Here is a 144,179-nt window from a genome sequence, read left to right on the forward strand (position 1 = left end):
ATCCATTTCGATGGACTGAGTGGGCAAATGCAATGAAACTTGAAAAAAAGAAAAAATCTATAGACCAATAAGATGACAGACCAGATAACCTCGTACTCCCTCACTAAGAACAGCATCTGCTTCTGACGACGCAGGTCCTCTCTGGAGAATTGCTGCTGTTTTCTAAATTTTTTATCATTGCTGTTATTACTGCACTTTATCTAGATACACACTTATTTTGATTGTTTCAAAAAAAAAAAAACACCCCAAAGCATGTGTGCGAACCTTCCGTGCATCGCGCAGCGCTGCAGAACATCTCTGAAAACCATTAAATCAAATTGCCGCTGTCTTGCTGAATTATCGTCACCCCGCATTAACTGTGTGGAGCTACATATAGTCTGTGTTTTTCTTCCATATTCATTAATATAATAGCCTTGAGAGAAATATTAATGTGAACCAAACATCCAATCATGGTGGCCCAGCTTGCTTATGTTGATAAAAGCCTGTGCCACATTACAGTGTGATGTAAACTCGCTGCAATCAAATTTTGTTTTTCCACCTCAACGCCTTGGGCACTTGGGCCTAAATTTTTGCCAAGGAAACATCACTACAATTCAAAGCCCTGCACTCCTGAGTATAAAGCTGTTTTTCTCTCAGAGTTTTGGTGCTCCCCCTCTAGAGAGGATGTGGATGGTGCCCTCAGCACTCGTCTGTGATGGCGAGAGCTGATGAAGAAGTACAATGCCATGGCCAGCGGTCAGCAGTGTTTATGAGGAGTGTCATCACGGCTGACAGGCTTCCTGCTCCGTGATTTATACACCTCCAATCACAACAGGCACCTGCCGAGAAGTAACAACTGGCCCGCGGAGGAGCGTGGAACCGTTTCAAGTGAGGGGTGATGCAGATGTAATGACACTGTTTGATGTTTAAAATTCAACAGCTGGAATACTTGAGCAAACATTTGCGGCGACATGTTTCAGTCTGTCATCTGACGGAGAACAATCTTTTATTTTACAACTATTCATTCCAGTCACTTTACATCACCGTTACACTGGCGTCACTGTCATAAAAACAAGTCGCTCTGCTCGATAGCGGGCTGGATATTTGCAATAGTTCACCCCATCGACACAATCATGATATAGGATATGTAATCATAATCTGGATTCTTTCTTTTTTTTTTTTTGCTGAGAAAAGAAAATAAGTCAAACTAAGAAGTCATCCGTATGAATCATCCTCTCTGCATTGTTTTTTTCTGCCCATTAGGAGGTTGATTCATCTCACTGTTTCACTCACATGACACTTTCTCCTGCAGTTTGATGCACTATTAAGGATTAAATAACGCACCCGTAGAGCTGCGTCTATAAGACAGACCAGCGTAATTTTTCTTAAAAGCCATCTTTAATTGAAATCTCCGTTTGTCATTTCGCCTACAATCACTTACGGTACCTCATAAAACAGGCGGCGACACAAGTAGAGCTTTGAAATCATTATATAATTAGGCATTAAATAGGTGATATATTCCTGATTCTTCGGACAGTTACAGTCACATATTTTTTTTTATCACATTTTTTCTGTTAAGTGACACGTTTTTGTTCTTGCAAAGCACAGATAAGACTAATTGGACAGTTGAGAGTCTCATGAATTGATGGTATGGCTCGGGTTGCTTTTCATTCAAAACGTGGCATGAATTGATAAAAGGTCGCTCTGCGGCTCCTCCGTTCCCTGTGACCTTCACTAGGCTTTAGAAAGATGTTTTTGTTTTGCTCCTTTTAGTTCTTTTTTTTAATTTGTGCAAACTTTTTTTTTTTTTCCTATTCACTTTACCCACACATGCAAGGGCCACACATTGAGCTCATACTTTGTACATTGTGTGTTCTTTTAAAATATGTCTTTCTTTACTTTCTTTTTAAATTAAAGTAATTTGTGCTCATAACCTCCAGTTATTGCAGATACACGAAAAGCAGCAGCATTGGTAAATAACTGAGAAGCCACACAAAGAACTACATGTGTGTCAGTTGAATAGCTGCAGCTCTTCTGATTGAAAAGAGAAACACGGTGTTACGGAATGAAAAGGAATAATAAAATACATTAGAAAACGTCTGTCTGTGTACTAACCTTGGCATATAGAGTTTAGCCAGTTTCTCCTAAAAATAAATACTGCCATCTGCATCTGCATGGCTAAATGAAACTTGATAACGTGATCTTAACCTCACTTGCTATGTTGCCTCTGCTGCACTTTTTCCAACAACTTTTAGCCTCTGTTTTTCCACCATGTCACACTTTAGTGATAAGGACTCAGTGTATCCTGGAAGAAATGGAAAAACCAAACCAGAATCTTTATCTGTCGACATAGTGGATAAACTTAACCTCTGCCTGGGTGTTATCAAACACCAGCGAGCAGGACCATAATTCTTGTCCATGTGAACATTTACCCTCTGGTCTTCCTCTGAATGGGAAGGTACTGTATATTCTGAAATCCTCCATCTGGACAAATGTTCCCTTTTTGCACCCCACACGTCTTGCCGATGATAAATCCTTTAAATTACACCATGCGTGTTCAAAGGAAGAAACATGACATTATTTCTCCCACTTCTCCCAGCACAGAGCAAAATCATTTATAAGGAACAATTCCAAGTCCAAACACTCATTTAAAAAAAAAAAAGTCTGATTTGAAATGCATGCGCGGAATATTTTAGAGCGCGCTCATCAAAACTGAAAAATTAAGCTGTTCTAATGAGGCATCCGTTTAAAGAAACGTCTCTTTTAACGTGGCTACACCACACAAAAGAAATGACAGAATTTCAAATGTCTACAGCGTAATTAGGACACAAGGGTTAAAACTGGTGTGGTTAAAAGCTTAAGACGGTGCATCAGGGGAAGAAAAAGAACACGCGAGACACAGGGAGAACCTAATGAATCAGAGTAGGGTTTAGTTTAACCGTTGACTGATCTGATACTTTGGGGACAGCTTTTCTATTACACAGTCTCAGGGCTGCTACAGTTAAAGCTTCATCACCCATCAGTCTTAACCAGCTCGCTTGAAAGACAGCAGAGCCCAGCAGTTTGGACTTTCAACCCTAATTAAAATGTAATTTGAAGAGGCTCAGGTGGGAGAGCGGTTGTCCTCTGATCATAAGGTTGGCAGTTTGATTCCCCACCCCTCTACAATCGAAGTGTCCTTGGGCAAGACACTGTCTCAATATGCGTACTTGCATTCTTGTGAAATGTCATCAGTTGGAGACCAAGTACTGTCCCAATTCTAAGCACGCATCTGACCAAGTACGGATGAAATGCCCGGATGTGGTACTTGTGGGTACGGACTTGCGTACTTGAGTATTGAGAAACAGTCACCTTGCATGGCAGCTCTGTCGCCAATGAGTGTGTGAATGGGTGAATGAAAACCATTGTAAAGCGCTTTAAGGTAGAAAAGCGTTATATAAGTGCAGTGCAGTCCAGTACAGATACACAAATGTATATACAACATCTTAGTTTTGTGCATTTCACGGTCATTGTTCCATAGAGGAATGGCTGTGGAGATGGAGGAGGAAGTGTTGGGGAAAACAAGATTCCAGTTTGGAAAGTATCCACCCAAAAAGAAACGTGAATTGGGCAGATTTTCTTTTTCTTTCTTCCTTTTTTTTTTTCTTTTTTCCCTGACGCCTGCCTGCTATAAACACTGACCCTTGTGTTTTTCTGACATCTGATGCAGTGTGTGAAACTAAATCCCAGCCCAGCAGAGCAGAACAATTGTGGAAACCCGCTCTGCATGTCAGTTATTGGTAAATCAGGTGGAGAATCAGAGACAGCTGCCTCCACTATTCTTTCTGTGCATGAAAATGTGCAGCACTCTTCACAGCTGATCTGGGTCTCTGCCTCTGAGAAAACACTGCCATGTCCACATATAAACAGATCACGGGATGTATAATTTCCGTGCCAGTTATGGCCTGATTTTTCTGATATAATACATAAACAGATGTTAATCTCAGTGTTAGGATATTATTATTTATTAAGGCTTTATCCGAGAAGCTAAATGGAGCACCTTTTGTGATAAAAGAGTACCTCTATTTGAGCTTTAGGCACAGTAAGGGAATGCTATCTTGCTCCTACAATGTTTTCCATGTTCATTATCTTAGCTTGGCATGCTAACATTTATCAGTTAGCACTGAAGTATAGCTGAGTCTGATATAATTAGAGTTGCAGATTTTTGCACCAAAAGTGTTATCATACCTAACCTAAATCCATCCATAGTGTTTGAGATATTTCAATCTGATCCAAAATGGTGGCATCAACGTTCCAGTTTCACTGTGTGCAAAATAATCTTTGGGTCCAACGAAGCAACTGAAGCTACTATTTGCAACGTTCTTTTTGACAACTTCTAAAGAAATTACAGTCAACAAACATAGTTCACTGATTCAGGAGAATTAGCTCTTCCTCTACAATCAAAGGTATTTTTTAATAACTGTCTGAAACTGTCCAGACATTGTAAGATAGTGGAGAGGACTTGAAATGCTAAACCAAGCGTAAAGAAGAATGAAAGTATCAGACCAGTTTCATCAAGTTACCTCGACCAGTTTTAAATCAGCTAGAGCAGAAATTAGAGTTTCAATTACACACAATATCAAGTTGATGCAATTACACACATTATTATGTCAGCCCAGCTCTTTAAAAACAGAGGTTGAAAGGTTTATCTGAATCAGTGAATTAGATTTTATATCTTCCAACCATGCATTTAATAAAATGGTGGCAAAAGGTCACTTGAATTAGAGAATAAAACATCTTTAGAAAACATTGCATTTGACTGCACAACATGCATCTAAAACAGCCCCTTATATATAAACATCTATCATCTGCAGTAGGGTTCGAGCTGGTCAAGAGAAGATTCTAGTTTTAGAAAATGAGTTATTATACATGATTATTGAAGCATTTTATTTGAAGCAGCTGATTTGACCAGACGCCCTGCACCTGTTCCCAGCAGTAAGGTTGCTATCATTGCGCTTTACAAGCTGACTGTGTGCTGAATGCTGGCTTTGAAGGCAAATTATATGGAGTGAGCAGAATGCACAGTGTTCATCTATGTTGCCATAAAAACCGAGACGTTAGCCAAAACCGATTGACTAATTGATGTTATTTTCATAGTTATTGAAGACCGATTAAAGTAATCTACATCCAGCTGAATGGATGTCTGCTAAAAAAAATAGAAAGAAAAGGTCAATTATGAGAAAAAGGCTTAAGCCTCTGTGAACTCTATGACTCGCCCTGCTCTGCCTGTGGCTGGCAGCCATCACCACTGAAAACGCATAAACTAATCTCAATGTATGAACGAATTTGACATAACAGCATCTTTCAAAAAAAATCTTATTTGCACATTAATAATTGTAAGGGTTATTGGCCAAGTTGCCTGGCCCTACCTACAAGTCATTACTATGTGCTGGGGGAAAAAAAAAAGTGGATTTACATATGCATGACCAGCAGAATGCAGATGCATTTCTCTGCCAGCGCTATTAGGGGTGTTCTCCATTCACTGCACATGGTTTGTGAACAGTATGGCATTCTAATTTGGTCATTTCAGAGGTATGGAGCGCACTCTATGCAGCTCAGCCCTGGAGTCAGAGTCTACATGTCTCATTTACTGCAGGAGTCGAGGCCATGAGAATAATTTGTTTGTGAAACCCATCATAAAATCAACTGAAAGTAAGATCTCACACTGACTTATGTCTCAGTGGGTCATTCTATCTTTCAGCTCTACGGGATGATAGAAAACACACGGCGGCGTTTCCTATCGCCGGAATGTCTTCTTAAAAACGGGGTCAGTTTTAGTAAGGAATCACGTGCGGTTACCCTGCAGCCTGAATGAGTTTTGTGGTCGCAGCTTACAGATGGTCTGCATTAGCAAACAGTCAGCTAACAGGTGTAGCGGCGGCACAAGCATGCTGCGGTGAGGTGTGAATGGAGAAAAAAAAAAATGGAGGATTTGTCCACCTGTTCCACCAATTTACACAGCTTTTTAATCACTCGTATTAGTTAATGTGACAGAAATATCTGTTGTTTCAAGGAGCAGAATTAATCCTCTTACATTCCCGTGCATTGTTTAATTTCACTCAAAGTGTGAGTCCTGGAATCTTTAAATTTGATATCTACGTACCAAAACAATGTGGACAGATTCCACATGGCGCGCTCCCATGCACCCACACAGGCACGAAAAAATAAAAGGAAACCATATACGAACACAGAACCACACAGAAGCAGACCTTTTCTCACCGCGGCTGCCAACTCTGATTCAATGGCTTTGTATCGTATAGCACACATCCTTGTAATTACATATATTTTAGTCACCAAATATGCAAATGTTTCATATTGGGAGATTTCTTAAAATACTGGAGCAAGACATTTTGACACAAAGCCAATTGCAAAAGTGATCTGTTGTTCCCTTTTTTTTTTATAAAGTCTCCAGTCATTTTTACGGATCATTCAGATATTTTTTTAAGTACAAGCTGCAAAATGCTACGTTTTATAAGTATTCATGCTGTGCCAAGTTTCTGATGTGCTCTGCTGCGTATTTGTTTATATCTTGGAGACAGAATGTGTGATTTATAGTTAGACTGGTGGGGGTGGCAGCAAGGGAAGCTGTTATGTTCTTCCTTTGCTGCTTGTCGTGCGCCGCTGCTGTTCTCTCCAGCTTGCTGTACGTTCACCCCAATATGCACCCTCAGGCAGTATGCCTTTCATTATTTCTTTTGAAACTTTCATCTGAAGTCTCTGAGGGATTAGCCCTCTTGATTCCTGACACAGTCAATGAAAAACAAGCCTCATATACAGAGAGGCTTACAGCCAGAAAAGCCGTGCTCAGCCCTCCCCTCGTCTCTCAATGTGAAACTGTATAATGGTTTGCACAACAAGTGGAGTCTCCTCTCATTTTTGCCCATTTTTGGCACATTCGAAATTTGTCTTCGATTTGCGAGCGTGATGTTGCAGAAAATGGTCATTTCAGATTCCGCGAAATCATTTTATATATATATCTTTTTTTATAGCTGTTTTGTGATAGGAAATTACTGCTTTTCGTACTGAACCAAAACATAAAGAATATTAAACTTTGCAGCACTATGCAAAGTTTAGTTGCTTTTATTTTTTTTTTTGAGTTCACAGTATATGGTTGATTAGCAAGCTCTGACTAATCCTCTCCAGTGAGATGCTCATGTTAATCTGTGTTTACTGAATGTATAAGTGGGCTATATTATTCACCAACATGTTTGCAACATCCACTCGAAACAACAATGGTTTTTCCAGTGTTTGTTCCGTTACATAACATGGAGATAAACTGCACCCTTGATGCAATCACTTGATGCAGATTTAAATATTGTGGAATTAAATAGCTGTCTTATATGCAAATAAAATCTACTGAACACACAGAAGGAGGATTATTTCATTGTTATTTATCTATTTATTTTAAGCGGTTAAGCTGTACATTAAGAGGCTATAATCAATATTTTCGTAATAACAATGTGTTGATGTAAAAGCATGTGGAAGGGGTCATTCGGAGCGACCTGCAGAGAATTATCACCTGCCTTTATGGAGCTTTTGTTTGAGAGGTCCATCTGTGATGTGACGCAGCCGAAACTCCCCCTTTGATCATTCACGCTGGATTTGGACTCCAAACAATAATTACAATTAAATAATGATGGAAAAGGACACACAGAGAAGAATTAAAAATGTGAACTCTGACTTTACTCAGCATCTGTTGTTGCACATTTATCTGCCAGCAGCTCACACTTTCACCACAGCATCCCGTCCTGTCTGTGCAGCACGTCCTGCGTTAAAGAGTTTCACTTTAAAATGTTGTTGCTCTGATGAGTTCATTCTGTGTTAACCGATAAACAGCTGATGATGAAATACGTTGCAAATGATAGTTATGATCTGCTAAAAAAAAACAATCTTGTTGAGCAGTTTGATATGTAGAGTCATGTGTTTTATGTCTGTCACAAAGGACAATAGTCTATATTTAGTGGAAAGCCATGTTTTTTTCTGCGCTTTACATGTATAAAATGGAGACACCGCAGGAAGGAACAAGCTTCTTTTTTGACAGAAGGTTGGTTGTCTTTTTGGTGGAAGCGCTTTTAGATGTTTGCACAGATTTTTTTCCACTGCAAGCCTTAAATCAAACCAGATTCTGTACTCTACAGCTAAACCAGAGCTTGATGTTAACCTCATCTCTGTATATTGTAACAAACAGGTCTGTTGTACCTGTTGGACTCCAGATTCAAAGACTAAACTGACTTTTCTTGAAGTGAAAACACATTTTTGGATAAAGCTGTAATAAAATCGGAAACATTTTGCACTACATTTGAGTTTTTGCAAAACTGATGTAATCTGACTCACCGGATGTAGGATGTGGGAATAAACCTGCCATTGGCTGCTCCTGTCAGCCAGCCAGCTATCCCCTCTCCTTCTTCTATCTGCATGTTAGCAGTTTTGAAACCCACTGTACTACAACAACCTCCGAGCTAGCAGCCTACCACACTGAAAACGTCAAGTTTAGTCGAGAATTTGTTGGCATTGTTTGGTCTGAAATAAGACTTTGAACCAAGCTGCTGATTTAAATTTAATTAACCAGGCATCATAAGCAACTCTGACATATTCTCTTGCTGCATATTTGGAATATTAACGCCAAGTATGACTACCATTTTTTTTAAATAAGTCTATCAGGCAGCTGTCTCCAGGTAATCATATACATTAGTGATAAAAGGAACAATGGCACTTTATAATAAACCTCAGCTCATTCTTTCACTGTCCGTGCATCTTTACTGTTTTGGTTCACTTTCACCCTTCCATAGAGATGGTTTCCACTGAAGCCACAGCGTATTTCAGCAGAAAAGTTGTGAACCCCCATGTAGATTCCATGCTGAGCACCAACCAGGTGAGTGAAAAGACGGTAGCTGATGAACATAGAGTAGCACGGAGCCGCTACAGAGCCTGGTGGCATTTCCCTCAAGAGTACGTGGAGATCATAAACAGAGCTACAAGCGAGAATATTTAAATCCCATTTGCCCAGATACAAAATCTAAATGAATGCAGCTGCTGGATATGTAAATGAGCAGGTTTGCCATGTTAAGTAAAAAGGCGATGATATGTCAGTGTTGTTTTCACAGTTTGCTCCCAAGTGGCCAAAAAACAGTTAAGGTTCAATTAAAATGAGAAGTTCTGAAGTTGTTATTATATATATTATTATTAATTACATATAATATATATATTTTTAAGTTAAATGCTTATACTTGCTGGGAAAAAAAGGCAAGAATACTGTTAACTTCACAAGGTTACGCTAGATTTTTCAGCAGGAGATACATGGAGGGTGATCCTGGACGTGCTTTTTGTCTGTTAAGAATTTAGATGCTGATGCGGTTCAGAGTGTTAATAGTGTCGCTGCTTTTGCGCTCTACATCAGATTGGTAGAATATTAATTCCACTAGGCTGCTACTGTGAGATTGAAGGTAACACTCATTTCAAAACTCTTTTAAGTGGTGAGATATAATTATCAGCAGGATCAATGTTACCCAAACCGTGTTTGAATGGCGAAATGTTGCAATCCCGACTCCTTACGCTGTAAAAACTGTGAGTTATTAAACACAGCCTCCGAGTTCCTTTGGGATTTACATGCTGTGTAATGACGCACTCCCTCCTCGTTCTCTTTTGAGCTTACTTTTGTCAGCAGTTTTATTACTTTGCACTTTGCTACTAAGCAGGTGGAGCTAATCTATCTAGTTTGCCCTTCAGTTATGGTTTACTGTCCGGGGGACTGGACACAAGTGTCTCCAATAATCCCTTAATTAGGCAATGATGGACTATTCATTTAGTATGCAAAGCTGCAAATCTCCCCATCCACTGAGCGGAGCCCTCTGCAGTCATACGGAGGCCAACGCTAATGATCTCAGCAAGTGGCAGCAATCCATTGGAGCGCTGCAGCAAGTGCACATTAATCTTGCGGGTGATCCAGTTGATGAATGACCCCGGCCCAGAAGCCCTGGCAGATCCCACCTTAATTATGCTGAGGGAGCCACACCTGGGAGGCACCGGGGGACGTTGCTAACTCAGGAACTTCGAGTCAGGAGAAGGCCTGTGGTCCACAGGCTGCTCGCTCCATGCAGATCCAGTCCAAAGCATCACAGCATCGCCTTGGGAAAAGAGAGTCTTTCCAGCAACTCCGCGGAGGACATTATAGCCGGGCCTGACTTCCAAAGCACAAATTGTGGAAAGGGCAAATGGATGTCATCAATTCAAAACACTTTCCACTGAAAGATCATTAGAGGGAAGTGATTTTTAGGCCAGACGCGAAAAAGAAACTCATTCGAGATTTTTGCTTTTTCTGTGATAATGCTTCCAACTGAGGGTTTTTCACCACTGCCCTAATTGTGCCCCATTATCTGGCTGTGCTCTGACATGTTTAAAGAATAAAAGCGCAGCGGGCCAAGGATTGCATCAGTCTAACATCAACACCCTAAAGATAGCACAGTGGCACAATGGGAGAGTGAGTAAAAAACAAAAAAAATGCGATCAAAAAGCACAAGTAAACAATACGCGGGAAAAAGAGAACAACACTAAATCCTGTGCAAACTATTTGATCAGACATTACAACGACAGAGACACCATCTTCCAAACTAGTGATTTTCACTTCACAAAATCCCTTATCGTCAGGGTTTACATCTATATATTGAAGAGGGAAAAAAGGCACTGATAGAGCTAATATGCTTGAATTTTTATGATCCGGGATGCTCTGGGTTTACCTTTTCGGCTTGAGAACAGGCTGTTTTAGTCATTGTCGCTGCACGGCTGACAGTGTGAGGGGAGTAGATGAGAGGAGGAGATTGGAGTCCTAAAATGAGTTTTTGATCCAAAACAGAGTATTGGTCATTTTGAGCCAGGGGAGAAAAAGAAATCTCGCTTTTTGTCCCTGAATATGCTTTTCAGAAAATTTAGGCAGCTGACACCTTGGAAATTACCTTGATGGGGAGAAAAGGGCTGAATCAAAACACTCTGCAGTTTAAGGGCTTTCTAGTTGCCTCTCACTGATCCTTTGGGAAAACTCGGCCCACGTGATTTACACCTTCATTTTCCCCTCCAGTAATGGACGACTGGTCTCCGTGTCCTCGTTGGATTCTATTGAGGATATGACCCATTCGCAGAGGTTATTGGATTCTCTGACACAACAAACTCCAGTAGGGTTAATTTGTCCCTTTTCATGCAGCAAAGCTGTTGTGAGTTATCTGGGAGCGAATTTGTGAAATCTTGTTATCTTGTGTTTTAAAATAGGGATCAATAGGGATCTCTTTGCTTTGTTTTATTCATATGCAGTGAGTATAGTATCTATCTATCTATCTATCTATCTATCTATCTATCTATCTATCTATCTATCTATCTATCTATCTATCTATCTATCTATCTATCTATCTATCTAATCAATGCAAACAGACCAATCGCTGCATCACAAACATCCAGCAAATTGATATAATTGCATCCATGTACAATAAAGTTAAGATCCAAAAGGTCAGCTGGAAATGGGACAAAGCCCAGAGGAGTTCTCTTAAGGGCCAGCTGAGTTTAATACACATCCATCACTTTTTATCATCTAATTAGTCCACAGTGTGGCAGCCTGGTCAACACTGGAGAGAGGCAGAATTATTGATCAAGTAAAGGATAGTATCTATCATTTCACCTCAGCATTGACTCTCCGGCCGTTTGGAAACCGGGAAGACAATATCGCTGTAGCAACGTGTGATGAGAATCGTGAATGCCATTCACAACACGGGGCGCGCCGAGGCAATTTGTTTGTTCTCCTCAGTTGGCCCACCGGCTAATAGACTCGTTGCACTGACTCTGCAGTGCAGCCATTATTTGGATAGTAAACCACAACTAAACAGAAAAAAAAATAAAAAAATCATAGTCAGCATTTCGAAACTTTATGTAAAACAGTGTAGTTAATGAGCTTGTAAAACATTTACTGTGCTGTAGGTAACCTCAGATAAATACTGCTGTACCTCGCTTTAATGAATCATACGTACCCACCACAGGCTAGATCATAGTGGAACTGGATTAGAGAGTAGAAAAATAAAATAATTAAAAGTCAGAGTGTATTTATTTAAGCCGTATAGAACTAATAACCGATTCCTTTATTATTGCAATAAATAAAAGTATTAGTCTGCATTAGACAGCCAGACAGTGTTTACTGTAGCAGCACCATGGGACAGAAATTATGAAATCATGTTTGAAGCAATACATTTTGTTGCCGTGTATGAGCAGAGGTATTTTTTTGCAATACGAGGAAAAACACGTGGAGATGATGAGACAATATGTGGATTTTGATGTTCTTTTGCTTCACTTGGTGGTTTAGTTGATGAAAGTAAAAACTAGGCTCATTCTCTGCTCAAATGTGCAGTTTGATGTTTGCTCTGTTCAGCACTGATGGGACGTTCTTAGTAAACTGTATCTATGGAAAGTGATATCCTAAAAAAACAAAAAAGTTTCTAAAGGTAGGGCCATTAATTACCCCCCAAATGGATTAACATCATATTCTGTAAAACTATAGCTGCACTTTATAGAGGAAGCTACCCAATAATCAATACAAGCTGTTTTTCAATGTAGGATATGTTTACACCATGTACACCCAAACCAGGAGTGCATTTTGGTGGAAATCGAAGTATTTTAAATGTACAAGTTTGCAGTGAACATTGTGATGCTTACATCAACGCACGATGGAGACCTGGGTGCAAAATTAAATTATGGAATTATGCCTGACTTCTAAAGAAAAGACCAATCAAAGCCAAATACCAGGTAAAGATCTCGTGGGTGCGTAACATATTCCATCACTACAAGGCATGTTCCAATTCCCCCCTTAAGCAATGAAGTACAGCACCAAGGATCGCTGCATACCGATGGCCATGGATGACGTGTCCTCTAAATTAGTAACGAGGCTACCTGTCCGTGGCCTCACCGTGAGCGGTTTGCTACTGAACTGGGGCACAGCTACAGTCATCTCCACTGAGATCTGTAACGTTAGAACAAACAAATCAATACTGTCAATTAGTCATTGTGACAGTTGACCCCGCTGCGTTGCGCTGGCAAATTCAGCAATTCAAAAACAGCTTTCTAGAAACAACAACGGGCGAAATGTGACGGCTAGCTTATCTGTTTTCAAACAGCCCACTCAGGAATTTGGAGTTTTTGCAGCTGTGCAAGAATTACAACAAGACGACAGTGGACAGTGTGTCCGGTGACAAATGTGCATGTTCTGCAAAAGTGTACTGTAAAAACAGTTTTTAATTTAAAGCAGGATCAGAGGATATAAATGTTTGAATGACCAGCACACATATCGGGGGCAAACACATACAGACACTTTCTCTCTATTTATGGAATGATGTCATCAGTGGAAGTAATAATTTCTATAAATCACAATTGTGGGGACTTGTACATTAAAACGGAATGCTGAATAGTGAAGTAAATCAATATCTCTGTTTGGCCTTCAGTTTCACTTCACGTCATTCCTTTCTGTCAACAAAATGCACACAACTCACAATGCCAACCCCAAACACACAAACAGACTATAAAGCTGATCTTATGTTGATTTGTTTTGAGTCCTTGTAAAAAAAAATAACATAGTGTTATTTATTCATTTGGTTAAATGTGCGACAAGTATTTTTTGTCTGCAGCACTACATTGGCTTGAGAACAAAAAAGAAAGAGACATGGCATCATTTCTGATTGAGAAACTTTTAACTTCATCAATGTGGTGGAGTCGGTTAATTATATATTCTAATGTAATTTTATTTTTATATCTTATGTGTCAAACTTTATGTTTAAAAACCAACTCATGCTGACAACTCATCTCTCTTGACTTTCACCGTTTTGTTAAGTGTCTGCATTAAAAATCAGTCAATAGATTTTTTGTTCTTGACCTTCCGAGTAGAATTAAGGTGCCTACAAATCCCTTCGTGTGCTATGTGACATGCTGGATGGAAGGAAGAAGAAGAAGAAAAAAAAAAATGAAGAGGGCACTTTACAGTGCAGACCTTGAGATCAGGTCGGAGTTTTGTGATGACCTAAGCATACTGCCAAATCCAGGGTTGTAGCTCAGTGTTGTGGGATCAAAGTGCTGAACGCAACTCTCGTCTGCCTCCATTTTCTCCTATTCAGTCACTGCCAGTTCTAATCACTCACTACATTTGTTTACAAATGCATGAATCAACTCTGCACATACTGAATAACCAATGACTGACTCAACGGTCAAACCAAAAATTTGTGAAATATTTTAGGGGAAGCAAAACTCCAAGTCTTGCCCAAAGCACTAAAAACAAACAGCATTTACGACTTGTACACCAAAGCGTATGACCTTTTGCCCCACTGCTGTATGTAGGGATCACATAACACTGTAGGAATTAACACCAAAAGCTCAGCATGAACACGTTAGCGCTCCAACTTTATGCCAGCTGAGCTACAGAGGTCATTGCTTTTACCGGACAAACTCTTCATGTCTCTTCCGTCATTCGACACACCCAAATTCCCATCAAAATGTACAGTACATGCCCATGGTGTGCAGCTGCAGAGTGGGACACATATTTGCAGATTGTGTTTGTGTTTATACATCCCAGATTCTGTTTATATGCAGGGCCCCAGGCCTCAGGTCTCTGGATGCATGGAATTCATGTCTTTGCTTAGCCCATTTTGTTGTTTAGCTTGCCTTCACATACGCATTAACCAGATTTCTGATTATGTTTGGTTTGCTTACGGAAAACCAAACGCTTTCCACAGAGGTTCGAGTGATATTGGTCCAAATGCATTTGCCAGGCCCCCGAAATAAATCACAGGAAGTCTCACGTCTCTGGCAGAATGTAAAGGTGATTTATTTATTTATTTTTGGTAATAAATGTGTAATTCCTGTTTAGTTCCTTATTTTCGCAGCAGTTATTGACATTATGTGCTCCAAAATGTTGTTTTGCTTTCATTTTTTCCGTCAAAAAATCTAACATCTTGCAACAATTCTTCTACCCCAGGCCCAATAATAATAATAAAAAAAAAATCTTTATTTTTCCAATCTTTCTGCAAAGAGATTCTACAAAGAAATTCATGAGAAAAATGCCTTCAAGTATCACTCAAAGGCATTTTTCTCATGAATTTTGTTATCATCATCAAATGCAGAGCGTAGATTCTCCTCAACCTGAACCATTCCTATTCAGTAGTGAACGTCGCCGAGGTTTCTGCATCCAGATTACTTCATCACTTTATATATTTATTCAAGAATGAAACATCAGCGAGGTACTTTATTATAAATTTGTAGTCCATGATTAATTTAGAGGACGCAAGGAAGAGACAAAAATAAATTACAGCAGTATATAAATATTGCATTTGGGGCCAAAGAGAAGGCGACTCTCTTAATGCCATTTTCTGCAGTCGCTGCTATCATTATCTGGGATCCCACAAGAATTGATTTTAACTGATGTCATTCGTATGCATTCTATCGTTTCCTGTCTAGCTGCAGCCTGGTAAAACATGCTTGCAGGCAGCTGCAGCAGAACAGCAGCGTGCGGTTCTGCTGGCCCGGTCACAGCACTCTGACTTAAATTACACTGAGCACTGCAACAGTTTGCACGTCTGTACCTGCCAAAACCTCCCCACAATAGCCGTTCATCTCACCTCCACCAGACAAGCTGAGACGTGGCAGAGTTCAGAATCAGGTCATTTCATACTGGAAGACCCAAATCTCAAAGGTGGTGCAGCGGCTCCTGAGCTGTAACTATATCGAGAAAGCGCCAGAGGCCTGATGTATTTTGCACCGACAGCACAGGAGCTTCATGTGTGTTGTTGTCTTACAAATTTGGACAGAAATTATTTCACAGTCTTTTGGGTTTCAGCTTAAGAAAACCTCTAGACTCCTTTGTGTTGCACCTTCTGATGCTCGCTCAGACACTGAAAGGGCTTTGTTGCCACATTAATTCACTGTAAAAGTGGTGGTAGGTGTTGTGTAAAATGCTATCTGCCTCTTTGCGAACCAATCTGTATCCCCGGCATACCGCCACAAACACAATGCACTGGTCACCAACAAGCTGTGTAGAGCTGATTGGTTTAAGATTTTTTTTCTGTATTGTGCTACAGTAAAGTAGAGTGTGGATAAAGCCTCCTCTAAAGACTCTGACATGATCTTAATAACAAATGAGATGAATAATTTTGCATTAACTGTGAGTGCATATTTTCAGGATGAAAAATCCAAATTGTCAGGGAGGTGCAGACATATGGGATAGCTGAAATCCAGTTTCAATTCCAGGTGAGAAATGTAATATGGACAGTTCATATCGAGATACAATCTAAGGCCCACCCTAATGTGAGCTGCAAAAGAATCTTTATTTCAAGTGGCTTACAGTGTAATCCTGATTACCACTGGATATTTAAGCTGGTACTTTGTGAGAGGAGTTAACCTGTGTCATTGTTATGTGAACAAAAAAAACCCCATGTGGTTACCTTAGAGTTAGTTTTAAGCCCTTTAGCTACACTTACAGTAAACAATATAAAGACCATGTATATCATGCCACTCTGGAGTGTCCATTGATTCCTTTACCTCATAATTTTGGATAATAAAATCAATGAAACATTGATTTTTATCATAAAAAAATCATGCATTTTAGTTCTTTCACAGGTCTTTTGAAAAAAAAAATGTGTGTGATTATAGTTGACTACAGCTGATGACTCCTCTGAGCCAATTTAAGATCCATGTAATACGCTCATCAGACTTAGCTACAGACGCTACACTTGAAAAGTCTAAGCACAGATCTGAAAATGCAAATCATTGACTTGAAGAAGTTAAGACAGTCACTTGGAGCCGTTTCAAACCAGCCACAGATCCCAAAATCAATTGTGCAAACAGTTGTTTTCCAAGTATAAGGTGCATGATACCGTTGTGTCAGTGCCCCCATCAGGAAGAAAAGAAGAGCTATTTTCTGCTGCTTGGAGACAATTGGTCAGGGTGAAAGAAAAAGCCTTCTGGAGAAAAGTTCCATGATCAGATGAAACAAGCAAACAAACAAAAAATGCAATTTGGCTACAGGTGAGGCCTTTAACACCAAGAACACCATACCCACTGCAGAGCATGGAGGTGGCAGCATCATGCTCTGTGGCTGTTTTTGCACATTTTTCAGGAAAAGCTAAAATCACCAGCAACAATGTTATGTGTTCCAACAAGACAATGACCCCAAACACGCATCAAAGGTGGTAAAGAAATGACTAAACCAACACATTTAGGTGAACTGCACCAATTCTGTCAAAAGGAGTGGTCAAAGACACAGCCAGAAGCTTGTGGATGGCTCCCAAAAGAGCCTGGTTGAGGTGAAAATGATGAAGTACATTTAACTAAATATTAGCATTGCTGTATGTACATTTTTGACCCAGCAGATTTGACTATTTCCCTGAAGACCTATAATATATCTATGGAAAAAAGAACAAAACAAAACAAAACAAAAAACTTAATGCACGATTGTTTTTTGTGACAAAGAGGCACTTGCTTCAATTGAAATTAGGAGTTATGGAAGCCATTAGGAACTCAAGACTGCCATGGTATACATGGTCTTTAAATGTGTATGTCAACTGTAGTCGACAACTTTACGTTCTGACCTGTCGCCAAAAGCTAAAGTAGAAATTCTTCAGTTGATATTGTCACTTCAACCCGACCAATAGATTCTCTTTGTAACAAAGCAGCTGTCTGGACTCAAACTAAACTTCAATAAACACCATTTTTCCTGAGTGACTGCTTATTTGTAAATGCAAATAGACACAATCTGAGCACTCAACTTCCACAGGGAAAGTCTGAGCGATTTATGAATGGCTCAGATAACAGACACAACAAAGGGGAAGATAAAATGGCTCAATATATTTTCTCTCGAGCTCAGATAATAATTTATCGTCAGCACTGAGTAGCAGCAGCCGTCCTAATGCCACTTCACTCGTGCTGTTAACACCGAAACATTCTGCCGCAACCGCTCGACGACAGGAGATGTCTGAGCATGCTCAGAAAGTTCTGACGGGGTGACTCTTAGACGGGTAGGTAGTCTGATGACAGTGGAAATTTACAAACGGGGCAGTTCGTGTTAGAGAGCTCTCTGCTTCTCCGAGTGGCAATTTACGAATACAACAATTTCAACAAACCCATTGAGCTCTCCTACGCTCTCTTGACTGCCAAACACCCAGTAACCATTGTGCTCCAAACACTTGTCCGTGCTTCCCTCCCACTCACCCGTTCACCTGTGTTGCTTACATATAGTTTGGATTTGCCAATTACTTGGTATTTCAAACTGACTGAGACATGAATTTGAGTGTGACATGAGAACTGACAAAGTTTTGACTAAATGGTGATTGCAAGAACGGGTATTCTACAGTAATAGTTTATTAGATATTTGCAGCTTATACTTAACTCCCATTCATTTACACATCCAGCACTTAGAGGGCAATGTTATTTTCATATATTTGAAGTTCTCTGATAAATGCTAGTTCAATCATCACTTTCTTTTAGCTCAGGCTTTGGTCTCCACCACCGCCTGAGCCAAATATCTGGGTTTTTAGCTGCTAAATGCTCCACTAATGTTCACCATTTGCTAACTGTACCTGCCTGTCTTTCTGTTTTTGAGAGTTTAGACAACGATAACAGCTTCTTGCTGTGGACAAATTGTTGCCCCAATGAGAGCAGTTAAAAACCTTATTTGGGACTATCATGTTGCCATATATAGAAGATCTTTCAGGATCTATTGGACCCCAACAAAGATTATGTGCAAAATATCTATTGGTATTCATAATAGAGTTTTATACTATGTTAAACACATTTTCGGACAAGTTGATACATATTTTTGGTTCCAAATGCATGACAAATGTCCCTCTTTTTATATTTAAAAACAAAATTGCCAAAAAAACAACAATACCTGTCACCTAAACCAGATGGCCTGATGGGGTCCAAAAAAACCTCAAAATCCTTAATAGAGTTAAACAAAACAGTCGCTAAAACCATAAAACTCATGAAAATCCAGATTCGCTTTATGACTTTGTTTCCCACCTTTTTCCAATAACGTCATTTGAAAAAGTTTAAACTGCACCACACACTGAGTTCAAAAGTCTCTCCTACATGTTGGAGAGGCAGCACTATTGGGCATTTTCCCCCTCTTCTGGTCGCTCCTATGATGAGCTACCAGTGGAAACGCATCGGCTGAATGCTAAAGAGCTACTTTGGTACACCGCTGTCCCTTTACTAACACTTGATAATAAAATGGCTTTGTATCACCCCTGGTTCGCATGCCGAGCCGGCTACAGGCACTTAGGAATGACAAATTTGGTCAAGCGGCATATACATAGAAATATTTTCTTCCATTTCAACACAGAGGACTTTAAATATAGTGACTCGCCAGGCGTTGGAAATTATTTGTGACCCAGCACTTACTGTGACTCTCCTGGTGTGTTGGAGGTGTGTGATGAATGAGATTCACTAATACGGGGAGACATTTCGGTGGCATGCAATTTTAGATCCCCCGTATTGTGCCAACTAAGTGTACAAGTTAAGGTCTACTGAATATTCTCATCAGTAATTATAGTCTGCAACCCATGTATAATAAATTCAGTGTATAATACGCCCAAGCAGCATCCTCTTCTTCAGCAACACAGGATTGTTTTCTGCATGTGCTTTCTTCCATTTAGAGAATATGTAGAGGAGAAGTGACACCTCCCCCCCTCCCAACTCATTATTTTAATTTAAAACACAGTGTCACTCATTATCCACTTTGACTGCATATGAGGATAAACTTTTCCCTTCTTCTGTTTTTTTTTTTTTCTCTCCCTTGCAAATTAAGTAATGCAATACTCCACAAAAAACCAGCAGGGTGCAGACATGAGCTTTCTGTAAAAATAATCTCCATCAAAATAATCTTCCTGAGATTGAGTTTAACAGTGAACTTTATACAGCGCCAAGCAATTGTGATAAGCTCTCACATATTCCAGCAGCGTGGGTCTCCATCCCCCTGCAAAGTGGTCGCAGAAATGACGAGAAGCGCGTTTTTTTTTTTTCCTTTTTTTCCACGCAACTCTCTCAGATTAGGAAATCTGACGTCCGTAGCCCTACTTGTGCACGGACAGAGGAAAAGTGGGTGTACACACTAGTTGTGCTGTGTGTCTCTCCACAGCGCTTCAGCTTCAGATGAGCTCACCCAGCCGATGCGCACATCGTAGGAGCCTACCAACGTGAGAAGGCGCAAGGACAGCGAGCAGCAAGCTCACAGAGAAGAAGTGTGGATGCTTTTTTTTTTTTTTTCTCTTCTCTCCCCCTTCTTCTTTTTTTTTGCGCAAAGGCAGCACAAAGTATTATACAGAGGCGCGTAAAGGATTGCGCGTCCACATTTGGAAAGATTGAGTGGATTTGTAGCTTGTCTTGGATGGCACTCTCCTATTTTGCAGCCGGGACTGGACTTGGGGCTGAGCCGCTGATGAGAAGAAGCCCACTTTAAACACTGTTCATTTTCTTTCTCTCTTTTTTTCTTCTTCTTTAGCCCTCCCTCTCCTCCTCTCTCTCTCTCTCTCTCTCTCTTCATAAAATGCCTGGATTTCGTTCATCATACACTGTCCAGTTCAAGCCAGGCTGCTCATTTGGAAGGACGCCAGACCTCCAGCCTCTCAAATCTGCAAGTTCAGTCCAATAAATTGTGACATTGTCTGTCAAGCCTTGGAATAAGAAATCGATACTACAGAAAGGGGACGCGATATTCTTCCGGAATTTTAACGATCTATCTCCCCCCCCTCCACCCCCCCTTCCCTCCCCACACTCCGATATCATTATAAATATGCGATTTTGGTCGGATTAGGATGGTTTGGTCCAGCTTCACGCTTTTTTAGCTGGAGCAGAGCTGATAGTGACTGATTATTGCTGTTGATTTTTTGTCCATGCAAGACTCGGGGTGGAAACATGTCTGGCCACTTCTTTGAGAGGATCACTGCTATCAGAGATGGCATTCTGGTCCAGCACTTCGGTTTTTACCTCTAAAGTGCCCCGGAAAATCTTATTCATGTTCACCCTCTCCCTCTCTGTCACCTACTTGTTCTATAGCTTGATGAGCTGCTACAACTCGCTGCAGTTCCCTCTGCAAGAGAACTATGTGTATCAGGGGAGGCTGGTGACAGAGGAGACAACTTTTGTGACATTGAGGGAGAAACTTTATTCCGCTTCCCAGGGCTTCACCGAATTCACCGAGGCCGAGAGGACGACCTCGGTTTCCATCCTGCAGGAGCATGCTGAGGCCGAACAAAGGACAGTGGAGTGGATTAGGACTCAAGCGTCTCCGACTAAAACGGCGGCGGCGGCGGCGGCGGCGTATCGCACCACCGCGCTGGAGAGGGAGCACCAGGAATTCAGCACCACGGACAGCGAACTCAGGGTGAACTGCACGTCGGATTACGGGGAGAAGAAACTTCCCCAAGCCATCATCATCGGGGTGAAGAAAGGGGGAACCAGAGCCCTGCTGGAGGCTCTCAGGGTGCACCCTGACGTGAGAGCTGTTGGGAATGAGCCACATTTCTTTGATAGGAACTACGAGAAGGGGCTGGACTGGTACAGGTGAGTTCCCATTCCGTCCTTGTCCAGGTATTGCGCACTAGTGTTGCGCATACTTCACTTGCACTTTATGTTTCTTGATCACCACCCTCCCCCTCAAAAAACATGTTTTCTGGTAGCACTTAATTTCTCTGAGGTTTATAAATCAGACATGCAATCCATCACAGTGAACACCATGTCTACCTTCATGTATTGTTGCATTCAAATACAAACTTTCCAACTTGTCAACCTGCACTCTCATTTGCTGTCATTTCAAAGCAAAAACAGAAAACTATTCCACTGTAATATATTTCTCTAACACCTTAGTTGATTTTGGCACACATAGATGGGGTTCAAAGTCAGCCTGAAGCTGTGAAAAAATACATATACAGTATTATAATGCACACAATGACAATCTAAAGCATGATACAACTCTGCTAGGATCCTTGAAGAGACTTGGAATTAATTGGCTTCTCTTGCACAGCAGCCAAATGTATGAAGTGAGCTGTGCAATTTTATATTTAGTCCTACTACCAAATTCTAAATAGCATGTAGCGGTTGCACTGCATGGTGTGAATAAACATCAAACCCCATCTCAAGTTCCACAGTGGAGTTTTACACCCAAGCGCAGGTCTCGTCTGTCACACGTCAAGTCACGTTCTGTCAAAAAATAAGACCTCTGACAGTTCATAAATTCATATTGTGGCCGCGCAAATTCACACAGAGGAGTGTCACCGTGTAGCTGGAGGGTTTCTAAACCTCTTAAATGTTGTTTATTCACACTCTGTGTCAGAACATTTTAATTTATTAGCAGCATTTTTTTTTTTTTAGAAGTAATATGAAATGCCCCTTAAAGGAATAATCATAGGATAGGTTATATTAAATGATTAAAGCTTTGTCGGTAATTTCTAGATTTTTCATTTCTGACATGGAAAAAAAATGACGGTTCATTATTTCTCAGTTGTAGTGTTCCTTATGATCTCATACACACACACACACACACACACACAAATGCACAGTCATAGTTACGGATTAAGACAAGGCCAATTTTTCTTTGTCTTATATATATATATAATCATGCATCTATATATGAAGCATAACCAATATATTAATACCAAATAGTAATTTAAAATATCATCCAGCATACAGGTTAATACATAAATACATGGATGCTTTACAATCAGGTATTAAAGTGAGACGCAATAGCATCCTTTTCTCTGCTCTGTTTTGCTTCTAGTCGTCATTTTCCCTCCCCCTGTACACATTCAGCCGGTTCACTTAAACAGCAAATAGTCTAAATGTGTAAACAAGTGCTGGCTTTCTTGAAACACCTCCTCCTCCTCCTTGTGCTTTGCAGCTGGCTGTCAAACGTGTGTGCACTGTTTACACCACCTTTTATGTGTGTGATGGTTGACATTCACTTTGACTCCAGCTTTATTAGGCATAGAAGAGCCTGTTTATCACTAATGTGTTTATGGGAGGAAAAATCAATTTGAGGGTTCATTCATGGTCAGCTGGTCATGGCTCAGTTAGGCGTTGTTCTCACATAATAATGTTTGACCAGAGGAATTTTCTAATGGAGTCAATGAGCTGGTGAGAACGACGCTGACTCAAAGTCCCTTCTGTTCCTCTGGAGGACTGAGTCTGTTATGCCGGTGTTTGGGTTGTGGAACATCTGCTTTCATCTTGCCGCGTAGACATGGGAGCTCTCGGCTGTTCATTTAGCCTGTGTTAATGCAAGCTGTTTCATTATGCTTACGGTGAAAGGCTCATTAGACAGGAGGATGACATGCTTACATAAATAATAATAAATGTGCTTGTGTGTTTTAGGGCCCCAGAGCCAAATAATTTCAAAAGGAGCGCTCCTTTTATATCTGGCATTGTCCCGTTTTAAACATGCAACTTTGAATGACACATTTAACGAGGAAATGCACATATACAAGCAGAGGATGCGTTGAGGAAATCTAGATTTTTTTTTTGGTTTCGCTTTGATGGTGAAGGAAAATGGATAAATAGTTCAAAATATTCATGAGTTGAGCCACTATTTCTCACCGATATAAAAATTCATTCAGGCAGTTTGTTTGTTTCTAAACGATGCATTATACTGCGTCTCTCTTCTCTGTCCGTGATGCTCTGGCTAATGTGCACTTAATGGAAGTGAAATTATGATCACTTACAGATGTTTGCAACCGTTTGACATCGGTGTAGTTGAATGAGAGCAGTAATCTCGTAAAATGTGATTCATAAATTTGGGCCTGTCTTCGTAACACCTGCTCCACATTTTGATGGATATGATGGAAGAACTATAGAGAAAACAACCCAAAGACATGTAGGCGAATGACTGTGCAGGCTTTCCTGCCTGTGGGTTTTTGTAGTCAGGGCTGGTATTGACTAAGCACACTTGTCCTTTACAGTTTACTACACACACTACACAGTCCTACACATATTCAGGCTTAGTAATCTTTTAGAATTGTGTGTTTAGTGTGTATGTGCTTTCCTCAGTCAGAACTACAAAGAGCAATTTTGAACTGTAAAAGTTGTATTTGCATTAGCTGCACAAATGTTGTGTTAAGTTTTAAGGTAATTGACAGTTTTGCTGAAAGCAGGGAATTTGAATTTCTGTGTAGCTTTGCTGGAGGATGCACGGCACAGTTTAGACTTGTTGTGAAATGAAAATGACAAAATAAGGGAAAAAAAAAAAGCATAATATGTGGACAACAGATGACAAAACGTTGTTAAAAAAGATCAAGATTTGTATAAGTAGAGCACATGTACTATCTTGAGCTTGATTGTGTGTGCACAGTTCTGTTTCTCTACCTGCTCAGTTTACATTGTTGGATCCTTTTGTAAACATCACATAATGCAACACATAATTATTTTCATCTGCCGATTATTGATTGCGAATAATAGTTTAGCCAATGAAATGTCAACAACAGTAGATTTGAGAGCTTCTTATTTTTTTGTTCTATTTTCCCTTGATAGATGACTAAAACTGTGACTATGTGTCTGTTGAGTAGTCCCACATAGTAAGACTTAGCTTCACAGCATAGTGTCAGTGCTGGAGAATGATCTGACTGCATCCATCAACATTCTGCTATAAGGGGGGGAAATGCTCTGGCTTATTTAAATCAATCACAATCATCATGGATGATGCTAAGCCCAGGATGCAGTGATGGTGCCTCTGCAGCATCGAGTCAAGGGGAATCGTTTTGTAGGAACATTTGCACACAGGAAGGCAACAAAGTCATGAAAAGTACAGTACATTTTGAAAAGAAATATATAACGACTTAAAAGATGTACATATAAGTTCTGCATTGACATGACTTCATTTCTATATAATTATGCTTCAAAATTATGGTTTTATTGCTACTAAATGTTTGTCTCATGATCCATACTGGAAAAAAATAATGAAACTAAGGAAAGTAACTAGCAGCATAGGCTAGGCAGGTAACCTATCACATGTGTCAGACTAAATGTTGAAACGTTCCCCAGTACTACAGAGAACATGGAGGAAAAGTAAGGATTTCAGACCTTTTGTATTTTTCTTGATTTCCTTGTTGGAGTCGTAGCACGAGCGTGAATCCGTTGTGTAAAATATTTCACTTCTGGATGTGACTCGAAGCCTCATGTAAATTGAAGAAGTGCCATGTAGCATGTCTGCAGAAATCCGCCACACATCTTATATTCACATCAGGATTCCAAGTGTAGAGTGGCTCTGGTATGAGCCTCCATAGACGGGCCCAGACTGGTGATTGGTGCTGCGTTCTTTTTTTTTTTTATTATTATTATTTTTTTAACACTCTTGGATAGTTTCTCCAGTGTGTTTTGGGCTTACTTGAACAAGCAATTTGCAATGTAGTGCCATCATTACCGCACACAGAGGACTTTCATCAGCCAATTGGCACTTCTAATGTTGCCGCTATTTCTGAGTAAAAAGGATGAGCCATTACCACGAGGATTTAACTTATCTATTCTCTTGAGCTTGCCTCAACCTGGTGCAAATGCCCATCCTGGAATAGGAATTATTTGATGCATGATGACCAATACAGCAACTGTTCGCTCCAGCTCTGTGCCAGTGTTCATATATACTTTCGTGGGAGGATAATGTGCCTCATAAATTGTGCTAAAGAATGTGATTGATTATCAGTCATACATTAAGATTTGTGCCTGCTGTGAGTCAACATTCTCAGCAGAAATTCTCAGCATTTAGACCGGCCTAATGAGGACCTATTAGTGAGGCTGACTGTTTGGTATTTTCATCATTTTTGCAAAATGTCAAACAATGGTGTTCACATTAATGTTAACTAATAGGGTTCATAAAGAGTGAGTACCATAGCAAGAATCCATAACTTTGCCAAGGTAGAAAATGATCAGTTGCAGTGTTGTGGTTGTTATCCAAAAATGATTTAACTGTTAGATTCCAAAATAGAAAAATGCACTTTTTCAAGCAATTAAATACTTGAAGCATATTTGACACAACTGGAAGATAAACAGTGGCACTTTCAGCCTACCACATTGTTAAAAATAACACCAGCTTGAAGAGTGTCAGATTGTCCATTTTAGATTAATTCCAGTTGAAAGGCATGTGCGGTCAGATCAAATAATACAGCAAGAGGCATGAGGTTTCTCATCTATTGAGGCTCAATGGAATTCTGCTCTGCATTGATGTGTGCACTGGACATTCAGCAAAGTGGGAGCAGTTATATTAGTCCTTTCACAAGGAGTAAGAAAGACTTTCTGCACGCTGAAAGAACATGTGTGGAGCGATTGTGCTCAGAAATATACTGTGTAATAATGGAATTATGCAATAAATATGTAATTATGTGAAGGCGGATGCTGAAACATGAATGTAGTTTTGCGAGCGAATCCGAGATTGAAGGTGAATTTCACACTGTGCGTGTTGATATTCTGACTTCACATTTTGGTACCATTTGTATCTGTTAGGGATTTAAAGTTGAACTGATTCCTATCGACAAATCGATACAGGAGTCAGAGATATAGCTACATCGACACAGAACCACGGATCCAAACCAAATTCCGTGTGAAACTCATCAAAAATCAATACAGCTGTGAAACACCAATGTTGAGTAAATTTCAGGTAACTCCGTCTCTGTGTCCTTGTGCCTCTCGTCCATGTGAGCACGGAGCCGCGCGTTTGCATGCAACCCACGCCTCTCGTGCTTGGAACACAGGTCATGTTCTCACCTGGCATTAACATGCATCTCGGTGTCAAGCGACCACTTGTGATGTGATCTCACTTCTCCAATCTATATGCAAGCACATACATCATTTCTGTTTGCAAAGAGCAAATGCTTTGTTGTTTTTTTAACTGGCAGGAGGCAGCCTCAGTCTGTGCCAGGCAAAACCGAGCCTCCCGAGATGTTTGACGCAATCTGCACTTCCGCTTCCACGGAGATGAGAGTTGAGTGGGCGGTCCTTCGACGTGGCCGCATGTGCGTGCGCACTGCTAAACAATTGTAGCCGTTTGTGGACCAGACCACCTCCAAATGAAGTCTGAGCAACAGGATGTGAATGCGTCCTCAATGAGTCATTCATACCTGTATTTAGAGCTGCCGTCCACTTGAATCACTTATGTTAATGCCATGTGTGAACGAGGCCATACAGTATCACCTTAAACACATTTACGTCCTTCTACATTGAAGAACAAATGACTCCACCGTGCGCAACACCGGATTCTAAACTGTGTTATGCAAACCATCCAGCAAAAAGACCTACTGAAGGCATTGCTTCCACTCATTTAAAGAAGGAGTCGTAACATTACCTGGTCCTGAATTCTCACAGTGAAATTGATTGTATCAGTTCCGTGGACTATACAGCCAAACACATATAGAATCACTGGAGAGGTGCAGACACACACCCCGAAAATTGACTTCACATAAATCCACCTTAAATACAGCAGTGCTTACCTTTTGATATACACTGAAAGAGTTCATGGTTTTACACTTGCACTCGGTCCCACAATAACTGTCCAAAAGCCATAAATTATCCTTCACTCATAAAGTTTCTCGGACTTAACGGGATATCAAATCGATTTATGTAGTGGACTTCATCAAATAACTGGTACTAAGAGTGGCCCAATGCTCAAAGGTAACAGCAGCCGAAAGAAAAAGAAAAAAAAGTCTGACTACAGGTAGCGAACCTGAATAACTGAGCAAAATCACAGCCCCACAGTCGAGGATTATGTTATTTTTAAGTAAAATAAGGCAAAATCTGACCAAATCTATTTTGAAATAGTTGAATGAACCTGATTTACCAACATTAAAGAACCTAAAGAGGTTTGTGAATTGCATTGAAAGCGAATCCAATAAGAATGCGGTCATATAAAGTGTAGATATCTTTGGCGGACATGTGAGCAAATCACCAGTTCAGTAAAGGTCTGCACAGGCGTATCAATTTCCTCCCGTGAAATATATTTAAACACAAGATAAATCAGCTACCTGTGAACCAGAACCAAAGTTTTACTGAGATTTGCAACCTCTAATATCTCTCTGTTATTAAAATGACACTTAAACCCCCTACGCAATAAAAGCTAAGGGGATGTGCCAATAAATCTCTGGAAGAGATGTTCTTACCCTTTCAGGGCTGCATCCCCGTGCTAAGAAACGAGTCGGTGATAGTTCAGCTGCATGACGATTAGTCCCTGCAGACATTTTTTTTTTTCCTTCTGAAACTATTTCGCTTTCGTTGTTGTTGTTGTTGTTTTTTTTTCAATTATCTTACCTTGATGCTGTGTAGGCAAACTTGGCCTTTTTAAAGGATGTCAGAGAATGAGCTTTGCCATTACCAAGGACTTATGGGTTTGTGGGTTGTGATGCGCTCTAATCAATAGAACCTACATGGCTACACATTTTTTTACCTCAACCAAGGTTGCACAATATTGTCTTGGCTCTTCATCTTACTCTATCAAAGAAACTGATTCTTTCTTTGTCCTGTAATGTGAGAAAAAAAAAAAAATCTCTGTCTGACAGCCTGTATCAAGTCTGATTTCACTGCTGTGGGACACTGAAGGCACAGTGTGCGATGCAGCGTGGGCTTTAGTGTACCTGCAACCTTCGGTCATAAGACGGGACTTAGTGGCAGGATGTGTGTAATGGAGACGTGGATCCATGGCCAAGCGCTGCAGCAGAAAGTGTAAATCCACCGTTTATCCCTTGTTTAGCCCTGCTTTCCCTCTCTCAGCTGCTCCATGGGCAGCTTAGCCCCTGACTCTTGCCACCTGATTGGGAGCCCATGACTCCACTCAGTGGGGAGATGGGAAAGAGCAAGGTGGGCCAGATCCCTGAGTAGGCACAATGCCATCCCTTCTAGCTGGGCCTGTGTCCTGCTGCAGTGCCTCCCTGTCCTGCGCCTTCCCAACATGGCAGAATCTGCCTACGCCTGATAAGACAGCGCCAAGACTCACAAGGACGCACCTCTGAGTGCTCTGATGCCAGCGCTGCAGTCGTGGAATTAAACTTTTTAATTAGCAGCATACCCCTGCGCTGTCAAGAGAGTGGACCGCTTCACTCAGGTCTTTCTCATTGCCCACCCTCTTTCCACTTGATTAAACTCCCAAACATCACAGAGCTGTGAGATTCCAGTTACCACAGGGGCAATCATGTTTATTTCTTGTTTGAGAATCTCTTCAGATGCAGCATAGCACAGAAAAAATAAATAAATAAATAGAAACACTCATTACATGTAGTCGAAAGAGCAGCTCCTTTCTCCTGGTCTACCTCATACACAATAACTTATAAATCAATATATCTAGCAGCAGGCCTACTTGAGCATCCTTTCCCGTCCACCTTGTTCAATCAACAATGTGATGAATTTATGTAGTCTATGAGGTCCGAGTGACTCCTTATTGTAAAAGGGCACTCCTTGGTGATTACATGCGCCATTATCACACATGGAGCTGATTGTCAAGTGTAATAGCAGAGAACCACTGAGTGCCTGTGCAATCTAAAACATGTAATATAAAAATAAAATGCACATTCACATGTTTGACACTTGATACAATTCTGATAATGTACATATGGTATCTTGTCTGGAAGAATGTAAACACCGAGGCACACAGATCATTAACTGTTATGTGGTGCATGTTTGGTGAGTATCAACACTATTTATGTGTTTATTTATTCTGGGTTTTTGCAGCATGTTTGGTTTCTGACATTCAGAAGCCAGAGGAGATGGATATTATATTTTAAAGCTAATTTTATAATATATTTACTACATTTTACATTACTTCAGGTATCCAATCTCCACTTGTAGGAAAAACAAATGGCTTGTTTTACAATCTAACCGGTATGTTTTGGCATTCAAAGCAAAGAAAAATTCTAATATAGAGATTTTTTTTTGGTTGTTTAATCTAAGCAAACTTAAATCAAAAGACTTCGACGACAAAGACTGTAATAGTCCATTAGCTGGGGTACCAGACACTACTTTAAAATAGTGGAAAATATTAGTCTCATAAGCATTACAGTAACTTTGCATAATTACAATATAGTTTCTAGCCTTAATTTTACATAATGTGTAATTTTTTGGAGGGAGAAGGATTTTTAAATATCTAAAAATGACTAACTATAGTGGAATACAAACAATCAGGCTTATTAATGCAGACTGCTGCAGTTTTTAGTTGTTTTATCATTTAATTTTGTGCAAAATCTTTCGAAAAATCTTTTCAGTGTTTAGTCAAAACTGTGATCTTACATACAGGATTACATCGAGTCAGTCTTTTTGGAACATTTTCTGTCAGTGTAAACATTTTGCCACTTATTTTCATAGGTTCATTAGAAGCGCACCATCATTGTGCAGCTAAATACATTATTCAGGAGGCAACACGCATGTCTTGCTCAACTTTTTTCTTCCTGCTAATGTGTGATTCAGCATCATCAGGTTGTGAAATTCCTCAACCTCAGGTGATACTTCTTAATTTCAACAAGTACAGCCGCGAAGCTGCAACTGTTTCACTGCTGCTAATTAGCGCAACCATTACGACGCTCCTCTCCCGGTTTCATACTTTCTGCAGCAACGATCCTAATATGGTGGATCAACACGGCGCGGAGCACGGCGCTGAATTACCTTTCAGGAGGTATTTCCTTTCACTGGTGATTTGTTTTGGCTGAATAGAGGCTCCTTTCATTCCAGGATTACAGATAGGTTTGATCTTATTCTAGTGATCTGCATTGTAACACGAGAATTATGGAAGAAGTAATAACGCTCCATCCTTTTTGCATATGGAGGAAAAAAAAAAATCTCTTGAGCAGTTAATGGGTATAGCCAATTTCATTCTGCCTTTGGTCCTGTTCAGAATTCATGCACATTCCTCCTCTCTCGCACACATTCGTCTCTTTCTCTTGCCCCTGCTGTAGCTACACTCCAATGCTTTCAAGTGGAAGTCTATTTTACTTATGGTTAGAATTTAATTCACCATTTTCCCCCCCTCTTTCCATTGCTATGAAGTGGCCGTGGGTTACGGTTCACCATCAAGGCTCATATCCACTTTTTTTCGTGTCCATCAAAAGAGCTATATAAAATTCAGAGCAGCCTTCTCCTCTGTTGTTGCCGGGATCGAAGGAAGGACTTAGGCGTGCGGTTTTGTTCCACAACATGGACAGATTGTCTGAAAATGAAAGACATAGCTTCATCTGTTAAATTATTTATTTTGGACCCAAAATAAAGTATAAGCTGAAGTCATTTTATGCTCAAAGGGATTCATTTCTCCCCAAAGATTATTTGCATGCGACAGAATTGCCGCGATGTGCTTCTAGTCTGGAGGAACAATGACTCTGTTCGGCAGAATACTGGTTTACAGACGTCTTTAAATCTCTGCAAATAAGACTACCTTGGGACAAATACGCATGTCAATCATACTTGTCAGGATTCCAATTTCCCTTCCACATCTCCTGCAGCACTTGCGCTGCTCGTGCTCCTTATTGGCTGCGAGGGATGTGGTCTCATGACACAAGCTGATGCATTTGTTCAGTCAAAGGGAAAACCCTGACAGGAATGGTCATGGAGCCAAGATACAGGGACTGCTGGGAGTATGTTTCAAATGTGTGTCCAGGAGCTGATAGGTGATTCTGTAGTATGTTGTGCTGAAGGATGGGGGAAATGAAAACGTTGGCTTTTCCCTGTTGTATAGGCAGCGTTATCATATGAGCATAACCATTAGGCAGTTGATGTATGCCACAATATGCAGCATATGGCTTTTTTTCTCTCTCTCTCTCTCTCTCTCTATCAAGAAAAGCCTTTTTAGATGTCCTTTCAGTCATTTTTCAGGATTCTCATTTTTCAAGCAATTACCTTAATTTTTTTTTTTTTTTTTTTTAAGGATTTGATGAAAACGAAAAGTCAGGAGCATTTATAGAGGTGGTCTTTGGAGCCAAATTCATCTCATGCTCCTCATCACATACAGTTCAGCAGCAACCTGACAGACTTAATTCAATTATGGCTGTGTGATGTGTTGAGACTCCGGAGGTGTGAGCTAATTCCTCTGTTTACACCCCTGAGTCACTGTCACAAACAAAGACAAACACATTCATTGGCTTCCAGGATCTTGTTTGCTGTGATTGTCCCATCGCCTTTGAAGTTTCTCATCGCTTTATGTTGTTTACTTATTCATGCTCTTTCTTTCCCTCAAATCACCATGGGGTATTCCGTTAGAATAATTTTAGCACAGTGTGAAACAATGTATGAGCCGAGTATTAGATGTGTAAACTGCACTCATTGCACTTACATACAGTAGAGATGCTGATTGACTGTGAAATCTTCTCAGCGCAATCCTGATTTCGCAACTGCGCCACGGAACATATTGCTGACGTCTCAGCCACCAGCACTCTCAGTGTGTTTGGTATGTTGGAAGTCATTAACACAAGCTGTGGCATTTGCCAAACTCCCCTGAGACTTGGATTAAGCCAATGAAATGCAAAAGGACGCTTTTAGGGATTATGCTAATTGCTAATTGCTGTATCAGGAGGTGATTGTTTTTCTTGGGTAATTTGGATTATTGGCATTAAAGATTTAGGTGGGAGTTGACGTGTTCTGCCTTTCTAATAAGTTTGTTACCTGCTCTCATCCATGAAGGCAACTTTTCCCTCGTGGGGCGTTCAATATGTGCGATATGTTGTCCGTATATGCATAATTCACAGCGAAACCACAACAGCATGAGCAAGGATGAAGTTTTCTTCTGAAGGAGAGCAGACGTGGCGACACTTTACTTTGAAATAGTGCTCGTGACACGGGGTTGGTGCAGCCTCGGGGCTAATGGGGGGAAAATCAGTGGGGCCTTCACTGCCTCTTGTCATTCTGCTGTTGTATACTGAACATTCACAAACCATGTTTACTGTGGTGTTTTTTGAAGTGTGAAAGGAATAAATTCACACTGTTAGGATCATATCATAACATTGCATTTAAGGTTATTTTTCATATCACGCTTGCGTGTGTGACCGACGGTTGGCCTTCTTCAGGCTCATCCACCCAGCAAATGCGCTTTGTTTTCAAAAAAATCGAACCCCTTCCTGTCGCGCTTTCAGTATCTGCAAATATGTGAGGGACAGAGTGATGTAAAGGCTCTGTGTGGATATCCATCTGTCCTCCAATCCACGCACACTTTAGAAAATAGTATATTAGGAGTATATTTACAACAACAACAGCATCCGTGGTGTCCGCAGCTGTCCTTGTCCGCATCCCTATGGGAGTATAATCCTGGCTTAAAGCTGCAGTACACGGATATACGGAAGAAAAAAAACAAAACAAAAAAGGCCAGAATTTGAAAATGCAGCTCCTCCCTCTCCAACCAAAGCTCCTCCCACCACACAACCACGGGCGCATGTACCTGCTTTGTATGCGCAAAAACAGTCGAGCCAAAAGTTAACATTCATTTATAGCTTCACACTAGACTCCCCTCCCTCCTGACCCACATCCTCCCGCCGCGTTGCTCTATATACCATCTAACCTGATCTCCCCTGAAAGACCTGTGATCGGCCAAAGTCTCCTGTCACGGGTGAGATTTTCTAAAGCCTGAAAACAGAGCCGAGAGGAGAAGAGGTGAAGAGGTCCAACTTCCTCCCAGGCCAGTTGAATTACAATATGCTGGGGTTATTGTAAGGGTAAGGCGAGGGGTTATTGTGGAATTCTTTTGCCCAATGAAGTGTTATTATGTTGAAGCCTTTTTTTTTTTTTTATCCATGTAAGACACATATTTAAAATCTGCCTAAAAACTGAATAATAATCAAATTCAGACTCGCTTCAGTATCACTCTGTTCATTGCTGCTAAACACTAGGATCTGCTCCTGCAGCATGACTTGGTGCAAATTCAGTAAAACAATTTGAAAGAGTAAAAAAGAAAACTAAAAAAAATCCCCCCCCCCAAAAAAAACAACCAAACAAACAAAAACAGGGCTCAGGAAAAGCCCCACAGATGACTGTGTGACTGTGTGGCATTTGGCACGATGGGATTCTGAGTAGCCGAAGTTATTCTGAAGACAACATTATGTGAAATGACTGGGGAGCACACACACAGCCGCAACGCCATAAGCCTGTGATTAAAGACAAAGTTTTCCTAACTTTAGCAAAAAGTGCCTTTGTTTTCCCAAACCTAACCACAGACAGGAGTCTGGATGTGTACCCTGGGCTCTAGTTTGAGAGTTGTGCATTTAGTGCGCCTGCCATCTACCCTAACCATCTCTTATCGACTCTGACGCCATTCAAAATCAAAAAAAAAAAGAAAAAGAAGCTGCTTCATTCAGTCAAAACAAAACATTGCCTCTGAACACCCTCCAACCACTGATTATGTTGCCACTACAGTGTAATTGGGAATGCAATTTAGTTGTGGGAATGTAATTTCTAGGAGACAGGGTTGCTTTTAACCACGAGGATGATCTTTTTCTAATCTAACTAAGTCATTTCAGTTTTTTAAAAAAAAACATCCCCATACCTCAAGCGATTGCTATGCTAATTTAGCATCGAATTTCCTCAACTTTGTCCGACTTGTGACAGACAGTAGCAAAAAAGATAAATAAATTAAGTATTAAAATGAATGCAACGGAAGCACAGATGTGATTGTTTTTATTCAACACATTCTTCTTTCTTGTCAGCACCCGGAGGCTCATTTATAACTGTTACAAGCTCAGCAAACGGGGGGTTAAAACATGCAACAAAACTAAGGATTTACAGAAACAAACTTGAGGAAGAATATGCACCTTTTTTCAATTTGCTTGTGATCATAATGGGAAATTAGCATTGAGGCCTGCATGTGCACTATTATATAAATGTTATTATTTTTTGGGGGGCCTTGGGCTATTTTTGTCTTCTGTGCACACATAAACTTTTTATACATATCCCACACACAGATTTTTAAATGAGGCCTCTGGAGTCTACATTGGCTGAGGTTTGGCTGTGTTGTGCTAGTCGGTGCTAATGGAGCTTTAAGCAGGCGGCAGCGCTGTAAACAATGTGACATTACGGACATCATCAACATAGCATTGATTGTTTCCTCTGAGCACTTTTATAGTCAGTAAAATAAAATAACCTTCGTTAGCCTTTGATGTTTTGTCCGCAGTAACTAAAGGACGGATGCAAGAAAAAATAAAATGAATCCATAAATGTGTTATTCAAATACGGACACCTGCTAGTCACAGGAATATATTTATCTATTATGATCATACTAACTGAAATTCTAGGTATGAAAACATTGGTCAGAATCCACTTTGTATTTTTCTCCGAGTTGACTGTCAGAATCAAACTGGGAAATAAAACAAAAAGAAAGAGAAAAAGAAAGACGTGTCTGCTCTAAGGCTGCTGAATTAGGATCCTTGACTACTTTCTGGGGCTTTTTTTCATATGGTATGTGAACTGCACTTGCTTATTCATTCCATGCATTTTAAGTATGCCCAGGGTGAATCTCCCAATAGTCGCTTTCTACTCTAATCGACCTCCAGTTTGTTTCATGTCTACAAGACAGGAGGAGGCAGAATCCTAACTATGAATTGATTTTTGAATGAGCATACATTTACTTTTTAACACCTGCAGAACACACTGAGGCTGTGCCGCGCGGCAAACATGCTGTCTTAATTGATTTGAGTAATGAACAAGGACATGCTTTCTGTCTTTTGACTCAAGGTCACTTTGTCATCACAGTCTTAAGCTGTGTCCTCTGGTCTTTATAAAGGACCAACTTACCATGAAAGTGTATCTGGGCCGAGGTGAGAAGGTAGCTGCTGTAACTAATGGGTTTATTTAATTCAATTTATTGCTCCGGCTGCTGCATCATATGAGACATGCTGGTCACTGTAAGATTGAGGTTTCTTCATGAAAGAAAGAGAGATTAACCTCCTTTTCAAAAGGGCAGAATATATTCTCATGTCATGCTGGATTTTCGTGCCTAGATAGCTGGATGTATAAATCTGCAGAACTAAATGAATATAGGTTTGTGGTGAAATGGGGCTCTCAAGCTTATTTTGTACAAGCCTTCTAATCAGCGTCACGCTGGGGCTATGCTCCCTGGGCTGGGAATCTGTAATAAATGAGGGCTTTGTCAACATGTCCACTGTTGGATGCTGGGAAGCAGTGTCTTTTGATTTCGGTGTGTCAGCTGAAAGGCGTTCACAGCATATTTTTCCAAGCAAATGTTTAGCATTCAGTGCTATCTTTTTTTTTTTATCATCTATTATGTATTTCTATGGATTGAGGATGGCATTCTGTTCTTGCCCTCAGCATATTGGAATCGTTAATTTATCCTTAATACTATTATGTTGGCTACATGTCAGACCATATCTGCCTCTTAACACATTGTCTCCAATTAACATTTCCCAAATTTCTGATACGATCTGTAGAATACAAATGAAGCAGGCCCAGCAGCTGCCGGCTCTGTGTTGTCCCAGCTCAAAGCAAATACCTTTCTTTCAAATTTGTTTTATAACACACCTCGTTTTTACAGAAATAAACATGTATGCTCTGCACATTGAGTAAACTCGACAAAGGCCTCGGGGTTTAGAAAATTAATGCGGCATGATAATTAGTTAAGCAATGGAGCAATGCCAGAGGAAGGAATTTCACACCTTGAGTTTAATAATATATATAGTGTAATTTTCCTTGCTTGTAATTTGCATATGTTTCTTCATGTTATTTCATGGTCTCAGTGTTCAGTGAACATCACCTGCTGGTATAATGGCAGCTACTTGTTATAAACATTGTTAATGGGGAGAAGTTTCTGATCTACATACGAGAATGTTCACAGTTTTCCCGTTTAGTGCTCACATGATGATCGGATGTTTCCACTTTTACTTTCATACTCGTTACATTTGGGTCCCTTTGTAGAGAAATGCATTTATCTTCCGTAAGTCTATCCTTTTCTCCTCTTAACAGTTCAGAATATGCATTAAACTTAAGCATTGTAGCAGAAAACACCTTGTAAAATGATGCTCAGTGCAACAATATTTTCATGATAAAACCGCTACTTCTCGGGCAACACTGAATGCAACTCTGAGGACCCGGAGCACTGCTTTCTTCTATCCTGCCAGCCAGTTGATTGCAGGTAATTGCCTTCACCTGGCATCCCAGGTGTAAACCACTTCCTGATTACATTTTCAGAATGAAAACCAGCAGGCCTTTAGGTCCAGAGGGCTTGGAAAGAGAACTACCTGCCTTAAACACACAACTACTTCCAAAACCATCAAGTCTAATTGCACTCCTGCATTTCAGTAAATGTTTTCTTTAAAAAAAAACAAAAAAAACCAAAAAAAAAAACATAATTTGGTCTTAAATCTCTTCATAAATGAGAGCCTGAATATGTCAGGGGGGGGAAAAAAAAGAGGGAACAAATTTTTTTGACGCTTGCCATTCTTTACTTCACAGAGGAATGTCTGCAGAGGTGCGGCAGCAAATTATTCTGATGTATAATGAGACAGTGGGTTGCGCAGACACTTTGACATCAGCAAGGCTGTGCCCCCTGCCCTGTATAAGTGCTAACCCACTTTTAAAAGCTCAAAATCTGAAAAGCACAACAATGTCCGCCGCACGTACTGTCAATTTCTGAATGTTCCCAGAGAAATCGTGCAGTGAAAATTAATGTAATCGTCCTACCTCCTATTGTTTTGACGCAATAACAAAAAAGAAAAGAAAAGAAAAGCCAAAAAAAAAAAGAAAAAGAAAATCAAGTCTTGGAGTTGTGAGCGTGTAAAACTGAAAAATCCCTCATCACCAATTTGTGCATATGGGAGATTAGCTTTGATTTTTATGCTATAAGGAGTTTGAAAGGGTTACAGAGAAAAGAATGTAAAAGAAAACCCAAAGATACTAACATCTGGTGTGTTTGCATTAAAAATATATTCATAACTGTCATGCAGACTTCATATTAACTACCTCTTATTGGACACTACACTATCAGAGAACATACATTTGACTGACACTCACATGTTAAACATAATCCAGTATGACCAACACAATGCAGCATTTCTGTTAAATGTCAATCACATTTAACATGTGTTGGATTAATATGCACAGCTAAAGCTGACAAGATAACAAGATGTATTTTTACAAACCCTATACACTAAAACAACCTCACAATAATGTTCAGAATGTCTAAGTAAGTTATTTTCCATCAGTTTGCACTCAAATGTACTTAAGAAACTGGATTGCATCCTCACTGAAGACATTTGAACTTTCTTACACACTTTGCAAACAGCTTTCTAAAAATCTTGGCAAACATACACACTTTGAGATGCAGACAATACTGACGTAACGTCTGCATTTAAAGTGAATTTTGCAAAGGCGTTTGCAATCATTGTGAGATCCCAGACAGATCAAGTTGATGTGAGTGGGAGACAAAAGGCCGCTTGGCTGCGACGGGTGCTGCGTCCGAGGAGGTGGCGTTTGCGACAGCTCTGGGGACGTACCATCCCCGGAGTGATGCGCGCTTATGACAGCAGAATGTGTGCGTGGAAAAAGTTGTGGAGCAGATGGTTGTTGGTTGCCCCAATTAAACGTATGGTAACTGTACAGTCTTGAAAACTGAAACAAGGATTTGAACGCTACAATCAGCTACAATGACTAATGATGCTCCCATCAGCCTCGGCTCTACGGTGATTGGTGCTAATTAAAAAGGCTACCATAATCATAAACGAGGTAAACATCATACCTACTATGCATTAGCAAGTATTTGAATATATTTGAACTTTCTCTTTTTCTTTACTTGATGCCTTTCCTTCCAGGATTTCAGAATGAACAGACAGCAGCTGCACAGCTATGGCCATGTTGGCTTCTTCTGCATGACATAAGCCTCTGGGTGTGATTTCAGCCTCCTCTAAGCTAGTGTTGTGGTTTGTTTGTTTTAGAGTGGGTTCAGTGCCTTGCCTGGCCTCTTTATTACTGCATTCCCTAATGCCTTGATTTAGTGCACTCTCAGAGGTCAGATATTGTGCTGGCAGCCACAGACCACTTCCTTCAACACTGCCCCATTAATAACAGCGAATAAATCAGGACATGCAGTGAATTTCCTCACTTGCATATTAGACCTATTTGGGAGTGCTATGGGGGCATCTTTATTACACAGGAGGTATAGCGCCAAACATTCATCTGTTTACACTTCAATGCCAAGTCGAAAACGTGTAGTCCCGGTCCAGATTAATTAAAGGTACTATTCCCTGTGTGATACTTACATTTACATTCCATTAGAAACCCTCTGAGAGCCACAAATTGATCCTTGGAAGATGTAATGTTCACTCACTCTGCAAACTCTTTAACAAATGATGCACTCCAAAAAAAAAAAAAGACCTCTGTTTTGTGTAAGAAAACAGAAAAAAGTACAAACCCTATCAAGCATTTGATGTATACTTTGAAATAAACACAAACATCTGACTAGTATTTGCACCTATGCAACGTAGTATGTGTAAACAGGGTTTGTAATTAACCTGTTTGAAATGAAACCAAGGGTAAAATGAGCCATTGTCAGCGAGCGGTGCAGAGCCAGGGCTTTGCTTTTGCAGCAGCCTGCTCTCTGCACATACATATCAGATTTCGTTTATCATCCAATGATACGGATGTGGTCAGACAGAAGAATTATTATTGTTGTCAGCATGTGTTTATCTTGATTTGGCCCTGCATAATCAACTTTACCCAGCGAGCACCTTTCGTTTTACTCCAGCGCAAATGCGCCATCAAAACCTTTGTGTGTCTTGAGATTAAACTTTGAATAATGACAAATGTCCCCTCCTGTTGCCTGTAGAGTCGATTTCTTTGTAGCAGAGGTGCACATTCTGTTTGAATCATCATATAGAAAAGCTGTGTGTCTTACGATGACTGAAAATGAGCCACCGGCATTTAAATGGCTTAATGACTCAAGAATTTTTTAAACTCGCATTTGGCCGACTTAACCAGAGAGTCTATGTTTGGACCAGCTCTAGCAAAGGTCAGAAAACCCGAGGAGGAATCTTTAAGTATAAATTCATAGCAAATCTTGAATCAGTGACGGGGAGGCGTGCATGTGCAAGTGCGAGATAGGTCGCGTATTTCACTTACGGATACATCGGGGACAAAACCTCTTGGGAAGGTTTCTGCCAGGGCCCCGAATTGCTTCATACTGACAAAATAAATAAATAAATGAATGCACAAGGAAAAAAAAAAAACACACATAAACAAACAAAAATAAAAAAAGTAGGGCACCTGTCCGATGCTTCTTACACAGTCAGTTGTTTATGTACCATTAATCTGTCATGTAGCTTACTTTTCACATGTAAGCAGCCACCGTAGTCACACAATACTCCCTGGGAGCAAAAGGAAAGGGAAACATAGGACACCATTGTTCACGGTTGGACAGATTTTATTAAATATAATTATGATGTTGTGTAAATGCATTTTGCCTTGGGTTGAATATTAATTTCAACCTCTTGTGGAAATAAAGCTGAAGTAATCAAAGACTCTGCATTAATTACAAAAATGAACAAAGGAATGGTGTTACTGGTGATAAACACCATCAAAGTTACAGAGAGAACTTAATGCAAATGGGATCGCTGGAGAATAGTATGTGTGTGTGTCTGTGTGTGTCTGTGTGTGTGTGCACATGTATGTTGACAAGAGGACTTCTATATGGCTACTCCATAATTCTTTGATGATCACGCTTTTCTCAAGGAAAACCAAACATGCTCATCTGCCCAAGTGGATAATCAACATCATTAGCCAATCTATTTTTCTCTCCCCTCGCTATTAAAAATGCACAAACCCCTCTATAGCTGCAAAACTTGGCAGCGGGGACTTTGTCTTGATTTGCAAGGCAGCCAATGAAATGGCTTGGAGTGGGCGGGCATTCTCTCAGATGTTAAGATGTATGAATTATGCAGAAAGCAGCTATTCCAATATTTATCACTATATGTGATGATGTATAGGGAGAAGCAGGCGTGACATGTCATATATTTAGATTTCACAGTTCGTAGTAGCTGGTGATGCAAACATTTTAGCGACGACAACAGTGTCCAATTATCTGTTTTTCAGTTGTTCAGTCACAATAATCTCATTACAACTCTGCAGTCAACTTAAGTGGATGCTAAGAATACAACTGGGAGAGTGAGAGTGAATGGATCTCATGTTTTCGCTCCCAAGCTCAACTAAATTATGCACTGGAGCATTGTTTATCCATCAAACTAGGCCCCGTTCCAGCAATCCACTCACAAAGAAAGTCAGAATTAATTGGCAACACCAAAGTAGAGTCACAGCAAACAGACAACTTTCTTCCTCTGTCCATGATGCAAATAATATCCAGCGAGGGGAAGAAGCACTTTTACGTCTCATCTCCTCGGTTCTCGTGTCAAAACACAGTTGCTCCGTGGAGTGTTTAACCTCTCCACTCCACCCCTCCGGTTTCCCCCCCTCCCCAAGGCTCCGGCAAGAATGTCCTCGCTAAAATGAATCGTGAAGAAGGAACTGAGAAGGCAAATGAAGGATTGTGAATGACGGTGTGATAACTGGGGTCTGCTGCTGCTGCTGCTGCTCTCTGATCTGTGGACAGGAAAGGAACGGGAGGAGGGAAGTGACAGGGCTTACTCAGCAGAGGAACCCATCTGAAGCAGGGACACACATCCCCCCACCTCCTCCCCGTCTACTTTCTACTCTTATAATAGCCCTTTAGTACACTCTTAAGTGACTTGCTTAGATATATTGCGTGTGGCTTACCTGTTTTGAAAGTTACTCTTCAGCCGTGCTATCAGGGGCCCTTCGTGGAGAGTGGACCGTTCATGCTTGAGGGGAAGCGGAGGGGGGAAAAAGGCAGCAAAGTGGTGCACCTTTGGCGAGAGCTTGTGTTTACCCATGAGCCACTCAACACGGTGACACATGCTTTCACTTTGACTAATAAATCATTGAAGGTCTGATGTGCGTCGAATGCAGTGTCAGTTTTGATACTTGATTAGCATTTCTGTCACTTCGCCTTACGTTTAACATAACTCCAGCTGTGCAACTCAATTCGCACTGCCCATGGGCATGACAATGATGAGCCATTCCTCAAACTGACAGCCGGTCGTAGCGACATGTCAACAAATGTGTAATTTCACTGAATATTTGAAACAAATAAAAACGTGCTCCAGAGGGGAATTTGCATACTATGACAATTAGAAAGATGGCCTACAATTGCATTCTTTCCTTCCTTCATAGTAACACACAGATATCTTGCATTTCATTCATTCAATAATCAGTATTAGTTATTGTTTGTAAGGGTTTCTTTTGTTATTGTTCAGTTATTATAGCAGGAATGCTCTAGATAGCTCAAATAGCAATTTAGAAAGCACATCTTACACAATAGGAATATTATTATGCTTAACAAAAGCTGTGAAAACACACGACTTTCCCCACTACATGTCTAGTCCTCCACTTCCTCTTGACATTGAGTTTAAAACAAAACACACAACACTGAATAAAATCCATTTCGCCAGCTAGAACAATTGCATTCAAAATACTTTCATTCATTCCTAAAGGGTCAATTTGATGCAGGTGCAAACAAAAGAATATGTAAACAACTTATCTAGACACTAACAAAAATGGTAATGTCAGACGGAGCTGTAATACAGAAGCGGCGGCTACACCGGGCCAGACCGCGGTAAGACCTCATTTAGAGCAGATTGTGTATCCGGCACTGACAAGAACCTGCAGATTTCTGAAGGGATTTAAGAAGGTGTACTGAATATAACACAAGCCACTCAATAGCATCACGCTGGTTCCTGCAGATTTAAGGCGGGCCACGTTAAAAACATGGTCCGCATCATCTCTTAGCTGCTGTGCTGGGTTGATGACAGCTCTGAGTGCACTCAAGGTGAACTAAAGTCACATTTATGTTAGCATTTTAAGACAGCGGCGTGCCATCCCGCCTTAAGTACCCCTCCAAATCGCTTCACTTTTTTTTTTTTTAAAAGAATGCATATTGTCAGCGACAGTGCTTAGGGAAGGGGCCATGTTCATGCTACGGAGCTTGACGTGTGTTTAAAAAAAACATTCCCCGCACCGTTTCATCCATCACGCTGCCTTGGCTGGCTGCGTGTTTATTTTGCCTCATCACGCCATCCTCAGCCAGAAATCTGTGAAGGTCAGCTGTTTGTGAGGTAGCAACGGTCGCGACACGTTAAAAGTTGCAATCACAAGTCCTGCCCGTTCTAGCGTTTCGATGAACAGCGGCTGAACCGTTTAACCCCGCCTGCATGTTTTACACCCATGCCTTATTTATACACCGCATGACTCACTGATTAAAGTGAGCTGTTTGCATAGCCGGTAATGTGGAAATTTTAGAGTGTATATTAAGTAGCACGCAGTGTGTGGCTCGCAACTACCTCTATAATGTTATATAAACAGTGTGGCTCCGTACAGATATGGGATTTAACATCATGCCTTAGCATATGTTAACCTACACTTGGCTCCGTCGTCCCCATCTGTCAAAGCCTGGTGCTCAAAACAGAGAAGGGGACAAATATGTCTGTGTGCAGCAGAAATTACTGCCACATCAACACGTCTTATTTTAGTCGTTCCTAATAGTATGACATCTTCTGTGTTCGCCGACAAAACGTGAATCACGCTGTTCAAACATATCGTTTCATTTCTGTGAATATTCAGTCTAAAGTGATATCCACCATCTGAGTAAAGTGATCCCTGCACTCAGCAGACGCACAAAGCACAAGAAAGTAATTATACAATAGAGCAAACACTCTCACACTGAAACACTCTTTATTTAACTGATAAAATAACACCCTCACATTGTTGACCCCTGTATTTTTTTTGAGTGAATATACTGTATATCACATATTTTGCTTTGAAAAACGGAATTATTTAGACGGTTGGAGGGATCAGAGGTAATGTAGCAGCGACCTTGGAATCCAACTATAATTTAATTGAGGTAAGTGCTTGGGCCACATTTTCATGCACACTGTTAATATGGTAATGAGAGGATATGTTAATATCCACCTTCATTCTTGTCCTCATTCATCCTGGCTGTAGTGATACCTGTCTGAGGTAATGTCCGCTGCATCCCCCCCCCACTGATAGAGGCTGGCCTGCCCGGTCACTGTTAGCAGTAATGCTGTCAGGTCACAGCCACATGCATTTAACTCTTGATGTAACTCGACTAAATATATTAAGTGATATAGCACAAAAATCTGGACTAAATTTTTTTTTAAAGTGCAAACACTTTGTTTTTTTTTCCCACCCTGTAGTGGCTATGACCTGTGCCAGTAATCAAATGTTTTAAAAGTATTTTAAGGAGTCTGCACAATCTCCAGATATTCCAGCTCCCTTCTCTCAGCATGCTGTAATTACTGTGCAAAGCTTCACTGTAAGATTTTACAACAGTGGGTCTGTCACAGTCTTTTCAGGTCATCATTATATCCTGAGCACAAGGCAAGAGTGGGGAAACCATCTTACTCAAGTCCCTACACTGAGAAAAGATTAGTGCACTACTGTATGCTATAATAAAATACGTTCAAATAAGGTGATGGAAGGCATGCAGCTTAATTGACACGGCGCATTTTTTAACACAAAGGAAGTGCTTTATACTGGCAGAGAAAATCGTTACAGAACAAACAAACGGACGAGATAATTCCCCTGAAGGAGATCATTAACATTATTTTCAAACTTCGTCATGGTGAGGTAAGGCTTACATTAACAACCCATGTTAACTACCACCGTGTTTTTCTGTGATCATGATATTTTGCAAGTTGTTATATTATGGCTTTAATATAGTGCTTTAATATGGCTAAAGAAATAGTCAAATGTATCCTAAACTAAAAAAACGACCCCTAAACTATTCAGGATTGAAGTTTATTTATGATCAGTGTCAAATGGCAATGAACAAATGGCTGTATTATAGGCTTTGTTACAGGTTCTGCATCTTTTTTTTCCCCCTGTTAATATTTATTTCTTGTTGTTTACTGTCCTGTGTGCCGTCCTAACCTCCAAAGAGCACACTAACACTGGTAACAAAAGCGAGTGTAACATGTATTATGTTGCTTTTTCAGCACAGGGCATCTGGTCTCTAAATGTTTTGATCATTGTGATTTCTTTGATTCCAAATTGTTAGAACTTCACTGGAGCAAAAAATCCTCTTTTGAAATGTGAGATGATGAATGTGTGAAACACAGTTGTCCATGGCAACAATAAAAACCGACTTTTTCCCTCCGCTAGCCAGCTAATCAAAATCAGCTCTTGACATTGCACGACAGATTAGCAAAAGAACTACTCTTGAATCAAGGGAAGTAATGAGTGGCACTGCTTGCGACATTGTTGGGCTGAAGAATGTCCATGTGATTTACCACTCTGTGATGCTACATGGAGTAAACAGCGCAGAGTGTGAATGCAAAATGTGCTGAAAATCCCTGGACTCTCTTTCTATTGTATTACTAACTGACTACACACTGGCACATATAAATTAGTATTAAAAAAAAAAAAAGTGTAGTTAAGCAAAATTCTCACATAATAGTGTGAAAAATGAGGGACGGCTTAGGAATCAGCATAGATATTGGGTTGTGGATGTACTGCATACTAATGCCTAAACTGATCTAATTGTATTAAGCCCTAAGCATATTAAGTATATCTCATAATAAACTAATGTCATTTCAAAGATTTTGAAGTGCGGGCACGTCTTGAAACCGAGCAACTACAATTGTTTACTAAAAGTTTATTACACTGGAAAGCAGGGTGTTTTTCTTTATTATGGATCGCATATAAAACTTCACAAATTGGTCGTAGCACTGTAACACTAATACAGACTGCGGTAAACAGTCAAATATTCCAACACCAGAACGGCCGCAGTGATGAATGATCGGACTGTTCTGTTTTCTGATGGCAAAGGGAATGAAACTGGATTTTAATCAGCGAGTCACTAGTTTCTTCATCCTGCATGCTGTCTGCACATGTCAGCTGCAGCCATGTCTTTTTCAGATGTCCATTTAATTTAAGTCGAACCGAACAGAGACGCCTCAGTTTCAGTCAATGCGTGTGTTTGTGCCATGGTTTTTAGGCTAGTGTAACTACACTGATTTACTTCTGGGCTGTAAGCCCTGAGTCTGAGCCCACAGCGGCACCATGGCTGAACACTTCCAGTGAAGACAATGACGCAGGACTGAAGCTGCTGCTGACAGGCTGCTTACACTGTGCAGCCAACGTAGACACAGTGATAGTTTATAGATGTGTAGCAGACTTCAGGTCAAGACTTTTCATGCTGGCAACGGAATGATGCTGCAGAATCGGGAAAGATGTGTCATAGCACCATATTTAAATGACCCTTTTAATTCCACAGCCACAAAGCGCTAAATGCTGCTTTATTCTGTCTGTGGTGGTGCTTTATTGATGTGTACATTTATATTTATTGAGACTTTCAAAACAATTAAAACTGTCTTTTTAATGATAAGTGTTACCAACAAATGATAAATCATTCATTAATTACTAATCCTGATCCGATTAACATATTTCATAGACTATAGGATGCATTGATTTGGACAATGCAATAATCTATATTTTTGTAGTTCTGAAGAATCAAGTTACGTCTGACAAAATAAAAACTGAAGCATTTAGTGTTCATCATTTCATAAATCTGCAGTTCATTCCTTTTCAATTTTAAAGCCACATCCAGACATATGGCCTTGTGTTGCTTAATGATTTATTTGTAAATAAAGATTAATATTTGGTGATAGCTGTCTTTGTAAAACGTATTAATTAGGTACAAATGCAGAATCACACCAGAAAGCAAATCTCACCAGCGCCACTATTCGTGTCTTAAAAAGCCTTGAAACCCTGCATAAACCCAGGCTTTCTGTACAACGCTTTGATTAGCATAATTATCTAATAAAAATAGAGGTGCTTTAAATGGTTAATCAGGGTTTCTATGTTGCACACTGCACACGCACTACAATCCAGGGATACATACTGACAAGAAAAGAAAAAAAAATACCACAAAAATAATTACAATATTTAAATTATTTTAGGAAAACAATTAGAAGGACTAACCCCAGATCCTAAAGGAGAGGAGCACCAAAAAGCGGAATCATATCTTACATAACAACATAATACAATTACTTGTGTTCACTCATGGATTTGTTTGCTTTACCACCGCATGTAATAAGAGAGGAGAGCGCAAAAAAAACCCCAGCAGACGAGTCTGAGTTTGGTGGTTTTCTCTGATTCTCTTCCAGAGTTGGTCAGGGAATACTCTCTGGGGCTTGACCCTTGCTTTAAGGCTTATGGCCTACATTGTATTGAACAAAGTAAATCTTCTTTGTCTTCCCCTCTGAGGGTATCTGAATCAGAACATAATGGATACAAAAAGAAATGGTGCTGGAAGAAAAACACGCTCTTGGGTATGTCCTTTTGGTGTAGCGTCTGTCTGCATTATAATTATATCTCAGTGTGTCCTTGTTTTGGACATGGGGATGGAGCTATACAATGAAACACTTAAATTGTGGCTTTATTCACGGAGACCAGCCTGTGAAGTCAGTCAGCCTGAGATGAAAGCGTGACATAGCTTTCAAATCTTCTCATCTTTACAACAAAGACACATCGTATACTGCAACACAGAGGTTTTTGGTCAGTGGTAAATCTGACGGTTTTCATATGTACAGACTGCTAGTTACACAAACGTAAATGAAACTCATCACTTCATATCATTACCCTCAAATGCTAGAAAAATCTAAATAAATGACTGTTAATTGAAACTTGTAAATGCTGACAGAATTTTACATTTCCTGTTACAAAACATAAGATCTTGTTAACGTAAACCTCAGTGAAAAATAGCTCAGTGTTAAGTGGGTACTTTTTAGCCATCGGCTTTATGAATTAGTCTGTATTTTTTTTACGACTGTTGACTGAGGCTCTGGTAATAGCATTTTAGAGCTAGCAGCTGTACATCTGCCTTGCTGTTGCAGGCTGTGACAGGTTCAGTAGCACAACTGCATTAAGCCAATACTGAGGGAAAGAGCTGAGTCTGCCAGTCCCCCAGTCCCATTTTCACAGACTGATCACACAGTGGACAAAGCCTCACACTTTGATCTGTTGAGTGAGTTCTGCCAGAATGTCTTAACTGCCTCTGACTTTCCTCCTCAGTCTGCTCTGCAGCTCAGACGTGTGCTTGTTTTATAAAGAACTAAAGATCTGAAAGGTTTAGGCTGAAACTGTTCCACTGCCACTGTAGGCAAAATTATAATTCTCAGGTAATGTTCATCACTGTAATAACTGATGTAAATTCAATTACTTTATCCCTAGATTACCATCTATTACTGAAGGTATTAAACATGTATTATTAGCTCAGTTGGCTCATGATTTAAGTCGCAGGAAAACCTGCTGATAGAGGAAAGCCTTTGGTGGTACGCGCGCTATCCTGGCTTTGTTGTCACTTTCAAATATAATTAAAATTACATTTTTAACACTTGAACTTCTCGACGCTCTTGTTCAAAACAATTTACCTGTGGTTAGTCATCTCCATTTCAGTGGGACCACCTCCCTCTGTACAACCACTTTACAAACATGAAATATATTTTTTTGCTCTTATTTAATAACGATAAAAAAAAAAGATTCCCACTACATGCCTCATTAGTCAAATTAAACTGCAGGCAGACTTTTAACCTACTGAAGCCAGTGCGACTCTTCCCATTGAACAACTCGTGACGTCACAAAATCTAGGATTCATCATCTTTGAAAAACAATCGAAATCTGCAACTTTTGTCACATAAGGTTGGTGATGTTTGGTGCTCTGTGTTGAATCTTAACACACAATTTGTCAGACCAACTGCTTGTTCTTGTTCTGCATGCAGTCCGTGGCGGTATGCACTTTAAATTGGTCCTCCTGTAAGCATTACCCGACTAGCCTCTTGCCAAACTCTGCGTATTGATTTATTTTTCGCACCACTAAAATGACGTTACCAAAGTGTGTTTCTCGTGACACATTCAGTGTGAACAGTGTCGGAGTGTTAGAAACACAATCAGCCTAAGAATCAGGGTGAGGATCTCGGGCATCTGTTGGGAGTTCTAAGTAGAGATGCTGCTTCTTCACGTCAAAAGGAGCCTGCTATGGTGGTTTCTGATTAGGATGCTACCTCGGCAGCTTCCTTTGCAAGGTTTTTTCGGGCATGTTCAACTGGGAAATGATCTCGGACTAGACTCAGAAGGTGCTCGGGGATAACACATCTCATCTGACCTGGGATCGACGTCTCACATGTGCACTCGTGACAAACCGTAAAAATCTTCTTTTACGCCAAACCAGTGTCGCGAGTGTAGGTTGTCGGTGACCGGCAAATGGATGCAAAGTCAACGAGGTGCGAATTACAAGGAAGCAATACTGCCCTTTAGCCCTCGCCTTCACATTCTGTCCTTTATCATTTTTAATGGAGTATAATTTCATTATTGTATAATTTCTTTCTAAGGACATCATAACTATAGAGTTGCAATGCCAATTTGGTTACTGTTAACAGCAATGAAGGTCATATATTTGGAGCAATTGTTACTCAAAGTCTGTGTAATTATATAGTTGAATAGCCAATTAAAATCCTTGTTAGCGGTTGAGATATTCCTTTATTTACCTTCTCTCTGTGGACTTCCTTGCTCTTGTCAATCCTTACAGCCTTGCATGAGTACACCCCTCTCCACGCATGCACACACACACACACACACACACTCACACTCCCACACCACCACCACCACCGCTGCTCCCACGTCTGCTCTTGTCATGCTGGTTGAATAAGAGATAGCACCGAATTAGAGAAGAGACAATACTGGGTGTTTGCACTCGCCCATACTGGGGTTATGGTCTGGGGAAGCTGATTAAATACCATGGGAGCTTCTGTCCAACCGGCTTAATCGGGCAATACAGTATGTGGGTGAACACTATCCCATAGTGTTCACACCCGCCTATACTGAAGAATAAAATTAGCCACACATCCCACATCCTCCGGTCTTTTCTTTCTCCGCAGTTTCTTTACGTATTTTCTGTCATGCGCCGTAATTATATCAACTGCAGAAAGCTTTATCTATTAGCGTCGTGGTCTTGTGTTAATTAGAGAAGCGCAGCCACCAGACACCTTAAGCTACAAGAAGACTCCTCCGAACGTGTCACTGCCTGCAACCTACAGTAGTATCAGCAGTGGAAATCCAGTCCCCAGGTGGAACTGTGAGGAGGTGGGAGGGCACGTGTGCATCTTAAAATATATCTATTGTTGACTGGGGGAAAAAAAAAATAAGAAAAAAAAACAGACTGAACAAATGTGAATGGATCCTTAACATATGTGTGAGTGTAAAAAATGTTTTCAGTTTAGCACAGTTAGAAATCAGTGATATTGTTTGTTGACTGTGTTTACGTGCTGTTTCACATTCGTTGCAATACAATGCAAAAGTCCTGGAGGAATTTTCTTAAATACATTTTTTTTAACTTGTACTTTTAACTTTCACTATTAACTCTCCTATTACCTTTAAATTTACTGACATCTTTTATCCTTGGGTTCAATTTGACTGCACCAATTTAAACTTCCAGAAAATATCATAATTAAAATTGTTACCCAATTTAAGTGTCATCCATCCATCCATCCATTGTCTATACACCGCATAATCCTCACTAGGGTCATGGGAGGCTGGAGTCTATCCCAGCTGACTTAGGGTGAAGGCAGGGGACACCCTGGACAGGTCACCAGTCTATCACAGAGCTACACTTAGAGACAGACAACCAAGCACACTCACATTCACACCTACGGACAATTTAGAATCACCAATTAACCTCAACATGTTTTTGGACGGTGTGGGAGGAAGCCGGAGAACCCGGGGAGAACCCACACTGTGAGGGCAGAACATGCAAACTCCACACAGAAAGATTCTGGTGCCCCCACCGGGAATTTAAGTGTCAATAACCTTTTAAATAAAACTGTAAATATTCAGTCAATCACTTATTTAGAGATGTCAAACATTCAATGTGGTCAAATTGACCCCAAAGATATTAGGAGGGTTAAGTAAAATATATTGTATATGATTAGTGCAAAATAAGACAACATTATGTAGCTTTATAAACAATAAATTGCTTTTTTTTTCTTTAAATTTTACTCATTCAAATTGAGTTTGACACCAAAGTGTAAGAGTGTCGGTTTCCGCCGTGTTGGACGTCTTGTGTCTTGCTGTATACTGTTGTATTTGCGTGGCCTTGGCCAATAACAGCCACACCACATACGTGCTGCTGCAGTAGCCCTAAGGGTTCTCCAAAGATGCCACACTGTGCACGACCCATGACGCTATAGAAAGAGCTAGAAAGCCACTGCTGATCCTCTCTCATTTCAGTGCACTCAGCACGTTGGGCCCATAATGCCTTGAGTGCTTGCCTGAGCTACATGACATCACTCAGAGCAGCCACTCTCCAATTCTTAGTTTCTCCTCCGTTATCCAGGGTAACAAGAATAGAATAACTGGAAGAGAGAGGGGGGGGAAGAAAAAAAAAAAAAGGTGGAATAGAGGTTTTGGCAGGGGAGGGGAGGCAAAAGCAAGAAAAAAGCCCGCCCGGGGCAGAGCACGCCAGAGAGCTCTCGCTGGTACGCACTAATCTGGCCACCCACTAGTTGTGACCCATGTATTCCCAGTGTGAGCAGCGTACTCCAGAACGAACCCACCCTTCCATCACTGTCACATGCTGCACTAATGAGTGCCAGAGGGCATGAGGTCAATGACTAAGCTGATTTGCCTGCTGATAAGTGATCGCTAGGAGGTTCTGCAGTGAAGAAACTGAAAAGAAGTCCAGCTTGCATCTGCCAGGACAGTTTTCTGGTTCCTTTCCTATTGAAAAAACAAAAAAAAAGCAAAAATGATCTCTTCCTCGTTCCATATTCTAAACACTAAGACGTTTAGGGAGCCGAACTAAGCAAATAGCTAAATCACCGCTAATATTACATTTTCATTTAGAGAACAGGGTGTTACCGTCGGTGTAATCACACCCCAGACATTTTTTAACCTTAAGAAGTGTTTGGTGCATTAAGGATCCGACTCTTTATTATTCTCCGTACATGAGTCTTTGTTATTCCTAATGGCAGAATAAGTGATTTGTGAGTTAAATTGCCCCTCAGTGATTTCAGCATGCCATTCACATAGGTAAGTGATAACAGCTCCCAAAACTCATTTACATGTGATTATGCAGCTGTTACTGTAGAAAAAAAGAGAGTATATAGCTGTAATTGTCTAACTTTTTGCATGAAATTACACAGCAATTTGCTTTCTGTAATCTGAGACGCTATAGTGAGAGCTGTGTGGCAGAATTAATTGAAGAACGAGGTGCGTTGTCTTGATGCACGCTCCCGATCTCTGTTCACATCTCGCCACTGCTCACATTTGTCTTCTTAATGAAGTGTGTTTTTCACCTTAATACAACAGGCAGAAAGTTCTGAAGGGACAAAGGTACAACTTCTAGCTTTCCTTTTGTGGTGTATTGGATTCCATATTCTGTCTGAGGCAGCATCTAACACTGCAGTGGATGAAAGGAAGGAGGGAGAAAAAAACTGTGGAGTAATTATCTTATACCTGCTAGAACAGTAAAGACTTTATTCTTGTTGCGTTCTATGGATAGCTCCCTATCATTATGTTTCCAGCTTATCTCGCTCTCTTTTAACTCCAGCAAAAGCAGCATCAAGCTGTCGATGACTTTAATCTTCCCTAAAACGAAGCCCAAAATTCGAGAGAACGACGGAGCCCGGAGCATTTGAAAATTTCCAGCATCAGGTAGGGTTGACTCTGCAGTCCACTTGGAGAGGATCTTTGCTTTGTAATTGTGGAGAAACACTTGATGCCTTTATTTTGGCAGGACATGGGATATTGGCAGTTCTCAGAGAGACTGGCAGTAGCTGTAATCAATCAGGTCATCTGGTGTCAGGGGGAGACAGCGAGACCAGAGGCAGGCTGTCCATCAGGGAGCATGGCAGCCATCCCGGGCCACAGGACTAACAGTGCACATGTGCATAAATGAAAAGGTTGTTTAAATTAGTTGGTGCCTCCTTGATGTTTATTCAATTTCCCAACGCTTAGTGTCATTAGAAGGTGGTTAAATAATGCATCAGGTACACAGAAAAGAGCAGGTTTTTTTGTTTTTTTTTTCAGCTCCAGCTCACAGGTTTGCAAATATGTCTGAAAGATTTAACAGTTCAGTGCTGTGAAGCTTTTACATCACAGAAAACCCGTGCAGGCGTTAGTTGTATTAGTTAACAGAGTTCAAAGGTTTCTGATTGGCGGATTGTTGCTGGAAGAGCTTTAATTTGACAAGACAGTGCCACACTTCAATGGAAAAACAAAATAAAATAAAAAAAATCCAGTGGCTAAGTCATGTGATGGTGAAATCCCATAAAGCTTCTGCTTCTTACTTTTGTTATGAACACTGCGGTGAAAGTTGCATACTCATTTTGGATCTATTTCGAGGTCATTGCACTTGATTTATTCTCGCAGGTGGCTGGAGAAAACATATGCCATTGCAGGTGGCGTTTGTTATGAACCCATCCAGCAGCAAGTCTATAAAACTAAATCCATCAAAATTCACTTGGATTTTGTTGATATTGAACAAATACACATCCAAACATCTTGTAGCTGTGGCTGTGAAAGTAACCACTGACAATAAAAGAAAGAAACATGCTTCTTTATATTTTATATCTCTGGAATATGTTTAAAATCCAGTATTAACAAAGTTAAAATTTGAGGTTGCAAAGTTGTTCTCTTAAATAATTTTAATGAATTTAGTCGATTCCTGACAGCCTCAAACTGTTCCAAGTACAAAAGTTACTAAATAATAGACTAACAATTACCTACTGTTGCTCATTGTGTGATAGGAGATAAGGCGTTTAATGCAGAGAGTCAGACATTTCTTTAAAATGTCTGCATTTCTACCACCTGTGTAGACCAAAAGAGGTTTGATTTGTGTGGGCGTCGTGTGGGTGTTGTGCATATTTCTTCTGAAATCTGGCACTCCATTCCCAAAACTTTAGACAGCTGAAGTTTTTATGGATCTAAGAGCTGTGCCAACATTGGAGGTCTAGGACAGACTGCAGCAAGTTTTAGGATCAAAAAGAAAAAAAGAAAAAAAACATATCTATTTATCTAATTTCATACATATGTCACAAGCTGTTATAATATTTAGAGGAATCGTTTTAGTTTGTATGTGCACGCTGCATCAATCTCTGGAGCTGCAGAGGCTTTCTAATAGTGACCCGGTGTTGCCTCGCTCCCAGGACTGCAAGGGAGGAAAAAAAAAAAAAAACAAGTGGCCGCCTGGAAGCGTGTTGACATTTTGGAGTGAGTGATCCACAACAAATGTCCATTAATGGTGTGTTGCTTTTCATGGAAGTCTGTTGTGTTTCTCCAGCCCGGCGCAGGTCATCCGCATCACGCCGGCAGAGGTGATGCTTCACCAACCTGCACAAAGCAGTTTTCCTTTTCACTCTGCATGACAGATGTTGTTTAAAAATGGATTTCAGTTTATAAGTGGCTGCTTCCCACGACGGGGGGAAATGCTAGTAATACTTCCACCAGCGTTAAACAACAAACTCCCAGTCGTAGGCTCACACCGCGGCGTGTCTACTCTGCACTGTGTTTGGTAATCAGTAGAAATGGAAGAATGTGAGTCATTAAAGTTTAATAGATATGAAACAAGATATTATTGTTGTCCTTCTGGCCCACAAGAAAAGAGCAGTTAATGGGCATGCAGTGTGACCTCCAGAAGTGTGTTTTTAGCAATGTCTGTCCCTGTACTTGCAGAACGTGCTTCTTGAGAGTAACAAAAACTCCGACAACGACAACACACCCGCCCAGCTTATTCAGAACCAAACAACACATGAATCTACAATTAAACCGGCATTCATCACACACTTCAGAATTAAACAAATCCAACCACAAATTTATGAAGCCTGTCTCGTGTAATGCCATGAACCTATTGCACCATTTTCTAGATTGCACCTAATTTGCACCATGTATCGAGCTTTAAGATGCCTTCGCAACATCGTCGTGGGGATTTTGAGCCCTATAGGCAAACTGTCACTGAATCCCATTTGTAGCATACATTACTCAGGATTTTTGTGAATTTGCATCACAGAAGGTCACGCTGTTTGATCATGCATAATGTACAGACAACTAGAGCTGCAACTTTGAGTTGGTTAATCAATTAGTCATTCAACAGAAAATTAATTAGTAGCCATTCTGATAATAGATTATTTGGTTTCGTTATTTTTTTTCTCTGTGTTTATTTGTTACATATAAACTGATTATCTTTGGTTTGTGGACCAGACATTTGTCACATTGGGGTCTGGGAAATTATAATGACAATTTGTCAGACATCTAATAAACAAAATTATTAATCAGTTAATTAAGAATCTATTAGATTAATACTGACTTATCAGTAATGAAAGCAATGACTAATTGCTGCCCGACAAACGGCTGTAAGTGGATTACTTTTGATATTGAAGAAAATGTCTAAATGTAATTAGTACAATATGGAGCAAACTCATATGAACCATTTTTCTTCTGTGGTTTCAAAGAATTAGTAAACATTTATCATCATTTATGCACCGATAAATCAGTCACATCCATACTCATTCCAGGACTATTTGTAACATGTCAGCGTGTTCTGATTTGATCCTTAAAGAGATGTGAAAGAGGGATGAGTGAATTTTTTTCCCCCCAACCTTCTTCACGTCCACCTTAAACCGCCTGCATCACTTACAACCTCCGCTAGTTCCTCAAGCTGGGACACCGCTTGAATATGAACGCCTGCCTTCTAGATTACACTTAATTTGTACCATATATCCTCTGGGAAAGAGGGATCCACACATTGTATTTCTTGAAAGGCTTTGGATAAATCATGATAATGAGAACAATGTCAGCGTTTCGGAATAAGATGAAATACTTGTTGCAGTCAGGCACAATGAGGAAGACTTCCATCGAGCACCACACCCATTCTCACGGAAAACTCTTAATCTTGGCGGTTTTAATTGAAAACATCAGTAATGTCCGTGTGTAAATTCTAATTGTTAACACGTTTAGGAGAGAAGATAAAACGGAGCTTCAGGTAGCAGCTTGCGGGGCTACTCCCAGTTATCTTGGCGTGTGGAAAGAATTCTTACATTCTCTGCCTTCATGCATACAAATAGCAGCAACACAGGACATTATCCTGCCAAAGGTCCAGAAATACTAATTACCTGCTGTTTACTGGGCTTTATACACCCCACCTTTCTTGGGGAAATCAATAATTACACACAAAGGCTGAGGGAATGAATTCACCCTGATAACCATTAGCATGAAACTGGATGAAGTTCATTAGCGATTCCGCGGACATGCCGCGTAATATCCAATATCGGAGAGACAACTAGCTCTGTTATGCCTTTGTCTTTTGTTCTTATCCTGTGAAGAAGGTACACAAGTTGGTGTTCTGTGACAATTCATTAGAGCCTTACACAACACGTAATCTAATATATTGTCTCGTAACGGCAAGATGAGCTATTTCTGACACGTCTTTATGTTGCTTTCGCCCGCTCTGTCTCGCGCGTCTAGAATCGTCAAAATGACTGACGACACGTGTTACTTAAAATGGCATCGCTTCTTGAGGTTTCACCTTTTTAACGACTTGGATAAAAATGCAAATGCAGAGGTGATTAATGAAAGAAAGAAAAAAGATAATCATGAAATTGTGATCATGCTGTAAGGTGAAACTAGGTATTTGTGTACCTTATAATTATCCTGGTAGCTTGCATGTGTTTGCATTATCTTTCCATAATTATGTGACAAGTGCCAAGATCATAATTATCACCCTTTTTTTTTTTTTTTTTTAACTTGCCTTCAGATGCATTTGCAGCCATTTGCAAAGATTTCACATTTATGGAAGGAAAAGGGCCAAACAGAGGCTTTTAACCTAATTTAGCTAATAGTTTATTAATTGTGACATATTAATTTAATAGTTAGGGCATCTGGTATGATATTATTTACCAGGAATCATTTGTTACCGCTCGTGGACTTTATGTATGAGCGTCTTCTTGTGTGTCACTACTCCTATCTGCTGCATACTCTGACATTACACTGCATGACTGCTTCCCTATAGCAGTGCACGAGGCAGCTCCTTTCAAACTCGGATGGACCTCACAAAGAGCCCGAGCATGCAGAAAATAAATAAGTGAAGAGATATGTTAAAAATTAACCTCTCCTCTACCCTCAGCTGACCAGATGCCTACGACTGCCGCTGAAGCTTTCGATAGGCAAAGCAGACCTGCCTTTATCATTCACTCAGGCCTAGAGGTCTACAATGACACAAACAGAGGTGAACAATCTGCATCAGATGCAGGAAGCTTCCTTGCTTTCGTTCTTTTCTGGTCAAAAGTAAACTACTTCTCTTCTCTCCAGCTCATTTTCCATTCAGCGCCCTTGTTCATCATCTGTATGTGCTGCATTTTCTTGCAGTCTGGGCAGTGAACCCCAATTTGTGCCCCGTATAACCCACTGCAGTCTTTTAATTAGTTTGTGGAGGCGCATTTACATTTACTGAATATTTATATTGAATTGCATCCTATTAAATCTTGTCAAAATATCTTATCAATTAGAATAATTATATGCACACGGTGCTCATTAAATCAAGTAAACTGTAACTGAAACAGTGCGAATGCATTTCAAAACGCTAGAAAAATAATTATAAATTATCTTTTTAGCCATGTCAGCAGTATGGCTCAATGAATCGTACGTCTGCGGATCGGTTCGTCCGGCACCGGCCACGACTGGATGGAGCGGTACTGTATCAACATTCAGAGAGTGAATCATCCCAACATCTATCGCATGGATTGCTGTAAACGCTCTGTGAAGTCCCGCGAAACAGTAATACTCCAGATAATTCATTTACATCCCTCCAAACTTGCCGTCTAAGCGGCAAAATGTTCTGACAGCTCTGATGGAGCACGCCACTCCACTTGAGGATGGCTGCTATTTAACAAATGATACGATGGCTAATCTGTGTCGCAGCTCACCTGTCTGAAGTTTAAAAAACCGTACACAAAGTCATCTGCCATTAGATCCTGAACAACCCTGAGATAATTAACAGCTCTTAATGATTAAGTAAGTCACAGCTGCAGCACTTACACAAATGCACAGTTTACTACTATCTCTAAGGTATACTCTTAGTTTGGAGATGCAAATATGGATCTCGCTGCTATATGATGTCATCGGTATTCAATAAACCCAGAGGAACGACTCCTGCAAACAGCTTTAAGCAACAACCAGAACTGTGTTTCTGCAGAGCCTATTTTATATTTACTGGCACAAGTTGATATTATTGGTGATCATTAATATAACCTGTTATAGATTATGCCTAATTCAAGTACATTATTTTATGCACATTTGTACAATATGTGAAACTATAAAGCCTGCGGGGTAATAAAGGCAAAATCTAACATACATGACAGGAGTCTTAAGCCAATATCTGCTCTTGTCTTTCAAATGAAGCCACTCTGTGATGTTTATGAATCATTGCTGGGAGTGAAATGCAGAAAAATCCTGATGTTCCAACGTTGCCCTGCGTGTAGAGAAAGGCCGTTTTACCTGCATAATGATATTTTTCCTAAAAAAAAGGAGCTCTGAGGCCTCCTCTAATTTGGCACGACATTTGTTTAGGCAGCGTGAGAGTGTAAGACGGAGCCTGAAAGCGAGCGCCTCGTGTCAGAACCGTGAGAGTTGGCAACCCTGGCTTCACATCAGCACTTTAACGTCGTCCTTGCGAGCCCGTTAGCACGCCCACATTAGCATTTAGCTTAAAGTGTTCGCCGGCGCGCTCCGCCAGACGTGCTCATTTGATGGTCGGATGCCTTCGCAAACCGATTCCTCCACACCTTTCCAAAATCACATTAGGTGGAGCTGTGACAATGACAATTCCCCAGATTTACATAATGGTGTTGCGACCAACTGTAAACACTTGTGATTTCTGACAAGGTCAGACAGCATGTCTTACAAACTAGTCCTGATTGAGGATCACCTGGCCCTCGGTCTTGTTTGGTCTTCACTGACGGGAGACAAGTTGAAGGATTATTGATTGAGCCTGTTGATGTATTGCTGTCTTCGTATCATTTTCCTCCTGTTTTGTCATTTCATAGACATGGAGTGCCAGATTATGTAGGTGACTACATTCATTCTGTAGAATCAAACTGTGCTGATTTAAAATGGGATAGTAGAGGCATATTCACATACTCATCCTGTGAACATATTAGTTTTACAATAAAGATTTTAAAACTGTCAAACGCCTATCATTTTATGGTCTTTTCCTTTGGCATCCATGCCAACTATTCTTTTGGCTTTGAATAAAAGAAGAGTACAAAAAAAACCAAGGACGGTGGTTTGATTACATTCTACATATTATATTACAAATTACATTCCTAAGCAACTAAATTGCATTCTCAATTACGTTCTGGGGGACACGCATTTTCTGCCGGATTACACGTGTATCACAAATGCGTTTCTAATCAACGTGTCTTTGCCGTTTATTTTACCACTTCAGTGTCGCTCCGTTTCAGCCAATTTAGATAGAGCGGGACTTGTAGCCGTGGTAACCAAGAAAATGGAGGAGATGCTTCAATCATATAAAGTTAACCCACACTATGAGATTTACCTTAATGTAACCCCGATGTTTGAGGGCCTAAACTTAACCAACAAGCAAGTAAAAATCATACTAAGGCTAATGGTCTCTCATCCATCGCAACCCTGGTCTTCTGGATAAAAGGCTGGTCGATGGTTTATGATTCCATCCGTCCCTCATATCTGCTAATCCTGATTATTTTTATTTTAAAATATAATGACGTTTCCCTTAAAACTGAAAATACATTTCAGTTGTAGGAACATGATTTTGTGGAGACAGTAGCTTAGTTAGCTTAGCTGCCTTTTTTGCAATTTTTTTTTTTTTTATTATTTTGCTGTCGACCAACATAGTTAGTTGATGTGAGACAAGGCTGCATAGAGATACACTTACTTTTTGTCAGGAAGGATAAAGACATTTGCTCTACCCGGTAAATGCCCGACTGGGTTTTCCTTTCCCCTTGTTTAACTGCCTCTAACTCCTGGTGAACCTATAGGAAACCACAATCCGTGTAAAATGTTAAATGTAGAGAACGTTTTCCACACCACCACATGTCAGGGGAAGTGAGAGGAATCTTAATTTATCAGAGAGAAGGCCTCTCACCTCTTTATCAGCCCCTGAAGAGATATTAAAGAACTGCTACTTTATAGCAGGAAATTTCAGGAGAATATAAATCTTTTCATGGCAAATCGTAACTTTTATGTTAAAATATTTCTCCTACAAGATAAAGTCTCCTGCGCTTGTACTGCACAGCTCTAATTAGTAGCCACAGTTTAAATATTTTTGAAGAAAATTCTAAGTCTCACTCTTGCGCCCAAATGGCACAATTCAGTCGCAACAATACAAGTAGTGCTCATGAAATGTCACAAAAAAAAACAGCAGCAGTCCTTTTAAAATGCAGTTTAAAACACTGAAAAGACATTTAAGGTGCAGCTTAAGTCACAGTTTATTGAAAAATAAGCTCTAAATCAACTAAGGACACATGGATGGAAAATGGCTGCCAATTAAAACTAGATTTTAATTAATTTGGGTTTAAATAATTAGCAAGGTACAAAAGAAAAATACAGCTGATAACATTTAAGATGTCAACATATACTGTATTTTTCTGCCGTAAATTATTATTATATCACTTTAAAAGATGTCCATCTTTTCCCCCCCAAAGGCTGTTTTCCTAGTTCTAGTTCTGCTTCCAAATTTCAAAGTGAAAAAGATAATTTACTGTGTGCCAGGGGAAGCCTTGCTTCACTCTAGTAAACCTGTGTCTTTCAAGTTTTCTTCTTTGCAGTCTCTGCAGTAAATCAAATGAGCGCACCTCTTTCCCTTCTCTCCTGAGACATATTTTGTTTCAGTTTTCTGAAAATCACACAGTTTAGTCAGGGTTTGAGGGTGTTGTTTACCGCAGTAGAAACACTGCTCAGGAGGAAGTCTGTCATGAAACAAATATACACTTTTTAAACAGAATATTCAAACTAAAGGCTTCTTTTTTTGTTGAATATTTTGCTCAGTATTTTTGTTTTAAACGCCATCACATCGCCCAGCTGCCTGGGCTTGAATTGTGCTCAGTGTGTTATCTTTTAATGGCTGTATGTGATGACCACAGATAACCTTTGAGCATGCTTGACATGTCTGGTTGGATACTTGATGAGAAAGAAAGAGTGTCTCAAGAACAGAGGGGTGTTAAAGTGCTCAGCATACCCTTCCACTGACACTATCTTAAGTGAGACTTACGGCAAGTGGACAAGAACAGAGCACGGGAAAAAAAAAAAAAAGTCACAGAAAGAAGAAAAGATTACATTGATCAAGAAGAAAAATAGGATCCTCCTTCAGGGTCGTTCATCATCGCCTTACTGTGCTACTTAGACTGAAGACGGCTCGAAAGGATGTGTAACACTCGTTACTGTTTCGAATAACAACGCTTGAAACCTGCTTTCCCTGAGAAACCACCAGAATTAAATCATTGTTTAGGATTTTTTTTTAAACTTCTAAATTAGTGCAGAACTGCTAAAGAAACTACAATAATGGTAACACAAATGTTCAGCCACATCGTAGGTCATCCCAGCAGCAGAAGCATTCTATACAACCTCAATGTGCCTGACGTGAGCAGTGCTATTGTCACATGTGATTTTTTGAGGGCAATATTCCAGCAACAGTTCCAAAATAATAGAACATCTACCTAGCTGCTCTTCTAGGACGTTCTAGAAAAGGGAAGCAATAAAACAAAAACTGGTCCAAGCAGGAAGCATATCTGTCACCCTAACATTAGTAACACTGGGATCTAAACAACCAATAACACAAAAGAGCCACACCGCAATCGTTGTGTGGCCGTGAGCAATCCATAGGCTCGTACAAATAAGCCCGCCATGCAACACACGATCAGACAGGAATATAATGTTTGGTCTTCAACAGAAAAAACAACACTGGCTTCATCATCCCATCGGCCGTCTGCTCCTGGGTTTCAAAATAAACCAACGTGGTGGGGAAACATCACAAAAACAGTTCACTAAAATGAGTTCCTGAAAACATCAGAGGCAAGAAATAAGCCGTTGCAGGTGCTGGATCTGTTTTCGATTTAGTCGGTTGAAATGCTTTTTTAGAATTTCTAGAGGTGTCGAGGCGGTTGGAGGTTTCTCATTTGCATAAAGTAGCCTACTGCTCAACTTAAGAGGAACGGGCAACTCCATCTGTCAAAATGCATCGGAACGCTACCAGGATGCATTGCAAGGCTCCGTACATAGACAATAAATGGGAAGCGGTGCAGTGATGGACACTGTATGGCATTATGCTTTCACCATCCATAGATAGGTAAAGGTCTGCGAGACATGACATTTTGTCATGTGCCCAACTCTGCAAGAGTGTATTCCAAAGTTGCAAAACAACCAGACATGTGTAGAACGCATCCTCTGAGCAGACTAGAATGTAATATAATTAAAACTATTACGTGTTTGTAGCTGTTGTTGTTAGTCTGCAAAAACCACAATGTTGGCTTTGGTGTTGTTGAGATGTGACCTAGAAATCACTGTGGACTGAGTTTAACCATAAAGTTGTTGTATAGATAAAGAGGAGGGGAGAAGAAAATCACCAACGAATAAATCAAATCTTCCTCTGAAGTGTTTAGTGTCTATTAGTGTGTATTGCTAGACGGTGGTGTGGGGTTGGTGTTTGCAAAGTTTTCATCTTGGAAGGAATTTTATACCACAAATGTTGATGCAGGACATGAATTATTTTGCACTTATAGCTCGATTTATCCTTAAAATCCTGCAATGAAGCTTTTTATATAGACAATTATATCAGTAGTTTTAATTTATTGATAAAATCAGAGACAAAACTGTCATAGTGTGTTTGATGAATATTTTTTTTTGTCACATTATGTAGTGCACATGTGAAAAATCAGACCCCTGAATATGAAATCTATAAAAAAAGACTTTAAATCACTGAAGGCATTTTCTTGAGACCTCAAACACTGCAACACATCAGACCAGCAAAAAAAAAAATAGAAACAAGCACTTTGATCCTTTGACCTCATTAATTACTCGAGCACGTATCAGACGGGATGCTCTACCATTACACACACAAACATATGACCTTAAGTGTTTCCATGCCATTAAGCATACCGAGGATCAGACAAGGGGCTCAGAACAGACCTTAGCTTTTAGCGCCTTTTCACCCCGGGCGGATTGCTTACAATAACAGACCAGGGCATTGCTATTAAAGAAGAAGAAAAAAAAAATGGCCCTGTCTTATTCAAGGGATATTTTCAGCCATTCTGAATCTGTAAGAAAAAAAATAAAAATGTTCCCTGTCAAATAACAACTAAAACAGTACAATAAATAAATAAAACCACATCCTGGTTCCAGTCTGAAGCCACTGTAGTACTTTGGCTGTTACGAGGTATGACAATTTAGGAACAGCTCTCATGCTTTGACGGGGCTGTTTACTTTAAGACATGATTTGAGCAGCAGCTAAAATTGTTTGCTTGCTCAGTTCTATTCACTGTTTATCCATTCAGTCTCCCCATCCCACCCGGATTAGCTGTAAATCTATGTTCCAGTTTAGAGAGGGGTTAGCTCTACTTGACAGTTTTTTTTCCTCCACCCCCCCCTCCTCTATCTCTCTAAAATGACAAATGCCATCAAAGAATCTTGGAGGCTATAGTAATAGTGTTTGGCTTGCAGTTTTCCAGGTAATTAAAATGGGAGGGCGGCTACCTCCCTAATGTCAGAGGGATTTCGTTATCAGTTTCGCAAGGTGCTATGAAATGAGTCTCCGCGAGCCCACAGTCTTAACCGCTCATATCTCCGTCCTCGCTCCGGCTTGAGTTGCAGTTTTAGACAAGGTTGCCATACCGGGGCCCGTGACTCGATCATTAGAAGGTCAGAGGCACACAAAAAAGAGACAGATTGTGCAGCCACCTCTCAACAGGACTCATCTCATCTCGTTTACAGCACAGTGGGTCGCTTTCACAGTGCTACGCTCAGGAATGTGATACGGCTAACACTGACAACTTGAAATGTACATAAAACGCAGCGAGAGTCCGCGTTTCCATCCTGCCCCGCTTAAAAAAAAAAAAAAAGATTTGTTTTGAGATGCAAATTTTTCATTAAGCGCAGTCCCACCTCGCATTTCTGACAGCGTTGTCACATGGCTGAGTACTGCTCCCGGAGCCTTCTGCCTAATGATGCCGCCGTTAATGAGGCAGTGTTTGATGACACGCGATTTGACGTCCGCTGAATGTGAGCGCGCCGCTCTCAAATCATGCAACTCGTACGAATACGCGCCGAGCCGGTATGGAAATGGGGGCTAAAAGTGTGCATTCATAAATACTTTTAAAAACATGTGTTTTTATAGCTAAAGCATAGGTTTCAGTTAGAGGTGTCACTTAAATTATGTTGAGGATTTTCTTGGTAAGGATGAAGGAAGAATTAATGAAAGTGCCGTGTGCTTTTATGTCAGGCTAAGGCAAGCTCGCCCAAATTTGAAATGAATAACAAACATACTTTCTTGTTTACATCTTGTGATATTGAGTCACAGGAATAGTTGTAGAAAGCCAGTTTAATACAGTAGAATTGAAATATATTTTTTCAAGTTGAGAGCCCATCCATCCATCCATCCATCATCTATACACCGCTTAATCCTCATTAGGGTCGCGGGGGTGCTGGAGTCTATCCCAGCCGACTTAGGGCGAAGGCAGGGGACACCCTGGACAGGTCACCAGTCTATCACAGGGCTACACTTAGAGACAGACAACCAAGCACACTCACATTCACACCTACGGACAATTTAGAATCACCAATTAACCTCAACATGTTTTTGGACGGTGTGGGAGGAAGCCGGAGAACCCGGAGAGAACCCACGCTGCACGGGGAGAACATGCAAACTCCACGCAGAAAGATTCCGGTGCCCCCACCGGGACGCGAACCGGCAAAAGTTGAGAGCCTTATACATTAAAAGTCCAGTCTTTCTACAGAAACCAAACTGCCTGCATGACTATTTACTATGATAAATGAATGGGAAAACAGGGAATCATCAAACTTTAAGGAGATCACAACCTCATCTGACCTTCTGTTCATTATTCTGTATGCTGGGTCGAGGCTGTCCTGTAATGTCACCGGTGCTGCTGCTGGACAAAAAAGGTTCATCAACTCCACGCCGAAATCGAAATACTGTCAAGTGCACCTCGGACAGGTTCATCTGAAGGATGCGCACCAGAAGCGTAACAGGTCTTCCGCGAGCGCATCCACCTCTTGTTTGTTGAGGCAAAGCTGTGACTCCGACTCTGCCAAAGAAAACATACAGCAAGCCTCTAAAAACCCTCTCGTCGCGTGCGTCCATATTGCCTTCCCAAATTAGAAGCACTTATTCACACGCATGCTGCTCGCTACCAAGAATACTCTCGCACTTAGTAATGACTTGTAACATCTCAAATAATGGCTTTCCCCGCCGAGCCAACTTCTATCTGACGGCTGTGGTTGTTGCAATTTACACTGCGGGTTTCTGGGATCTCTGCTATGCTAAAAGCGACTCCCTGGAAGAGGCACACACAGAATACCGCGCCGTGCTACACGGCGACTGGACCACCTGCCTCAGCTGAGCGTCATCCCAAAAAAAAAAAAAAAAGTGCTACATCACCAAATAAAAAGCAGCTCCTTTTTTATGTACAGCTTTGGGGAGTAATTAAACCTGCTGCATATGTTGCGACTGAGTATTTAATTATATCAGTTGTACACAACGAGGTGCTGCTCCTTCAGGCTAAATTGATGTTTAAATAAAATTAGCCCTTATTGTCCAGTGTTTAGCAGGCACTTTGTGTTATTTGTGTGTGTGTGTGTGTGTGTGTGTGTGTATCCTGGGTACAAGAACCCAGAGATTTAATTGGCATTCAGGAAGTGCTGTCTTTTGTTTCCCATCAATTTTTCATACTTGTGCCCCAGTCTGCTTTCAGCAAGGGAGGAGAATTAGCTGATTTGTGAGACACAAACTGTCCAAAATGAATGACCCACTTTGGGTTGTAGAAATAAGAGCTTTCAGAGATAGGTGGGAAAGTGAACAAAAATGACCACCTCTTCTCTATCTAGTTTCTACTCCCTAAACCCAGCTTTTTTCTTCCCTGGATCCGCTCTCTAATAGTGTTTTTCTCTTGCTTTTAGTTTTTATGACAAACCCCCCCCTCCTCCTCTCTGCCTCTCAGTCTCTCCACGTTTATAAAGCTTTTAAACATTGATAGCGCCTGCAGAGGGCATGGATGCCCACGTAGGAGGACAGTTGGTGACCTCAGGTGATTTCGAGCACCTGGCTCTCAGAGGAGACATGCATGGAGCGGCTTCGGCGGTTTCTACTTTGCTTTTAGACAGACGTGTGCCGCAGACCCACTTTCTCCGACTGCTGATGAATTCTTTTTCTTCTCACCAGTCCCAGATGTGCCTTTGATCACTGTGTCTATTTTTACAGTCTTTCATTGTCACCAAGAAGTAAAACTAATAGAACACATAAAGACAGACACTATTTTGCAGTATGGAAATCTGCGGGAAAAAGAGTTCCTCATTCGCTGGATCTCAGGCTCATCTCAGATGTTTGACATCAGCCTTGTAAGTTAGCGATAGTATTTTCATGTCTGTTTCCTGCGTCTGACTGCCTTCACTGCTTGTTTGAAACATAACAGGCAGCGCGGCGTAATGAAAAGGCGACGCACACACACGCGGCTTATTTAGGATTTCCAGCACATTTAGAAATCGTGAGGTTCTTCTTTGGCACTCTGTATTCCGCTGATTGCTGTTTTCATGTATCTGGCATGAAACCATATGCCTCTGTATTCCGCAGTGTTTGGTGAAGAATGCGGCGACTGTTTGTTTTCCAAAGCCTAATGCAGCTTCATATTTCCAAGGATGCATTTAGTCATACCTCATTTGGTTTGAGGACACTTAACGCCCTCAATTAGTTTGTCTTTTCCATCATTCATTTTGATAATGATTATTGTCTGCTTCGTTCTCAAATAAAATAATTACGGTTTACACAGCACGCGCCGACCGATGATCGCGTGTGATCTTTTCCGCGCAATATTTTTCCCCGTAGCTTGCACATTACAGCCGACTGTTTACCCCACGCATGTGCTGACAAATTGTTGATTTAGATGTCAAAACAGCCCTCTGCTCGCCGCACAGTTACGGTAAAGTGACATAGGCTTATTGGAGCGGTCAAGCGTGGCATTAGTTTTCCAAATTCCCTGAATTTGTTGGGTTTTAAAGGATTACCGGGGAGTACACAGCTCAGTGCTGCTTTAAAATTTCTCGATTTTGCATTTTGTAATGATTGATATATTCAGCCCAAATATAAATCTGTAGCTGCTTTTAAATGTCTCCTAATCTACAGGTTATGTTTTATAGCCCCATTCCCTATGAATGATTTGCAATGCCCTGAAAATAAAACATTGTCAAACAAATATTGTCTGCACACAAAAAAAACTATCTAAGATGAATGCAAGACCGAGAGAAACCAGAGGTGATTTTGGCTGAAAACGTTAAGCCATCGTTCCATGAGGCACTCAATCGTTTCATAAACAGAGAAAAGTCATTTCCATAACAATTCAACTTTTGAAGAAATTAGAGTCTTTTCTCTCTTTGGCCATCAGAATAAGAAATCCTTCCCTGAGAAAATGTAAATACATTTTATACGCTACATAATACATGACCCTATCCTTCACGGCCACTCGCGAAGGTTTATAATTCAACAACAATCCATTATGCCTTCTCTAAGCTCTTGCTCATTAATAGTTGCTGAAAAATTCATGGTGTTAGCAGTTAAGCATCAGTTAGCAATTAAGGGCAATGTAGGGACAGGCAGCACAGATTTGCCCTGGGCTGTGAATGCTACGGGGCTTCAGTCAAGTCGATGGATATTCAATGTTTATGTCTACGTGCAGCTTCACATATTGATCAGATCAGGGCTTCTCATGAACATAATTAACCAGGTATTATACAGTATTTTTTTAAAAGTGTAATGCAGTCGTTCAAAAAGTCTGTTGAGTATCAAGAAAAACTCTTAAAGGATTTCCTAGAAAGAGGACTTATTGTTTGAGTTTTTAAGAGCTGTTATTTTCTATTGTTACTCAGGTCCAGTGGGCCATTAGTGGCGTCTTTATTACCATAATTAAAGAACTTCTTTTCCCAAATCTTGTATTCTTTCATTTCACTGACTTAATTTATTGTCTTTTTGTTTATGCAATTCAATCACAATCTCTTCTTTTTTTAAAAGCTTATTTGCATGAGTTTTGTTTTCTGTAATGACAGCAGGCAATAAATCAAAAGTCAAGAGAAAATCACAACTTAGCTTTAGCTTTAAAAAAAAAAAAAGTAATTTCCTGAGAAAAAGTTTCTCGTTCACTTTGTGCAAATGTGTGTGTAATACGTGTGTGTCAGTGTTTACAATACAATGCAAGGTAACTCTACATTGATGATCAGGATGGCACTCCTACTGAAGGATTCATCCCTGAGCGTTCTGAATGCACATTTTTACGAATGATTCACGCTTTTTATTCGTCTGTGCATCATGTTGTCAAGACATACTTTAGAGGCTTTGACCCGGCTTTGAACCCTCCATCAGTTGATTGTTGCATTCCCATAAAAATGAATATATATTTGCATCTGTTTACTTTCTTTCTCTTTATGTATTTATTTTCTGCGATAAACAGATGGCCTTAGTTTGATCCTGTCTTATTGTTACCATGGTAACCACACAGTACAGGGGCAAACACTATCCCGCATCCAGGTCTTGGCGGATATGAGCCTTAAACAGGTTATATGCATATATTGTTTGCTTTTTTAAAGACATTAGTCATGCTTTCCTTTAAAAAAACGCGTCCACTCGTGTGAGTCGACGTGACAATGGTGTGTATTCACTTTTATCGTGACTGTCGTCTGGCACATTTTTTCCTTGCATTTGTCTCCGGATGAAGCGGTTAGAGTTTGTAAGTGTTTTTGACACGTGGATGATGGACGAGAGAAATATTAAATAAAAGCCCTTCAGACTTAACACACTTTAGACTGGGTCTCAAAGTGAAATTACACAGAGGTTGTGGCTGTGCGCTCACTGCCGATCGGGAAGTTAAGAAATGCAAAAAAAATAAATAAATAATGAATACCATTGTTTTCCACCTTGATCTGAAAAGATGAAGTAAAAGGAAGAATATTTATAGATAATCTTGATGGCTGAGCTGTTGTTGTATATTAAATTGCTGCTTGGGAGACAAATCGTCACACTTTATAAACAAGAAGGATGGCGGCAGTGACTGATGGCAGATAAATCCATATTGATGTCACTGATCTCTGACCCCAGTCATCTAAAGCTCAGTCTGTGCTTCACCTTAAGCGAACTGCAGAAAAGCTGCACTGTGACACTGATGCACAAAATCACCTATTAGCTTCTGGAGGCACACATTCAGTATAGTTTACCATCTGAATCTGTCATCACAGTAACCAGAAACTCCACATCTGTTGGTGTCATCAGTTCAGTGGATTGTTCACTGATTCCAATACACAGGTTGTAATTAAGGATACACACTCAGAAGAAGAGTAGAAAACGGTGCTATGGTACTTTATAGCCCAAATATTGTCAGTATTTAGAAACAAAGTGCTACATTTAGGCATCTGTCAGCTCTGGGTAGCTAAAATGACAGACACTGAAGTGAGAAAGGATAATTAGTTAATGCAAACACAAATGTGGGCTACATGTAGTACAATTTGTAAAGTACAAGCCCTAAAACATCCACTGGCAGCACTTCAATCATGTCTCCACGAATGTATGCTTCTATATACATTTTTAAAGAAGAAAAAAAAAATCAGAATTTCTTCAAAAACAAAAAAACAAAAACATATTTTAATACATGTGACACAGTAGAAAAGGCCTCCATGTTCGAAGAGCCACAAAGTGAAAGGACATACATTTGCCACTGGAGCCTCATCCAGCAATCAGGGCTTGTGTCCAGTAGATAAGTTTCTTCATTTTCACTCATTCTCTGTGAGTTTTCACTTGTTGTTTGGTTCGGTTTGGACAACAGGGCACGGTTGGTTGGACTTTTAGAACAATGACTACTTGTTTGAAGCTAATCTGCATAGTTAGGTTTAAGAAAACATCATAGTTTGTGCTCAAATACAACCCTTTGACACTATTTTCGAAGCTTCTCCTCAATTTCTGTGTTGTCAATGTGCCACCTCATCTATGGTTGGAAAGCACAACAGTAAAATAACTAACAAAGATACGTTAATTTAAAACCTAACGAGATCAAACACATGTAGTCGGTCTCTGAATTGAATTGGCTTCTAACCTTAGTTTTAACTATGTAAATGAAGTCATACATGAAATTCCTGCTCTGTGACCGTTTGAAAGAGAAGCGCAAACACTTACTCATGAGTATGAATAAAAATCCACACAATATATACACCACACACTCCATTTATGGCCAATTTACTAGTGGAAAAAAATAATCTATGTTACTTGGCAGTGCTGTTAGAGGCAAACCTCCACCTATTAATATCAGAGTATTTATCACAGCAGCGGACACAGTTTGCTCTCTTCATTAACCAGCCTTAACCCACTGAATCTGGGCATTTTATTTTGCTTCTGTCACATTTTTCCCCCACTGTGGGCTCATTTTTTTTAATTGCAATATATATTTCTGCACCTCTATGGAAACAGAACAACCATGGCTAGGAGTCTGAAGACATGTTAGACATGACAAAGTTAGAAGGCTATGAATCATTTAAAAAAAAGAAAAAAAAACAACTGGAATCAAAATGTACAATGTTTTCCAAGTGCCCACAGATATTACTTGTTTAAAAAAAAAAAAAAAAGGTAACCTAACATAGTTCAGGTATTTTACTGTCTCAGCACCGCCTGCAGTTCATCCCACCTAAGCTGAAAATTCACAAATTTAGAATTGTCATTTGTTTTTATTGGTTTTTTTGTGTGTGTGTGGGTTTTTTTAAAGAGTCTGACCGGAGCCAATAATTTATTTTCTCACAAATTTTTAACCTAGACATGGAGAATACGGTAATTTTCAAGAAATATCACTATTTCCAGCTTAACTTTTGGGTTCGCTTCCTTCCTGCAGTTTGAGTGCAAACCATCCACAGTCATCATAAAATCCATGTATGATTGCTGGAGCTAATTGTTTACTCTGAGCTAATTGGGACGGTTTTCCTTCTGAGAATAAACATTTTCACCCGATGTGATTTCTGCAGTTTAAGACATGAAAAGTACAAGTGTGCATGTTGTGACCTCCTCATAAGCTCTCAGCCACTCCCTTCCGTTTTGCATCTCGCTGATGGAGTCGGTGGAGAGGAAATCATAAGAGGCCCTTTAGACAAACGCCCACATCTGTAAAAGATGGTTTCAAGCAGAGGACTTGATGAACACTGGACATCAGAATCAAACATCAAAGAAGGCACGGTGAAAATGTAACTAGACGAGCCCCGTCAGACCATCAAAACCTCCCCTATCTTTTACTATCTTACCACCGCTGTAGCAACAGGAACGTGTAATATACGCTATTTTTTACTGCGATCATATACTCTCAAAGGGCTGCATTGTCTTGCTTGAATAGCCTTCGTCTTTGTCTCTCAATTGCTATGTGAACAATCCATTACTTGGTCAAATGCGCTGTTTTAGAAGAGAAGACAAACATTCATATTTAATGATATTGTTTGTTTCTGAATCTGTTGTTGACTCTCTTGAGTGCCATCCTGGCTTGCGTGCTGCATGTATAGCATCAGCCAAATTCAAGTGTGTGTGTTTTATTTATTTTTATTTTATTTTTTTTATGTACCAACCTGTGAAAATCTGTGCTTTAATGTGGCGGGGTGATTAACCTGTTAAACTCCAGGCAGAGCGGGATGACTGCCTCACAAAGCTGACAGAAGGCATCAATAATTCAGTGTATGGTGTGCTGAATGCTACAGGCTGAGGAGTAATGTTGCATTCTTTGTTTAGTTGTAGCTACTACACTACATAAACTCTGATATTTCACAGGGAACATCAGGTTTTATAACAAAAGCAGCCTCTGGAGCCTCAGGGTGCCCAAACGTGTAATTTTTTTTTTTTGCACGAGCCAATGAAAAGATGAGTAAAATACCAACACAGTCGTGTATTTAAAAAAAAATAAACACCCATTTTTACATCATGCATGTAATTTTACATCAGCAACAATGACTTGATGTTACTCATAAACACAAGTAAATAAGAAAATAAAGCAAGCATGTATAGCAACAGTGAGAAATAGAAAAAGAGACGAAAATACCCGTCACGTAACAAATAATCAGCCAGCCGTTTGTTCTCATTCTTTTTAGCTACTTAATTTCCAGTCAGATAAAATCTCAAAACGGCAGCATCTCCTCGGTTTCAACCATCCAGTCACATTTTCATTTCCATCGGCTGATTGTCATCGTCACTCCAGTTTGTTGCCTTTATGTCCTTTCCTCAAAAGCAATCCCTTCAAGTGCGGTTTCTGTCAAAGTTTAAAAATTGTTTGATCAAACGAAGCTTTTAAAAAATTTGTCCCTCCTGATTAAATTACCACAGACTCGCTGCTGTTACTGTAATAATGTCACACGAGTGTAAATGTGTGATCGCGTCGGTGACATTCATCATCCCAGATCTTTGCAGAGCAGGGACACGGGCTACATATTACATTTTTTCTCTGACTCCTCTGTACAAATTGTACAAATTTCATTCACTGTTGCTGTTTCTGTATTAGCAATGTTAGCATTACATTTTAAACCTGAGCAAAGGTTAATCGAGTGCAGGCGATGGAACAACGTGAAACTGGAGGCGCTGCCTGGCTCGCATTTTGATCTCTCATAACAAAGTTGAAAACATATTTCTGCTAAAGCCAGTGAAATAATAGGTGAGGCCCATTTTTATAAATGTATCAACAAATGATTTAGCTCATGGTACTGTGCATTAATTGATATTATCGCCACTCACCCTGATTTTTTTGTTAGTTTTTCTGCAGCTGTTTGTGCTGGAAGACGGGGAAGGTAGATAATTGGAACCACAGGTCAGTTTTAATGGTGCAGGTAGAATATTCAAAAGGTTGCGTGAGGTATTTCTTGTTTTTTTTGGTCTATAAAGGTCAAGTGTTGTACAGCATGAAGGGCATCAACAAACGAGGGGTGAGACGTAGCCTGTTCATCAGCCTGGGGGGGTCACGAGGTCAGCCCTCTCTGTGATATGTACAATTCACCATCACAGACAACATGTGCAGAAAATTTGACACCGTTTTTTTGGCAAGAAAGGTCAGAGACTTTGATTCGAACTAAGTGATGTCATGTGGCAGGTCTGCAGAGCTCCTCACTTCACGAGAACTTTGACTCCTCGGCAGGCTAATTGCTGTGAAATGGAAGTGACCTGATAACCCAACGTCTCTCATATCACTCTGTGGCATATTTATCTTTAATTGGCCGCAATGAAGTTTTGGGCGCTGATCCATGCTGTGTGCTAGATGACATTTAACAGCTTTGACTGATAGTTTTCTGCACATTTTTCTTCACAAGATTCCACAAGGCCACCCTATCAAGACAGCTATCAAAACACTTCTGCCAATGCGGGTAATAGCCTCACCATCTCCTTTGTGCAACGTTTGAAATGCCTCCACCGCGGAAGAATGACAGCCGTTTAGACAAGATTTATTCTAATGTGAAAGTACAACAAGTCGTTCATGTAAGTGCAGGCGAGAAACGGAAGGTGGGATCACCTGACAGTCAAACTTATTTCCTCTGTGGCCCTCTTGTACACAAGAGAAGCCGAGTGACAGTATTCTAAAGGCATGGTTATAAGACAAAAGCATAAGCATTTGCAGCTTTCGCTCTGTACCATCTCTTGGCAGATTTAGAATACTTTGATTTTGTATTTGTCATGCAGAACACCAGGGGCATTTCAGACAAATCTGAGTGCTATTCCCAGTAGAAATCCTGAGTTTGTTGATCAGTCTCAGCTGGCTCTAATGGCTGTGCCACTCGGTAAGCAGTCAATCTGCTGAAATAAGTAGGTACAGGAACAAAAGTAATGTGCAAAAACTGGCTTTGGAACAGCAGGACTCTCTTATAGTATGCTGTTAACAAGAAAGAATACAATTCTTAGACTCGGATGACATGGGATGAAGGCCAGCAGCCAGCAGCTCTGACACTAAAGTATGTGTCACCGGCAGAGTGATTCTAGTCACAGACATGGGAGTCGGTTCAGGACAATCACTTTGTATCTATGCATTGAAATGTGTCAAAACCTGGAATGAAAAGGCAAACACTGGGTCTGAAGCACTTGAAAAAAATAGTATTAAATAGTAGCTATATATATATAAAAAAAAAAAAAAAGCACTGAAGAAGAAAACAGTTGAATTTTTAAAAAAGTCTTTTCCAGTTTCTGACTAGCACTCATCCCTTTGTCGTATTTAATATTCTGGTAAATAAAGCTTGTGTGTGTGTTTTTTTGTGCTGATTAAACAATAAAGATATAATGTTTCATCAGTAAATTCCTAATGTGCTGTTTGCTACCTGTGGACTAAGCCATCTATGAAGTCAAGTTAAGTCCCAACAAATAAGAAAATTGTGAATTTCCTGGCTGTTCTTGGTAGAGATGAGAGGACTACGTTGACAGTGGTGGCTGTGGCTTAGTTGGTAGACGGAGCAGCTTGTATTGTAATCATAAGATTGCAGATTCCTCCTGCACATGTGATGAATTGTACAAGCTTTAGCAAGTGCAAGTAAGCAGCTTTCAGCAATCGCACTTGCAATTGAACCAGGAATTGCCAGTTCAAGTTATGAATTTCCTTCGGGATAATAGCGTTCTGTCTTGTCTTAAACCATTCCAGCACGAATCCTGAAAACACAGTGCATTTGAGGATTCTTTTTCTTCTGCCATTAAAGAAGAAAGGTGCTCAGAATTAGCACAGCATATGTTGAACTGAAACTAAACAGTGAGTGCTAACCTCGTGCTACGTGCTCGCCAACAGCTGTGAATGTCTCGGCAAAATGAGGCATTGAATTTAAATAAAATTTAGAGGTTAATTAATGCTAACATACGCTTGGCAAACTTTGATTTGATTACACTAAAGCCAAATGTTAATTGAAACTGCAAAACTGTTCATAAGATACTATTTAATTGGGAGAAATATACATATATGTATCCAGACTACTATATTTTAAATCAGCCGGGGTTGCTAAAGTGGTATCAGAGAGGTGAGAGTGTTGGTATGAGGAGGTGTGCTGCTTCTTTATAAATATTTACTCCAAAATATCAGCTGATGAGCCTGTCAGCCGCGGGGCAGGAGGTTCGGTCGGGCTATATGAGCTTCTATTGTGTGTGTTTTGTGCTGTTGCTTTAGTTAAAATGGGCAAAAAGAAACAACAATGATGCGTCCTGACAGGTATTCAGAGCCACTTCAAAACTACTTCTATTACAGACAGTATTGGCTCTCAGGGTCTGAACGCGGCTCATTCCGGCTGAGATAGAGTGTCAGCGTTGTAAGCAGATTCGGTGCAGAGGGATGCGTATGCAGCTCACAGCCGTGCGCTTCTCTGTCATGGTCAAGGCAAATGACAGCCAGACGGGATTCTCTGTCACATCAGCTCGCGGCAGAGGTGGAAGATTGTCTGGGGCCAAGGAACACGGCGTCGAAAACACGGCAAGAGGGTGTCATATCATCGAAACATCACAAAACGCTCGGCCCAGCGAGTGAAAGTGATGCTTTTGAAGCACAAAGGGAGAAATTTAGGCAAAAAATTTTATTAGAAAGCATGTAATCCAGTTGGCCGTTTATCAAACCCCACCCCGAACCATCCAAAGGTTAAACACCTCCAGTCTAGGAGAATACAAAACAGCACTAAATGGATTCAACATTCTGTTGGTCTGTTTAACACAAGCAGCAAACGCCTGCTTTACTAAAGAGCTGGCTACATAAAAGAAAATAGATGTCACACTTTAAAGGAACAGTGGTTCTTTTCTGCTTTTTTGGTTTTAAGAAAGTTTGCACCTCCGCAATCCGGGCTTGCATTAGAAAGCATTTCCTTTGTCACTATGTAGTTATTTTTCAGCATCATATTTCAAGTGTGCTGCAAGGTGGCGCAGTTGGTTAGCACTGTTGCCTCGCAGCAAGAAGGTCGCCGGAATCTTTCTGCGTGGAGTTTGCATGTTCTCCCCGTGCAGCGTGGGTTCTCTCCAGGTTCACCAGCTTCCTCCCACAAGGTCCAAAAACATGTTGAGGTTAACTGGTGATTCTAAATTGTCCATATTTGTGACTCTGACTGTGGCCCTGCGATGGACTGGTGACCTGTCCAGGGTGTCCCTTGCCTGAGCTCTAAGTCGGCTGGGATAGACTCCAGCCCCCCCGTGACCCTAGTGAGGACTAAGCGGTGTATAGATAATGGATGGATGGATATTTCAAGTGTGCTGCAGGGTGGCGCAGTTGGTAGCACTGTTGCCTCGCAGAAAGAAGGTTGCCAGTTTGTGTCCCGGTGGGGGCAACGGAATCTTTCTGCGTGGAGTTTGCATGTTCTCCCCGTGCAGCGTGGGTTCTCTCCAGGTTCTCTGGGTTCCTCCCACACAGTCCAAAAACATGTTGAGGTTAATTAGTGATTCTAAATTGTCCGTAGGTGTGAATGTGAGTGTGCTTGGTTGTCTGTCTCTAAGTGTAGCCCTGTGATGGACTGGTGACCTGTCCAGGGTGTCCCCTGCCTTCACCCTAAGTCAGCTGGGATAGACTCGAGCTCCCCCGCGACCCTAGTGAAGATTAAGTGGTGTATAGATAATGGATCAGTGGTTCTTTTCTGCTTTTTTGGTTTTAAGAAAGTTTGCACCTCCACAACCCGAGCTTGCATTAGAAAGCATTTCCTTTGTCACTATGTAGTTATTTTTCAGCATCATATTTGAAGTGTGCTGCAAGGTGGCGCAGTTGGTAGCACTGTTGTCTCGCAGTAAGAAGGTTGCCGGAATCTTTCTGTGTGGAGTTTGCATGTTCTCCCCGTGCAGTGTGGGTTCTCTCTGGGTTCTCCGGCTTCCTCCCACAAGGTCCAAAAACATGTTGAGGTTAATTGGTGATTCTAAATTGTCCGTAGGTGTGAATGTGAGTGTGCTTGGTTGTCTGTCTCTAAGTGTAGCCCTGCGATGGACTGGTGACCTGTCATGGGTGTCCCCTGCCTTCACCTAGTTGGGATAGACTCCAGCCCTCCTGCGACCCTAGTGAGGACTAAGTGGTGTATAGATAATGGATGGATGGATATTTCAAGTGTGACCAACATTAAATCATACATCCAGCATGTTGCTTGGTCAAATATATTCTATAGCCTAATTGGCATCCAAAACTTTACTGAAACAAAGAGTATGGTCCATTGCTTTTAAAGGATTCTCATAATAAAGATGACGATGCTGTTTTTTCAGTCAGAACAATGCTGCTTCTTCTATACAACAGCTGGTGAAAATACTGTCTTCTTCTCTTCAGCAGGTAGTTTAATCCGTTGTCTTTCTGCCATTAGATGCATACTAAAATCCCCTTTCTCTGTAATTGTTTTAAAATTAATATCTTTTTCTTTTTTTTGAAAGCTCACAGAGTTGAAGCATTACCTCATATTAGCCAGTTTTAAGTGATAACTGATCTTCTGGTGACTCATCACTTCAGACGACTAAAGCCACACTTGTCAGAGAGCCTTCGGTGTAAAATGAAGGACCCATTGTTGCAAAAAATTACTGCAATTTTCAACTGAATCGGCCGCTGTTATCATTATTAACCGTGTAAAGCGTAAAACTTGACATGCTGGCGGTCGCTAGCTTAGCAGTCATTTGTGTTTGGACCAGACGTCAGAGAAAGGGAAGCTTTCATTTTTTGGGGCCTTTATAACGTTTTAGATTGCCTAGAAAGATACTGACTGCATGCAGAAGAACACAATTATGACAATTACCTCTCTGTTCTTTTTTATTATTGCAATTTTACTCAGTATGTCTGAATATGACAACTGTAAATGTGCAGCGTATATGCTCCTTAGCTCGACGTGGTTCCTCGGTATTTGTTTTAACAGCTTCTTTTACATTCCTGTGGTGCTCCATGAGAGTGCACTGAACATCTGTTCTGAGAATAACGGGGAAATATCATGGGTACACTATGTTGCTAAATAGTAATCAAATCAACATAATAAGTGTCTGATTTGATTACTAGCATGTCAGGGACATTAAAAAAAAAAAACACACAGTCTAGGATAACAAAATTAACCTTTAAGGTATACAAACACACAAGTTAGACATTTTAATTACCTGGGAGCAATTAGTGAGGCTCGTAAACCAAGACGTCTTTGCCCCGTGCGTGTCAACACCTCATCACTTGGGTTTGCCGGCGCTTTGGGTTTTGTCTAAAGAAGCAGTTTTGAAATTTCCAACTGTTTCGAGAAAAGAAAACAACCCAAATTTCCTTCCAGCAAGCCTTGGTAAAGTGCATCAAACCGAACACTTTTCTCCTTTGAAGCACTTAAGCAACATGAATAATTACAAGCTTTATTGGGAATGTCTGACAATGTGGTCATGAGATTGGTTGTGCTTGTCAGAAGCCACATATTAAGTCATCACCAGCACAAAGCGTTCCAAATGGGACTTCTACCATATCTTTATCAATAATATAAGTCTGCCTCTCAGACGTCATCATCCTGTCCCAGAAATGTCTGAAGCAGATGTAAAGAGACCTTTGTTTCCTCTTCTTCAGGTTAGACAAAGATCAAATTGAGCAATGCAGTGTTTGAAAGAAGTATGCATGTTTGCATAAATTACATTATCATGATGGTACCTCATCCTTTTTGGGTGGAGGATAAAAAAACAAAAAAAACAAGCATATGAAGCTTATCTGAATTCCCTCTGACAGGCCTGAGGCTGGTCACTTCAGGGTTTTTGTTTGAGATGTCAACATCCTTAGCTGTGAGAAATAATGAACATCCAGAAGGAGAATAAAGCATCTTTTAATAGCCCTCTGTCTTGCTGAGGTAAAAGTCAATGTGGAGACCATTTATAATGAGGCAATCATCAGGTGGAGCTTGCGATAATATTGTTTCTCATAATATGCCCTGAAATTCTCCTGGCTCACAGACCTTTCCCAAGACAAGCGGCAGAACTCTCCCTGAGCTTGTTACAACCGGGGAAACCAACAACACATTGCATGCCTCTACAGTGTGCGAGTGTTAACATGAATCATGCAAATTGCCAAGGTTTTGCACACAACATTCAGCTGGGCTTGTAAAGATTAGTGGTGCCTGTTGACTTGAAAATGCACATTTGAAATGTGACCATGTGAACAACCAAGCGGAGGATTAATTGAGGGGAAAATTCTTCCTGACAGGCTTTTAACTGCTATGCTCAGATATATAAACTGTCCATTAAAAACATTAATAACTCTGTACACATTTCGGTTCAGCTGAGATTATCCTTGTTGAAACCGCTCTTAGTTTCATAATTTCTTCAAGGTCCGAGCTGTGGGAGAGGTCAACAGCTGATATTTCCAGCTGAAACCAGGAAGCATAAATCCTTGTGTGAAAGATGACTGTGGTGTGTAATATTAATTACACCAGCATCTGCTCCAAGAAGCTGACAAAAACATGAATGCAATCCAACAAAAGAAGGAGCAAAAACAACCATATTCTGTTCTGTGAAGAGTATAGTGCAAGTGTGGCTGGGTTGTATGATGTTAAATATTCTTTGTTGCTCTTGCCTGCGTGCGATTGTTAAACATATCCAACCAGCATCACAGGGATTAAAACGCAGCTCGTCTTTAAGGGGCTTGGACAGTGGCTGCAGGGATCTTTTCTTGTATTCATCCACGGGAGCATTACAGATGTTGGACAACAAGGCTCAGCTTACTGTCACTATTCCAGTACAACACAAAGGTGTTGGATTGGGTGTGTGTCGGTGTGTCCAATTCCTCCACAACAATCAATGTCTCCATGCATGTTTTTTGCAATCTGGTCTCAAAGAAATTATTTTCATTAAGCACTAATTTGTTCTAAGAAACAACAGCAGCCAGGGACACAGTACTGCACAATGAGAGACAAAAATGGTGGTCCATCTTGACTTGTTTTGTGCATGTGCCAGCACTGCCTCATCCCCTTTACCCAAATCGTTGCCTCAAAGCTGGGAGCACATATGTTGTGGTAATTTACAAGCTACGATAAGAAAAAAAAGAAGAATCAACCCGCCTATACAGAAGGCACTGTAGACGAATGGTGTGAATAGAACTCGCTGGTGGCATTGTGCTTGTTCTCAGCTTTATGTGCACAAATCAAACAAATAATCTACTTGAAGGCATCATTGTTGCATCCGTTCGGTCCAGGAAATAAATTCATACAATGTGATTTAGGTACCGGTATTCTGGAAATTATGCCAATAAAACAAACAGCTGCCTTCTTGGCAACGGCTTCCTCGGAAAAAAAAGAAATAATTAAATAAAATAAATGCAACACTTAATTACCGCTAAATGAAATATCAGCTGGATTTTCCTGCCCTCCCTTTTTTCATACTTCACACTGGAGCCTCATTTACACTAAATTTCTGACTTGTGGATAATCATACCTCACTTCACTATGTTTTTCCTTTAACACATCTTTGGCATTTGAATGAGCTGATAAAGTCACCGGAGAGGGCCTTCGGCGGAGTTGTTTTGAGATTTCCTCGCACATTTATTGCCTAAACAAATTCTTATTGAAGAAAATACGAAGTCACGTTGCGCCGCGAATGATATCTGAGCTGCCATTACGAGATTACAAGACACTTCTGCTAACAGCGAGCTACAAAGGGGCTCGTGTTCGCTGCTTTTGTGAGCCTTCCAATAAAGTGTAAGCCTTTCAGAAGCCCTCTGTTCTAACGCTGCTATCATGAGAATATATTGCTTGTATGTGCAAGAGTCATTAGGCAATTAATTTATTGTATAACTTTACACACCCTGGTGTCCAATTCGATTTATGGGTGTGGATTGATAGTGAAATTAGATTCTTCAAATGAGCTGAGTGTTTCTTTCATATAAGGGGAGGGTCTCTACTCACTGCAGCGTAACATGGAGAGTTCAAGGATTGGTCAGCTTGGTGTACACACCAAAGACTGTTTTTCACGGATGATAAATCAGTTAAGAGGTTTTGTGTGGTTATGATGATGTATGGTAACACACAACTGGCTGCGCTGTGAGGAACCTGACTACTGGCAGAGATAAGACGACATCTTCATCCTTTTTTTTTTTTTCTGTTCCAAAGATAGACAGAAGATTAAAGTGATCACAACATTCAGTGTGCCATGTGTTACAGAAAACATATCTGAAAGACTTTTTTTTTTTTTTTTAAACATCTTCACTATATACATCCATATGTGCCCACATTCATTAGAAAAAAAATATCGCTTCTTTGTAATATACCTTCAGTGTAAGTGTTCTCACATTACAAAACGGGAGAAGCACCAAAAAGCCGCAATGCAGTTTGCTCTGCCAAATCATCTGATCACAGTGCTTAATTGAATACTGATGTGAAATGCAGAGTGTTAGAGATAGCAGAGCAGGTTTCACAAGTAATTAAAACATGCTACTCAGCCCATATGGATAATTTGCTTTAACTCATTTATCCTCTGTCTTGGAAGTGTACCTGCTTTAAGAGTTAGTTATTGATAAGAGATTTTCCTGTCAGCAGCACGCTTCTGAGAAAATTAATATGCATGTAACATATAGAACAATGCAGTAAGGGAGGAATCGCTCTGCTTTAAAATTGACTAGGTCGATTTTTTTTCTTTAAATGCTGTCCATCAGAACCTCCGTCGGTATGAAATATTCAATTATAATCAGTGTATAGGAATTTGGTTGTTACCACAAGCTCAGAGATGTGGTACTAATTTACATTTTAACACAGTAGATACCGGCAGACATGCTACAGTGACAAAACTGACTTCGGCTCAACACATCATAGAGTGTACACATGCAAAAATGCATTTATCAGATGATACGTATGTGCATAGGGGCAGCGTTGTGCACAGTGTGCTTCTCAGTGCATTATCCAGTCAGCAACATTTTATTGGCAGAGATGTGGTCCAAATAAACAGCCAAGCTGTGCCACAGATTTGGCAACGAATGACCGGCCAAATGCGGTTCATATCTGTTCAGCCAAATTTGGACCCTCACACTGTCGTGCCATGACCAAAAGTGTTGGGAGCAACTGATGTGGCCTGCACCAGGGCATTAAGCTCAATTCAATTTCATCCTTCCACCCGGTGGAAACTGGTTGAGGATGCAGTTTGTGCAAAGATGCAACCAAAGGCGGTGTTGAGGTGCCGTATGGATCATCACATTGCTGCCAGCCTCAGGTGCAGCTACAGCAAGCAGCATGGCTTCCTCAGCATCAAGCACGTTATCTGGAAGCAACTGGTTTCCATGGTGCTGTAGTCACACTACTATATACCATATGACCCACAGCAGTTTGGTCATACATGGGCTGTTTACTTTAATGCATCCAACGCCTTTGACTACAAAAGACATCTGTAAGCATGCACGGCGTTCGCCTGAACGTATGTATTTCTCACCCACTGTTACTGTGCCAGTAAACGGTGTCATATGGCCCAAACATACCATAATTTCAGACCAGATGTGTGTCTTTTCTTGTGCAGAAGATTCAGTGGTTGTTTCAGCTTTATTTCTCTGACTGGCTGTGAGAGAAAATGTGACCTCATGATGCTCAAAGCAGTTTGCGGGAGCGATAAAGTGTGACCGCTTGGCCTAAGGAGTTAATCACTGGCTATATTTTGAAATTCATTGCCCCCCCTCCGCCACGCTGCAGCCTCCACCCTCCATGCCCTCCACTAAACGGCCTATGCGGAATACTAAAACATGTGCTTTCATATTCACAAAACCTTGTTAATATGTATGGTAAATCCTTGTAACAAATATTAAACAATAGGCACTGTTTTCCATTTAAAAGGGGGGGACAGAATGATGGATGCTTATAATGGCGAAATTCATAACAACAAAAGATATTCTGTGTTTTGGCTCGATCTGCATGAGGTTTAAAACCGATGAGCGGTATTTTTTATTTATTTATTTTTTATTATTATTTCGCTCTTGTCCAGTTGACACAGCAGTGAAGTGGCTGCAAATCTCCCAAAAGAATAACTTGTGTTGATATGTTCAATACAGCAGATGTGTGGGTTTTTTGTTTTTTTTATGTTTAACACCCTTGTCTTCTAAATTAATTGCAAATTGCTACGTGTTGACTGAAGCACTCAGTCATGCCACAGAATTACTTGGTGAAGATGACATGACTTTATTCATTGAATTTTCTTGTCGTAACTTGATTTTCTTTTATCAATGGCATTTATTCAAATTTTAATTTAAACTGAAATGAGTTTGATGTGACTGTGCAAGTGACTAAGACACATTATGTCGATCGGCGTTTTTAAGACAAATGAAAAGTAGAGTTCGACATTTAAAAAAAAAAGAACTCTTTTCTCCCATAATCTTCTGAAGCATGTTTTATGCATTATTGCTATTTAAATGAATGGCTGATCTTCTCCATACTCCAAGAATAGAACACAACATGCGAGGACAACAATAGAAAAAAAAGAGAAAAAAAAAAGCCTCTGGAGATTAAGGTTTAATATTTGGTTTTATTCTATCTATAAACATTTGACACATTTCTCTTTAAGCTCTCCCTTTGGCAGCCTGGATTACATGAGCTAATCTGTATATCTCTAAAACATTATCCTGCATTTGTGATGTGTGTTTATGGCAGATTCACTTGCTGTGTCAAACTACCTCTGCTGGGGAGATTAAGGGTGTGTACAGGGGTTTACTGGAAGTGCTCAAACAAGCTGCTCAAAGTGCTGAGGGCTATACCGGGATCCATTCAAGGATTACATCCTCATATCTCCTCCCATCTTGAGTATTGAAAACCAGCGAGATGTTCAATGACTTGCAACAACCATTTCACAGCTGAGGTGTTGTCTGTCCATTTCCCCTACGATAAAGAGTATCTTTCTGTTGGTTTGGGGGCTGTAACCAGCAGAAATAATGCGGAACCGCCATAATAAACAGGTTAGAGGTCTTGCGGAGGGTTTCTCTGCAGTGAGATCTTTGGAGGTTTTTTTGGCGTTCAACTAATATTATGGTTGCAAGTCTTTGAGTCCATGAGAGCGGAGGGGAAAAAGTTGCTCGCTTTGATCTTGGAAATTATTAAATATACATGACAGAAACCAGAAAGCTCAGATGCCATGATAGGAAGCCATTCCTCTAAAAAGAGAGACATTTAGTGGAGTGGTTGTTTAGTAGCTATTTTCATGCTTTCTTTCTGACAGCACAGTGAACCCACTCACACTGCAGAGTCAGGTCCTGCTCATAGTGGACTCTCTCTAATCCTGCCTTTAATCCCTTCCGTCTTTGCAGGTATGAAACACTGCGAGGAGAAGTGCAACCCACCGAGATTAAGGTGTTAGATTAAATCTAACAGTAATTAAATAACCAACCATTATATGGCTGTAGCAAATTAATTTCCCCTGTGTCATGTCAACTTGGGTAACACAGCCTATCTATGGAGCCAACCGCCGATATTAGACGCAGTCAGACCTCGCAGACTTGGAATAAAACAGCTAACCTCGTGGCTGGCCTCTGTGCAAAAGTCAGAGCAAAAACAAAAACACCCCAAAGACAAACACAAATTCAAGGCTGCCAAATTTGCATCCTCCTAAAATTACAGAAGCACCATTAAAAAGAAAAAAGAAACGCTTTTTTGCCAGACATAAGAAAAAGCGTTTAAGGGCCTCAACAAGTCAACACAGTAATTCTTACATTAAACAACCTTTTTTTCTGTGCTTGCCCCTGTCTGCAGCTGTAAATATAACTGTCACTCAGCTGATTTGGGTGTGATGTAAGTATGGCAGCTGGGGCTATTAAGCTTGTGTCAAATAAAGCACGCTTACGGCACTTTGAACTGGTCATAGCTGGTATTTAAATGGTAAGCAAGTGAATTATCCGTCACGAAAATGAGCTTTTTTTTTAAGGAGGGGGAAAAAAAAGGAACATATCTTGCTCTTGTGCATATATGATAGCGGGAGATACATATCTTATAAGTGATAGCAGCTCACATGGCGTGGTGAACTATTTCAGCTTTTCACCCCTCCCAACTGACTGGCTGAATTGAGCAATCTCTGCCAGCTAAAGCACAATTTGGATTAGCAAAAGCCCCACTGATAGGTCAGCTTAGCCCATAATGGAACAGCTTAGGCCTTGTCTGCATGATTATAACATTCTTAGCAGCCTATTTCCTTGCATCCAGATGTTGCAGCACAAACATCTCTGCCTCCCTTTAAGTCCGACACAAATTTAAATCACGGGGGGGCATAAAATAACATGCTGTTTTTAAAATGTACGCACTTTGACAAGAACGCTAATTTTAACTCATCTTTTTTAGCAGTAAAACTTTTCTCTCTTTTTTTTTTTGCCACAATGAATTTATTGTAAATTATTATCTTTGACACAGTTTTTGTTGTTTCATCTGTTTGCAGAATCAAAGCATTACAACGTCAACTTTAACTGCATTTTAACTGCTTCACATACAGCCGACATTTCAGCCGTGACACTTCATTTAGAAACGCTGGCATGTGAAGAATGCTTTATAGTTAATTGATATTCAGCAGCGCAGTTATTTTGCGGCCCCTTTGCATTTAAACAGCCATAAATTCTTCTTCAAAAACTATATTTCTCGGACCTCTCAGCAGTAATTTATTTTCAACTGTTGAGCCTGTGACTGCTCTTTAAATTAGAGCTCCCTCCGGACCGTCCCAGCTGTTGGCGCGTAACACACAGATGACAAAGTGAGTTTCCACATGTGCCGGGGCAATGCCCCAGCGTGCGCGCCTCAGATGCGTTAATGCACTCAGCTGCACCTAATATTCAAGGGGGCATTGTTAATAATAGTGATTCTCATCTCAGCACAATGTGTGCACTCTCAGCACAATCAATAAAGCGGTACAGCAGGGCCAAGACGAGGTTAGAGGTTTTAAAGGTTCATAAACGGTATTGTCAATGATGGAAATTAGTTGAAAAGGAGCTTACTTGGAAAATCAATAGTTTATTCTTGCAAATGACAATCTGAATGTTTATGCAAACTGCCGTGTGGTTTCAGAGCGCTCTCTTGTTTAAAAAGGCTCCGTGTCACTCTCATAGTTCACCTACTTTACCCAACCATGCTTCTGCTGCGCTAGTATTTTTTTTTTTTCTCTCTCATGCAACCAACTTTTTGTTTACAGGATTAGTAAAAAAGTACTTCTTTTTTTTTTGGTGAGTTTATTTCACACAAGCCTCCAACATTAAAGTGAGCAGCACATGCAGGCAGCAACACCTTTCCACCAGACTGCTTCAGGGCAGCCCACAGCCTCATGAATGCAGAATATCTAGGAGGCAGACAAAAAAAAAAAAAACAGATAAATATTGTGCTTTTTGAATGCACTGTGCGGAAAACTCGGATTATCCTGCACATTTTTTGAAATCCAGGTAATCTGTGACTTCTTCTTTTTCTGTTGTGAAGAGTGTGCTCTTCTGTTAACTGGCTGTCATCTGGATTCACGGCTTATTATTCACAGTTTGGCAAGGGTCAGCCGCTACTTTTATTTCCTACTTTTTAATTAATTTGGAATCACATGCAATAATGATCTATAGAAGGAGGAGGACGGAAATGTCACTGTGATATTTTCATAGTGTTGGGTGATTTATTTTTTTACACTTTCTTGGGTGCCACAGTCCTTATCTAATCAGTGTTGTTGTTCTTGTTCATGCGTTCTCTTGCGGGGATCTTAAATGCTTGAAAGATTACTAACGGGTTGACAAAACAAGACTAACCTGAACTGAAGAAGCTCCTAGAATTCTACATTTAGCATTGATAACCGGTTTCCTCGCAACGACGGGTTCACCACATTTCACCGAGGAGCCATTTCCATCCCTTTTCTACTTTCTGTCACCACAGCCAACATTAATATTTTACAGCCAGTAGTAAGATGGGCCCAGATGACCCTGCACAGCAGCTGAAAAGAATTTAACTTGTGCTACTGTGTTTGACTGGTATTAAAGTTGCCTTTGCAGCCCACTACACCTGCACTGTGTATAAACAGCTAGCTGGTAAATCTCTTGCACAAAGGTAACACATGCAGTTTATTTCATTCCTCAGTCTTTTCTCTCTTTTGTCTGTTGGGAGTAAAAAAAAAAATCTTTGAGGCTTTCCAAAGACAAAGTATAATGTATTCTCAAGCCAAACGACACACACATATTCCTCGATATGAAATTACAGAAGCCTAAATCACATTAAAAAAGGATTAACACACCTGCAGCGCAAAGTGGAATTGGAACAGTTTACAGATTGTAATGGCCGTGTCAATACGCGCTACTATAACATATCATACATGAGTCACACCATATTTTAAATGAAATACAGTGTTTACAAAGGGCCATCAGCACAGTATCATGGTGGTGCATCGCCTGAAGGCATCTAAAATCACACACCAGCGGGCTGACACACTCACCAGACAGAACAGACTCACACTTCTCCTCAAGAGACAAGATCACTTCAGCTCGTCACATTTACTTTGCTGGCCACTCGCAGTTATAAATTACACACAAAAAACATTTCCATACGTTCTTTTTTTTTTTTTTCAATGTATAGCTTCTCAAGCGGCTCTACAGCTTCAACGGCAGGATCAATACGCATTCCAGTGCTCTTCAATGTCAGGGTGCTGCTGCTCATATGGCCATTATAACAAGAGGTCAAACAAGAGTCAAAAGGCATTGCAAAGCACTTCCAGTGATGGAGACGCCACTGCAGTGGAAATGCAGAAGAATTACGATTCAATGACGTTTTTATTCAGTTATTAGTCCACTGCTGTTCTTCATTAAATCACGTAAATGATTCAATTTAGAATGAAAGAAATTAAATAGAAAAGACCAAGACGGGACGGTGTAGATAAAAGCCCATAGTGTTAATGATCGTAGTGGATGCATAACAAAGAGGAAACACACATCATTTGCTAAATCTTTCTTTCTGTTTTTGTTCTTCTTTTTTTAGTCAGACCAAGGTGATGCATGTAATCAAAACCTGACCTCTTCTTCGCTGGCTCAGGAGTTGCATGCTAGAAACAGTTATCATCATTGCTGAAGTTGGACATTTAAGGGTTTAGAGCAGATTTTTTTGGAGTGGGGTTGTGCTTATCCATTATCAGCACAATAGCTGGCGGTTGGCATGTCACCAGTTTGGGAGAAGCTAAAAATATCAATATCACTTCAGGTGTACAATATATTTATTTCATGGCTTGACCTTGCCATCAGACAGCTTTTTCAGACAAGGAACTGAAGTCATTATATCCATCTATGCTCTCTTCAAAGCCACCAGACTCCTTTGACAAAAGCAGTAACTTTACCTCACAGAATGTTCGCGTCGATGCTCTTTTTATGTTTTTCAGCGGTAGTTAGCAAAGCACTATTAATAGGTTTAGGTGTGTTGAGCCTCAAGCCTCTTTCTTAACCTGCTAGATCGCCATGGTAACTCATGCTGCACAGCTAACCTGCTCTGGAGGAGGTTATGTTTGGGAGTTAAATCAATGGTGAAAAAGCATCGCCCTTTCACTGACGGTTCTCTAAAAGCGATACCGATTCTCAGCTGAGGTGAGAAGGTTTGCTAAACTGTGTGTTAGCAATGCCTTTAAAGAAAGCCAGGCAGTTTAAGTACTGCACAGTGGATGCATTGAGTGGCTACTGGAACTTACATGTATACAGTTAGTGATGCAGAAAACGCTGAACGTATAGTTAACTTGTGTTTTCATCCTTTGGTCCTGATTTGCTCTCTCGTCTTTACTCTGCTGGTATCGGAGCTGGTAGAACACTGGTTAGAAAATTGAGTAGTCTATTGGTATTTATCACAGAGAGTATTTAATCATTAACATTATTGTTGCTTTGATTTGACTGAAGTCAGTTAAGAAAAGTCACATTATGCACGAAATCCCCCCTTTTATGCGAGTCTGGTAAAGAAATCCTGGATTAACAAAGAGTGTAGGTTTTGTCAAGCCAGCTAACAAAAACAAATCCTGACTTTGTCAAACTTGCTTGGTCGTGTGGTATCTGCTGTTCTAATTCATGTGCCTATGAATCCAATGTTCTTTCTTAGCTTTACGTGAAACACCCCAATAAAAGTCAGGAGTTTATTCTGGAGGGTGATTCTTTTTGGCTTTGAATCCTCTCACCGGCGTCTGAGACAGTATACTTGTTTAAATAAACTTTTTCATATATCAACAAGACGGTAGCAGCGGAGAATTTCTTCATCATCTTCACATCATCACTACTCAATAAACAACAGTAGTGCGCCTCTCTCATTAAACTAATGTGTTAAAACACCTTAGTCATACAATAAAACAAACAAACTAAGCAGTGGTAGATCATTAAGTCCCACGTTTTGAACAGTTACTATAGAACTGCTGTTTCTGTCAAAGGAGTCTGGTGGCTTTGAATGGAGAGGTGTAACAGTTTCAGTTCCCTGTCAGAGAGGGGGCTGTCTGACAGCACGGCAAAGTGGTGAAAATATTCAAAATATAGCATACACTTGAATTGATTTTTGTAGGTGGCTAAAATACGTTTAACTGCTGACCCTGTCCACGGCAGCTCTCCGCTTAGCTTCTGTGCCGCTCTCATGTTTGCCTCTCTAAACTGGGGGCATGAGGACTGCTATTTGCTGTAGGTAATATAGCATGGAAAATGGAAAAAAGTACTTCATACAACCCCACTTCAAAAAAAAAAAATCTGACCTAACCCTTTGATGCCAGAGTCCAATGAGGAATTAAATGAAAGACTCATGGCATTGGACTATGTAGACAGAGACTCTTGAATCATAATGTATTCCATATTAGTTGAAATTCAAAAATGGCATGCCATTTAAAATCATGGCAGTTAATCAAGCGGCATTTTATGTCTTTCTGTTCATTATGTGGGGCTTTTTTTTTTACATTTCTGTTGCAGCTGTTGCAGCAATTAATAATATTTAAAGGCATTTTTTTCACAGAATAATATAAAGAAGGCACATGGTTATTTATGTTTTTGTTTCTCATATCGATAGTGATGAAGACATGGATGCTAATGTACACCAAACAGTATCATTTAGCATTTGGAGGCATTAAGAAGTAAGGGCTTGTGTTTGAGCCCACATGTATTTGAATCATAACTGTGTGTTGTGTTCATTGAATACTTTAAATAAATGTCTTACTCTAGGTTTAAAAAAATGCATTTAAGGGAGAAAAAAAAAAGCCAGTAAGCATTAAGTAGTCAAACACCTAAAGGTTGATAAAATATACAGAATCAGCAGAGACCAGCACTGACATTTCCCAAAAGTTTTATGGCAAACATTACCAATTTCTGTAATATGAGAAATGGCAAAAGTAACAAGTTGGCCTGCTGTAATTTTTCCTTGATATTCCTCTTGACATTTTGTGAGTTACCTTGGGCTTCTCTAAAAGGAGAAAGCTGCCAAAGTTCTGTCTGTATTACTGGATATATGCACCAATGTCTTGCACAAAATAGAAAGAGTTTGTGCAGCCTTCTCCTTTGTGGTGTCACACTGACCTACAGCTTCATAATGAATTGAAAAAGAAGGGGGGAAAAAATGGAGGAAACATAGTGACTGTAATATGTAATTTCCTGGAAATGTTCAGGTGTTTAACTGATAATACTGTCAAAGAAAAACCTTTTAGATATAAAATCAGTCTGTTGAACTTTCACAGAACACACTTGTGGGGAAAAGAGAGCGCTGGCGACATTAGAGGACATTATATATTAGCAACAAACCTTCATATCATACTCAAAATTAAACAAAAATCATTTTTGCTCTCCTGTTACAGAAAATGAAATCAGACACAGATGCGGCTTAATCTGGTGACTTTAATGATCCATTTTATTCCATTTGTTTCTGTTAATGGCTTGAGCCATATGGCATGGCTCTGATGAAAAGCAGCAGTTTATATCTTCTGCACCCACTTGTTTATCCACACAATTACTGATGCCCTTCAGTCTTGTCATCTTGTCAGATGCTGTATCCCTGCAGGCTTCGTCTGCAGCATAGCTGGGCCTTAAATGTATACCAAGCGCCTTGAATTCCTCTTATTTTTGCAAATTACATCTGGAACAGCACACACATATCTACATTTTGGACCTCAAGAACCCACTTAATACATTTTCATGACTATGCCATGTAACAGCTATGATTAGGAGAGCTGATGTAAACGTTGCCTCATATGCTGCAGCCAAACAGGTGCAGAGTTTTGTCTTCGGTCAACTTAAAATGATTGGATCCTGAAGTGTCTGCCATTTTTCTCAGGCAAGGAGATCTATCATGTTCAAACTGTCATATTAATTGGTTCTGCTTAACTGAGCCGAATCTGCAACATTTCCAGGATGTAAATTTTAGCCTTTGACTCTGACGTATTCAGGTGTGACTTTCAATTAGAGCTGGCCGTTTTGTGCTTCTCTTTGAGCTAATACGCATTTTGATAAGGTTTTTAGCGCTTTGTGTGAATAATGTCAGAAGATGCAGAGATGAATGAAAAGCCCCTTTGTTGTTTCATACAAAAAGAAGGTGCTTTATTCTATTTTATTTTTTTTTCAAACTAAAACACAGAGGACAAAATGTTCACAGCAACTGTATTTAAAACTTGAAATAAAGAACGCCGGAGGTCGTTTTCTATTATACGACCTGTTAACATTAATATTCTACGCAGGAACGCGTGGTATTAAACAGCAGCTCGTTGTTCTGTTGTGTTTCAGGTGCTAGTTGTCTGCCTGCGTTCCAACTTTATAAATAAATGACAGTGACGGTGAAGCGCACCCATTTTTTATGGGTGTGTTTTCGCTGCCGCCTCAGCGCTGGGACCAGCACATCACGACAGCTTGTTTTTTTGTACTGGCAACATCAATAACAGAATATTGAGGGCAATTGTGATCAAATTGAATGAGTGTAGCCTGAAGTGCTCTCATCAGCTCATCCAAAGGCAAATAAACAAACAAGTAAAGAACAATAAAAGAAGACAATCATCTTTCAGAGGAGTGGCAAACTGCTGTTGTTTTATTAGAGCACGGATGAGCCCTTATGTAAGGATCTTATTTTAGGTTTGGATTTATGAAGAGAAATCAGTGTCTTTTTTTTTTTTTTTTATAGCCAGTAACATTAAGACTAGACAGTTGGAAAAAAAGCAATATCCTTGGAGTCTTTGATTTAAGATAAGATTGCCTCCACTCTCTCTGTGGACTTTAATACGTTTAAAAATAGACTAATTTTCTCGCTCATATACGCTGTTGTGGACTAATGATGCAGGGTGGTGCAGCATTCCAAACATCCTGATAGCATCCCTCATTGCCATGCTTTATTTCGTGATGTTTTATGTCCAAAGGGCATCTGAACACAGCTTCAGATCTCAGCACTGCAGTCTGGTGATGTGGGGGAGAGAAGTACCTGGCTTGCCCACTGTTGGAAGTGGGATGGTCTTTAGGGGATCTCAGGAAGAGAGTGGGGAATGAGGTTTTGATCAGGACCAGCTGTCACTTCTGTCCTCAACTATTCTGCCGAAGCCCACAGTCCCGCAGAAGTACAAGTATAATGGGCTTATTTAGACTGGGGAGGCTGTGTTGTGTTTTAATTAGTCTCACGGTTTTGTTCTTCTTGCCATTTAACAGACATGGTTTGCTTGTCACTGAAAACTTACTTTACTCAGGAGAGATTAACAATAATAACAGAGAAGTTTATGACAGGATAATTTAGCATAAATTCCTCCACCAGCCTCAAAATGTTACGTTTAATTAATGGGGAATGTAAAGGCGGAGGTGATAAAAGCGCTGCACTGACTGACGCCATGATAAGCACACAATTAGGATAGTCTGGTTAAACAATTTGGAGACACTGTCTTGACAAAAAAAACATTGTTAAGCCTCAAATGCATTAAAACCAAAAAAAAAAACTTGATTTTAAACTACTTTTAAAAGACCTCCTCAGGTGAAAATCTAATATTTTTTATATAAACATGTATTTATGGTATTTATTTAACTTCTAGAGGACACATCATGAGCAAATTTTACAATCAAAAGCTTTATGTGTCATTATTCTTCTTCAGATTCTGGATCAAACATGTGTAACTGCCAACATTACAATTTGCCACCATGCAGGATTGAATTGAATCACAGGTGAGCTGGTGTGCTCGAGTGGCTGTGAGTCGAGCAAGAGGCAGGGACTTTAGAGGAAGCAATGTAGTTACATTTAAAGTAATTTAAGGGAGGAAAGGATGATTTTAATGGGAAAAGTATTCTGAATATGTAACTTTGACACACAATAAGGAGTTTTAGGGGTTAAATCAATGATCGGAGACTTACTGTAAGCATCTGAAACGAATCAAAATAATGTCTCATCACAGCTGTGTGGGTGTGGTTTCATCTGATTTGATTAACAGCAACCAAGCAGCCCACTAACTGCTGTCCCTCGGATTTCTGATTCATACACTCCTAAATAGTGCACACGAATACGTGACATCACCTTTGTCCAGCTGAGCTCCACCCACTTCAAACCGGTGAGAAAAAAATGAAAATCTCATCCATGACTCAACAAAAAGCAGGAAAAACAAAAAGCCCATCACTAATAATAAGACGATGATTGAGAGGATAAGTTTGGCGTAAACACTGGGTTGTTGTTTTTTAGTTGGATAATACAGAAAATGTTAGAAATACAAACAAAACACAATGTTAAAGCTGAATCAGAACATCTATGAACGAGTTTCAACAGAGGAACATCCTGTGACTGTATTTTGTCGTCCTTTTTTATCCTGATAAGACGACACCCGCACAACACGCTTGTCCAAATATTTTAAAAAATGAGAGAAGGAAAATAGGATTGAACGCACAAAGAGTAAGTACTTTAAAGATAGGGCACACTGACAGCAAATAAAGTGCATAAAACTGAAGCATACCATAAGATAAAAACACTAAAAGTTGAAATAACTTACATCTATAGTGGCCCTGGCAAATGTGCTCCGTCTCTCTGGTCAAAAGTTGTAACATGCAGATAAAATATTAAACGCATTCAAACATATCACCTCTTTTCATGGCTTGAAATACAAAAAAAAAGAGATTTTTACACCTGTTTTTACAACTATTTAGCCTAAAAGATTTGGATTCAACCAAGGAAAGAGATAAAAGATTGAAGATGAGCCATGAAAAGCACAAAAATATATCAACTGTGTGAAGAATGTATTAAAGGATATGAACGGGGTGCTGGTAAGACGGCCTTTGTAGCTGAGCCTTATTAAACATCTACAATTCAAATTAAAGAATGTAAAGGAGGACGTAGCAGAACATTTCGCTGCTCTGTGGCGCTCAAGTCTTATAGTCAGAATGACACTTTTTGATTTTTTTTTTTCATTTCCCACAATTGCTTTGACCTAAAGCAGGTCTATATGTTACATAACTAAATCCAGATAGCTCAAAGGCAAGCCCACCAAAGGGACACTTCAGCTCCGCTCGGGTGCTAAGAGGTCAGATTCAGGTGGAGGAAAACAAAAAAAACAAAACCAAATTCTCCGCCATTTTACTTGTGCCCGACGCGATCGCTCAGACTGGCAGCGTACTCGGCGTTTGTTTTCCTCCTGAAAAGTTGCACCTTCACCGTGACAAAACAATGCCTCCCACTCCACAACAGACCCACCAGGACCCTTTGCTCTGGCCTGTGGGCTTGTTTTTTTTTTTTTTTATCTGTGCCAAACATGTACGCATCCACTTGTTGAGCGCCGAGCAGAATGACTCATTTGACCAACCTTTGTGGTTTTTTTTTTTTGCTTTGTTTTGTTTTTTTTTTTTCCTCCGCTTTGCAGTAAAACCAATGTCTTTGTTCTCCGCGCTGCTGTAATCACAAACATGTCACTCAGGGTGAAATAATTGGATTATTCATTGCAAACTGACCACAGTATCTCTCACTTCAAATGTCCTGACTGACTGTTGTTGATGAATAGGCGCTTACACCCTCGACTGATATTTGCAGCCGCGCTCGGTGTATAATACATTTGGCATTCGTTTTTTCTTTTGATTGTGCGTCTGCACTCAAAGTTAGGGGCTAGTTTGCTTGAAATAATGCTTTTTTTCATCTCTTTTATCTCTTAAATAAGGCTAAAATGTGTTTCTTCTGCAAATAGCAAAATGGTAAGAGTCAGACAGACACTTCATGTCTGAAAAATGATTCTTTTTTACTGAGTCAACACTGGCTAACAACAACAACAAAAACAGACATGTGTAATATTCACACCTCAATATCATTATAGTATTGTTTAGGAATAATTTAAAGGGTCTGCACACATCATTGGAACCATCTCCAAGAGACTATAAGAGGAGTCCTTTTGAGTAAAAAAAATTGATTGTATTTGACATGACGTGGAGGAAGCTCAACGAATTGATACAGCAGCTTAGATGTGATCAATCCAAATGAGAGACTGGAAGGAGGGAGGGAGGGTGTCTTTTATTCCGCTGCCAGAGTTTATTAGAAACAACTACGCTTCTCTGGAGAAACTCTATTCCTCCAGAAACAGCTTGGACCTATTAGTATCTGGGAATGTAAATTAGCATGATCCCTCACCTCATCATGCCTCAAAATATTCCCCCGTGCACCGGTTTGAAAGAACATAATGAAACATTGAGTTAAACGCTTGGGCATGTTCCACGGCACTTTTTTCTTTGCGGTGGGCGTTAAGGCATGAAGAGTTGTGATTATCTGTGAAGATTAGTTTCTGCCTTAACAAACACACAAGAAAAAAAAAATTAAAATAAAATAAAAATCTGATGTGATTTGGTATACGCCGCGTTCTGAATGATGAATCAACCTTCAGAGACGACTGGGCATCCTCCAGATCTAAATTTCATGTGGAGTGGGTGTGAAATGGATTTCCTTCCTAAGTTAGAGTACACAACCTCAGTACTAGTGGAAAAAAAAAAGTGGATTTAAAGGTTGATTTTCTCTGTATTTATTTATTTGACTGGCTCGGATAGTTTTTTTTTTTTTGTAGCCGTGTTTAATGAATCTTGTTACAACAGCGTTTCCTGATGAGACTCCATATGCTATTTCCTGTGCAGCGAACTATAAGAAACATTTTGCATGTGCTGTCATTTTGCTTTTTTTTTTTTTTTTTACTTGCACATTTGTACGCGCCATGCAGCAGTTAATTACTATGCTCGAATACTATCTTAAGGTAGAGATCATTAAAAAGTTACACCGAGTCTGAAGGCCCCCTTTGCTGCGTATTCACACTCCTCTTTGCTATGTAAATAAAGCTTTGGACATGTGTTGAAATGCAAGAAAATAAATGCTATGTGCTATGTTCTCGGTCTGAGGCGGTAAACAGCAGATGGTAAGCAGGGCCTCTTTAGCGCTATGGATTTTATTTAGCTACCCACCTGAATGACCTGTGTTGAGCTGAGCAGCTGATGTGGAGAAAAAAAAAAAAAAAACAGAAGCGAGCGTTAACTGTTTGCTCTTGTTTACTTCAGTTCCACTAGACTGCAAGGCCAGAGGAGTCATTTGCCATGCACAAAGAAATTAGCTTGTTTATCAGCATTTTGATTTCCGTCCCGCCTCGCTGTCCCACGCTGACATTTTGGATGTACATGATCCATGACTGATTCCCAATCAAAAGCACAATAACAAAGCGCTTGGCTCGCGTCGTTTCCATTGTTTTATAATTGAATGTACGCCGATTAGCGTTGAGGCCCGATTAGGACAATAGCTTGTTGTGCGCATCCCTTCAAAAAAAAAAAAAAAAAAGTAACCTTGAACGCTATACATCTGTCCTGTCAATTGGATATGCTCCAAAGATTGCCAGTGAGACGCTGCAGCTAATGTCCATACAGTGGGATACGGGTTGTTTCAAGGTGATTCGCGGTTGTATAGTTGAGCTTTTTTTTTTTTTGTCTTTACTGCATGGTGATGTTACCTCCTCAGACCACCTACTGTACTTTGGAGTTAAATAGCAGACAGAGCTGAAGTCCTTGAAAGGTTAGAAAAATCTTTAGCCATTCATTACTGTAAAAAGGGGAAGTGTGGAAAGTGATGGAATATAATGAAAACTAATACTCTTTCTAGTCACCATGCTATCTGTAGATATGTTTAATATCCCATTACAGGCCCAGAAGTAACCACAGTTCTATACTGTCAAGAGACAAACATAATCCGGAGGGAAATTACCCATCAGGAAGGCAATACTGTTACTGAGATGCAATTACCAGGCCACTTGTGAGACTTTCAGCCCAGTATCCATGGGTGCATGTGTGTGTGTGAGGGTGGTCGATATGTGCATAACAGCTCTTATGTTTAGCAGAGTAAATTGGATTCTTTGCTGGAGAACAGTTAATTTAGAATATGTCCAAGATGCAAATGATTGATGTGACTATATCGTTACAACTGTAGGTTTGTGGTACAGGGCAGCCTAATGGAAAAAAATATCGCAGGGAGAAGGAAATAGCTTTTATCCTGGAATCGTGGAGGAATTTCCTCCACCAACTCTGGGAGTCTCCGGATAGAATCGTTTGGATTTTGGTTGACTGCTTATACATTAATTTCCAAGGAAACATTTCTTAATTTGGTAGAGGGGGGTGGGTAGAGGGGAAACAGCCTATGTGTGCATGGATCCTGCTTCTTTTTAGCTCCTGAGCTCGTATTTGTTAGTAGTTAAATAATCTGCATGTCTCACAGAGGATTTAATGTACCAATTTAGCACTGAATCACATAGCCTACAAACAAAGAAAACAGTACGGATTGGAATGAAAATCAGTGTAAACATTTGATAAGGATTTGCTTGAGGCGATTGCTATGCTTTATTATTGATACAAAAATATAAACTGCAGAAACAAGGCTTTGCCTCTGTGCGTGTGATACACTTGCCTCTGCACTGTCCTCTCCCTACAACTTGTTCTCACAGACCTGAGCTGAACATAATATTTTTGTCACTAGTAAATGGCCTCCTGTTACCCCCCAAGATAAATTTCTCAAGTTGGGGACATTTCAACTGTACTACAAATTATCACCTTGAATCTGATAATTAATCATTGCTGCCTTCAATGAACAGCCCCTAACCTTAAATGTGGTACAAAGAGGAAAAGAAAAGAGCTGCCTGCACCCATTACCGAGGAAGTGCATGTGCATAAGAAATAAAACTGCCTGCACAGAGTGTGAGCCTAGCATGCATAATAAATGTATGACAAAACAATACCCCAGGCACCCCAGTATTAATGATATGCAGTGAACTCATTATTAAAGTTCCAAAACAGCTCCTGGAGTAACACAGATGGAGTCAATTAAGCAATGAGCATACTTGCTTGCCTGCCGTTTCATCTTCCTTCTTTTATCTCTCGCATATTACTCCATGGATGTAATTAGCTGTATGTTTCTCCTCACAACATAATGTCCAGTGATAATAACAGTTATTTTCACTTGTAATTTCAAATAATGTACTGCTTAATAAATGTACCAAATTTGCTTGCACCGTGTCCTTGGGTATTTCATTTGCACTGTACCATGCTCCCGTGCTAAGCTGCCTTTTTTTTTTTCTTCTCCCCCCCTTTCTTTCTCTCTTTCTTTGCTGTTTCTGTTCCCAGAGACCTGATGCCTTCAACGCTGGAGGGGCAGATCACCATGGAGAAGACACCCAGCTACTTTGTGACTAACCATGCCCCGAAGCGCATCCACTCCATGGCTAGGGACATCAAGCTTATTATTGTGGTGCGTAATCCTGTCACTAGAGCCATTTCGGACTATACGCAGACTTTGTCCAAGAAACCCGAGATCCCCACCTTCGAGGTTCTGGCTTTTAAGAACCGGACGCTGGGTCTTATAGATGCCTCGTGGAGTGCTTTGCGTATAGGAATATATGCGCTTCACCTGGAGAGCTGGATGCAGTATTTCCCCCTCTCTCAAATGCACTTTGTCAGCGGGGAGAGGCTCATCGTGGACCCGGCGGGCGAGATGGCCAAAGTGCAGGACTTCTTGGGACTGAAGCGGATTGTCACAGACAAACACTTTTACTTTAATAAAACTAAAGGATTCCCGTGTCTGAAGAAGCCGGAGGACAGCAGCACTCCCAGATGCCTCGGCAAGTCTAAAGGGAGAACTCACCCTAAAATTGACCCGGACGTGATACGGCGGCTGCACAAGTTCTACAAACCCTTTAACATGATGTTCTACCAAATGACTGGCCAGAACTTTGAATGGGAGCTGGAGGAGGACAGCGAAACTCGTAGCTCTCAGGACTAGCATGGCACGGCTCAAGCCACACCACCAGCCTTCTCACTAAAACTACTACTGTCTCGCTTCATCTTCTTCAGAGAGAGTGCTTGAGCACGCCAATCAATCATGGCTGTCTTTGCTGTGTCTGTACCCATTAGCAAGAGTTTACTGACATGCTTTTTTCTTGATGATGGCAAATCATTATTGTATATACTAAACATAAAATATATTTATATTTGTGTAAAGGAGATGATTTATTCCTTTTGTTTTTAAAGCATAGAACTGATATAAAAAATCATGTTGACTATGGCAATGCATGCGATGAGTTAAGTGTCCTTACCTCATGAGCCCTAAGGGTAAACTCTGCCTGTTTCTTCTCCCTTTACTTTCCTGCAGTTTGTTGCCCTCACACCCACTCACCAGCATTCAGTACAAAAGATATTCTATTTCAATGGCTAAGGCCATGAAGTGCTCTGCATTATTTCTTTTTAACTCAGTTCTGCTGCTTAAGAAGAGAGAGAAAAGAGACGGTGATAGACATATAGTACTATAATCCTTTGACATGTGCTCATCTTTTCAGTTGTCCATATTCTGAGTGGAGACAATCCTTTTAAGTTTACCAAAGTGTTAATTTACTCTGTCACTGTTCTGGTTGCTCTGCACTCATTAACTGCACACATATTCAATAAGAGAGCTGATGTACAGTGGCCATCACTCAATAATTGGATTGTTTCACTGCACAGTTGAACATTAGCATACTGATGACAATGCAGTCCGATGTGGTGCAGTATCAGTGGTTTTGGTATCATTTTACGAATCCAATCCATCTACGCCCTGTGCATAAAAACAATTCTGCATTTTGAACAGCTACAAAAAAAAAAAAAAAAGAAAAATAGAATTTCCCGCTGCCAAAAACACACCCAAAATATCAAGCGAACTCTTGCGGTCCTGTTTGCCTTGTGACCCCTCCTCTTGTCACAGTAATACATGTCAATGAGGGTGAAGAAAATCACCGGAGGACCGAGCAGAAGTTTGTTAACAAACATCTGCTGCGGCCCGGTCTTCTGTCGTTAGAGATTAATGGCGTGTTAAATAAACTGCTGCCGCTGGAACAATGTCAATGTCAGAGAGAATTTGCTGTCAAGGAAAAAGCTACATACGTGCCCAGGTGAATAACCAAGCCATTACTGTATGTGCTTAACTTGAATGAGATGATGTCTGCCAGGGAAATTTGCTGTAACCAGAGGTTTACTAGCAAACACAGATCAGCAGTGCTAACTGGCCGGATGCTTGTATCAAATATTACAGGGTTTTTTTGTTTTGTTTTTTTTGCTGTGAAATGCTCATTTATTCATGCAATGAAATAACAACATGATCCATCATCTTTTCTTTATTTTGATTTTTTTTCTCTTTTTTTTCTCTTTTGCATAACTCGCTGTGCGTCTGTCTGTTGTCTCTGGACTTTTCATCAATTGAGACAATCAATACAGTCAATGAGTCAATAAATACAGTCTGCTACACATCACTGGTTGCTACAGCTATGATGCATTGCTGTGTTAATCCTCCCTGTTCTCTTGCCATGGATGGCTGGATTGGTTCACTCTCTGCAGACCTCTCTGTCACCCTGGGGAGGCCGGCACCAGCAGCTACTTTCACAGAGCAATTGATTCAATCAAAGTAAGCACTACACTGCCCTTTGTAGCACCGAGCCCGAACACTTACCTCTGAGTCTCACTGTCCCAGAGTCACAACTTCCACTTTGAGGCGTTTCTGTGCAGCCATCCCTTGGTGTTTTCTCAGCAATCTCTGTGCACTTCTACCTCCCTCCTCCTCCCCCCTTCCGCTCTGTTTCCACTCTCTCCCCACACATGTCATCCGCCGAGCCGGGAAAAGCTGTTTCACAAAAGGTGTGCCGCTCCGAATAAAGATAACTGAACTGCAAGCAAGACATTCTAATCATACACATTTAAGGGAAGCCTTTATCATTATTTATTTATTCACTTTTTCTTTTTTTTTCCTTTCCCCGAGCTTTCGAGCGTGTATAACCCACCTTCCGAACCAGACAGTCCCTCCTACTCAGTGTAGAGACGCTCAAAGAAATCCACAGAAGGCACCCTACAGTGTTATTAGGACAGATGAGGACTCCATTCTCCGTCTATGAATATGCACTTGTGCTGTCATTTGCATTTCCAGGATCACACGCTTGAGGGAATTCCTCTCCAAAGTAAAAACTTGGATCCAACCTCTCATTAACAGAAACACGCGCACACCTTTTTTCTTTTGTACCTCTTCGCTTGTTTTAGGTACAGGCGGAGCGCTGTGATACATCCTGCGAGAGTTACGATGCATAAAAGACATGCTAAGCTGTCCTTCATGTGTTCCTCCCGGTGGGGGTCACGCTGTGTTATGTGGTTCAGCGGGTGTTTGCGGCATCAAGTAAGGAAGAGTGTGATGATAAATTAGCATCACCTGCTCATCAAACTGTCGCTGCTTTAGTGCCGCCGCTTCAGAAATGAAGTACAAATTCATATTTGTCAGTCATTACTGACAATTTGCAAAGAGAGCTGAAACGATAATTTACGGTGTACCTGGATCTACCTAGAAATGATTTGCAGCAGCGGTTTGTGTGTTTATTTTCAGTTGAAGGGCTATAATCTATGCACGCCAAAGTGTTGTATTCACTTTTCTGTTATATGAGCTACAATTATATACCACGTAATGAAAGGGTGCAGCAAAAATGAGCTCACTTTGAATCTGAAAAAAAAAAAACAAAAGTGGAAGTGGTTTAAAAACACGAATGTTTGCAAAGATGTAGTCAAGTCTCCATTACAACCAGCTAATTGGTTTTTCACTTCATTTGAGTGAATGATTACCCGCTGTGGAAAGAAGCACAATGGTGTCAACTTTTACAACTTTGCACCACTCCACTCTGAATGACTTTCTAATGTAGCCTTTTAAATTGCTCCGTCTAATGCCGACTGACATTACTGCAAAAAAACAACAACAACATATTGATATGTGGTTGCAAACATGTTTTAAATGATGCGTTTGCTCCTCGCTAACATATAGTAAAGGCTCCTCCACAGCTGTGAATCATTGCAAAACAAATAGCCACGAAATGAAATGAGCTGAAAATGAGATGCAACTGTACACTCTTCCTTCATGCTCATCTTTTTCATCTGTAATGAAATCATTTATCCATACTGCAATTGTATCTGCATGGAAATGTTCCCAAGGTAGCTTACGCACTCATTGAATTTAGCTACTATCCACGCGCCAGAATCTTATTGATTATCAAATTAAGGATTAAGCGCAACCCTCCCTCGCTCTCTAAAGTCATCTCTTTCATATTTTCTATCTTCAGGTGTGTGGATGGGTCAGAAAAAAAAGAGGAAAATGCATCCTCTAGTTGCCATGGACAACCTGTGCGGTAGTAACTGAGCATACTAAGAGTCAAAACATAAACATTCATCCGTCTGTTTCTTCAGCAGAAAAAAATTTCCATCCCAAATTTATTCAAGTGTTGCCCTGTTTTGTGGAGTAGAAATAATTCCAACCCATTTCGGAGTTGAAACTAGGACTGAAGTAGTAATCATCACAAAGTTCATAACAACACGGCTAAAATAGTTCTTCAATCACACACAGTTCCCTTACTCTCAGAGCAACAGTTTCTGCCTCTTCCAGGGGCCCGAGTCAGTACCAGAGGTAATCACTTCATCTAATGCTGCTTCCTGAATCAGGAAGTTCCTCTTCAACCATCTCAGGAGGGGAAAAGCATCCTCTCATAAATCTTGACTCAAAACCCATTCTCTCCTCTGCTCGGTGATGGGTGATTTTCCATCCCTGCTGCCCCACTACATTCTGCCTCCTCTTGCACACCATCCTGTGTGACTTCTTTTTTTTTTTTTTTTTTACGGTGACTAAGATTTGAGTCATCTTGTGTTCTTGCAAATGCCTAGCTGTGGCTTTCAAGGCTCTGAAATACCTTTTGAAACTTTTTTCCTTTCAGTGTTATTTACAAATCGTGATGTTAATCATGAAGAGAAAGTGACATAAAAAAAAAAAACTACATTTTTGATTCTTGGCAACTGTGCAAAAATACAGATTCCTTCTAACTGACTCTGGACTCTTGACACAAAGTGTGTTCTACTATTTCTACCCGCACTGTGTTGTTTATTATTAATTCAGTTTTCTTCCAACAGTCTTTTGTTAATTAATGAGCTACCGTGTGTTCAGTGCAGGTATTGTGGGATGTGTAAAGGTCCACTTCAGCAAAGACAACTTCAAAGGCAAAAGGAAAATGACACTCAGCATCAGTGCTCACAGTTATCATCTAATCACCAATTAAACAGCAATCACTGAAAGATAAACATGTTGATAATGTAGACCAATAAATTAGGCATACATAATTAATGTATGTTTAATGAAATTGGCAGAAAATCGCATTGGCTCCCCAAACTGTGCTATGATAATGTGCAGTAATCCAGTTGCAACTGAATAATATTAACCCAGTAGTTTCCCCCCCTCCCCTCCCGTCTTCCCCTCCTTTCATATTAACGCTCACAATAACAACAACAACAACAACAACTCCCTCACTCCCTCGCTCTCTCGCTTGCACAGGAGCTGATTCTGCTGTTTACTTGTTTTGGTTGTGTGGTAGATGTGAATCAATGACCAATGCAGTACTGTGAAAAGTTGACATGACCCAGAGCAACAGCTTCCATTCTAATCAGAGAGTAATCAAACAGAACCAGGAGCCTGCACGATGAAGAAAGTTCAACACATCCAGGATATCTTTGTCGTTATCTGGATTCAGCGGCTGCACTAAACAGCAGCTGGTTATCGGCTATGTCAACGTGGTGTCTCTCAACTTAGCAACGAGCACCAGAAGAACAAATCACAAACACGGCCGAGCCTACGACCGCATATTCCTCAAGAAAACTATAATCCTCAAGAAATGAGAATTCAAAACTATAATACAGCCTATAAGCAACACAGCTGTCCGTTGTACCGCCGCAGCCAAAGCAGGAAGAAAAGCTGGCAAAAAAAATAATAATATCTACAGGCTGTGTGAATAACAAGCTATCAATATTTCAGACATGATGCGACAAGAATTTCAATTGTATATGAGTTGCTTAGATGTAGGAGGGTTTTTTTTTTAAATTGAAGATTCAGTTTAATTATCATTATGCAACACAAGACAGTATAATGAAATTACAGATGCAGTCTCTTTATGCTACTCAACAACAACAACAACAAAAAGACTAATTATTTAAAGAATAACAAAAAATTAAGGAGCCCAGTAAAAGTGAAACTATTTCCATGGTGATGTGGAGTATTACCTGTGTAGTCTGACATTAACCTTCATTTATTTGATGTGAAATTTTAGCTTCATTCTTTTAACTGCAACCCTGATGTTGTAAAATGGACTTGGAAAAGAACAAACACAAAATCAGGCACTGCAAGTCTTATAAAGTCAGCAAGTACGAGGCTTTAGTGCTTTACTCTGTGGCAGTCTTCAGTTTTAGGATTGTGTTGCTGTACAAACAGAACAATTAAATGGCTTTGAAATTAGTAAGAGCAGGTTAAGTGTTCAAAATATCCAAGTTACTACGACGATGCGCCCTGGTAAGAAGCTAACTGCCGTCATAGTCATAAAAAACCCAGAGTTAACCCTTGCTAACAAAGAAATGATTCATATGAGTTGTTTCTCCTCATAAAATAATAAATTAGATAATAAGTAAGGTGGCTCCATGATCAGCTTAAACACACCTCGTCTTTTCTTCAAATCACTGAAACTCTCCTGGAGGCATAAAACACCATTTTTCTAAAAGATAGTCCCACATTTGGTGTTTTTGATGATGACAGTGGAGGGTACTGTCTCACACAAAATCACTCATGAGTGTTAAGTTTGTTGGAGATCTGATGACCGTTAAGGTCATAAGATGTGAGTCATCATTTTCATACTCATCAGAGCATTCGGTGTCCCCTCATGCCCTGTGGATGGGGACACTGTCCCCCTGGAGGACCGGGATCAAAATGCTTCATCTTAGGATAAAGGTGATCACTCAGAACAACTTTGTATTGATTTGAAGTGAGCTCGCCCTCTAAGGGGACAGGAGGACCCGAGCTATGCCAACAAAATGTCACAGCGTCACAGATCCCCTGAATGTTAGGGTCAAGGGTTCAGGTATTTCCTTTGACTTTATTTTCAACATAATAACTTAGCAGAAACATGGGGATGTTTCAGTGTACCTCCTAGAAATCATAGAAACCCTACATTCTAGCAGGTTTTTGACAATATTACATATCAATCTGCTGTGAAGGAGCATCCAGGTCATAGTATTTTTTTTTATCGACATGCAAACAGTGTGCCAAGTATGCTGACATTGAAAAAAGGCATTAAAAAAAAAGAAAAACCAAAAAGAAAAATCTACCATTACATATTATTTCCCACAGAAAACTGAATACACATTTCCTCCTCTCTAAGCCCCAAGGTGCTCAACTGTGGTCCTTCAGGGCCGGTGAGCTTCACACGTTTGATCCTCCCGAGCAGTTAACAAGCCACACCTGGTCTGCATCTACTTGGCACCAAGTGTGGCACCTTAACTATCAAGGAGGATCAGAAGGAGGATCAAAAGCCTGAAGGACACTGGCGCCCCAGGAGCAGGACTGAGTGTCTAGGCTCCAGGCCAAAACAAGGGATCGTCTTGAAGCCCGGCACTCCACTGGCACTAAAGCTCCTCCTAGGTGGTCCTCTGTCACCTGGTGTGGAAGGTGTTTATTCAGAAACACAAACGGTGGTGTCTGGTTTCTCAAAGTTTTGAGGAAAATACGATGCGTGTTGTTTATGTTGTTTTCAATCACATATTACATCATATATGTATTGATTTTCATTCGGATCATGATGAGTCCTTAGCAGGCAGTAGGCCTGAGGCAACCGCGTCATACTTGGATTCGGTCGGATTCTTATGCAGAAGCCAAGACTTGGTGCTAATGAATATAGAGAGTGTAGTGTTGGCCAGAAGACAGTGATGTATTTATGGAAAATCCAAGCTGGAGGACAGACAAGCACATATCAGTGTCATAAAATAGTATTTTTATTTTTATTTTTTTTGCCATTTGTTTTTATTAATGGCTCAAAAGCGACATTAACACTGTGATCCATGTGTTCATAAGCAATGACGGAGATCTGCGATCAGTGGCATGAATGCTGGTTCCCTCATAAGTTACTAGAAATCATTGATGGTAAAAAACAAACAAACAAAAAACTGTTGCACTCTGTCATGAAAAAATGAGAACATTCCCTTTAAGAAATTAAGATCTCTGCAGACTGTTGCTGACTCCTGAGAAAAAAAAAAAGCGAGAGATTTGCCTAACTGGAGTAATTTAGATATGTAAAAGGAAACAAAACAAAACCTCAATCAACCAAACGTTATATTAGTGCAGGGTTTTAGGAGTAACAGTTTGCCAGTTTATGGATATTTAAGCATAATTATGTTTGTGTCACTGAAAAAAAAATCTAAATGCTTAAGTATGAAAGGTTTAGAATGGCTAATGAAGCTAAGCTAGCTGTTAAATTTAATACAAGGGGCTGGGTGAAGGGTTGTTTCTGTTTTGTTTTTGTTTTTTTCTTTTAATTGTAGGTGTTTATTGCACATTCATCAAGAGGAGAAATAATATTGTTGGAAATATTGGCTAAAAATGAAGCAAAACAAGTGTAAATTTGCGCCTCCTAAAAAGGATAACAGGTTGTCTCATTACACTAATGCATTTGTTCAGCATTAGCATAAGTACATTGAATATTTCCTGAAAACGACATGCTTGTTTGGAAAAAAAAAACACGGATCAGTTTAAGCAAATGAAAAGAAAACTGAGATAGAAATAGTTTCATAAATGCACTTTTGAAAACGCCTTGTTGAGAGCCTTGTCACCTTTTGACACATGAGCTTATCTTATTTTATTTTTTTTCCCCCCCTTCAAAAGGTGTTTATTATAGCATGAGACTCACTTTTTCCTCCTCTCTGTTTGCTCCCCATCTCGCAGCATCGCCACAGCTCAGCTGCTGCTCAGTGCCTGAACTGTGTTACATCATTTACATAAATACACACAACACAAAGAGATGCTGTAAAGGCCGGAGGAACCAGCGGCTTTCGACTACACTGTTGATCTCTCCCTTCATACATCAAACCGCTCCACAACTACATGATGACTTACAGTAATGATGTTTTAATAATGGTAAAATTCCATTACAAGGCTTAATTTGTTTAATTGTCTGGTTGTAAAAAGAGGAAGGTAATCAGCTGTCCCTTTTGCAAGTATTAAGTTTAGATTTATAATCTTGTGAAAACTCCACCTACTGGCTGCTGCTAATGTGAAATTTCAGATTCAATTTGACTGCTTAACTTTGAAGTGCTGTTCAAATGAAGAACTGATACATGAATCAACCCATCTCTAGAGTCTACTCCAAGTACTGTCTGACTCCCTGCCAATTAATAACCCGGTACAATTTTCTGCAGAGACATTATTTCACGCATATGAATCACTACTGATGACGGTGAGGCCTGCTGATAGTAAGACTGCACAAAACAGGCTGGCGCAGGAAAAACCTTGACTCTCCTCAGCAATGTTACAACGTCGACATTGTTGGAAGGAAATAGCAACGTCTCTCAGCTTTGTGACATTTAAAGCCAAACAACACGCTATTTTTTATTGACGTCAGTTAAATATCTTTTATGTGGAAAACGCTATTCTGTGAAGGACGTTTCATTCTAGTCTTTTCTTCGGGCTTCGACCTCCAACATTAAGGATCGCTCAGCGCGGGCCATCTGGTCAAGGGCTTCACCAGCAGACGCATTATTTTTCAAATCAATACCTCTGCATCCCAGAAAGTAGTGCTTTGAAAGAAAGACTAATTTCGTTATCAATCCATGCAGGTAATGATCTCATTAATTCACTGTTGATTCATTTTCAGCTGAGTGGATATTAACCTTTTGCCAGTAATCATTAATTTTCTGTGGGAGAGGTGTGGTATGTTGTGATTGGAGCTACATAAACAAAACAATTAATAGGCTCCCCGACATTAGAGGTCCTTCATGATGTCCAGCTGACTTCTTACACTCAAATGATCGATTTATTGATCCCAACACGCCTCATCCACCAGAACTGCTAATCTCTCACCTCACACGAGGTAAGTTTTGCCCCAGAAGTGACAGGGGGGATTATTTGTGCTGTTTTGTCCAGCCATGCGTGCATTTTGAGGACAATTATCATGCTCTGAATACCCAAAACTTTGTATTTAGGGATTACTGTGTAGCACCTGGTCACCGAATCCCTCTTTGCCTCAGAGTAAAATGCACTGAGGCCATTAATTTTAACCATTTAAAAGTTTAAAACATCTTCTGTGTAAACATCCTTCATGCATCAGAGGAAATTTTCTATATGAGGACTTTAGTGGACTAAGCTATCTACCGTTTGGGATATTTATTTTTCACATCACAGGATGGTGTTCTTCTCAGAAGCTGCCACTGGAGCTTTTCTCAGTATTTTATGTTGCGCTGTTGCAACTTAATCATTTAATAAAGATTCATTAGTCTCAAAATTGCATCCAGGTTCTTTCAAACTGGGCCATTATTGATGCTCACAGTCATTACAGCTGTGCACCCACTACCTTGAAAGTGACAAATGAAGTGCAAGTGCTAGTGACTGCAGTTTCCACTAAAGCAGCTTGGCTAAATGTCTCCAAAGAACTCCCCACAAAAAAAAACAAAAAACTTTAAAAATGTTGATGAATCAAGTGAATTTGAGCTTATACTGTTCAACAAGCGTCAGAATTACATCAAGAACACATTTATTCAGGTTTGTCTGAGTTACCACCCACATCATCCGATGATCTAATCCACACAGCCCGCGCAGTTTGAAACCTACCTCATGAAAAACTCACGTGTCTCAGAGAAGCAGCTGTGTTGGTCAGTAGAGCAGAAGAACGCCAGCTTTACCTCAGCCTCCAATCGTGTGGAAAGTCTGGTTTTGTAGCAGCATGGGATCAAGAAAGAGATTCTCCTATTAGTATCTGGAGCAGAACTTGGTGGTAGATTGAATATTTCCTTGTTGGAGTTCACCAGGAGTTGGCAGCCTACCCTGTGCGTCCAACTTTTGACTGACTGAACCACGACACTGTGAGTAGCCGGTGTGAACACTGTCCATATTGTCACTGTTGGCTTTGTTGCACTGCACTGAGAGCACCTGTTTGAGTTTGTTCAATTTCTGATTTCCTGGTTGTGGCTTTCTGAAAGAGCCACGGTAAAAGCTGCAGCAGACTTTTTGAGTCAGTATTTGAGTTGCGGTTGGAACCGGATTGAACTGAACTTTGTGGGAAACCAGGACGGAGTTTCACCTGACTGGATCGAACTTGGAACTGCAACTGTGGGACCAACACTCACTGATTCACACTGGTTTATTTGATTTTCTAAATGCTGAATTAAGTTGTCTGTTCTGCTTGTGCATTGCTTTTTGTGTTTCTTTGGGCTGGTATTATTACTGGCTGGTTGCTCAGTTATTGTTATGTATGAAGACAATTTTGTTCTATTTTTTTTTTCATTATTTGTCCGACTTGACTCTGACTGGCACCCCGCAGTATTAATGTTTGTCCAAACCCGATACAAATCGTGGCATGCCAGATTTTTAGATCCACTAAACCCTGGATTTATTCAGCTTTGCCAACAAGTAAAAATAGAAATATATATACTTGCCACCCTCTTCAGCTTTATACTGTGGAAATGGCTTCAGCTGAGGATGGGACTGTGGGACATCAGTTGGAGGATTTAGATGATATCCCTGAACTCAATGTCCCTTCTCTAGACCCAAACACTGGAAGTGGAGTGCAACAAATCCACCAAACTCAGCTGGCTGCTGTAAAACCTACCACCTACTCTTTATTGGACATTGACTTGTGTGTGCAATCTGGTCCATCTCAACCACTCATCCCACTGGATATTGCATCTCTAGATGGAGCAGCTGATCAGTCTGGCTGAGATAAATGAGGAAGCGACTGACACTGACCATACACCTAAAACAGCTTTGGAGGAGACATTTCACATCCTCATGGAGACACAAAAGCAACACAAACACCAAAACACTATAACAACTTATATAAAGAACAATAAATAACATTTGTATAAAACCTTGGACAAAACAATCTGCATTTCTGAGGAATCAATTTGGCGATTGATACATCATCACACATAAATATTAAAGGATATCAAAGAGTGCATGACTCAAGTTGTGCAGTCAATTGAACACCTGCATACTGACATATAGAAACCATCTCAGACTATGAATTCAATGTCCCAGGAAGCGGTAACAATGAAACAAACACTTAACATTTCTACACTTACAACTGTACCTTCCCAGCTGCCCCCAAGAACGATCAGTTCCAGGAGGCTCAGAGGTACTGTCTTCAATCTACTGTAGTGGCAGATAACGTAATTATCTTACAGTCACCTCGGGATTCTCCCGTTCTACCTGAAGGCAGGGGACAGTTAGTGGGAAAATGCCCCGTCAAGTTGCAGTTTCCATCATTTAGGAAGCTAGAAGATGAGCCAGATTCCTTGAAACATTTGTGGAAATGTAATGATATTTCAGGTTTAAATCCACTTACTTAAGAGGAGTTGATGGCAACCTTGAGGAACGTCCTTCATGGAACAGGAAGAGACCGGAGGAATGTGATTCATTTTAACATGAATACCTGGTCAGATGTCCAAAAAAAGTTCTTTGCTGCCTTTTTGTCCGAGAATCATGTGGATGAACTGGCAGAAAAAGTGAGGACAAGGGTTCAAGGAGATGGTGAAAGCACCCACCAATTTGCCTTCATGTACCGCTTTTTGTGTCAGAGGTAGAAGCCTGACATTCACAAGGCTGCAATACTACAGCTGATTTTCAAGAATATTAATTCATGTAAGGCAAGCCAGCTCCATGGCAGAGTCTCTACAAATGAACTGGTGAAACTGGGAAAACAGAGCAAGTTAGTCTCAATATAATCAATGAAAGAAAAAGGAAAAAATCTTCTATCAATCAGTGTATAAAGGTCCAGGCTCTTTTGTCACTCCCATCACCAGCAACTCCACCCACAATCCTCCCAATCTAGTGATGAACAGAGCTGCTCTGCAGTAAATATGGTGACCCATACAGCAAAGTCACCTGACATTACATTATGGAAGGTTTATATTGCTCTGACGTCCCTGGAGGGAGTGGTGAAACCTCCCTGCCAGGACAGTTGCCATTAGTAGTGAGAAGCTGGAGTGACAACCCTGAACAGTGTCAAAACAACAAAGAATACACTTACCACATGGACTTGAGACCTTCTCTATCTAGCAGATGGGGAACCAGTTGGTTGGAAGGGGCTGGAATTGAGCTTACAGTGTAGCTGGTCGCTCTGGCAGTACTTGACTCCAAAACCCTGGCGTTCCTTGTGCTGATGGGTTTTGACTTCATGTTCTTAACAGGTTGATGTTAAAGGCAGAGCATACTGTTTCTGAGGAAATATTTTCTTTCTATGCAGAGTCCCCTCTGCTGAGGGATCAGAAGACTAGCGACTATGTTGCTTTCATTGAACACTGAATTTTTGCCTATTCAGACCACCTTGGAAGACTTGGACTTGGTCCAGGAGTCTTACCTGCAGGAAAACCTGAACCCTCAGTTAATGTCACTGCTATGCAACAATGCTGATGTGTACACAACTAAAGTATGAGGCACTGACTTATTGAAGTCCTGTAGTCTTAATTCCCCAGAAGGTCAGCAAACCAAGGTGCAACGAAAGCAAATGAGCCACAGATGTCTACCCAATTCCACAAACTAGGAGATACTGAATAGTCTTGTAGGTTCTGCCGTCTTCACTGGACTGTAATAGTGGGTATTGACGGGTGGAAATGGATTGAGAGGTGCAAGCTAAACAGCCTTCATTTGCCCTCTGGGTCTGTTCCAAGTCATGCCATTTGGACTGCTACAATCCAGAGGCTCATAGGGAGGGCACTGGGAGAACTGAAAGATCTTATCTGTGTCATGTATGTAGACAAGGCTGTCATTTGGAGAGCAGGATGGGGAGCCTGGGAGCAACACTTCCGTGATTTCTAAGCTGTCCTTGACAAACTTCATCATGCTTGCATGTCTGTCAACATGAAGAAAAGCAAGTTGTTCAGGACTTCTCTGAAATGTCCTGGACATCTGGTGTCTGCCACTAGAGTTCATGTTGATCCAGACAGGACTGAGGCTGTGTGCAACCTTGTTACAGATGTTCCTGGGCATGGCCGGGTTGTACCATCGATTTGTCGACAACTTCTAACAGTTTGCTGAGCTCCTCAATGTCTTGAAAAAAAAGAAAAGAAAAAAGAAGCAAGGTTTCTCTGGTCACTGGCATGCCAAATTGCATTCCATACATTTAAACAGCATCTCAGCATGTAGAGAAATGGTCGTATATTAAACCATTGTTAACTTCCTAGAACTAACCACATAGTTTTGGTGTCAAAACTCAGTCAAATGAATAATGGTTCCCTTCGAGATGCAACCTCTGGTCTCCTCAGAGAAAATCCAGTTGCTGAACTAATGCCTTCTATTCTGCTTTCATAGATTTTGTTGTTATTTCAAACTGGGAGCCTTTCCTACTATGCACAGGTGAGAAAATATGCCTCTTGCAAAATGTTATTGCGAATATTGTTCAGTTATTATATAGGGTAGGTGCTTGTGACCCAAACTGCGTTTGAATTTCACATATTACACTGCACTACTTGATGCTGTCAATTGCATTTCTTTTTTTTTTTTTTTCTCCTCACATGTCCCACACTTCAGCTTATGGGCTTCCACATTAGAATATCTGTCGCATTTATTTTTACTGACTCCTGTGACAGGCAGCTACAACAGCAGTCCACTAAATCCGGCACCAAACAGGGAGATTTACAGAAACAAGACAACCGCAAGAAGAAGCGCATAAACTGAATGTGCTCGGAATGCTAAGGCCTGATGTCTTGCTGTAAATTTTAGGAGTATTGGCAAAATGCAACGTAGTGTTTTTATGTGTAGGAGAGAAGTTTTCCATTAAATAATTTTATTGAACATATTCATGTCTCTTTGTGGCATAAATTGTTCAAAACTGTGCAAAGTTTGGAGACAACGAAAAACACTCTCTGCTTTATTCCCTGACTTTAAATCAAAATAGTTTATAGCTCAAAGAAACCCGATCACAGTGTTTGGGTGGAAGAAGAATACACTGCGTAGGTAGAAGAAAGGAGCAAGTGTGCTGCTTTACAGCAAGAATTAAGAGAGGCAGAAACTTTCACACTTCAGGGAATCAACACCCAGTGGCCCATTGTCTGGCACTAATGAGGGTATTTTGTGTGGGACAAAGTGTAAAAAGTGTGTGCATTCATCTTCCAAATAGATTCTTTTTGTGACAAAAAGAAAAGAAAAATAATGATATTATAGAAATATAGAGCAAATTAATGCACACTGTGTCAAACATATCTTAAAATTCAAACAAGACTATGTATGAATTTTTATATGGTCATTTCAGTGCAAGATATTGTACCCCGCAGTTATTTGAAAAGCTAATATACTGCAATAATAACATGACAGATGGGCAGCAGACAAGGAGAGCTGCGCTGTAGGGGGTAAAATACTGAGGAAGAAAAAAAAAAACCGAGACAGTCATAGCAGGATTGGCAGTTAAGAAATACAAATGACAAATAAATACGTGTCAATATTGTTTCCCTGGTATTAAATCTAACCCCAGTCAAAGCTGGACAGGTTAGATGACAGCTGCATTTTTTTCATCATGTTTGATTGCTCGCTCTTCCATCTGGTTTTGACAACAGTTTACTTTTTCTATCAACATAAATTTACCCCCTAATTGTTACTAAATGATGAACTGTCCACTTCTGCACCAGCAACTACCTCTGTCAGCCTGGAGATAAAGTTTGAAGGAGTACGCTTGACCCCACAAGTGACGGGTATAAATCTCGGGTTGTGGAATAGCATCGCAGCTCTGAATGCAAATAAGAATCTGAATCATAACTTGAGGGCCTGAGAGGTGCAAAGAAAACTCCCCATACAGTGTGACGTGCAGTATTTCTCACACCAGATTGTTGCAGTTAAGACTCTTTCACCTTAAACAAAGATTTAGTTTGTCTTCTATAATTTAAAGTGTTAGCGGATTGTTTAAATCTATACTTTTCATCCCACTCTGGACTAAAAAAATTAAGTTTGTCAGAGGACTTAATGAATATCCCAACCATATTTTTTCTGCCTTTGCACATACTTCCTCTAACCTCATACCTATTGTTTTAAGTGGCACATTACAAAGCCTTCTCATATTCAACAGTTATACAGCCCATTGGTCTAATGTTTAGATGTCTTATTGAGAACCTAGACTTAGAGATCTTATCTGCTTTTTCAGTGTATCTTGAAGAGTTTTATAGTTCCACATGTGATTTACCATTTGTTTTAGACAATTTATAAATGAAGAAGCACTCTATTTACACCCAGTCACACAGATAGATCTATTCTTTTGTTTCCATTGCCTCAATGACACCGCTGACTAATTCATCCTCGTTTTTTCAACGCCACCGACCCTTTGTTTCCCTTAAATACACCTTAAGGACACCTTGATAACAGTATTAATATTCCACACATAATGCATCATTAACTATGCCTACTTTGAACATGCCAATTCATGGTGCCATTGAGCTGCATAGCAGTATAGCAACAGGTGTTTCTATTATTTTGTCCACGCCATTTAGCTCAGTGAGGATGCTTTAAATACTAGAAATGCCTTTTTTCTAGCTTGGTATGTCGGTCTCAACCCTTAACCAACAAGAAAAGGTAGAAAAGTAGTAAAAATAGTCCTTAAGTACAACATAGAAACCAAAATGACCTCATTGAACAAGAAGTGTCTGCACCGTATGTAAGGTTTCTAAACATTCCATTATCTTTATTTTTTTTCTTTCTTTCTTTTTTGGCATTTACCTTACCTTCTTGTTTTCCATTCTCCTCCTGTCAGCTCTCTTAATAACATCATCAGACCCCATTTTCTTAAGTTCTTGGTTGATGTCAGATTTCAGTGTGTAATGCACTTTAAGTAAAAAAAAAAAAAAAGCGTGATTGTTTTCATTGGACCAATGTGGGGCAAATGACGGCTCTGATTTAATCTTTTAGTGGGTGGCAACATGTCAATATGTTTGTTCGCTGGACTGAGTCTGTTGCAACCACTGCATGCCGATGCTGACGCTGCATAAATGATGCAGGACTCAAAGTCTTGTCAGGTTTTTGCCTCGAGCAAGCCAGCGCCTAAGCAAAACACTGTAGTCCAATGCTAAAGCGAAGAAGATGGCAAGTCCATGAAAATATCATTAGTCTCTGAGAGATAAGCATTCTCAGCTTTGTGGAAAAAACATACTTGTTTATATTAAAGGCTTTATTAAGAGTGCAGTTTTATAAAGACGACATTGTAGTACAGAGCGATATATTGACTGATTGGCTGCAGGGGGGAAATACTCCAGCCCGTAAACACAGGACCTGTATGTAGACAATACAATATGAAATATCAAGCAGTTCGGTGTGTGAGCGTGTGTGTGTGTGTTTCTTAGATGCCTCCATTTGGGAATAGGCTTTGAGCAGGTTTAGTGTAATGAACCTTCTTGGGATTACACAGCAGCAAGCAGGTATTCCTGGTCTGCTATCTTTCCTGCCAAACAACAAGCAATATGTTGATGTTTTCAACAAATAAGAACATCTCCTGTTTGCTGGAAACGCCAATTTGTGTATTTTACAGCAGAGAGCGGCTCTCAAAGACTGTGTTTATAATCACAGAAAGAAAAAAAAAAGAAGCGGATTCCCAGAGATGCACACAGACTGTGCAGACGTATTGATTAGACTTCTTGAGAAAAGCCTTGCACAGGTAAAAGCAACTAAGAAAGTTTGGAGGTTTAAAGTTAAATCTTTTTTTTTTTTTTTTTTTTTTGAACAAAAGCCCTTAAATTGAAACAGAATCACCTCTGTTCCTGAAAACTGTTTGGACACTACCTTCATTTGAATAGTGGGAAAAAAAGAGAGAGAGAGGCTTATCATTTAATTGAATAGGAAATTGACAGCAGCAGAAATCACAGCAGATAGTGAGATGTTGAACACCGACACAAAATAACTGCATCCCGTATGCGTCGAATGGAAAGACAGTGCAGGTGGGGGGATGTAGTGTGGAGGAATGAAATGGAAGTTGTGGTGATCCATAGCTGCTTGGAAACTCCACAAAAGCAGATTTTTTTGCAATGTATGGATGAGCAGTCAGAATCTGGAGTAGTACAGCATGTGCAATTCCCAATTATACCTGAGATGCATAGCTTTCAATGTCGGTATCATTGATCTGTTTCAAGAGGAGGAAATTTGCTATGCATAGGCTACCGGGCCAAAAAAAAAAAAAACCCTCATCCTGAGCATAAACACTCTTTGTTGTTTCCGTGATATGCAAACGGGATATACAGCAACATCAAATCTGCCTGTAAAAAAAAATGAGACGAAATTCATTTAGACAAAGCCAGTCTGCAGTGAACTGAATATAGCTCGCCGCAATGAGCGAACGTCCAAAGGCATTTACAGTGTTGTGACTTGACTCAAATGGAAGCCTGAGGCCAATGCGCAGACAAACTAAAACATTTTGAAAAGCATTTCGTCTCCTAAAAAAATAAAGAACTTTCAACATCACACCTTCAGACGTGTTTTATGTTCTGACCTATTTTTTTTTTTTTGGAAAGCAGCAAGAACAGAGTGATTTGATGGCCGCTGCTGCCTGGGAACAAGGACAAGGGCGATGTTGTGAGTAAGCACTGAAAAAAAATGTTTTCATCTTATGGGAAATGGTTGACAATTAAACTGCAATAATAGCTTCCCGTGTCATGATACCGGGAATTAATAATTAGCAACTATGTGGCACCACGGGATAAACAAACACACCTCCCCGAAACACAACACGCAGCCTTTCACCTTTCTATTTTAACCCTGACTCACAGGAAGGAGCTTCTAATTTTAAAAGTGTTTGATTTGGCTCGGGATCAAACCCCATGAATCCTCCTTCTTCGGCGCGCACATCCACATGGCGCAGTATGGTCCTGCATGTTTTTGTCATCATAGTTAATATTTAGTGTCAGCAATTGCTCATGCGGAAATTATCTCATGTTAACTTCTGAGCACGCTGGAAAAAAAATAATGCTCCTACTGTGTTAACCTCCAGATATGAAAGGCGAGGAGTGAATAAGAGGAGACGTTTTCATTTTCTATCTAATAATCAGAGGTTTTCGGGGGTTAACACATGTGTTCCCTCATTACGTCAGGAAAAACTTTGCTTCTTGTCGTGGCTAATCAGAGAGAATCACTAGGATTTAAAAAATAAAAAATACAAATACAAAGAAATGCCCTTAGCATGAACGAGGTCAAAAAATCAAGAGAAGAAACAAGACTATCACCGTGGACAAGAGAAAGTGTGAACAATTATGAACTTGAACGTAATAAAAAATGTCTGATCCTGCTTCATAAAGATGATCTAAACTGCAAAATCATACGTCAGCTACTTCAATTCTCAGCGGATCCCGACTGTAATGATGTTCAGCTTCACGAAAATCAGCAAAAGAAGTCAGAAATGAGTACATTCTAGAACAACAGAGGAGACGATTACATATTGTTCCCTAATTAAACTCCTCAGATGCATTTTCCGAATGCATTAGCATAACATTTTTTCGCGTTCCTGATAAACACCGATGTTCGCTGTGGAAGTGTGAATCAGCGTACATGGATGTTTAAATGTTTAATTTTGTCCGGGAGCCTAAATCAAACAGTCCCTCTGTTGTTTATGAGGCTTAGAGAGACAAGTACAGAGCTTTTTCAAGACTCAGACAATAAACCATCCTGTGCATACAAGAATATGTTTATACTGTTGCTGCTACAAAATAAAATCTTATCTCAAGGCAGAGGTCTAATCTGCAACAAATCAAGGTTATGCCGAGTGACAGAGGATAACTCATCGTCTAATTTCTGTGGAAGAAGTGTTCGCTCTTTCAATGACAAAACATCAACTCGGCCCGGCTGCGGTGTGCTATAGATGACGAGGTCAAAAGGAGATGGCAGAGGAGTCTTAATTAAAAGTCACTGGCGATACGACCCAAATTCAGCCTGTCCAGTCATTTCTTTACTGACAAAGAATCATTACATTAGATGTCAGAGCGGATCAATATTCTGACAGGGTGAGGTACCCTCATTCCCATCTCGCTCGGCAAACCTGTGCATTGACTGCAAACCTTAAGCAACAAGAAGGATGAGGTCAAAGATTTGTTCAAATCAGCACCTCCATCCCCGCAGCTAAGACAGGGGGAATCACTCTTCGTTTGTTGAGGCAGACTGTACCAGCGAGGCATCATTAAATTCCTTCTCACTGCTTATTGTGCATAATTCATATTCAGACGTTGAAATATAAATGTTGCTGTGTTGCAGAAACTCTGCTAGACCGAGACACAAGATGAGGGCCAGAATCAAACCCCAAGTGGGAATTCAGGTTCAAGGAAAAGCGTACGGTGAGGACTCCTTTGGACAGTTCTGGATTGCCTGCAGCAAAATCAATTTTGAATGTTATGCTGAGACACATGGGGAACGGGCAAACAAAGATGGCCATTTAATTGACCATTATGTGAAATACGGTCTTTGCAAAATATCTCATGTAGGTGATAACGCCATGCAGAACTAAGGCATTTCTTGGTAAAAATGCAATGTGTTGTCATCATTTTCTCATTGATTGTATTAGCTGTTGAGCAATCTGAACGCGTTGTCTGGACAAACAGGCCTCGGGTCTGCTTTCTATTATAACTTACACCAAATCCTTGATTTCTTTCATAATACAATTCTATACTAAGAAAATGAAATAACATCAATACAATATTAATCTAATATTGGGAGGACTATAAGTTTGGAAAGTCGTGTGAAGCTGAAAAATGAGTTCTCAAAGATGGAATGGAAAAAAGCTGCACCATAATATTAATATAAATTTTTGTCAAAAGTCTTGAAAATACAAAACTCCAAAACAAAATGTGCATTGATCCAAGTTCTGATGTGTTTTCTCTGATGGAGTGCAGCTGAAGGACAAATGTTGAAGCAAGTAACACTAAACACTGATGCTCAGCAGTTCTGTTAAACTGTGAATTACACTTAACATCAAAATGCAATATTTATTTATTTATCTATTGCGCTTAAAGTTTTTCTTTTTTGCTATCTCCATATAATGTGATTATATTTAATGGGGGGAAGAAAAAACTGTGATCATACTGAATAGAATGTGCTTAAAGATGCTCTAATCAATATTTTTTGACAGTTTTGTCACGTGAAAGGCGTCACGAACAGCGATAAATCGACGATCACATGTCAATTCAAACTAGTAAAAAACAAAACTACTAGTCCTACTACTACCAGCCAGACACAGCAGCAGACAGACGGATTTAGTAATCAGCTGGTAAACATAGCAGACTACTTAGCAGCTAAAAGGCCAGATTATTTTTTTTTTCTTCTTTTTTTCTTTCTTGAAGCTGCAAGTAAAAGGAGAGTAAATATTGGACATCTGGTGGGCAGAGACATGACTCAAAATCAATGCTTTTGTTTTCCTGTCTCAACTGGATGTGTAAATTGTGAAATGTTTGTTAATGTTTCAACATAGGTTTTGGCAGCACTGTCTGCCACATGTTTTTATACAGTTATGCACCCTCAGTAATGTTTTGAGTAAAAAAAATATTTTCTGTTTGATAAGTTTTTGTTTTTTTTAAGACCTTAAATCAACATATCTTTATCTTGTTACTTTACTGTCACTGCTTTTCAGTCAACCAATTATATATTAGATGGGATGTGGGACTCAGGGGCTGCAGGGTGGCGCAGTTGGTAGCACCGTTGCCTCGCAGCAAGAAGGTTGCCGATTCGCATCCCGGTGGGGACACCGGAATCTTTCTGCGTGGAGTTTGCATGTTCTCCCCGTACAGCGTGGATTCTCTCCGGGTTCTCCAGCTTCCTCCCACACAGTCCAAAAACATGTTGAGATTAATTAGTGATTCTAAATTGTCCGTAGGTGTGAATGTGAGTGTGCTTGGTTGTCTGTCTCTAAGTGTAGCCCTGTGATAGACTGGTGACCTGTCCAGGGTGTCCCCTGCCTTCACCCTGACTCAGCTGGGAAAGGCTCCAGCCCCCCTGCGACCCTAGTGAGGATTAAGCGGTGTATAGATAATGGATGGATGGATGGATGTGGGACTCATTACCCTGGTCCTCCTAGAAAATGGTGGAAAAACATGCTGTAAAATGGATTTAACCCTGATTTTAACCCACACTGTGCCATTTTCCAAAACGAAACTGAGCAGCTAACCTCTAACATGCAGGTATTGTTGTGAAAGTGTGATACTTTCCTAAACCTAGCCACATTGGTGCCAATACTGAACCAAACAGCCAGTGAAACCAACGAAAACAGGAAAGAACATGCTTCTGCCTGAAAGGTAATTTATGTAAGAATGAATATATTTGTATAGAAAGGGTTTTTTTGGGGTTGATTTTAGAAGGGATGTTAGCTTCGTGTTACAACTTGGTGCACTGTCCCCAACAGGGCCAAGAACCTGTTAGTGCAGTTGAAAGGTTATTGTAAAACACTTGGTTCAGGTTGCCTGGGTAAGATCTGAGCACAAATGATGTATGGGCCAACAATTAACGTCAACAATTTCTTGTGATTCTATACTTCAGTATACTAGAGAACATGTGACATAGCATTAGTCCATCTTGCATGCAGTACACCACATGTCACATTATGTCTATATTCTTTCATGTCCCAGTCGAGCCCTTGATCTCACGTTCTTTACCTCATATATCTACCTCTTTGTAATGTGTCACTTTTTCTCCAAGCTTGTCTGGGTGCTGTGTACTTTGTTCACTGCAGGAATCACCAGTAGATCAACACAATGTGGATGTATTCTTGTATTATTCACAAGAATCAGGCTCCCGCAGCTTTGCTCGCATTTAGGTGAGCCGCTCCTCTTGGGCGCTGATCCCTACAGAGTGATTCACGGTCCCGTCGCTCTCCGACATCCCACCAAATCCTTCCGAGTTGGCCTGCTTTCAACCCCCGGAGACATTATCAGTCAACGAGCGTCGCGTTCACCATCAAGCGCGGAGCATCATTTACGGAAACATTACATTTTCCAGCTGTTGCTGCTCTCTTGTACCGAAATGAAAAAAACTTCCAAGAATGAAGTGCCACCTGTACCCACAATAATGGACTGGAATTTTATCTGCTCTGTGTATTGTGAACAAAAGATTTCAGAGATTTGTTTTTATCACGGAGCAATATTGGACAAGCCTTCATGCGCGTTCGGTATTAGATTGCAGAGATTCAGTGTGTGTCGGAAAAAAGAGAGAGCGGTCACTTAACAGTGACCTTGAGAGCAGGTTACTTTCTGGCTGTAGCGCAGTATTAATGATGGGACTGCAGGTTGGTGTAGTTGATCCTATCTATGGTGCTCATTCATTTTACCTTTCCTGTCACAACAGTGTGTGGAGAATGCATGTAATGAATAATATACCAGAACACTAACAGCAGGGTAATTACAGGATAATGAATGCACCTGCATTTTGCCTACAATGTCAGGAAAAAAAGAAAAAAGAAAAAAAAAACGACTTGCAATATGCTGGAAATCACCGCTGCTCATCCCAGGAGTGCACTCACTCACGCTGTGGGAAACAGATAGAGGGAGGCCGGCGTTTCATAGAGCACCGACCAGTTTGTGTTTTAATAGATTCATCTGGGCAGTTGTCTGTCAAAACGTCATTTTTCATTGTGCCGCCACACCGCTGTTATTTGTTGTGATGCGCTGGTCTAGCGAACATTTTGCAGCTTAAAGAAATCCATTTGTGTATTGCAGCATTTAGGTATTGATGAATAGATTGACTGAGGGTGAGCAGAACTCATACAGCGGGGACCCACAGCAATATACGCGAGAACAGTACAGTAAAACTATATCGACAAAGATATTTAATTTTATTTAAGTGCTGTGTCCTTTGGATTTCCAGGTCACTGACTTAATAGACGTCTTAAATCCATACATCACCGCTCTTATGTGTAGCATAAAAACACTGCTAGGTTTCACTAATTAAACATACAATAAACCCACCTCTTTAAAACATGGTGGGTCTTTTGTTAAAACCAGACGTAAATACATTTGCCAAAACTGACATGAGGATGATGTGAAATGAGTTTTCCACACATCTTTAGAGGTATTACATGCTTTCCTTACCAATGATTACAACAAAAAAGGAGAGACAACATCTTAAACTCTTTCAAAAAACCTGTCCCTTTATAGTGTGGTCAGACACGTTTTGAAGTATTCTCAGACACTATATTAAACAACTGTGTCTAATATCACAGGCCTGCCATCCCTTATCACAAAACTGACGCTCAGTGTCAGTTTACAGACAAGGATATAAGGAACGTGTGTGTGTGTGTGTGTGTGTGTGTGTGTGTGTGTGTGTGTTTTGCTACAACACAAATTCCAAACTCTTAAAATTATCATCTCCTGTCTGTTACCCGTATTGCGCGTCTCAGTATGAAGCTGTTCATATTACAACCGCCAGCATATAAGCTGAAGAACGAACTAAATCACTGTGGCTTTTTAAATCAATGCATATTTCATTTTGTGCAGCCACAGTGGCCATCGTTATGGGAGATATGGACTTCATGTGGCCAACCGTGCAGATTTTGTCGTATAATTTGCGGCAAACTTATAGATCATGTGGACAAAAATCCCTGCATGCGACCGATGTTCCTATGGATTCGTCTAATAGAGTGAAAGGCACCATCATTACCCCTCAGCACAGTCACCGCTACATACTGGCCACATCTAACCACTGCTGAGAAATTGAGTGGTTTTGCTTTGAACTGGAGGCATAGTGTGCTATTCATGTTTAAAGTCCCATTGATTTAATTCCTGTCAATGAAAAGTGTTCTTTTCAATCTAAGCAGCTCCTGCTTCGCTCTCCCTTATTTCCCAATATACTGTAACAAATCCATGTTTGTTAAAATCAGAATGGACTGACAGGCCTGTTTTGTGTTTCACTGTAGGACAAAAAAATATATAAAAAAATCTCCCAATAATGGATTCATAATTGCTCATATTCTTGCCATTCTTTCATGCTGTGCCCTGATATTTCTGTTCTACCATGTCACAATGGTCTTTTTTAAAATGTAAATTATTTGAATTAAATCAGTCTTCAATAGAAAAAAACAAGGGGAAAAAACTGTCATATTATTCTTGTGTTGTCAAGGTTACACACGTGAGATGTTTTTATTGTCATGAGGTTTAAAAAGAGAACCTACATCATTATGATTACAGTGAGAAACATGCAGGAAAGACTATAGGATGTCATGGTTGAAAGAAATCCTGACTTCCAGTTTGAAAATGAACATCATTTTAAAGTTTATTGTGTTGTGTTGTTGTTCCACCCATCCACCCCAACCTCCTCCCCAAGAAGATGCTGTTGCTCTGCACTACATCACCTCATTCTCCTTTGCTCCCATAATAGTTAGTATGGCCACTTAATTACTGGAGGACACTGTCACAATCAGATGTAACTATGGACTGCTGTAACCTTCTTGCCCAAGCGAGCCACATGGAGTCGTGACACCTTTCAACGTCAAAGGACGTTTCATGTTTTTGATTCAACGCATGCCAAAATCAAAAACACATCAGTGGATCTTTTAGAACATGTTTTCTGAATATATAAAGAAAAAAAATGATGCCAGTCTTAATGTCACATACACTATACTGCCAAAAGTACTCACTCACTCATCCAAATAATTGAAACCATGTGTTCCAATCACTTGCATGGCCACAGGTGTATAAAATCAAGCACCAAGGGATGCAGGCTGTTTCTACAAACATCTGTGAAAGAATGGGTCGCTCTCAGGAGCTCAGTGAATTCCAGCGTGGTACTGTGATGGGATGCCACCTGTGCAACAAGTCCAGTCGTGAAATTTCCTTGATCCTAAATATTGCACAGTCAATTGTCAGGGGTATTATAACAAAGTGGAAGCAATTGGGAATGACAGCAACTCAGCCACGAAGTGGTAGGCCACGTACACTAACAGAGCAGGGTCAGCGGATGCTGAGGCACATAGGGCGCAGAGGTCGTCAACTTTCTGCAGAGTCAATCACTAGAGACCTCCAAACTTCATGTGGCCTTCAGATTAGCTGAAGAACAGTGCGTAGAGAGCTTCATGTAATGGGTTTCCATGGTAGAGCAGCTGCATCCAAGCCATACATCACCAAGTGCAATGCAAAGCATCGGATGCAGTGGTGTAAAGTACGCCGCCACCGGACTCTGGAGCAGTGGAGACACGTTCTCTGGAGTGACAAATCATGCTTCTCCATCTGGAAATCTGATGGATGAGTCTGGGTTTGGCGGTTGCCAGGACAACGGTACTTGTCTGACTGCATTGTGCCAAGTGTAAAGTTTGGTGGAGGAGGGATTATGGTGTGGGGTTGTTGTTCAGGAGCTGGGCTTGGCCCCTTAGTTCCAGTGAAAGGAACTCTGAATGCTTCAGCATGCCAAGAGATTTTGGACAATTCCATGCTCCCAACTTTGTGGCAACAGTTTGGAGATGGCCCCTTCCTCTTCCAGCATGACAGTGTACCAGTGCACAAAGAAAGGTCCATAAAGACATGGATGAGAGTTTGGTGTGGAAGAACTTGACTGGCCTGCACAGAGTCCTGACCTCAACCTGATAGAACATGTTTGGGATGAATTAGAGTGGAGACTGAGAGCCAGGCCTTCTCGTCTAACATCAGTGTGTCCTCACAAATGCACAAACACAGTCCTAAACTTTGTGGACAGTCTTCCCAGAAGAGTTGAAGCTGTTGTAGCTGCAAAGGGTGGACCAACGTCACATTAAACCCTATGGATTAAGAATGGGAGGTCACTTAAGCTCATATGTGAGTCAAGGCAGGTGAGCGAATACTTTTGGCAATATAGTGTAAATCCAGATTAACATGTCACAAACACTACTGCCTGAATTTTCATGGAATTTTGTACAGATGGTCCCCAGATATAGCTTCGTCCCTTATGCTCCCATACAACTAAACTGTGTTCTCAATTACATTTTGAGGGAAACATATTTTATTTGTGAGGTACCCCGAATACATTTCTAATCAACGTATGTTTGCCATCTATTTCATTGCTTAACCATTTTTGCTCCTTTTTAGGTAATCGACTACGTATGACGCGTCACTCTGGAAACCTGAAAAATAAGGAGAAGCTCAAATGTTTGTGTGCCTTAACTGAACCAAACAGTGAAATGTAAGAATAACCCTTAGCTACAGGCCTAACATGAATTTACCGTCCACCCTCCCAAAGACTTTTCTTACTTTCAAACTGGAAGCTGCTTTCTACTTTGTCATTTTCTTACTTTTAAAGGAAAAAAAAACCAACACGTTTCTTTAGGAAGGGAAATGCAGTTTAGTTTTAAAGGAGCATAATTCTTGTGAGACTTTGTTATTGATAATTCCTGAAGTTTTCCTCCAGCACCATGATTAAAGAAGCGATTGGCTTCTGTAAACCTGCTGCTGATGGATGAGTGGATCGTCACAATTCATTCCATTCCTGTTTTGTAGAAGCGGTTGCGCATGTTCCGTGTAATAGAAGCAGTAAGTATTAATCACTTTGCTAGTTAGTAATCCTGTTTGCATTGCTAATTAATGCTAATTTATTACCACTTGACTTGCGAGAACTGACTTTTACTCCGGCACCAACACGTCGGTAAGTCAAAACGAGCGACGCTTCAGCTGAACTGCAGCTAAACTGTTATTGTCAGTGTTATTGCATTGTTAGCGCTTGTTATTGTGATCTGTGTCGTGTTGTGCAGCGTTTCCACTCGCAGTTCCTTATTGTTATACGATTAATCAATATGAGCGAATGATGTGAGTGATTGTTGTGTGCTAAATAATTGAGATCGTCATCCTTGATATCAAAATGATGACTCAATGCAACACTGATAATGAATTTAGTTCCACCAATGAATCACATTAAGTGAGAAACCATCTCTCTGCTAAGTTTTTTTTTTCTGTCTGAAAACATTGACAGAACATGCACATTCACTCTTATGCTACACACAGCAGCCAAGGTTGAGGTTTTCAAGGTTTCCAGTAATTACTCTTGACTCGTGTTGTACTCCGCTGTGTGCCGCGCCGTAACACTTCCCTGAAACCAGCAGCGGTTTTCAGCAGATGACAGCACTGAAGTTAGCTAATGTTTGCTATAGTCACTTACATTTCCCCTCGTATTTTTGCAACACCTGACAATTGACAGCACCTTCCTTTTTCAGTCCCTGCAAAAGGAGACAGAACTGCATGTTTATGAAAACCGACTGCAGCAACAGCATCAAATAAATGACATAGCCTTCTGTAACTCTGAGCGGAAATTCTCCGCCTTTTCCTGCATGTAACCCAGCATGAATCTTTCTTTTCAGGTGGAATTTATCAGGACATTTATTCAAGGCCACATCCCATTTTAGGAGCTTTGCTGACAGTTTCCTGTCAGGTCATACAAACAGAACTTTCAAAAGATAATGTATTTTTAGGGAGATGGGAAGAAAAATGAACCTGAACATCATTTGTATCCACCACTTCCTACAAATATTATCTATGTACATTATGAATGTAACATTAAATGTGAATAAAGGCTAGAGTTGCAGACTCATGTGCACAGTTCGCCACTATTTCAGCCATGTTCATGCCACGGTCTTGTCTTTATGACAATACATGCTGCACAGAACCGCTCTATTTGTCCAAATCAAGCCCCCTCCTTTAACACGCCAAGCATTTCTTAGATCATTTTAGCTTCCTTAGTTTCCAGCTCCCTGTGACTTCAGTAAAATCATCTGGAAACGACTGGGATACGGTGACTGAGGACTGACCTTGTCCAGGACAATCTTTCAAAGTTATTGAGCCGGGATGGCGGTGACAGTTGAGAAATGCTGGGTTACACCAGTGAGAATACATCATTGGCTAAAATTGTCTTCATATTGACCTCCTTGAAAAGAATGAACTCATTTTCACAGTGGCCAGAGCAGAGATTCTTGGAGCTGGGGAGGGATAAAGGGTGCACCCAGAAACAGCTGGTGTGTGTGTAGGTTATGTAACTGCCATGTAACACTTGGATTTTCTTGCTCTATTAATAATAAAACACAGGAACACTTTAATACTTTACAAATGAACTCCAGTGTTTGATTAAGCCTTCTTTTCACACACCAGAATAAAGTCTTGCATTAAAGCCATAAAACAATCTGACCATGCACAGTTTAAATAATTATTCCATCGTGATCTTAGAAGCTTTGAAGGCATCATGAACTTTAAAAAAAATGATTGTAGTTTGCTTACGCTGTCAAAATGAGTTTCGAGTGAAGGCCAAAAATGTTCCCCTGTCCTTTCCAGTGAGTGCTGACTTTTCTCCAGAATGTATGTCTTGTCATTAGCTGGCAGTTTTTTGGCCCGTGAAGCTCATTGTTTTTAGCGTGGAAATGACTTCACTTTTTGAACCCTGCAGTGTCAACAGCGTGGCATTTGCAAGTGGGTGAAGGCAGGAGTGAGGCTGCTGCGGTTTTTCAAGGTTGCAGTGCATCATAAGCCTTCACCTGCAAAGCAAAAATAACCGAAGCTCCGTGCAACATCCTTACAGCTCGCCATACCCCCCTCCTGCTTCTGCTTTGCCAAGAAGCTGTGAGAGGATCTATAAGGCTGAGTGCAGCCTAAACACATAAAAGCTTCTCAATATTTGTACTCATGTTTTGTTTACAGAAATGAGCTGTCTTGGATTTTTGAATTATAAAATCAATCGCATTTGTGCGGGTACAGCAAGCACGGCCATTTTCACACCCTTTCCCCCCCTTTATCCTTTTACAGTTAAAAGTTACCATTGAGTCAATAAAAAGCAATCAAAAGTAAAATGAAGTGAGGCCACTTGGACTTCTGGACACCTGTTTGTTGTGACTCAGTTTGAAAAATCATTATGATCCTGTATGATGCCAGCCAGTAAAGAGGAGAGATGTCTTTATGTAAACAAATAAACAGGAAGTAATCTCTGTTGTCAGCACAGAAAGTAGCATATGACAAGACCAACAAAAAAGCGAACCCAAATGCACGACTCTAAAAAGTTCTCAAACTGATTTATTTACAAAAGCATCAACAGAAATATCATTCAACAATAAAAAAACCAAAACGTCACTCTAACAAGGAGAATAAAGACCAAAAAATCACTCGATGAGGAAATACAAACTAAAAATCACTCAATGAGGAAAAACTTAATCTTTCTAAACAAAGTAACAACTCAAACACTTGACTAGGAAAAAGGCTGAATACAAAGTAGCAAACCAAAACACAAAACCTGAAGGTAGTTTCCACAAGAGACATGAACGGGGAAATCCTGGACATGAAGAGGGCTAGAACGTGAAGCTTGACTCAATGACAAGACGAACTGGCACAGGACAAAGGGAGACGCAGACTATATATACACACACAAGGTAATGAGGGACAGGTGGAGACAATCAGGGCTGGGTAGACAATCAGACACAGGAAACACCGGGGAGAGGGCAAGCGTCCTGAAACACGAGGGCAAAGAGGTTTCAAAATAAAAGCCACGAGACAACACAAATACAAGACAAAAAATGAAATAAAACCTAACACCTGGTACGAGACATGACAGCACAGACTTTACATTTTTCAATTTATTATATTCTATGTGTGTTTTTAAGGTTGAATTGCTGAATGTCACCTTTTGTTGTGGGGTAGGAAGTAAATGGTGAATTGACCTGAGCCTCATGAGTTCATACAACCTCTTCTCATTCTCAGGAGGTCAAATCCTGCCGTTTTGTTCACGCTGCCTGTAGCTGAAAAATGAAGCGTCCTTTGGCATCGGTGCCACCCATGTCCCATCAACGTAGGAGCTTTTCAGGTTTCAAAGAGTCTTATGAGTAGACTGAAGGGGTGTAAGCAAACCAGGAAACAAAGACTCGTGTCCTGTCGGATGGGACGCCGAATGTAAAAATTCAGTCACACTTTTCAAGCTGATATATTTCGGATATTTATCTCACTTTTCTCACATTTAGCTCATTTTCTTCACATTTGAGGTGGAAATTAAATGGTGAATCTAAATGCTAAATCTAAACCTTAAATCTAAATTTTAAATCTAAATGTTAAATCCACTAAATCTACAAACTGTTAGATTTTTTTTTTGCATATTTTGTGCATCAGGTCTCCTTTAGCTGCATGTTTAAGGTTAGGCACCAAAAACTACTAAAGCACACATGTTCACAGCAATACCCACACGTTACTTCTTGTTAACTAAAAATGAGCAACACAGGCCTGCCAGGCTACCCCTGCATGTTAAAAAAAATTGATGGTAATGTGTTGCCAAGTGACAAAGCAGGTGTAAGTTGGGAGTGTTACCCGGTTCGCTCATCACAATACCGGATGGATTCCAGCGCTATATGTACATCAGCAGACACTTTTGTTCCCAGAATGCTCTCCTGGAATAATAGGCGATATCACTTCTCGCTGTCTTTGCTCCTCGGATCAGGGTTGCTTGCATTTGCATTTACATGTATTTGTGATGTTACCTCACTTGGCAGCAACACGCTGTTTAGTACTTTTAAAAATGCTGCCGGAGATGTCTTTTAACAGTGGGCGCAAAAATCAAAAATAAATAAATAAACAAAACACAGTCCGGCTTGTAAGCGACAGAAGTCAGTGAAAGAAAGAAGCACTACTGCTGTAAATACAGAATTCTGTTGACATGTCATGTTTTCTTAGATTTGGGTGCTTTCAGACATTGACAGTGACTCTCTACTCCATCTAAAATAGCTTCTCTTCCAGCTATTAAAAAAACAAAAAACAAAAAACTGAACCGTACTAAATGAGTTTTATTAACTTCTCGTACATTTTTATCAATTAACGTTCAACCATAAAGTGAAGCAAGTGACAAACACTAAATGATGCAGCAGATGATACGGACATAAAACTTGCATTAAATCTTTGATATTCTGTAACAAAATTAAGAAATTGTAAAACATATTCAAAGAAAAAAATACCATGTTGACGCAGCGTTAGTATTTCCCATTCATTTTTATATATTATTTGGAGGTTTAATTGCATCTGTAACTGCTGTTCTGCTATTTTGATCACTAATTTAGTATCACAGCGACCAGTTTCTTAATGTTCTCGAGCCCGGTGGGCCTGCTCCACCGCCCCACTGATGGGGCCTGGGTGAAGACTTTCCGTCCTGACTCTCTACAGCACAGCTGGGATGTTGTTTATCCACGCTGCTCTGCACTGCTGATCTTTATTAAATACAATTTATTTTCATAGTTGCCAGAGATAAAAAGCTATTCCTTCCAGGGAGGACAGGGTAAGATTTTGATTTTTACTTATTTAAACTGTAATATGCAATTAAACAAAAACAAGTTAAAGGAGATTGTACAAAATCCCCCCCAAAATGGGCACCTTTTATCTCCAGGATTATTGTCTCCCTGTAGTAGTTCAGGTTCATAGCTTCAAGTAATTCATAATACGATTAGTGGTTCAGCGCAGGAATCGCACACAAGCAACACAGAAGCACGTACGTCTTCCCTTACCTTGTAATTAAGAGAAATTATTCACAGAAGGTTCTCATTTTTTCAACAAATACTATCAGATGTTAAACTGTGTTCACCATCACTGTTGAAAGTCACTGTAAGGTTTTCTAATGCTGATGTTTTCATGAGGATGTGCAAACTAAACTAGTTCTAGTAATCACATTACTTTCCTTGACAAGGGGGAACAAAACAACAAAGTGATTCATCTGTATGATTTAAAAAAAAAAAAAAAATCCCTGACACAGAATGACACTGAGAGAACATTAATTAAATTTGATTTGATATTTGTCCATAAATAGGTTGCATGTACGTCTAAAACACAACCTGCTCTGCAACAATGTAAGTAAACAAAGTACTTCTGAAGGAATTTCCAGTTAAAAAGTGTGTAACAGATGAAAGCAAATGCATTTAAAGGTTAAAAACTGACATCGCAAGGAAGATGAAAAGCTGTTCCTATCATCCTAAATGTTCGCTCAGGCAAATATAGGTTGCAGGAGATTTATTCATTGTATCCAGCGCGGGGTTATTTTTATGAACTATGTCAGGCATGTTCACAGCCGAAGCCAATAAAACATCATGCGCACTGTAGATCCAGACGGGAGCCTGCTGCAGGTGCTGACCTCGTCTTTTCCTGTTTACACTGTAATGATTTCTGCTTTAAATTCACGACTTAGAATACGGCTGCTTGTGTTTGCGCTGAGCCTAAAGTCTGGCTCTGCGGAGGCCACACTGCCAAATCCACTGCAAATCCACGAGTCCAATTAAGATGCACCAAAGGGACCGCTTGTCAGGATTTGTTTGTGATAAGTCAAAATTTGAAAAGAAAATACAGGACAAACTGCAGCGAATCCCAATCTAAAGATAAAGCCTAAGTTGTGATTGTTGAACATGTTTTTTGTGACATTTATCAAAATTACATAGTAAACTCATTTTGCTTACTTGAAAAAAAAACATGTGAGCAAAGTTTTTCTGCAAAAGTAAAGTTACAGTAGGGTCCAATCCCAGGTCTGTGTGTGTATTGAGAGAGGGAAAAATAAACAAATAAGTAAATGAACTCATTAGGAAAACAGAAACCTCACAAGCAGTTATTGAAAGGGTCGAGGGCAGTACAGCAGTGGCCTGACTCAAAGTCCTGCCAGTGTGATATGATGGTAAGAGTGCAAGAAATAAAATAAAGGTTATGTGTTAGAGGATTGTCGCCCTGCTGCACACTGAGTCACTGTCTTAGTTACAAAGGTCATAACTGCAAATAGCCAATAGCAAAAATAGGCCTGCTGTGCTAATGAAATCCAACAGAAACTATTAGAGTCTTACATCTGCTGTTGTAAAATTAGGCTTAAATAAGAACCAACCTACTGTGAAACTTAGAACATTTAGTATTTTTTTTATTGTTATTATACATACAGCTTGTTAGAACAGATGAATATGCATGCCATAGATTATTTCATTACTGAAAAATAAGACGAAAGGTCCATTCTTTAAAAAAAACATATATTTGGAGAGAAAGTTTTTTTTCTTATTATTTTTACCATTTGTCTTTACAGGAGCTGTCAACTGACTTCTCATAGGCAGAACATTTATAGCAGTAAAATAGCGAATATATACTTTCAAATAACCATATAATTACCAATTAAATGTATGCTTTATAAATATAAACAGCTACATACTCGATAATATTCCCTCAGATGTGTTCTTTATACGTCATTCTGACACCTTTGTTGCATGTGGCTGTCTATCAGTCAACGCCAAAGAAGCTGGCCTTGGTTCCTAATTGCAAAAGAGTCTTTTGCAATCAGTCGCTTTGCCTGACGTGACAAGCAGTATTTCATATTAGTGTATGGAGTGGCAAATTAGTACTAGCCACCAGGCAAATCAAATGCTGCTGAATCTTTGGCGGTGACAGGAAAGCCTGTCAACTCTGCCAGACACACTGGCAGAAGGCCAGAAACCATTTCCACACTATTTTCACCTTTTGAAGTAAATTTGGAAGGTGGAATATTTTCTTCTCTGCCAAAGACAGTATACAGTATACTCAACGAATAGTACCACATTCGTCAGGGTCAAGGCGAGTTAGCTAACAAGAGGAGGGCCTCTGGTCATGACCTTGAAAATAAGACGGTGATGGACAAAAGTCTTTCAGTATTCTGCACACATAAGTGAAACGCTCGCCGGGAGCCTGAACTATGAGTCTTTCACTTTCGTACTATATTCACTGGTTGGGTGTTGTGTACCTTAAAAGATCTTGAAAACATCGTTCAAGCATTTGCTTTCTCATTCAGTCATTGGTTGCGGCGATGTTTTTTTTATCTGATTTCCAGCTGAGCCAGTTTCTGATTACTGACACTGACCTGCGTGACCCTGACATTATCCATATAGGTGTCCATTCACACATCTGATTCTCAATCTGAACTATCAACAAAGGACCTGCAAAGGCTATGAAGACCTTTGAAACATAACTAAGATGTGAGTCAACTGATTGAACTCAAGTTCAAACTGAAAAAAGAAGCACAGCAAATCTATATAGTCCATACAAAAAAAAAAAAAAAAAAAAGGATTTGCCTTAACCCTGTGAACCCCTTTGACAGACATATCTCGTCTGTGGAGATCGTCGGTCATCCAGGTCCTGGTAAGAACGTCACAAGAAGGCAATTGGTTCCTTTGTTTCCTGAAGATGTTTCACCTCTGATCCAGCTTAGAACCAAAAAACCCTCCAGTTGTCTTCTGCTGAGGCTTTAAGTAAGGGCACGGCACCTTTACAAAATTCTCAATATGACGCCATTTACCCCCGAAAGAAACTGTCAGTGCTCCGTATGCTCCCTACCTGTGACGTAATGTTGTATTGGCAACATTTCTCAAATCAAACCTTAAAACTGTGTTATTTCATTCAAATTCCTTTGAAAACATGGTGTTTGCAATGAACAGATTCCATAAAAACAGAATATTCTGTCAACGGGACACAACATTAAGGTCAAAAATTCAGGAATTCGTCTGCTGAACTGCAGGCTGTGTTTAAACACAGCAGATAGGAGACAAGTATTGAAACATAGGTAGTAAAATATCTGTAGAGTCAACATTGTTTTCCAGAACTGGTAAAGCCTGTGGGCACTAAGAAAAAAAAATCTAGGTCTCCTTCTTTTTTTTTGTGCTTTCTGACAGTAGAACTTTGTTATACTGTATCAAAGGCATTTTTGAGTTCCCTTTTCTTCTAGCCACGGTTGTGCTGTTTCCATAGAGGTGCCGGACATACTGTAGTTACAAATGAGGCCACAGTGAGGAAAAACATGACAGGAGCAAAACACGCCCAGAAACTCACTGGATTACACTCCATGACAATTAAACTCATCACTGCCGCAAAATCAGGTATGGTCGCATAGACAAGAGGGAGGTTAGATAACTTGCAGCAACATATAATGAAAGTATGTAAGACTGTGTTTGAGTATAGAAGAGACTTTTATTTTCATCCTTTACCCACATGCACAGTGCAATCATATCATTTCTTGATAGGTGCTACTCAAGTTCTGGATTCATGGTTCAAGTTGAAGCTGAAAGACTTGACTGTAGTCATGCAACTGCCCCTTTTACATTTAGCTTTCTTTGGATCAGGCTAGAGAAAGCTCCTGTTGTTGTTGTCTGCATACACTTCCATTCCCATGAAGACGACACACAAACTAAGACTGCAAAGTGCTTCACCTGTGAATAGTAAGCAAGTAAGGAAAAACTAACATAAAAAACAGAATTTGATAAAAAAAAAAAAAAATCAGGGATCAAGAGTTCAATAAATATATTTACAAGCTAGTTAGAGAAATGACATAAAATGGGAGTGCTTGTTTAATCAGTCCGGTATCAAGGGAGAGGCTGTTGCTAAGGTTTAGAGCACAGATGGCAAATGCGCAGTCCCCTTTGAATTATAACCTCGTCCTCGGGACAAACAGACCCTGGTGAGAAGACCTAAGAGGTTTAACAATGTTACAGAAGGACAGATATTCAGAAATGCATTCAGAGGCTTCACCCTGTAGATCCCTCAATTTAAATGCATCCCTTCATGTTTTTTTCAAAAAGCATAAGCTATGTCTGGCATGACGCCTTTTATTGATCAATGTTTCGTAAGGCAAAAATGCAGGAATGCTATTATATATATACATGGAAAATCCTGACAAGACTAAGTCAGCAATTATAACTTTTTTTAAAATTATAATAAATGGATTTGTAGAAAAGTTTGTACAAACTCAAGTACAGGACATACTCCAACAGTGTTGATTCAATGCCAGCCACTGTGCTTTGCCTCTGTCAGGTAGCCAAATGTTTAGCAAATAATTAAGGCATTATTGCCAGTAAACAATAAATTAAATCAATATGCAAGATGGCATGTTGGGGAGGTTCAGTACACTTGTCTGTTGCAATTCTTTTCCTCCCTCTTTAGCTCTCTCCAAATAAATGGTATAAGCCATCCAGTTTGTTGCATTGACAGCTAATTGCCTAAAGGCAGCAGATTCACTGGTGCTGGGATGGAGAAATCTGAAGATGTAGTGTGTGAAAGTGCTTTTTTTTTTTTTTTCTTCCTTGGCTTATTCATAGAATTTGTGGGAACTTAATCCCAAGATGTGGTTTCACACAATTCAAGGGTTTGAAAACTGTTTTACTATCACATTGTTATGTAGCTCACACTGTCCCCATCCACTGATAAAAGCTCAGATGAGGGGAAATATCTTCTACAGTAAGTGTGACATGACTTCAATGATGGCTTAATGCAACTGTAGCTGTTTTAGCATAATTTCATGGATTCATTTCACGTTTAAAACATTATTTGCATCATATTTCCCCTGTTTTTTTCTTGCAAAGATTTAGCTGATGTTCTCCAACAAGCAAGCCAAATAGAGCTGCTGTATAAAGTCACCAGCAGCAGTATGCGGTGATTTCTTACACTGAATTTCCACGGCTATTTAAAACAATTAGTTGGGACGACTGGTTGATTATTATGCTCAGTCAGTCAGTGACAGGCAATCAGGTTATTTAATAAGTTCCTTTAAATTTTAAAGACCACCTTTCATGGAAAAAATCAAAATGTGACATTCTTTTGACTCCCTTGAATGTTGCATTTACCTCCACTTTAACAGTGAAAATTCTTTCCTTCTTTTGCACCTTAAAAATACAACATGCACGGCTTTTCTTCTTTTTTTACATGCTATAATAGCATATTTAGTTTTAGATTCATAGGACCAATAATACGGCATTATATGACCTTAGTGGTTATATTTAACTGTCACAAATGGAACAAAGTTCACAGTAAATTGCAAAAAAAAGATCTTCTCCAATAGGTGTTTTATGAACTCTCATAGGAGGTTTTAAATGTTGTATGTGGCTTAACTTAATGCAAATTCAAATCCAAAACTCTGATACACAGAATAACATACTGTCGCCATGTGAAGTAGGCAGGAGCTGTAGTGTTGTGCTTATGATGGTTTATATTCCCAACTGTCCAGAGACAACTTTTTTTTATTTTATCGCACACACAAGTCTGAATGGGCATAAAAGAGGCAGCTTTTGAATCCCAGGTCTCACGGGGTGTCAGATTGTTCAGTGTGGCAAGAGAAGCATGCTCAAGACAAGATAAATTTGATTTGTTGCTTTGATCAGTGAAGCAGGCGGGTGTGTTCAATTAAATATTTTACTTTGACACGTATCAACGGAATGTAGTCCCGGGACTGTGGGCCGTCATCCAATAGATTCCTCTGCAACAGAAGATCTTATAATGAGCAGAAAGAAGTAATGGTTTCCTTATTGTCATTACGCTTCATATGCCAGCTGAATGTGCTGTCTTACTTCTTGTTTTATCACAGAGATGAGTTATTTAGTCTGGCCTCAGACTATAAGTCTTTTGGAATGACGTAGCCGTTAGCTACTAGCTCCATATTTTTGGATGTGATGCATGCTTGCAGATGCAAAACCATCAACACTGCCAGCAATCACTATACCACTTGAATACCATTTAGAATAGCACTTTGTTATGCAAATATTGCACCAGATGGCTTAAGATCTTGCGGCGTTTGAGTCCTACATGATGGCAATATTAAAACCTATGGAACAGTGTCAGAATGAATGATCATTCAAAAGGCTTTTCTGCACATTTAAGCACTGGTGGAAGAGTTTTACCTGTTTTATATTGCCTGCCTTGTACATGCATCGTGCTTGGAGTCAGGTGTCATATTGATGATGCTAATGCTGCATTAAAACATTTGCACTTTCTTCCAGAAATGAAGCTATTAGTATATAAACGAGCTGTGGTTTATAAAATGCTTTGCGTAGGAAAGAAAAAAAAAGCGGTGGCCTTTCTGTGAGTGCAATAAAACAGTGCCAGCTGTGGTAACTTATCATTTTTCATGCAACATTGTTGGAGAAGAGATTGTAAAATAGTTACTCCAGATCAGTACGAGAACCAATTCTTACAGCACTTTAAAGATTGTTTTACTATCACATGTCTTCACATGTAACCAAAGGTCACTTTTGTATTGCTAATGTGAGGATGAAATGTGTGAAAACTAAATCTAAATGTCAGCCTATGTAAGACAAAAGGCATGTTACACTTTGTATAAAGCTTATATTACAGAGAAAATATTTGTGTGAAAGAAATAAGGGCAAGACTCGGATGATATCCCTGTGGCCAACATTCAATATTACTAGAGACCTGGCAGGGAGGCAATAAGCAACCCAATAAAACAATAGCAACAACTAAGAGGGGGAAAAAAAAATAAATGCTGCAAAACCAATTCGGTGGAAAACACTCATAATACTAACAGAAGTATTAATTTTCACTGCAATGACAATCGAGCATGAAAGCATTGTAATGCATAAAGATAATTGAAAAGAGAATAGGCACCAAGTACAATAAAATGACAAAGAATACACATGTAGGTGGAAAGTAGCAGCACTTTCTTTGGAATAAACCTCATTGCTTAATGTTAGCTTACATTAAAAAGACTACAGAGAACCAAGACATGGACATATGCGTGTTAGCAGTCCAGGCAATTAACAGGACTGGCTTTGTTTAAAGAAAGGAAACCTTACTTCCCTCCTGAAGAACTCCAACCTCCTTGGACTGTTGGCTGTCTAAAACGCTACATAGCTCTAGCAGCAATCCTAAAAAGTGGACAGAGCTCTGACTTCCTTTAGTTACAGTTTATTGTTTAGATTATGTTCATGGAAGGTCCGTAGATATCAATATTACATGATCAAATATATGGCACAATTAAACCCTGAATTCTAGGCATCAGCGTGTAGTGGTACAGCTGCAAAAAGCGCCGCACTAAGTACTGAGAATTGATTTCATTCTGTTTGTCGAGGATAGTCGAATAACAAAATTCAACACAAATTAAATGGGATGTTTCTGGAAGTGTCAGAATGGCATCAGCTGTGTAGCAAAGAAACAATAGAAACCTGGCAGCTTATGTTTCTGGTAATAAAAAGAAGGGAAATGTTTACTGTGGACGTTTTTTTTTTTTTTGCATTAGTCTTTCATTCTCTTCAAAGAACTGCACTTCAGTATTTTGTTTGCAACGTTGTGCTCATGCACATGGCTTTGAATGAGCTGCTCATTAGCATTTTATGCTGCAACCAATGCTGCCCCTGGAGGCTCTTAAGGTGGTGCAGTACACAGACTGGTATTATTTGCTCTTTGTCAACTGAGACTTCATTAAAAAACCTAATTACAGATTTTAATTAGAATCCTTGGATTATAGTTTTACATTATCAATTTAATAATCATATCCACTTATAACCCTCTGTGTTAACATGTCAACAGAGTAGCAGCGTTCAATATCTAATGCCTACAAAACAAAATAAACACTCAAAAGGGCTGTTTAGTGTTGGGATCTGAACCTCCGACCAACCTAAAGAAACTGAAAATTTATGAGATAAATCCAACTTCTTCTCTTTTGTGATTGAGACCATTGTTGTAATGCTGCTCATATCCTAGTCAGCGATTTGTATTCATTTTTAAGGGTCAGCTTTCTTTTCCTTCGTCTTCTTTTTGAAGACAGTGTCAGAATGAGCCATTGTAATCCTCGTATAATCGTATGCAGAAGCATAATAGTCGCCACGGATAAGTACTGAGGCATATCCGTGAGGTCAGCATGCTCAAGGCCACAAGTATTCTTAGAGTAACAGCAGCTGAATGTTAACCGGTTCACTGCATGGGTTTATTGAGGGGAATAAACTAATTCAAAAAGGGGGTACGAGTTGCAGTGAAGGTAGCAGAAGTTTACCAAAAGTCATACTGAGCAACGCTGTGTCCACTGCTAACACGAGTGTAGTCTCCTGTGAGACAGTCAGCGGCCGGCTGTAACCACTAATTTCCCCTATCGTGCCACGAGTGTGTCGGCCTCTAATGTGATGAAACCAGCCGAGTGCAGAGCACTGTATCACGCTGGCAGTGTGCCAGAGATAACACAGCGAGGCCAGCTGAGGCGCTTACCCCTGTTGCAGAATCTTTTAAGAAAAGTCAAACACACCCTACATTTCTGCACAGAGACAGCCAGTCATGCTGATAACAGCTGAGACTTTAACACTGTTGCATATTTTAAGGCGAAATTAGAGAATAAAGCAGCTGAGGCATGCGGACGCCTGGGGTGTCGGGGCAAGGGCTGCCTGTGGTCTGTCCACATCCAGGTAGCTTCGCCTTGAGGGCCACAGATGATCCAAGTAGCTGTTTAAACTGATGCTTTGTGCCAACGTGGACCCCAGTAATGAGGTGTTTCTGGCCCTCGGGATTCTCTTTCAACTACGGAATATCACAAACATACCAGCCGCTGTGAGGATAGGTGCTACCTGTTTGTTTTGTTATTTTCTACTAGAGGGCGAGCCGCCTTTATCTGTGGTTAAAGCACCAACATTCAAAAGGCCACAGTGACGGGACAGCAAGTAACAGTAAATGGTAGGCACTTGAAAAGGGTGTGATATTTGGTGATATTTTAATTTGTGGGGTTTACCAACACATAGGAAAGGCTCGCCTCATCAGAATGACTAAACTCATTTACATCAGAGCTGTCACATATCAGTTTTAATTAAACTTTCACCCTTGGTGCATTTAAGGTCTCATTCCTCACATTTCCCCCATGTCTCACAAACCCAGGAAGTTTTTCTTCTCAGTCATTAGTTGCTTTTGCCTCTGAAACATCTTAGTTATTTCCTGCATATTTTTGCTACACCCTGTGGGTTTGCATAATGCTTTGTAACATAAATGCGGCACGCCGAATCCTGAATATTTTAGCTAATTTTGGCTTCAAATACCACCCTGCTTCCCAGTGTGACAGCAGTGGGACACCAACAAAGGTAAGATTTATTTGTTCGTTTAATATGTACCCATACATTGAAAATGAATCATTTTTTAAGATAATTTAAACACAAGGTGCTATTAGCATAATTGTTTAATTTCATCAATCTGCTTCATCTTATATGATGTTGTTTTATGAATGTAAACAGAACACCGGCGTTGTGTATAACTTGTAATACAATATTGTTGATTTACTAATCAGTTGGAGAGACAGATGGGAATTTTAGCCACATGAGGAAAGTAAAACAAACCGACTGACTGCACAATGTCGTGTAATCTAAGTACAATAATGCCTGTAGCACACAGTTGCTGCAGATATCCATAATGAGTCTCTGTACGGTAGCCAGGATGTACATTTCCTGTAAGGAAATGGTGGTGACTACGAGAGCAGTGGATCCCAACAAGCTGATGTGTGTGAACTCATGATTATGCATGTCAAAAAACTATTAGTGATGGAAAATGAGACTATACTACCTAGAAAAAGCACACCATCATCAGCATCAGTCATTAAAAGAGAAAACTTATGCATCTTGTTCTTCAGCAACAAAAGCAATGTTTTCCCTTTTTTTGTTATACAACTGCAAAGTTCATATGTACGGAGGAGGTTGGGGTGGATGGATGTGTCATGAAAACATCGGACAGCACAGGAGACTGCTAACATGATCATTCCCTAACTTCAACATATCTGCAATCTTTAAGCAAATTACAATATTATATGCTATCCATTGCAAGGGATAATATTTCATATTTTGTTGGATTGTATTATCAGTTTTTGCAATCAACCTTGCATTTCAAGAGAAAAATCCATCCATTTTAACATTCACAAAACAGCAAATTGTTCAGTAGCATTCCTTCAAACCTTGTTCAACTTCTTTCTTTTAAATGACTTATCTAACATTTGAATAATGAGAATTTTCTCAGCCCATACAAACACATTTAATCCTTCTATCTTTAACTTGAGGAAAAACTTCCAAATCTCCCAATTTGCACATCACTTTCGCGAGACAGCTGTGACACGATATATTCAACCCGCATGCCACGACTCCATGTGTGCACATATCACATGTGTTTCTGATACAGATACACCTGTGCGGTTCTTAATTAAGCAATCAGCTCTGTCTACAACTCCCCCGTAATGAATGAGGCGCTGTTTTTTTTTTTCTTGTGGTTTCAAACGTTCTCTTCACTCTTTGCTTTGCTGATACTTCATTTGTATGCAGCCACTTCCATTGCTTGCCCCTAGGAGAGCAGAGGTCCATATAATGGTTATTCCAAGAGCTCTGCTTTGAATATTTCAAAGGGATGCAACACAACTCAGAGAAAATTCAGATCAGTACAGATGGATTAATCAATGCTTTGGTATTTCACAAAGGAAGCCTGCATTAAGTTCAAAGGGGGAAACTTGTTAGCCCAACACACATGGGGGATGCTGTATTATCTCCAGCTTCTCTGGAGCTGCAGTCTATGCTTCAGGTATTGACATTTTTATAGAGTCTTCTGTATTGATCTGTGTGAAATGTGGAGAGTTTAATTGAAGAAAGGCGTTATAATAAAAAGGAAAGTTCACACTTTAGTCTGTCTCTCTGTCCGCATTGCCCCGCAGTGCCAAATGCATCAGAGACAGAGCTAAGTGCTAAAAATATAAAATAAGGACACGTGTCTCTTCTTGTATGTATCATCCTCAGAGACTCACCTCTCAGCGCTTAACTGAGATCTTGTGCTTAATTATGCATGTAATATGTTGTCAGAGGAATTGTCTGTAAAGTGTGTGATCCAGCTTTTCCCCTGTCGTCAGTGCAAGATAAGATCTATTAATTGCTGTGATAAAAACTCTGTCTAACGTCTCCCTGACATATGTGGAGGAGGATTCTGCCTAATAAATGGATATGTTGATGTGATGCATTCAGTAGACGGAACTCAAAACACAGTCAAGTGTGAAAGATTCTGTTTTTCATTACAAGAGATAATATAATGATGGTAGGTTGGAGTAAATTGGGTAAAAGAAGATTTCAAAATGACTCAAAATTGCTTTTGATTGATAGGAAATGAATTCATTCTGGGTAGTTTTTGCGAACGACTGAGACAAACATCATCAGATTTGGAGGGAGGATTTCATTGATCTGCATTCCTGCGCTGACATTTCTGTCTTAACAAGCGTTATTCTCAGAGACGCTGTGATTGAGCAGCTATTTTTGTGATTTTTATCGTGATGAACAGCCAATTTCACTTACTTTCAGGTAAATATGTACAGTGCATCAACTTACCTGTAATTGTACTGATAGAATTTATGGAAAAAAATATGTGTTTTTTTCATGCCAAACCGTTTTAGCAGAGAAGTTGTGTCTGATTAATTTGACCTTTATGCTATTTCACAATCTGCAAGAAATTGCATTTTTCTCCACATATTCTAAATTGTATCTCATTGTGCGGTTTTGTAATCACTCCCAATTACTGATCCTCACGTATATCTTTACCTTTAAAAAAATAAGACACTTTTATTCTTACATCAAACTGTGTGCATGGAAGTCATTTCAAAGGTGATGACAGCTTCAGAACTTATGCATGAAGCTCATAAACAAGATTGTGGTGTACCTATGGTGCAGAGTCAGATTTAGTACTCCAAACACGTCATACTGGAGCACAACAAGGCTGCCGAGCCTGAATGCTTAATTTGCGGCCAGTGGGATGCTTTATCCAGAGATATAAACAAGTGCAGGCCCTATTGCATGCACCGTCACGTGGGGCAAGCATGGGCTGAATTGTTAAGCAGTATATGGAGCCTCCTTGTTAACCCCCAGAGCCAGATTCAAGCATTCATTCAAGAAAGACTCCAGACTTTGAAAATCAAGTTGTGCATAGCAATTGAAATCATAACTCCAAGGATCTGGGCAGTGCTACTCATCAAGTTTTTCATTATTGTTGACTCTTTGAGTCACGGCAACAATACCGCGTGAATTCAAATGAACTGGACACAGCAAAGAGGAGCGAATTAATAAGACATGATTCTCACATGAGGATTCAGTTTAGAATATCTGCTGCAATGAGAATTTTTAATAATTGCTGTGACAAGAATCATTATGGATGTATTGTGTGAGGAAGACATTTAATATCAAATTATCTCTTGCTAAGAAAAGACTTGAGATCTTGCGTGCATGTCGGAGATCTTCAGCTTCAGTTTGTAGAATACGTTTGCGTGCACACATGGGGGGCTTTTACACTGATTCATTTAATTTTCATACGTGTCAGAGTCCTGTAGATGCAGCTTTCTGTGTGAGTCTTCCTTTGAATGTGAGCATAATTTAGTGCCAACATGGCATATGTCTTAACCTTTTATCACGTGCCAGATTTACACATTGTTGTGCAGAGCCTGGTCTGCAGCGTTACACTGAATAGCAAAATACCAGTGGTTCAAGATAATAGGTGGACTGGGAGGTGTAAAAACACTCCAGTATTACAGGCAAGGAAAGAAGACCTTTTAGCATCGAATGTGAAATTGCAGCAATATGCAAACGCTTTAATGTGTAACATGTACGTATGTTTACCAATTATCTGTTGAATAATATCATTTATTTATAAGGATGTACATATGGCACACTGCGGCATTCATACGAGATTTGTACACAGTCGTTCTAATATGTTGCTCGTGTTTTGTGTTGTTTTGTAGGCATCATTCATGACTACATGACTGATCCCTGCCTAAGAACAGTC

General features: G+C 40.1%; 1 protein-coding gene across 1 annotated transcript; it reads left to right on the plus strand.

The window, feature by feature from the left end:
* The first annotated feature begins 20,980 nt into the window (after window positions 1-20,980).
* hs3st4 (heparan sulfate (glucosamine) 3-O-sulfotransferase 4) lies at window positions 20,981-99,480 on the plus strand. Its single transcript, XM_008286275.1, has 2 exons — window positions 20,981-21,588; window positions 98,793-99,480. Exons 1-2 carry the CDS (start codon window positions 20,981-20,983, stop codon window positions 99,445-99,447), a joined length of 1,263 nt encoding a protein of 420 aa, XP_008284497.1. The 3' UTR covers window positions 99,448-99,480.
* Window positions 99,481-144,179: the final 44,699 nt, after the last annotated feature.

Source organism: Stegastes partitus, unplaced genomic scaffold (assembly GCF_000690725.1).
Source record: "Stegastes partitus isolate 25-593 unplaced genomic scaffold, Stegastes_partitus-1.0.2 Scaffold445, whole genome shotgun sequence".
Taxonomy (NCBI): domain Eukaryota; kingdom Metazoa; phylum Chordata; class Actinopteri; family Pomacentridae; genus Stegastes; species Stegastes partitus.

Bases quoted from the DNA above. Each gene is read 5' to 3' on its own strand.
- hs3st4 (XM_008286275.1), top strand. From the start codon at position 20,981: ATGGCATTCTGGTCCAGCACTTCGGTTTTTACCTCTAAAGTGCCCCGG. The intron at 21,589-98,792 runs GTGAGTTCCCAT...TTCTGTTCCCAG, and splicing joins AAGGGGCTGGACTGGTACAG to AGACCTGATGCCTTCAACGC.